The sequence below is a fragment of the Pituophis catenifer genome, unplaced genomic scaffold, assembly GCF_029215685.1.
Source record: "Pituophis catenifer annectens isolate HBS135680 unplaced genomic scaffold, rPitCat1.0.hap2 SCAF_31, whole genome shotgun sequence".
Lineage (NCBI taxonomy): Eukaryota > Metazoa > Chordata > Lepidosauria > Squamata > Colubridae > Pituophis > Pituophis catenifer.
Window position 1 is genome coordinate 432,812 of NW_027256911.1, and position 120,546 is coordinate 553,357.

The window sequence follows — 120,546 nt, forward strand, 5'->3', positions numbered from 1 at the left end:
CACCAGGATGAGTTTTGGGATGAAATTCCATGTCTAAAAATGGTGTTGCTTCCACTTTTTAAAAATTGAGCCTTTTTGGTGCCTGGGGAAGAAAACGCGTGACTCCGCGGTCAGGAAAAATGCTGCCCAGGAACCAAAATGTTTTTTGAAGCCAATTTTTTTTTTGAAGCCAAATGCAAAAACGGATACCAGGATGAGTTTGGGCTGAAATTCCATGTCTAAAAATCGTGTTGTTTCCACTTTTTAAAAATTGAGCCTTTTTGGTTCCTGGGGAAGAAAACGCGTGACTCCGCGGTCAGAAAAAATGCTGCCCAGGAACCAAAATGTTTTTTGAAGCCAATTTTTTTTTTGAAGCCACATGCAAAAACGGACACCAGGATGAGTTTGGGAATGAAATTCCATGTCTAAAAATGGTGCTGCTTCCACTTTTTAAAAATCGAGCCTTTTTGGTGCCTGGGGAAGAAAACGCATGACTCCGCGGTCAGGAAAAATGCTGCCCAGGAACCAAAATGTTTTTAGAAGCCAATTTTTTTTTTTGAAGCCAAATGCAAAAACGGACACCAGGATGAGTTTTGGGATGAAATTCCATGTCTAAAAATGGTGTTGCTTCCACTTTTTAAAAATCGAGCCTTTTTGGTGCCTGGGGAAGAAAACGCGTGACTCCGCGGTCAGAAAAAATGCTGCCCAGGAACCAAAATGTTTTTTGAAGCCAATTTTTTTTTTTGAAGCCAAATGAAAAAACGGACACCAGGATGAGTTTTGGGATAAAATTCCATGTCTAAAAATGGTGTTGTTTCCACTTTTTAAAAATTGAACCTTTTTGGTGCCTGGGGAAGAAAACGCGTGACTCCGCGGTCAGAAAAAATGCTGCCCAGGAACCAAAATGTTTTTTGAAGCCAAATTTTTTTTTGAAGCCAAATGCAAAAACGGACACCAGGATGAGTTTCGGGATGAAATTCCATGTCTAAAAATGGTGTTGCTTCCACTTTTTAAAAATCGAGCCTTTTTGGTGCCTGGGGAAGAAAACGCGTGACTCCGCGGTCAGAAAAAATGCTGCCCAGGAACCAAAATGTTTTTTGAAGCCAATTTTTTTTTTTTGAAGCCAAATGAAAAAACGGACACCAGGATGAGTTTTGGGATAAAATTCCATGTCTAAAAATGGTGTTGTTTCCACTTTTTAAAAATTGAGCCTTTTTGGTGCCTGGGGAAGAAAACGCGTGACTCCGCGGTCAGAAAAAATGCTGCCCAGGAACCAAAATGTTTTTTGAAGCCAAATTTTTTTTTGAAGCCAAATGCAAAAACGGACACCAGGATGAGTTTCGGGATGAAATTCCATGTCTAAAAATGGTGTTGCTTCCACTTTTTAAAAATCGAGCCTTTTTGGTGCCTGGGGAAGAAAACGCATGATTCCACGGTCAGGAAAAATGCTGCCCAGGAACCAAAAAGTTTTTTGAAGCCAATTTTTTTTTTTGAAGCCAAATGCAAAAACGGACACCAGGATGAGTTTCGGGATGAAATTCCATGTCTAAAAATGGTGTTGCTTCCACTTTTTAAAAATCGAGCCTTTTTGATGCCTGGGGAACAAAACGCGTGACTCCGCGGTTAGGAAAAATGCTGCCCAGGAACCAAAATGTTTTTTGAAGCCAATTTTTTTTTTTTGAAGCCAAATGCAAAAACGGACACCAGGATGAGTTTTGGGATGAAATTCCATGTCTAAAAATGGTGTTGCTTCCACTTTTTAAAAATTGAGCCTTTTTGGTGCCTGGGGAAGAAAACGCGTGACTCCGCGGTCAGAAAAAATGCTGCCCAGGAACCAAAATGTTTTTTGAAGCCAATTTTTTTTTTTTGAAGCCAAATGAAAAAACGGACACCAGGATGAGTTTTGGGATAAAATTCCATGTCTAAAAATGGTGTTGTTTCCACTTTTTAAAAATTGAGCCTTTTTGGTGCCTGGGGAAGAAAACGCGTGACTCCGCGGTCAGAAAAAATGCTGCCCAGGAACCAAAATGTTTTTTGAAGCCAAATTTTTTTTTGAAGCCAAATGCAAAAACGGACACCAGGATGAGTTTCGGGATGAAATTCCATGTCTAAAAATGGTGTTGCTTCCACTTTTTAAAAATCGAGCCTTTTTGGTGCCTGGGGAAGAAAACGCGTGACTCCGCGGTCAGAAAAAATGCTGCCCAGGAACCAAAATGTTTTTTGAAGCCAAATTTTTTTTTGAAGCCAAATGCCAAAACGGACACCAGGATGAGTTTCGGGATGAAATTCCATGTCTAAAAATGGTGTTGCTTCCACTTTTTAAAAATTGAGCCTTTTTGGTGCCTGGGGAAGAAAACGCGTGACTCCGCGGTCAGAAAAAATGCTGCCCAGGAACCAAAATGTTTTTTGAAGCCAAATTTTTTTTTGAAGCCAAATGCAAAAACGGACACCAGGATGAGTTTCGGGATGAAATTCCATGTCTAAAAATGGTGTTGCTTCCACTTTTTAAAAATCGAGCCTTTTTGGTGCCTGGAGAAGAAAACGCATGACTCCGCGGTCAGGAAAAATGCTGCCCAGGAACCAAAAAGTATTTTGAAGCCAATTTTTTTTTTTGAAGCCAAATGCAAAAACGGACACCAGGATGAGTTTCGGGTGAAATTCCATGTCTAAAAATGGAGTTGCTTCCACTTTTTAAAAATCGAGCCTTTTTGATGCCTGGGGAACAAAACGCGTGACTCCGCGGTCAGGAAAAATGCTGCCCAGGAACCAAAATGTTTTTTGAAGCCAATTTTTTTTTTTGAAGCCAAATGCAAAAACGGACACCAGGATGAGTTTTGGGATGAAATTCCATGTCTAAAAATGGTGTTGCTTCCACTTTTTAAAAATTGAGCCTTTTTGGTGCCTGGGGAAGAAAACGCGTGACTCCGCGGTCAGAAAAAATGCTGCCCAGGAACCAAAATGTTTTTTGAAGCCAAATTTTTTTTTGAAGCCAAATGCAAAAACGGACACCAGGATGAGTTTCGGGATGAAATTCCATGTCTAAAAATGGTGTTGCTTCCACTTTTTAAAAATCGAGCCTTTTTGGTGCCTGGGGAAGAAAACGCATGACTCCGCGGTCAGGAAAAATGCTGCCCAGGAACCAAAAAGTTTTTTGAAGCCAATTTTTTTTTTTGAAGCCAAATGCAAAAACGGACACCAGGATGAGTTTGGGGATGAAATTCCATGTCTAAAAATGGTGCTGCTTCCACTTTTTAAAAATTGAGCCTTTTTGGTGCCTGGGGAAGAAAACGCATGACTCCGCGGTCAGAAAAAATGCTGCCCAGGAACCAAAATGTTTTTTGAAGCCAAATTTTTTTTTTTGAAGCCAAATGCAAAAACGGACACCAGGATGAGTGTTGGTATGAAATTCCATGTCTAAAAATGGTGTTGCTTCCACTTTTTAAAAATTAAGCCTTTTTGGTGCCGGGGGAAGAAAACGCGTGACTCCGCGGTCAGAAAAAATGCTGCCCAGGAACCAAAATGTTTTTTGAAGCCAAGTTTTTTTTTTGAAGCCAAATGCAAAAACGGACACCAGGATGAGTTTTGGGATGAAATTCCATGTCTAAAAATGGTGTTGCTTCCACTTTTTAAAAATCGAGCCTTTTTGGTGCCTGGGGAAGAAAACGCGTGACTCCGCGGTCAGAAAAAATGCTGCCTAGGAACCAAAATGTTTTTTGAAGCCAATTTTTTTTTTGAAGCCACATGCAAAAACGGACACCAGGATGTGTTTGGGGATGAAATTCCATGTCTAAAAATGGTGTTGCTTCCACTTTTTAAAAATCGAGCCTTTTTGGTGCCTGGGGAAGAAAACGCGTGACTCCGCGGTCAGAAAAAATGCTGCCCAGGAACCAAAATGTTTTTTGAAGCCAATTTTTTTTTTGAAGCCAAATGCAAAAACGGACACCAGGATGAGTTTGGGGATGAAATTCCATGTCTAAAAATGGTGTTGTTTCCACTTTTAAAAAATTGAGCCTTTTTGGTGCCTGGGGAAGAAAACGCGTGACTCCGCGGTCAGGAAAAATGCTGCCCAGGAACCAAAAAGTTTTTAGAAGCCAATTTTTTTTTTTGAAGCCAAATGCAAAAACGGACAGCAGGATGAGTTTTGGGATGAAATTCCATGTCTAAAAATGGTTTTGCTTCCACTTTTTAAAAATCGAGCCTTTTTGGTGCCTGGGGAAAAAAACGCGTGACTCCGCGGTCAGAAAAAATGCTGCCCAGGAACCAAAATGTTTTTTGAAGCCAATTTTTTTTTTTTTTGAAGCCAAATGAAAAAACGGACACCAGGATGAGTTTTGGGATGAAATTCCATGTCTAAAAATGGTGTTGTTTCCACTTTTTAAAAATCGAGCCTTTTTGGTGCCTGGGGAAGAAAACGCGTGACTCCGCGGTCAGAAAAAATGCTGCCCAGGAACCAAAATGTTTTTTGAAGCCAAATTTTTTTTTGAAGCCAAATGCAAAAACGGACACCAGGATGAGTTTCGGGATGAAATTCCATGTCTAAAATTGGTGTTGCTTCCACTTTTTAAAAATCGAGCCTTTTTGGTGCCTGGGGAAGAAAACGCATGACTCCGCGGTCAGGAAAAATGCTGCCCAGGAACCAAAAAGTTTTTTGAAGCCAATTTTTTTTTTTTTTGAAGCCAAATGCAAAAACGGACACCAGGATGAGTTTTGGGATGAAATTCCATGTCTAAAAATGGTGTTGCTTCCACTTTTTAAAAATTGAGCCTTTTTGGTGCCTGGGGAAGAAAACGCGTGACTCCGCGGTCAGGAAAAATGCTGCCCAGGAACCAAAATGTTTTTTGAAGCCAATTTTTTTTTTGAAGCCAAATGCAAAAACGGATACCAGGATGAGTTTGGGCTGAAATTCCATGTCTAAAAATCGTGTTGTTTCCACTTTTTAAAAATTGAGCCTTTTTGGTTCCTGGGGAAGAAAACGCGTGACTCCGCGGTCAGAAAAAATGCTGCCCAGGAACCAAAATGTTTTTTGAAGCCAATTTTTTTTTTGAAGCCACATGCAAAAACGGACACCAGGATGAGTTTGGGAATGAAATTCCATGTCTAAAAATGGTGCTGCTTCCACTTTTTAAAAATCGAGCCTTTTTGGTGCCTGGGGAAGAAAACGCATGACTCCGCGGTCAGGAAAAATGCTGCCCAGGAACCAAAATGTTTTTAGAAGCCAATTTTTTTTTTTGAAGCCAAATGCAAAAACGGACACCAGGATGAGTTTTGGGATGAAATTCCATGTCTAAAAATGGTGTTGCTTCCACTTTTTAAAAATCGAGCCTTTTTGGTGCCTGGGGAAGAAAACGCGTGACTCCGCGGTCAGGAAAAATGCTGCCCAGGAACCAAAATGTTTTTTGAAGCCAATTTTTTTTTTGAAGCCAAATGCAAAAACGGATACCAGGATGAGTTTGGGCTGAAATTCCATGTCTAAAAATCGTGTTGTTTCCACTTTTTAAAAATTGAGCCTTTTTGGTTCCTGGGGAAGAAAACGCGTGACTCCGCGGTCAGAAAAAATGCTGCCCAGGAACCAAAATGTTTTTTGAAGCCAATTTTTTTTTTGAAGCCACATGCAAAAACGGACACCAGGATGAGTTTGGGAATGAAATTCCATGTCTAAAAATGGTGCTGCTTCCACTTTTTAAAAATCGAGCCTTTTTGGTGCCTGGGGAAGAAAACGCATGACTCCGCGGTCAGGAAAAATGCTGCCCAGGAACCAAAATGTTTTTAGAAGCCAATTTTTTTTTTTGAAGCCAAATGCAAAAACGGACACCAGGATGAGTTTTGGGATGAAATTCCATGTCTAAAAATGGTGTTGCTTCCACTTTTTAAAAATCGAGCCTTTTTGGTGCCTGGGGAAGAAAACGCGTGACTCCGCGGTCAGAAAAAATGCTGCCCAGGAACCAAAATGTTTTTTGAAGCCAATTTTTTTTTTTGAAGCCAAATGAAAAAACGGACACCAGGATGAGTTTTGGGATAAAATTCCATGTCTAAAAATGGTGTTGTTTCCACTTTTTAAAAATCGAGCCTTTTTGGTGCCTGGGGAAGAAAACGCGTGACTCCGCGGTCAGAAAAAATGCTGCCCAGGAACCAAAATGTTTTTTGAGGCCAATTTTTTTTTTGAAGCCACATGCAAAAACGGACACCAGGATGAGTTTGGGGATGAAATTCCATGTCTAAAAATGGTGTTCCTTCCACTTTTTAAAAATCGAGCCTTTTTGGTGCCTGGGGAAGAAAACGCGTGACTCCGCGGTCAGAAAAAATGCTGCCCAGGAACCAAAATGTTTTTTGAAGCCAAATTTTTTTTTTTGAAGCCAAATGCAAAAACGGACACCAGGATGAGTGTTGGTATGAAATTCCATGTCTAAAAATGGTGTTGCTTCCACTTTTTAAAAATTAAGCCTTTTTGGTGCCGGGGGAAGAAAACGCGTGACTCCGCGGTCAGAAAAAATGCTGCCCAGGAACCAAAATGTTTTTTGAAGCCAAGTTTTTTTTTTGAAGCCAAATGCAAAAACGGACACCAGGATGAGTTTTGGGATGAAATTCCATGTCTAAAAATGGTGTTGCTTCCACTTTTTAAAAATCGAGCCTTTTTGGTGCCTGGGGAAGAAAACGCGTGACTCCGTGGTCAGAAAAAATGCTGCCCAGGAACCAAAATGTTTTTTGAAGCCAATTTTTTTTTTGAAGCCACATGCAAAAACGGACACCAGGATGAGTTTGGGGATGAAATTCCATGTCTAAAAATGGTGTTGCTTCCACTTTTTAAAAATTGAGCCTTTTTGGTGCCTGGGGAAGAAAACGCGTGACTCCGCGGTTAGGAAAAATGCTGCCCAGGAACCAAAATGTTTTTTGAAGCCAATTTTTTTTTTTCAAGCCAAATGCAAAAACGGATACCAGGATGAGTTTGGGGATGAAATTCCATGTCTAAAAATGGTGTTACTTCCACTTTTTAAAAATCGAGCTTTTTGGTGCCTAGGGAAGAAAACGCGTGACTCCGCGGTCAGGAAAAATGCTGCCCAGGAACCAAAATGTTTTTTGAAGCCAATTTTTTTTTGAAGCCACATGCAAAAACGGACACCAGGATGAGTTTGGGGATGAAATTCCATGTCTAAAAATGGTGCTGCTTCCACTTTTTAAAAATTGAGCCTTTTTGGTGCCTGGGGAAGAAAACGCATGACTCCGCGGTCAGAAAAAATGCTGCCCAGGAACCAAAATGTTTTTTGAAGCCAAATTTTTTTTTTTGAAGCCAAATGCAAAAACGGACACCAGGATGAGTGTTGGTATGAAATTCCATGTCTAAAAATGGTGTTGCTTCCACTTTTTAAAAATTAAGCCTTTTTGGTGCCGGGGGAAGAAAACGCGTGACTCCGCGGTCAGAAAAAATGCTGCCCAGGAACCAAAATGTTTTTTGAAGCCAAGTTTTTTTTTTGAAGCCAAATGCAAAAACGGACACCAGGATGAGTTTTGGGATGAAATTCCATGTCTAAAAATGGTGTTGCTTCCACTTTTTAAAAATCGAGCCTTTTTGGTGCCTGGGGAAGAAAACGCGTGACTCCGTGGTCAGAAAAAATGCTGCCCAGGAACCAAAATGTTTTTTGAAGCCAATTTTTTTTTTGAAGCCACATGCAAAAACGGACACCAGGATGAGTTTGGGGATGAAATTCCATGTCTAAAAATGGTGTTGCTTCCACTTTTTAAAAATTGAGCCTTTTTGGTGCCTGGGGAAGAAAACGCGTGACTCCGCGGTTAGGAAAAATGCTGCCCAGGAACCAAAATGTTTTTTGAAGCCAATTTTTTTTTTTCAAGCCAAATGCAAAAACGGATACCAGGATGAGTTTGGGGATGAAATTCCATGTCTAAAAATGGTGTTGCTTCCACTTTTTAAAAATCGAGCCTTTTTGGTGCCTGGGGAAGAAAACGCGTGACTCCGCGGTCAGAAAAAATGCTGCCCAGGAACCAAAATGTTTTTTGAAGCCAATTTTTTTTTTTGAAGCCAAATGCAAAAACGGACACCAGAATGAGTTTTGGGATGAAATTCCATGTCTAAAAATGGTGTTGTTTCCACTTTTTAAAAATTGAGCATTTTTGGTGCCTGGGGAAGAAAACGCGTGACTCCGCGGTCAGAAAAAATGCTGCCTAGGAACCAAAATGTTTTTTGAAGCCAATTTTTTTTTTGAAGCCACATGCAAAAACGGACACCAGGATGTGTTTGGGGATGAAATTCCATGTCTAAAAATGGTGTTGCTTCCACTTTTTAAAAATCGAGCCTTTTTGGTGCCTGGGGAAGAAAACGCGTGACTCCGCGGTCAGAAAAAATGCTGCCCAGGAACCAAAATGTTTTTTGAAGCCAATTTTTTTTTTGAAGCCAAATGCAAAAACGGACACCAGGATGAGTTTGGGGATGAAATTCCATGTCTAAAAATGGTGTTGTTTCCACTTTTAAAAAATTGAGCCTTTTTGGTGCCTGGGGAAGAAAACGCGTGACTCCGCGGTCAGGAAAAATGCTGCCCAGGAACCAAAAAGTTTTTAGAAGCCAATTTTTTTTTTTGAAGCCAAATGCAAAAACGGACAGCAGGATGAGTTTTGGGATGAAATTCCATGTCTAAAAATGGTTTTGCTTCCACTTTTTAAAAATCGAGCCTTTTTGGTGCCTGGGGAAAAAAACGCGTGACTCCGCGGTCAGAAAAAATGCTGCCCAGGAACCAAAATGTTTTTTGAAGCCAATTTTTTTTTTTTTGAAGCCAAATGAAAAAACGGACACCAGGATGAGTTTTGGGATGAAATTCCATGTCTAAAAATGGTGTTGTTTCCACTTTTTAAAAATCGAGCCTTTTTGGTGCCTGGGGAAGAAAACGCGTGACTCCGCGGTCAGAAAAAATGCTGCCCAGAAACCAAAATGTTTTTTGAAGCCAAATTTTTTTTTGAAGCCAAATGCAAAAACGGACACCAGGATGAGTTTCGGGATGAAATTCCATGTCTAAAAATGGTGTTGCTTCCACTTTTTAAAAATCGAGCCTTTTTGGTGCCTGGGGAAGAAAACGCATGACTCCGCGGTCAGGAAAAATGCTGCCCAGGAACCAAAAAGTTTTTTGAAGCCAATTTTTTTTTTTTTTGAAGCCAAATGCAAAAACGGACACCAGGATGAGTTTTGGGATGAAATTCCATGTCTAAAAATGGTGTTGCTTCCACTTTTTAAAAATTGAGCCTTTTTGGTGCCTGGGGAAGAAAACGCGTGACTCCGCGGTCAGGAAAAATGCTGCCCAGGAACCAAAATGTTTTTTGAAGCCAATTTTTTTTTTGAAGCCAAATGCAAAAACGGATACCAGGATGAGTTTGGGCTCAAATTCCATGTCTAAAAATCGTGTTGTTTCCACTTTTTAAAAATTGAGCCTTTTTGGTTCCTGGGGAAGAAAACGCGTGACTCCGCGGTCAGAAAAAATGCTGCCCAGGAACCAAAATGTTTTTTGAAGCCAATTTTTTTTTTGAAGCCACATGCAAAAACGGACACCAGGATGAGTTTGGGAATGAAATTCCATGTCTAAAAATGGTGCTGCTTCCACTTTTTAAAAATCGAGCCTTTTTGGTGCCTGGGGAAGAAAACGCATGACTCCGCGGTCAGGAAAAATGCTGCCCAGGAACCAAAATGTTTTTAGAAGCCAATTTTTTTTTTTGAAGCCAAATGCAAAAACGGACACCAGGATGAGTTTTGGGATGAAATTCCATGTCTAAAAATGGTGTTGCTTCCACTTTTTAAAAATCGAGCCTTTTTGGTGCCTGGGGAAGAAAACGCGTGACTCCGCGGTCAGAAAAAATGCTGCCCAGGAACCAAAATGTTTTTTGAAGCCAATTTTTTTTTTTGAAGCCAAATGAAAAAACGGACACCAGGATGAGTTTTGGGATAAAATTCCATGTCTAAAAATGGTGTTGTTTCCACTTTTTAAAAATTGAACCTTTTTGGTGCCTGGGGAAGAAAACGCGTGACTCCGCGGTCAGAAAAAATGCTGCCCAGGAACCAAAATGTTTTTTGAAGCCAAATTTTTTTTTGAAGCCAAATGCAAAAACGGACACCAGGATGAGTTTCGGGATGAAATTCCATGTCTAAAAATGGTGTTGCTTCCACTTTTTAAAAATCGAGCCTTTTTGGTGCCTGGGGAAGAAAACGCGTGACTCCGCGGTCAGAAAAAATGCTGCCCAGGAACCAAAATGTTTTTTGAAGCCAATTTTTTTTTTTTGAAGCCAAATGAAAAAACGGACACCAGGATGAGTTTTGGGATAAAATTCCATGTCTAAAAATGGTGTTGTTTCCACTTTTTAAAAATTGAGCCTTTTTGGTGCCTGGGGAAGAAAACGCGTGACTCCGCGGTCAGAAAAAATGCTGCCCAGGAACCAAAATGTTTTTTGAAGCCAAATTTTTTTTTGAAGCCAAATGCAAAAACGGACACCAGGATGAGTTTCGGGATGAAATTCCATGTCTAAAAATGGTGTTGCTTCCACTTTTTAAAAATCGAGCCTTTTTGGTGCCTGGGGAAGAAAACGCATGATTCCACGGTCAGGAAAAATGCTGCCCAGGAACCAAAAAGTTTTTTGAAGCCAATTTTTTTTTTTGAAGCCAAATGCAAAAACGGACACCAGGATGAGTTTCGGGATGAAATTCCATGTCTAAAAATGGTGTTGCTTCCACTTTTTAAAAATCGAGCCTTTTTGATGCCTGGGGAACAAAACGCGTGACTCCGCGGTTAGGAAAAATGCTGCCCAGGAACCAAAATGTTTTTTGAAGCCAATTTTTTTTTTTTGAAGCCAAATGCAAAAACGGACACCAGGATGAGTTTTGGGATGAAATTCCATGTCTAAAAATGGTGTTGCTTCCACTTTTTAAAAATTGAGCCTTTTTGGTGCCTGGGGAAAAAAACGCGTGACTCCGCGGTCAGAAAAAATGCTGCCCAGGAACCAAAATGTTTTTTGAAGCCAATTTTTTTTTTTTGAAGCCAAATGAAAAAACGGACACCAGGATGAGTTTTGGGATAAAATTCCATGTCTAAAAATGGTGTTGTTTCCACTTTTTAAAAATTGAGCCTTTTTGGTGCCTGGGGAAGAAAACGCGTGACTCCGCGGTCAGAAAAAATGCTGCCCAGGAACCAAAATGTTTTTTGAAGCCAAATTTTTTTTTGAAGCCAAATGCAAAAACGGACACCAGGATGAGTTTCGGGATGAAATTCCATGTCTAAAAATGGTGTTGCTTCCACTTTTTAAAAATCGAGCCTTTTTGGTGCCTGGAGAAGAAAACGCATGACTCCGCGGTCAGGAAAAATGCTGCCCAGGAACCAAAAAGTATTTTGAAGCCAATTTTTTTTTTTGAAGCCAAATGCAAAAACGGACACCAGGATGAGTTTCGGGTGAAATTCCATGTCTAAAAATGGAGTTGCTTCCACTTTTTAAAAATCGAGCCTTTTTGATGCCTGGGGAACAAAACGCGTGACTCCGCGGTCAGGAAAAATGCTGCCCAGGAACCAAAATGTTTTTTGAAGCCAATTTTTTTTTTTTGAAGCCAAATGCAAAAACGGACACCAGGATGAGTTTTGGGATGAAATTCCATGTCTAAAAATGGTGTTGCTTCCACTTTTTAAAAATTGAGCCTTTTTGGTGCCTGGGGAAGAAAACGCGTGACTCCGCGGTCAGAAAAAATGCTGCCCAGGAACCAAAATGTTTTTTGAAGCCAAATTTTTTTTTGAAGCCAAATGCCAAAACGGACACCAGGATGAGTTTCGGGATGAAATTCCATGTCTAAAAATGGTGTTGCTTCCACTTTTTAAAAATTGAGCCTTTTTGGTGCCTGGGGAAGAAAACGCGTGACTCCGCGGTCAGAAAAAATGCTGCCCAGGAACCAAAATGTTTTTTGAAGCCAAATTTTTTTTTGAAGCCAAATGCAAAAACGGACACCAGGATGAGTTTCGGGATGAAATTCCATGTCTAAAAATGGTGTTGCTTCCACTTTTTAAAAATCGAGCCTTTTTGGTGCCTGGAGAAGAAAACGCATGACTCCGCGGTCAGGAAAAATGCTGCCCAGGAACCAAAAAGTATTTTGAAGCCAATTTTTTTTTTTGAAGCCAAATGCAAAAACGGACACCAGGATGAGTTTCGGGTGAAATTCCATGTCTAAAAATGGAGTTGCTTCCACTTTTTAAAAATCGAGCCTTTTTGATGCCTGTGGAACAAAACGCGTGACTCCGCGGTCAGGAAAAATGCTGCCCAGGAACCAAAATGTTTTTTGAAGCCAATTTTTTTTTTTGAAGCCAAATGCAAAAACGGACACCAGGATGAGTTTTGGGATGAAATTCCATGTCTAAAAATGGTGTTGCTTCCACTTTTTAAAAATTGAGCCTTTTTGGTGCCTGGGGAAGAAAACGCGTGACTCCGCGGTCAGAAAAAATGCTGCCCAGGAACCAAAATGTTTTTTGAAGCCAAATTTTTTTTTGAAGCCAAATGCAAAAACGGACACCAGGATGAGTTTCGGGATGAAATTCCATGTCTAAAAATGGTGTTGCTTCCACTTTTTAAAAATCGAGCCTTTTTGGTGCCTGGGGAAGAAAACGCATGACTCCGCGGTCAGGAAAAATGCTGCCCAGGAACCAAAAAGTTTTTTGAAGCCAATTTTTTTTTTTGAAGCCAAATGCAAAAACGGACACCAGGATGAGTTTCGGGTGAAATTCCATGTCTAAAAATGGAGTAGCTTCCACTTTTTAAAAATCGAGCCTTTTTGATGCCTGGGGAACAAAACGCGTGACTCCGCGGTCAGGAAAAATGCTGCCCAGGAACCAAAATGTTTTTTGAAGCCAATTTTTTTTTTTGAAGCCAAATGCAAAAACGGACACCAGGATGAGTTTTGGGATGAAATTCCATGTCTAAAAATGGTGTTGCTTCCACTTTTTAAAAATTGAGCCTTTTTGGTGCCTGGGGAAGAAAACGCGTGACTCCGCGGTCAGGAAAAATGCTGCCCAGGAACCAAAATGTTTTTTGAAGCCAATTTTTTTTTTTGAAGCCAAATGCAAAAACGGACACCAGGATGAGTTTGGGGATGAAATTCCATGTCTAAAAATGGTGCTGCTTCCACTTTTTAAAAATTGAGCCTTTTTGGTGCCTGGGGAAGAAAACGCATGACTCCGCGGTCAGAAAAAATGCTGCCCAGGAACCAAAATGTTTTTTGAAGCCAAATTTTTTTTTTGAAGCCAAATGCAAAAACGGACACCAGGATGAGTGTTGGGATGAAATTCCATGCCTAAAAATGGTGTTGCTTCCACTTTTTAAAAATTAAGCCTTTTTGGTGCCGGGGGAAGAAAACGCGTGACTCCGCGGTCAGAAAAAATGCTGCCCAGGAACCAAAATGTTTTTTGAAGCCAATTTTTTTTTTTGAAGCCAAATGCAAAAACGGACACCAGGATGAGTTTGGGGATGAAATTCCATGTCTAAAAATGGTGTTCCTTCCACTTTTTAAAAATCGAGCCTTTTTGGTGCCTGGGGAAGAAAACGCGTGACTCTGCGGTCAGAAAAAATGCTGCCTAGGAACCAAAATGTTTTTTGAAGCCAATTTTTTTTTTGAAGCCACATGCAAAAACGGACACCAGGATGAGTTTGGGGATGAAATTCCATGTCTAAAAATGGTGCTGCTTCCACTTTTTAAAAATTGAGCCTTTTTGGTGCCTGGGGAAGAAAACGCATGACTCCGCGGTCAGAAAAAATGCTGCCCAGGAACCAAAATGTTTTTTGAAGCCAAATTTTTTTTTTTGAAGCCAAATGCAAAAACGGACACCAGGATGAGTGTTGGGATGAAATTCCATGTCTAAAAATGGTGTTGCTTCCACTTTTTAAAAATTAAGCCTTTTTGGTGCCGGGGGAAGAAAACGCGTGACTCCGCGGTCAGAAAAAATGCTGCCCAGGAACCAAAATGTTTTTTGAAGCCAATTTTTTTTTTGAAGCCAAATGCAAAAACGGACACCAGGATGAGTTTGGGGATGAAATTCCATGTCTAAAAATGGTGTTCCTTCCACTTTTTAAAAATCGAGCCTTTTTGGTGCCTGGGGAAGAAAACGCGTGACTCCGCGGTCAGAAAAAATGCTGCCCAGGAACCAAAATGTTTTTTGAAGCCAATTTTTTTTTTGAAGCCACATGCAAAAACGGACACCAGGATGAGTTTGGGGATGAAATTCCATGTCTAAAAATGGTGTTGCTTCCACTTTTTAAAAATTGAGCCTTTTTGGTGCCTGGGGAAGAAAACGCGTGACTCCGCGGTCAGGAAAAATGCTGCCCGGGAACCAAAATGTTTTTAGAAGCCAATTTTTTTTTTGGAAGCCAAATGCAAAAACGGACACCAGGATGAGTTTTGGGATGAAATTCCATGTCTAAAAATGGTGTTGCTTCCACTTTTTAAAAATCGAGCCTTTTTGGTGCCTGGGGAAGAAAACGCGTGACTCCGCGGTCAGAAAAAATGCTGCCCGGGAACCAAAATGTTTTTTGAAGCCAATTTTTTTTTTTCAAGCCAAATGCAAAAACGGATACCAGGATGAGTTTGGGGATGAAATTCCATGTCTAAAAATGGTGTTGCTTCCACTTTTTAAAAATCGAGCCTTTTTGGTGCCTGGGGAAGAAAACGCGTGACTCCGCGGTCAGAAAAAATGCTGCCCAGGAACCAAAATGTTTTTTGAAGCCAATTTTTTTTTTGAAGCCAAATGCAAAAACGGACACCAGAATGAGTTTTGGGATGAAATTCCATGTCTAAAAATCGTGTTGCTTCCACTTTTTAAAAATTGAGCCTTTTTGGTGCCTGGGGAAGAAAACGCGTGACTCCACGGTCAGAAAAAATGCTGCCCACGAACCAAAATGTTTTTTGAAGCCAAATTTTTTTTTTGAAGCCAAATGCAAACACGGACACCAGGATGAGTTTCGGGATGAAATTCCATGTCTAAAAATGGTGTTGCTTCCACTTTTTAAAAATTAAGCCTTTTTGGTGCCTGGGGAAGAAAACGCGTGACTCCGCGGTCAGAAAAAATGCTGCCCAGGAACCAAAATGTTTTTTGAAGCCAATTTTTTTTTTGAAGCCAAATGCAAAAACGGACACCAGGATGAGTTTGGGGATGAAATTCCATGTCTAAAAATGGTGTTGCTTCCACTTTTTAAAAATCGAGCCTTTTTGGTGCCTGGGGAAGAAAACGCGTGACTCCGCGGTCAGAAAAAATGCTGCCCAGGAACCAAAATGTTTTTTGAAGCCAATTTTTTTTTTTTGAAGCCAAATGCAAAAACGGACACCAGGATGAGTTTCGGGATGAAATTCCATGTCTAAAAATGGTGTTGTTTCCACTTTTTTAAAATTGAGCCTTTTTGGTGCCTGGGGAAGAAAACGCGTGACTCCGCGGTCAGGAAAAATGCTGCCCAGGAACCAAAATGTTTTTAGAAGCCAATTTTTTTTTTGGAAGCCAAATGCAAAAACGGACACCAGGATGAGTTTTGGGATGAAATTCCATGGCTAAAAATGGTGTTGCTTCCACTTTTTAAAAATTGAGCCTTTTTGGTGCCTGGGGAAGAAAACGCGTGACTCCGCGGTCAGGAAAAATGCTGCCCGGGAACCAAAATGTTTTTAGAAGCCAATTTTTTTTTTGAAGCCAAATGCAAAAACGGACACCAGGATGAGTTTTGGGATGAAATTCCATGTCTAAAAATGGTGTTGCTTCCACTTTTTAAAAATCGAGCCTTTTTGGTGCCTGGGGAAGAAAACGCGTGACTCCGTGGTCAGAAAAAATGCTGCCCAGGAACCAAAAAGTTTTTTGAAGCCAATTTTTTGAAGCCAAATGCAAAAACGGACACCAGGATGAGTTTTGGGATGAAATTCCATGTCTAAAAATGGTTTTGCTTCCACTTTTTAAAAATCGAGCCTTTTTGGTGCCTGGGGAAGAAAACGCGTGACTCCGCGGTCAGAAAAAATGCTGCCCAGGAACCAAAATGTTTTTTGAAGCCAATTTTTTTTTTTTTGAAGCCAAATGAAAAAACGGACACCAGGATGAGTTTTGGGATGAAATTCCATGTCTAAAAATGGTGTTGTTTCCACTTTTTAAAAATTGAGCCTTTTTGGTGCCTGGGGAAGAAAACGCGTGACTCCGTGGTCAGAAAAAATGCTGCCCAGGAACCAAAAAGTTTTTTGAAGCCAATTTTTTTTTTTGAAGCCAAATGCAAAAACGGACACCAGGATGAGTTTCGGGATGAAATTCCATGTCTAAAAATGGTGTTGCTTCCACTTTTTAAAAATCGAGCCTTTTTGATGCCTGGGGAACAAAACGCGTGACTCCGCGGTCAGGAAAAATGCTGCCCAGGAACCAAAATGTTTTTTGAAGCCAATTTTTTTTTTGAAGCCAAATGCAAAAACGGACACCAGGATGAGTTTGGCGATGAAATTCCATGTCTAAAAATGGTGTTGCTTCCACTTTTTAAAAATCGAGCCTTTTTGGTTCCTGGGGAAGAAAACGCGTGACTCCGCGGTCAGAAAAAATGCTGCCCAGGAACCAAAATGTTTTTTGAAGCCAAATTTTTTTTTTGAAGCCAAATGCAAACACGGACACCAGGATGAGTTTGGGGATGAAATTCCATGTCTAAAAATGGTGTTGCTTCCACTTTTTAAACATCGAGCCTTTTTGGTTCCTGGGGAAGAAAACGCGTGACTCCGCGGTCAGAAAAAATGCTGCCCAGGAACCAAAATGTTTTTTGAAGCCAATTTTTTTTTTTGAAGCCAAATGCAAAAACGGACACCAGGATGAGTTTGGGGATGAAATTCCATGTCTAAAAATGGTGTTGTTTCCACTTTTTAAAAATCGAGCCTTTTTGGTGCCTGGGGAAGAAAACGCGTGACTCCGCGGTCAGAAAAAATGCTGCCCAGGAACCAAAATGTTTTTGAAGCCAATTTTTTTTTTTTTGAAGCCAAATGCAAAAACGGACACCAGCATGAGTTTTGGGATGAAATTCTATGTCTAAAAATGGTGTTGCTTCCACTTTTTAAAAATCGAGCCTTTTTGGTGCCTGGGGAAGAAAACGCGTGACTCCGCCGTCAGAAAAAATGCTGCCCAGGAACCAAAATGTTTTTTGAAGCCAATTTTTTTTTTGAAGCCACATGCAAAAACGGACACCAGGATGAGTTTGGGGATGAAATTCCATGTCTAAAAATGGTGTTGTTTCCACTTTTTAAAAATTGATCCTTTTTGGTGCCTGGGGAAGAAAACGCGTGACTCCGCGGTCAGGAAAAATGCTGCCCAGGAACCAAAATGTTTTTAGAAGCCAATTTTTTTTTTGAAGCCAAATGCAAAAACGGACACCAGGATGAGTTTCGGGATGAAATTCCATGTCTAAAAATGGTGTTGCTTCCACTTTTTAAAAATCGAGCCTTTTTGGTGCCTGGGGAAGAAAACGCGTGACTCCGCGGTCAGAAGAAATGCTGCCCAGGAACCAAAATGTTTTTTGAAGCCAATTTTTTTTTTGAAGCCAAATGCAAAAACGGACACCAGGATGAGTTTTGGGATGAAATTCCATGTCTAAAAATGGTGTTGCTTCCACTTTTTAAATATCGAGCCTTTTTGGTGCCTGGGGAAGAAAACGCATGACTCCGCGGTCAGGAAAAATGCTGCCCAGGAACCAAAATGTTTTTTGAAGCCAATTTTTTTTTTTGAAGCCAAATGCAAAAACGGACACCAGGATGAGTTTGGGGATGAAATTCCATGTCTAAAAATGGTGTTGCTTCCACTTTTTAAAAATCGAGCCTTTTTGGTTCCTGGGGAAGAAAACGCGTGACTCCTCGGTCAGAAAAAATGCTGCCCAGGAACCAAAATGTTTTTTGAAGCCAATTTTTTTTTTGAAGCCAAATGCAAAAACGGACACTAGGATGAGTTTGGGGATGAAATTCCATGTCTAAAAATGGTGTTGTTTCCACTTTTTAAAAATTGAGCCTTTTTGGTGCCTGGGGAAGAAAACGCGTGACTCTGCGGTCAGAAAAAATGCTGCCCAGGAACCAAAATGTTTTTTGAAGCCAATTTTTTTTTTGAAGCCACATGCAAAAACGGACACCAGGATGAGTTTGGGGATGAAATTCCATGTCTAAAAATGGTGTTGCTTCCACTTTTTAAAAATCGAGCCTTTTTGGTGCCTGGGGAAGAAAACGCGTGACTCCGCGGTCAGGAAAAATGCTGCCCAGGAACCAAAATGTTTTTAGAAGCCATTTTTTTTTTTGAAGCCAAATGCAAAAACGGACACCAGGATGAGTTTTGGGATGAAATTCCATGTCTAAAAATGGTGTTGCTTCCACTTTTTAAAAATCGAGCCTTTTTGGTGCCTGGGGAAGAAAACGCGTGACTCCGCGGTCAGAAAAAATGCTGCCCAGGAACCAAAAAGTTTTTTGAAGCCAATTTTTTTTTTTGAAGCCAAATGAAAAAACGGACACCAGGATGAGTTTCGGGATGAAATTCCATGTCTAAAAATGGTGTTGCTTCCACTTTTTAAAAATCGAGCCTTTTTGATGCCTGGGGAACAAAACGCGTGACTCCGCGGTCAGGAAAAATGCTGCCCAGGAACCAAAATGTTTTTTGAAGCCAATTTTTTTTTTTAAGCCAAATCCAAAAACGGACACCAGGATGAGTTTGGGGATGAAATTCCATGTCTAAAAATGGTGTTGCTTCCACTTTTTAAAAATCGAGCCTTTTTGGTGCCTGGGGAAGAAAACGCGTGACTCAACGGTCAGAAAAAATGCTGCCCAGGAACCAAAATGTTTTTTGAACCCATATTTTTTTTGAAGCCACATGCAAAAACGGACACCAGGATGAGTTTTGGGATGAAATTCCATGTCTAAAAATGGTGTTGCTTCCACTTTTTAAAAATTGAGCCCTTTTGGTGCCTGGGGAAGAAAACGCATGACTCTGCGGTCAGGAAAAATGCTGCCCAGGAACCAAAATGTTTTTTGAAGCCAATTTGTTTTTTTTTGAAGCCAAATGCAAAAACGGACACCAGGATGAATTTCGGGGTGAAATTCCATATCTAAAAATGGTGTTGCTTCCACTTTTTAAAAATCGAGCCTTTTTGGTGCCTGGGAAGAAAACGCATGACTCCGCGGTGAGGAAAAATGCTGCCCAGGAACCAAAATGTTTTTTGAAGCCAATTTTTTTTTTGAAGCCAAATGCAAAAACGGACACCAGGATGAGTTTCAGGATGAAATTCGATGTCTAAAACTGGTGTTGCTTCCACTTTTTAAAAATCGAGCCTTTTTGGTGCCTGGGGAAGAAAACGCGTGACTCCGCGGTCAGAAAAAATGCTGCCCAGGAACCAAAATGGTTTTTGAAGCCAATTTTTTTTTTGAAGCCAAATGCAAAAACGGACACCAGGATGAGTTTCGGGATGAAATTCCATGTCTAAAAATGGTGTTGCTTCCACTTTTTAAAAATCGAGCCTTTTTGGTGCCTGGGGAAGAAAACGCGTGACTCCGCGGTCAGGAAAAATGATGCCCAGGAACCAAAATGTTTTTTGAAGCCAATTTTTTTTTTTTTGAAGCCACATGCAAAAACGGACACCAGGATGAGTTTCGGGATGAAATTCCATGTCTAAAAATGGTGTTGCTTCCACTTTTTAAAAATCAAGCCTTTTTGGTGCCTGCGGAAGAAAACGCGTGACTCCGCAGTCAGGAAAAATGCTGCCCAGCAACCAAAATGTTTTTTGAAGCCAAATTTTTTTTTTGAAGCCAAATGCAAAAACGGACACCAGGATGAGTTTCGGGATAAAATTCCATGTCTAAAAATGGTGTTGCTTCCAGTTTTTAAAAATCGAGCCTTTTTGGTGCCTGGGGAAGAAAACGCATGACTCCGCGGTCAGAAAAAATGCTGCCCAGGAACCAAAATGTTTTTTGAAGCCAATTTTTTTTTTCGAAGCCACATGCAAAAACGGACACCAGGATGAGTTTCGGGATGAAATTCCATGTCTAAAAATGGTGTTGCTTCCACTTTTTAAAAATTGAGCCTTTTTGGTGCCTGGGGAAGAAAAGGCATGACTCCGCGGTCAGAAAAAATGCTGCCCAGGAACCAAAATGTTTTTTGAAGCCAAATTTTTTTTTTGAAGCCAAATGCAAAAACGGACACCAGGATGAATTTTGGGGTGAAATTCCATATCTAAAAATGGTGTTGCTTCCACTTTTTAAAAATCGAGCCTTTTTGGTGCCTGGGAAGAAAACGCATGACTCCGCGGTGAGGAAAAATGCTGCCTAGGAACCAAAATGTTTTTTGAAGCCAATTTTTTTTTTGAAGCCAAATGCAAAAACGGACACCAGGATGAGTTTCGGGATGAAATTCGATGTCTAAAACTGGTGTTGCTTCCACTTTTTAAAAATCGAGCCTTTTTGGTGCCTGGGGAAGAAAACGCGTGACTCCGCGGTCAGAAAAAATGCTGCCCAGGAACCAAAATGTTTTTTGAAGCCAATTTTTTTTTTGAAGCCAAATGCAAAAACGGACACCAGGATGAGTTTTGGGATGAAATTCCATGTCTAAAAATGGTGTTGCTTCCACTTTTTAAAAATCGAGCCTTTTTGGTGCCTGGGGAAGAAAACGCGTGACTCCGCGGTCAGGAAAAATGATGCCCAGGAACCAAAATGTTTTTTGAAGCCAATTTTTTTTTTTGAAGCCACATGCAAAAACGGACACCAGGATGAGTTTCGGGATGAAATTCCATGTCTAAAAATGGTGTTGCTTCCACTTTTTAAATATCGAGCCTTTTTGGTGCCTGGGGAAGAAAACGCGTGACTCCGCGGTCAGGAAAAATGCTGCCCAGGAACCAAAATGTTTTTTGAAGCCAATTTGTTTTTTTTGAAGCCAAATGCAAAAACGGACACCAGGATGAATTTTGGGGTGAAATTCCATATCTAAAAATGGTGTTGCTTCCACTTTTTAAAAATCGAGCCTTTTTGGTGCCTGGGAAGAAAACGCATGACTCCGCGGTGAGGAAAAATGCTGCCTAGGAACCAAAATGTTTTTTGAAGCCAATTTTTTTTTTGAAGCCAAATGCAAAAACGGACACCAGGATGAGTTTCGGGATGAAATTCGATGTCTAAAACTGGTGTTGCTTCCACTTTTTAAAAATCGAGCCTTTTTGGTGCCTGGGGAAGAAAACGCGTGACTCCGCGGTCAGAAAAAATGCTGCCCAGGAACCAAAATGTTTTTTGAAGCCAATTTTTTTTTTGAAGCCAAATGCAAAAACGGACACCAGGATGAGTTTTGGGATGAAATTCCATGTCTAAAAATGGTGTTGCTTCCACTTTTTAAAAATCGAGCCTTTTTGGTGCCTGGGGAAGAAAACGCGTGACTCCGCGGTCAGGAAAAATGATGCCCAGGAACCAAAATGTTTTTTGAAGCCAATTTTTTTTTTTGAAGCCACATGCAAAAACGGACACCAGGATGAGTTTCGGGATGAAATTCCATGTCTAAAAATGGTGTTGCTTCCACTTTTTAAATATCGAGCCTTTTTGGTGCCTGGGGAAGAAAACGCGTGACTCCGCGGTCAGGAAAAATGCTGCCCAGGAACCAAAATGTTTTTTGAAGCCAATTTGTTTTTTTTGAAGCCAAATGCAAAAACGGACACCAGGATGAGTTTCGGGATGAAATTCCATGTCTAAAAATGGTGTTGCTTCCACTTTTTAAAAATCGAGCCTTTTTGGTGCCTGGGGAAGAAAACGTGTGACTCCGCGGTCAGAAAAAATGCTGCCCAGGAACCAAAATGTTTTTTGAAGCCAAATTTTTTTTTTGAAGCCAAATGCAAAAACGGACACCGGGATGAGTTTCGGGATGAAATTCCATGTCTAAAAATGGTGTTGCTTCTACTTTTTAAAAATTGAGCGTTTTTGGTGCCTGGGGAAGAAAACGCATGACTCCGCGGTCCGGAAAAATGCTGCCCAGGAACCAAAATGTTTTTTGAAGCCAATTTTTTTTTTTGAAGCCAAATGCAAAAACGGACACCAGGATGAGTTTCGGGACGAAATTCCATGTCTAAAAATGGTGTTGCTTCCACATTTTAAAAATTGAGCCTTTTTGGTGCTTGGGGAAGAAAACGCATGACTCCGCGTTGCTGCCCAGGAACCAAAATGTTTTTTGAAGCCAATTTTTTTTTTGAAGCCACATGCAAAAACGGACACCAGGATGAGTTTCGGGATGAAATTCCATGTCTAAAAATGGTGTTGCTTCTACTTTTTAAAAATTGAGCGTTTTTGGTGCCTGGGGAAGAAAACGCATGACTCCGCGGTCCGGAAAAATGCTGCCCAGAAACCAAAATGTTTTTTGAAGCCAATTTTTTTTTTTGAAGCCAAATGCAAAAACGGACACCAGGATGAGTTTCGGGACGAAATTCCATGTCTAAAAATGGTGTTGCTTCCACATTTTAAAAATTGAGCCTTTTTGGTGCTTGGGGAAGAAAACGCATGACTCCGCGTTGCTGCCCAGGAACCAAAATGTTTTTTGAAGCCAATTTTTTTTTTGAAGCCACATGCAAAAACGGACACCAGGATGAGTTTCGGGATGAAATTCCATGTCTAAAAATGGTGTTGCTTCCACTTTTTAAAAATCGAGCCTTTTTGGTGCCTGGGGAAGAAAACGCGGGACTCCATGGTCAGGAAAATGCTGCCCAGGAACCAAAATGTTTTTTGAAGCCAAATTTTTTTTTTAAAGCAAATGCAAAAACGGACACTAGGATGAGTTTCGGGATGAAATCCATGTCTAAGAATAGTGTTGCTTCCACTTTTAAATAGGGTTGCCAGGTCTGCTTCCAAAAAATAGCGGATAAGCGGGGGCGGGGCGAGGGGGTGTTAAATAGTAAAAAAAAAATTTACAATTAAATTATATATTTTCTTACTAACATTTTAACACTTATTAAAATAATCACTTCAAAACTTTACTTAAAATTCAAAACATCAAATATATTATAATAATATTGAAAATATTAAATTATATTTTACTTTGCTGTCGTGTGTATTTTTTATATGACTGCGCAGCTTTGATCAATTCTTTGTGTTTAAGGAATAATTCTTTAATTTCAGTACAACCATGAGAAATATTAAAAAATATACAAAGTTCACTTCGAAGTGATACAAGCAGTCGGTTACGTTCGTTAGTCCACAAATTTCCCATGACGCTGAAAATTCGTTCAACGTTTGCATTTGATACCGGAATTGATGCACAATACTGGAACAGTTTCAGTAAACTCGGAGCTGGCTCTTTCTTGAAAAAGTATGTCCACTTATCAAGGGATGAATCGCCCTGCAGATGAACATAAACTTCTTCTAAGGCAGAAATTTCATTGAAGAGAGTGTTGGATGGAAGTTCTTCTCGCCATGGTGATAATAACCAGATGTTCGTCATTTCTTCTAAAGTTGGATTATTATTGCGATCAATTAGATTGAAACAACTTAGCGTCTCATATACGGAATCGGTGAAATTATACCACTTTTCTAGGTACGCAATGGCTTTTTGATACACGTTGATGGCTTCTTTCTTGAATTTTTGCACTGCATTCTCAGGCAAATGTTTTTTACGTAAGGCAAATAAAACTTTCATTCCAAAAAACTGCTCATTGTATTTTTTTGCAAAGAATCACGCAGCTTACACATGATAATGTGAAGATCACATGCAAGAATTTTCTTGCTTTCCAGTTTCAGTAGGGTGTCTTGCATTATTGACATGAAGAAGTGCGTGAAATATAAATACAATTCTGAAATTGTTGGTTCATCGTCCTTTGCGAGTTCATTTTCCTGATCCGAAATAAGGTTCCAGATAACCTTATGGCACTCATCAGATCCAAGAGAAATAAAATACAATTTTAGAGGTATCCAGGTTAAAAGAAGTCTTTCGACTGCTTTAAACAAACATCATCAACGTGTTGGAACATGGCGCAAAACTTCATGGAATTCTGACTCGCAAAACTCAAAAAATGATTTCAACTCTTCTCATTTCTTCGCAGAATTTGAAAATTTGGCAAAAACCTTCAGCACTACATTTTCGATATCAAAAGATAACTGCTTTAATGCATTTTTTGCGCTGTTGTGTAAATTGTGATTATTGCAATGAGCATTCGATCTTTGTCTCATTCTAATTTATGAAAAGAAAGAAAAAACGCGATTCTCCTATCCTTATTCTCTTAGACTGTACAGCTTTAGATTATGTACCATTTCATCATAAAGCTTTTGAATAAAAAAAATGTCCATTATTTTGTGAAAAAAAATAGTGAACGTAATGTGAAAAAAGTGGACTGTCCACTCATATAGTGGACACCTGGCAACCCTGGACTCTGAGGCGCTGTGTCGCTGCCAGGGGCTTCAGCCCCAAGCAGCCCAGGACGCTGTGATATGTAACCCAGGCACACCTGGAGGAGCATGCTCCCTCCCTCCCTCCCTTTCCCCCCCGCCCGAAAGGGTCCATCTTCAAGGAGCGACGCTCTTTCCCCTCTGGGAGGACCGAGACTCGCCGTTCCCATTGGCTTCCGGGTGGCGCTTTATCGGGCAAGAGAGCGCTTCCAGTCCCTCCAGCGCAGGCGGGGGGGGCAGAAGGAGGCGTTTCTGCTCAGGCGCCCTCCCCATCGCCTCAGGTGGGTCCTCCTCCCCCTCCGGGCGGGGACGGCTGCGCTAGGAATCCGCCTCTCGACTCCTCTCAGTGCCCGTTGGCCCCCTTCGCCTCCCGGTCCTGTGGAAGCATCGGAGGCGCCCGTTGAAGCCCCCCCACCCCACACTCCACTCTGTGTGGGTCTGTGTGTGTGTGTTTGTGTATGTGTATGTGTGTGTGGCGGGAGGGTGACGACGACCCCGCAGAGTAGGCCAGGCTGCCAGGCCAGGCGGGTGGGTTTTTTTTTTTTTTTGATTTATATGCCGCCCTTCTCCGGAGATTCAGGGCGGCTTACAATGCGTTAAGCAATAGCCTTCATCCTTTTGTATATTTATACAAAGTCAGCTTATTGCCCCCACAAACTGGGTCCTCAATTTACCTACCTTAGAAAGGATGGAAGGCTGAGTCAACCTTGAGCCTGGCGAGATTCGAACCTGCAGTAATTGCAGGCAGCTGATCTTAATAACAGGGTGCTTTAAATCACTGTACTACTAAGGTTGAAAGATGTGTCGCTTCTCCTTCTCTCCGGCAGCCTCGCCCGGCTGGCTCTCCTGAAGTGGCCCCGGGGAGAAGGAAGGGAGGAAGGGAGGGCCCCCTCTACAGCCCCTGGGCAGGCGGCTCTGTGTGTGTGTGGGGGGGGATCACCCTGAGGGTATCTAGACGGCCTCATCCCCCTCCCTCCTCCTCCTTTTGGGCGGGGCCTGGGGTTTGTGGGCGGGGCTTTGTTCTGCGTGGGGGGGGTCTTTTGTGCGACTTTCTGAAGCGGGGATTCCGCCCACAGCCTCGGACCATCATGGCCCAGTTCAAGCACCAGAAGCCTCTGCGGACCAGCAGCCTCCAGGGAGCCCCGCGAGGGTCCTTCTCAGGTGGGTCTCCCCCCCCCCGCTTCCCCTCACCTGGGATGGCCTTTCTTCACCGGTTCTCCATCTTTTCCTTCGCTTCCATTGGAGCCTTTAGGCTTCTTTCGGCTCTGGAGCTCTGCCCCGTTAGGCTCTGGGCAAGAGTGGCCTTTTTCTTTTTTTCTAAGAAGGTTTGGTGCTTTTTCCTTTTCCTTTCTTTCCTTTCCCTTTTTCCTTTCCTTCTTTCCTTTTTCCTTTCCTTTACCTTTTTCCTTTCCTTTCCTTCTTTCCTTTCCTTTCTCCTTTTTCCTATTCTTTCCTTCTTTTCCTTTTTCCTTTCCTCCTTTCTTTTCCTTTTTCCTTTTTCCTTTCCTTTTTCCTTTCCCTTTTCCCTATCCTTTTTTCCTTTTTCCTATCCTTTCCTTCTTTCCTTTCCTTTTTCCTTTCCCCTTTCCTTCCTTTCTTCTTTCCTTTTTCCTTTCCCTTCCCTTTCCCCTTTCCTTTCCTTTCCCTATTTCCTTTCCTTTCCTCTTTCCTTTCTTTCTCCTTTCCTTTTTCCTTTCCTTTCTCTTCCCTTTCCCTTTTTTCTTTCCCTTTCTTTCCTTTCCCTTTCCCTTCCTTTCCTCTTTCCTTTCTTTCTTCTTTCCTTTTTCCTTTCCTTTTTCCTTTCCCTTCCCTTCTCCTTTTTCCTTTGCCTTCCTTTCCTTTCTCTATTTCCTTTCCTTCTTTCCTTTCCTTTCCTTTCCTTTCCTTTCCTTTCCTTTCCTTTCCTTTCCTTTCCTTTCCTTTCTCTTTCTTTTCTTTCCTCCCTCCTCCCTCCTTTCTTTCTTTTCTTTTTCTTTCTTTCCTTTTTCCTTAACCCTAACCCTGCAAAAGTGGATGGGTGCTGGAACTCATGCGATATTACAGCACCCAGGAGCTTCCATCAAGTCTCCTCTCCCTCCTGCAGCAGAGTTCTTAACAGCTCCTTGGATTATTGACGTGCCACCTTTATAACCAGCTGAGGTTCCTTCTTGTGGTCTTGTATTCCAAGTGTGGCCTTACCAAGGCATTATAAAGTGGTACTAACACTTCATGTGCTCTCGATTCTCTTCGTTAATGTAGCTTAGAACTGTGTTGGCTTTTTTGGCAGATGCAGCACACGGCTGGCTCATATTTTAAATGATTGTGCGCTGGGACTCCCAAGATCCCTCTCACAGTTACCACTATGGAGCAAGGTACCACATATGCTGTCCCTATGCATTTTGTTTTTCTCGCCTAAATGTGGAGCCTTGTTTTTTTGAAAATTTGATTTATATGCCGCCCTTCTCCGGAGACTCAGGGCGGCTTACAAGGCGTTAAGCAATAGCCTTCATCCTTTTGTATATTTATACAAAGTCAGCTTATTGCCCCCACAACTGGGTCCTCAATTTACCTACCTTAGAAAGGATGGAAGGCTGAGTCAACCTTGAGCCTTGGTGAGATTCGAACCTGCAGAAATTGCAGGCAGCTGGTCTTAATAACCAGTTTAATAACAGGGTGCCTTAGACCACTGTACTACCAAGGCTCATTTTTCACCACTGAATTTCATTTTATTAGATAGCACTCAACATTCAAGTCTGTCAGGATCCTTCTGTATCTTAAGCCTATCCTCTGGAGTGTTGGCTATTCCTGCCAGCTTGGTATCGTCTGCAAATTTGATGAGTTCCCCATCTATCCCCTCGTCCAATTCATTGATGAATATGTTGAAGCATACTGGGCCTAAAACATCCTTCAGAAGGTTTTTTCTTGGTACCTTGGAAATCCTTGGCATAATTGTGGATGGGATAATTTATTTATTCGATTTATTTATTGGATAATGCAAAGATAATTTTCAGTGGTCAAAGCCATGGAGTTCTCTGTCCTGAATCCTGCCAGTCTCAGTGGGAATTCTCCTTCCACAGTCGTCAGCGTGGAACTCCCATTCCTGGGATTGCTGCAAAGCCAAGTTTATTCAGGTTTGTCAGTCATGCCCTTAAGTAGACAAAGGTGACTTGAGCCCCTGATATCTTCTAGATGCAACCTATATTCCAGCATAACCAACATGTTTTGTGATGGGATGCAAGCCGGCAAATGCAATGAATAAAACAAAAAGACCTGTGTTTATCAGATTAGGCAAACTGACTCCCGAACTTTGCAAACAGTAGAACATCCTAACAAGCTCATTCCAAAACACAAACTAATATGCTGAATGCAGTGGTGAAATCTAAAATTGGTTACTACAGGTTTTGTGGGTGTGGCTTGGGGTAATGTGACTGGGTGGGCGTGGCCATTTTTTTTTCTTTTTCTTTTTCTACTTTTAAAACCAATTTTTCTACAACCTCTGAAGAGGTTGTAGAAAAAATGCTTTTAAAAATAAAAAAAGCCAATAATGGGTAGAATTATAATAGCCAGATATTGGAAATTAGATGTGAATTTTAGAATAGAAGAATGGTATTGTGAAATGTGGAAATTAGCTTTAAACGATAAAATGACATGTGATATTAAAATTAGAAATGGTGACTATAAAGAAGATATTTTCTGGAAAATTTGGAAACCATTCGTGGATTATGCGCTGGGAAAATTAGATGCTTCGGTATCTGTACCCCGAGAACGTGGATTTTGGCGATCATGAGGATATATCCAAAGAACCAAATCTTCCTTTCTTATGTATAGCACAGGGTGAAGTATTGTATATGTTGTTTGTTTGTAATGTTAATTTAATAATATAATAAAAAATTTAAAAAAAACAAAAAAAAATAAAAAATAAAAAAAAGCCTCTGATGATTGCGCGGCTCAGCTGGGCATGGGGGGGGGAGGCAGGGATTTTTGCTACCGGTTCTCCGAACCACCCGCCTCCATTGCTACCGGATCGGGCGATCCGGTCCGAACCGGGAGAATTTCACCCCCGGCTTAACATATATTTAAGAGCAAGTTCTGTGTTCGAGGACCAGGATACAAAAAGCTAAGGAATCTGCTGAAATATTGCAGCCAAGTGCACAATTCTTGTTTGTGATGAGCGCCCTCTGCTGGCTAGCCGCGTATGCTACATTGGAAATGAATGTTTTGCTAACCAAGAACATTTTGCTATGCAGCGGACGGTTTTTACGCCGTTTTGTTCATTTACAAAGAGTCCTTGACTTACAACAGTTCATTTAGTGATGTTCAAAGTTACAATGGCATTGAAAAAAGCGACTTATGGCTGTTTTTCATAGTTACAACCTTCAAACTGAAATGCTGGGCAACTGACTCATTATTTATGACGGTTGCAGTGTCCCTGGGGGCCCTTTTGCGACTTTCTGAAGAGCTGTGTCAAATGGGGGAAACCAGATTCACTTAACAACCGCCTTACTAACAAATGCGATGGTTCACTTAACAACGGTGGCAGGAAAAGTCGTAAAATTGGGGTAGGCTCGCTTAACAAATGTTTCACTTATCAGCGTGAATCTGAGGCTCAATTGTGGTTGTAACTCGACAACTACCTGCATGTGGCCCTTTTGGCGGGTTGTATCACTGTACTACAAGTTTCTGGGAGTTGTTTTCTCCAAGGTCTCTTTTTTCACTCTCACCTAAATTGGAGAAAACATTAGGAGTAATAACACCACTGACTGTACATAGTGCAATTGGCACAACGGAAAACCACAATGTGTTTGAACCAGCACAAGAGCAGCTGTTTTCCAGGAAATGACATTCGGCCACCAGGGAGAAGAATGCCAACTCCTGTACGTATTCAACCAAAGAAAATGCAGAAAGTGAACCTTGCAATCCAGCCTTACACAGGTGAGGTTCTCTCACCATTCAGGCAGGTAACAGAAAACAGCAGCACTGACTGTTTTGAGCCTCCAACTGGCTAAATATTTGACTGAAGTCACGTCTCTTAATATCCTCCCTCCACCAAGAAAAAAGAAATCCAGCCTCCTCATTTATGGCTATTTGCAGAGTCCTGCGGTCACACAACTGCAATCTATGATAGGTTTTTGTCCGTTGGATACAATAGGTTTGTATAACCCCCACGGCGTTTTAACAGCTGTTGCAAAAAAGGTAAAATCGGCTGGGCTCATTTGGAGACCTACTTAAAGACTGGCAGAACCTCCTAGTGTAATTCCTGACCCAATTATGCCTGTAAATCAAGGACTATCTATCCTTATTCTGACAAAACCACTTATCTTTGCCTCAGGTGATAGGGAAACAACTACATCTCTCTCTCTCTCTCTCAATAAATATCTTGGTAAAGGTAAAGGTAAAGGTTCCCCTCGCACATAGGTGCTAATAGTTTCCGACTCTAGGGGGCGGTGCTCATCTCCGTTTCAAAGCCGAAGAGCCAGCGCTGTCCGAAGACGTCTCCGTGGTCATGTGGCCGGCATGACTCAATGCCAAAGGCGCACGGAACGCTGTTACCTTCCCACCAAAGGTGGTCCCTGTTTTTCTACTTGCATTTTTTACCTGCTTTCGAACTGCTAGGTTGGCAGAAGCTGGGACAAGGAACAGGAGCTCATCCCATTACATGGCACGAGGGATTCGAACCACTCGAACCTTCTGATTGACAAGCTCAGCGTCTTAGCCACTGAGCCACCGCATCCCTTTTTAATATCTTGTTATATTCATATTAATAAAGAGCATTCAGATGATCCTGAAGCAGTTATTGCAGTAGCTTGCAGCCAAACCTATTTCATATTATTAAATAGAAAAGTTTTAAAAAACCACTGATGGGGCCTTTACCTGTGCTAGAAATTACAAAAACTCCTTCCTGACCTCAGAGCCCGCCTGGACTACTGCAATGCTCTCTACATGGGGCTCCCCTTGAGGAGCACCCGGAGGCTCCAGCTGGTCCAGAATGCAGCCGCGCGGGTGGTTATGGGAGCGGCATGGCGCTCCCATGTAACACCTCTCCTGCGTGAGCTGCACTGGCTCCCGGTGGTCTTCCGGGTGCGCTTCAAGGTTCTGGTTACCACCTTTAGAGCGTTCCATGGCTTAGGACTGGGGTATTTACGAGACCGCCTTCTGCCACCAGTAGCCTCTCACTGACCAGTACGCTCCCAGAGAGGGGCTCCTCAGGGTGCCGTCGGCCAAACAGTGTCGACTGGCGGCCCCCGGGGGAGAGGCTTCTCTGTGGGGGCACCCGTCATCTGGAACGAGCTCCCCCCGGAGATACGGAGGATCCCGGACCTACGTGCTTTCCACTGTGCCATCAAAACATTTCTATTTCAGCAGGCTGGCCTGGCATAACCTCTCTTTTAAATTGTTTTTTAAATTTTTTAAAATTTTTAAATTTTAAACTTGTCTTATGAATTTGGGGTGTTTTAAATTTCGTTTTCCGGGCCAATTATTTAATTGTATTTTAATGGTTTTTTAACATTTATATTATATGTATTTTATTCGGCTGTTCACCGCCCTGAGTCCTTCAGGAGTAGGGGGGTATATAAATTCAATAAATAATAATAATAATAATAATAATAATAATAATAATAATAATAATAATAATAATGTATGTAAAAAGAAAAAAGAAAAAGAAAAAAGTATGGTTCATTGACATTGCAATACCTGGTGATGCACGGATTGAAAATAAGCAGCAAGAAAAAATCACAAAGTACCGGGACTTGCAAATTGAAGTTGAGTGACTGTGGAAAAAGAAATGGTGTGTTGTCCTGATTGTAATTGGAGCCCTTGGAGCAATACCCAAAGGGCTACCCCGCTATTTAGAAATTCTAAATTTGCCGGACTTGAACATTTTGACTCTACAAAAAACCACCTTACTCGGAACAGCTTACATCCTCCGACGATACCTTAACAGTTCCTAGGTCCTTGGTTAGGACTCGAGCTGCTGAGCTATTAACCAGCCTCAAAGGCTGTGAATCTCACTAAAGATTAACCAATAAATAATAATAATAATAGAGCGAAGAGAGCACATGGTTGCCAGGACGTAAAGAAAAAAGGCAGGTGTGGGGGAATTGTTTTATCCATCCTTATACATATACATATATATATTATATTTCACATAGACATCTGGCTTAATATCTTAAAGAGAAGCATCTCAGGGAAAGTCAGCATTCGGAGCTGAATCCACACCATCCGGGACCCAAGAAGATTCCAAACTTCCCTTCAGTCTTAGATTCGCATCGTGGGGCAGGGAGAATTTGGCAACGGGGGCAAGACAAGAAGTGCTTCAGCCACAGAACCGAGTCATTAAGAGACTCCTGTTGCTTCTGGGAGCTGCCGGCCGCAAACCAAGGATTAATACGAGCCCTGACAATCACTTTCCAGAGTCCAGCAACTTGGCAGCGTGGGAAGCCATCATTTCCGAAGCTGTCAAAAGACAAATGTCCTTGGCAGCAAACATTTGTTCCTTGAAGAATGACGGCCCAAAACTCTGGTAGTTGAAAAGAAAGAAAAAAAAAAGAAAAGCCATTTGCCTTAGGGAACCCCCCTCTCTCTCCCTCAGCGCCTTCCCCAAAGGTCCCTGCATGGCATTCCCTCTTGCCCCCAAAGCCTCCTTTTCTGCAGATGTCTTTAAAGGGCCGAATCACGTTTGGCGAGAAGATCCCTGGTGGAAATCTCCATCTGACTGCATTCCCCTTCTTCTTCAGCTTCCTGAGCTCCGCTGTCAATTTAAGACTGGGAATAGACAGCCAGGATGGTGCCATCCTCTGCTGGGCTCTGGTAGCGCTGGCGGGCGTGTTTCTCGCAGTACATCTCTTCCCCAACCCAGAAATGGCCACGCATCTTCAGGTTGAGCCCACAGTCGGTGCAAACGTAGCAAGACGGGTGGCGGTAACGGTTCTCTTGGATTTTCACCGCCTGGTATCTGGGGAAGACGGAGAAGAGGAGAAGTCCCGTGAGAAGGACCAGCATCTACAGCAGGGGGGGGGGCGTTCAATTTTGCCAAGATTTGTGGACTTCCAACTTTCCAGAAATTCCCAGCCAACAATCCACAAGTCTTAAATTTGCCGTGGTGAGACACCCCTGATCTACAGGAAGCCAATCATCATCACCCAAGTGTCACCACCCCTCCGAAATGCATGCTTAACCAAACATTCTCAAGTGTAAACAAGAGTTGCAGCACGCTCTAAAGCAGGGGTCTCCAACCTTGGCAACTTTACGACTTGTGGACTTCAACTCCCAGAAATTCCTCAGCCAGCGCACGCTGGCTGAGGAATTTCTGGGAGTTGAAGTCCACAGGTCTTAAAGTTGCCAAGGTTGGAGACCCCTGCTCTAAAGCCCTCGGATGATCTGTTGCGTGGATGTTTGGGTGGTTTAGGGGTGGGGAATTGTGGTGGGTGGGAGTGTGTTTGGGGATTGTTACGTGTGTTGGACCTGGTCTTTGGGTGTTAAGTGAATTTCGTTGTATGGATATACTGTGTATACGCGTACAATGACAATAAAATTATTATCATGATGATTTTTTGCCATCTTAGTCTTTGAAGTGACTCTATATAATGAAACAAAAATAAATACATTTCTGCAGATGTAATCCTGGTAATCCAGGGTACCAATTTTCTCTTTTCTGGGCATTCCACTTGTTATGCAAACTTCTTTTTGCATAGATTGTTATTATTGCCTTCAAGAGTGTTGACGGCCTCTTCAAAGGAGAGTGTGGAGTGATGGGTGGATTCAGCCACTCCATCTCTTTTTTTGGGACACAAGCAAGCATTGAGCAGTCAAGCTGGTATTTAGGAGGCGCATCGCTCATGGACACCACAGCTCCAAGTATCCAGACAAGCAAATTCCAGGTGGTTGGACTAGAGGTGGGTTCTACTTACCTTTACTACCAGTTTGCAACGGGATCGCGCGTGCGCGCTCGCTTCTGCGCATGCACAGATTGCTTCTGATGACGTCAGGGTCAGTGGGCAGAGCCTCCCTCCGGTTTTACAACCGGTTCTATAGAACCGGTCCGAACCGGGGGCAACCCACCACAGGGTTGGACGAGGGGTGAAATGCTCCCGGTTTGGACTGGATCGCCCGATCCAATAGCGATGGAGGCGGGTGGTTTGGAGAACTGGTAGCAAAAACCCCTGCCCCCCCCTCATTGCCCAGCTGAGCCGCACAATCATCAGAGGCTTTTTTTTAATTATTTTTAAAACGCATTTTTTCTACAACTTCTTTGGCTGAAAAAATGCTTCTAAAAGTAAAAAAAAAAAGCTTCTGATGATCCCGCGGCTCAGCTGGGATCATCAGAGGCTTTTAAAAGCATTTTTTTAACAACCTCTTCATCCGACGAGGTTGTAGAAAAAATGGTTTTAAAAGTAAAAAAAAAAGCCTCTGATAATCCCGCGGCTCAGCTGGGATCATCAGAGGCTTTTAAAAGCATTTTTTTCTACAACCTCTTTGGCCGAAGAGGTTATAGAAAAAATGTTTTTAAAAGGAAAAAAAAGCTTCTGCAGATCAGGCATGTCAGCTGGGATCGTCAGAGGCTTTTAAAAGCATTTTTTTAACAACCTCTTCAGCCGAAGAGGTTGTAGAAAAAATGGTTTTAAAAGTAAAAAAAAAAAAAAAGTTGGCCACGCCCACCCATTCATATTAAACCCCCCACCAAGCCATGCCCACAGAACCGGTAGTAACAAATTTTACATTTCACCACTGGGTTGGACCTCAACTCCCATAATTCTGAGCAGTGGCCATGCTGGCTGAGAATTCTGGGAGTTGACATTCACACATCTGGAAGTTACCCAGGTTGGTGGGAAACTTCCATTTAAAAACAGGTCTGGGTTTTTGAAGCCAACAGACAGCACCACGGATGGGCCTGGTGTAGCTTCAATGGCCACCACATTTTAGTGGCACAATACAGGTCGTCCTCGTCTTACAACAGTTCATTTAGTGACCAAAGTTACGATGACACTGAAAAAAGTGACGACCATTTTTCACACTTATGGCCTTTATAAGCATCCCCGTGAGCATGTGATCAAAATTCAGATACTTGGCAATTGGTTCATACTTATGACCGTTGCTGTGTCCCAAGGTCATGTGATCAACTTTTGAGCAAGCAAAGTCAATGGGGAAACTAGATTCACTTAACAACCGTGTTAATGAAATTGGAGCACTTTTGAATGTAAAATTTAAGACATGTCACCGAGAATTGCATTACTATTCCTGGTGGAAAAAGAGGATATAAATGAAACAAACAAACAAAAAAAAAGGATTGTAAATTTGATAATGGCAGCTAGATTAGGGACGGCTAAATATCGGGGACGAAATTGGGATGTTCAAAAAAAATGAGTGGCGTAATGAAATTTGGAGTATGGCAACAAACGATAAACTAACAACAGAAATTAAATTTAAAAAAGGGATGATCGAAGCAAGCAATTATAATGAAATATGGGAGGATTTTATAAAATCAGTGTTGGTGGAAGGCAACGGGAATAAACCTACTCAAGAATATATGTTGTTTTGGAGGGGATAAGCGCACAATTGGAATATATTGTATATCTTTTAGCTGTTATAGACGAAGAAATATAAGGGCGAAAAAATGGTCTCTGGGGGATGGAGGTGCACTGTAATATTTGGTTTTTTTCCTCTTTTTCTTTTGTCTTTCTTTTTTTGTATTTAGATGCATATGTGCTATGTTTGTATTTGTATTTTAAAAATATTTTTTTTTTTTGAAAAAAACATGTTACTTACCTTATCAACTGCAATGATTTACTTAACAACGGTGGCAAGAAAGATCGTGAAATGGGGTAAAACTCAATAACTGTCTCACTTAACAGAAGTTTGGGGCTCAATTGTGGTCATAAGGACAAGACTAGCTGTATTTCAACCTTAGCCCTCTAAAACTGGATTTCCTTTTTTTAAAAAAAATAAGCTTTTACTAAACATTTTCCAAAGAGCATAAAAACTAACACAAACTAATAAAGAGTAAAAGCAGAAAAGGAAAGATGGAACAAAGCAAGAAGACGAAGCGCAGAAAGAAAGAATAAAGAGGAAGCTTCTGGTTTCCTTTGCAGCAAATATAAATGCCATTATAAAGTTATTTCTTGCTCTATAATTGCAAAAGAAAATCTCATTTCTTTTCTATTATCATTTTTTTTTTACAATCACCGAAACCCCAACTCCTAAGTGCACTTTTCCTGTTTATGTAAAAAGTCAACCATAAATACATTCTTTTTCTCTAATCGAAGAAGTCGATTTAACTATCCTTGCAAATCCCATCATCTTCACTAAAGCTGGATTCAACAGTATATTAATGAGTATCCTTGCGCTAACAGCTGCTTTTAATAAATCCGCCCAACCCTATTTATTTATTTATTTAGCCTTGGTAGTACAGTGGTCTAAAGCACCCTGTTATTAAGAACAGCTGCCTGCAATTACTGCAGGTTCGAATCTCGCCAGGCTCAAGGTTGACTCAGCCTTCCATCCTTTCTAAGGTAGGTAAATTGAGGACCCAGTTTGTGGGGGCAATAAGCTGACTTTGTATAAAAATATACAAAGTATGAAGGCTATTGCTTAACGCACTGTAAGCCTCCCTGAGTCTCCGGAGAAGGGCGGCATATAAAAATAAATAAAAATAAAAAAAATAAATAAAAAATCCCCATTCCCACCCCACTCCAGGGGAAGGATACTGCAAACTCTCCATTCCCACCCCACTCCAGGGGAAGGATACCGCAAAATCCCCATTTCCTTCCGATCAGCTGGGACTCGGGAGGCAGAGAACAGATGGGGCGGGGCCAGTCAGAGGTGGTACTTCCCGGTTCTCCGAACTACTCAAAATTTCCGCTACCGGTTCTCCAGAACTGGTCAGAACCTGCTGAAACCCACCTCTGCACGTGTACTATCGAAGGAACCATGCCTGACCTCTCACTGGCTACTCTTAGCATGGCTCATCTTCATCCACTCTTCTTTGCCTTTTCCAGCCTGGCAGGTTATACCGCTATTTCCAGTTGGTTGCAAAATCCGAGCCGTGGAAGCAAGCCCTTTAATCATGCAATTACCAAAACCATCCGCAGCTCTTATTCGGAAAGATAAATAAATCAACAGGTTTTGGGCTCTCTTCAGGCCCAGAACTGTCCCTTGCCCCACCTCTGGTGTTAATCCCTGCGCCAAGGATTCCTTTGAAGATCAAAAGGAGGAGGAACAACTGTCCTGAAGGAAGACAGGTTCATCATCCTTTCATTGTTATTTTTGGCTTGATTTTTATCGCAATTTCTTCCTTGTGAGCTGCCCAGTCGCTCAGTCAGCAGGAATTGATGTTTAATAAACTAGCTATGGAGATTCCTAATCATCCAAGTCATGGTTGTCCCAAAAAATGTTTTTTATTTCCCCCAAAAGACAATTGGACTTTCTTGTGTGTTCCCCTCCCTCTTTGAAAACATTCCAAAGAACTGAAGAATGGATGAAATGCGAAAGTTTTTCGAAGAAACAAAAAACTAAAAATTGGAAAGAAGAAATGATGCCTACGGATGGAGAAATTATTAGGAAAATGTTGGACTGTGCCGAAATGAGTAAACTGACATTAGCCTTCATACTTTTGTATATTTACACAAAGTCATCTTATTGCCCCCACAAACTGGGTCCTCAATTTACCTACCTTAGAAAGGATGGAAGGCTGAGTCAACCTTGAGCCTGGTGAGATTTGAACTTACAGTAATTGCAGACAGCTGGTGTTAATCACAATGCTTTTAGTCTGCAGAGCCACCAGGCTCTGATATGGGATCTATTTTATCATTGGGTAGATAATAAAAAAATAGTGATATGTAAATAAATGTTGAAATACTTTAAATGAGCCTTGGTAGTACAGTGGTCTAAGGCACCCTGTTATTAAGACCAGCTGCCTGCAATTACTGCAGGTTCAAATCTCGCCAGGCTCAAGGTTGACTCAGCCTTTCATCCTTTCTAAGGTAGGTGAAATGAGGACCCAGTTTGTGGGGGCAATAAGCTGACTTTATATAAATATACAAAAGAATGAAGGCTATTGCTTAGCGCATTGTAAGCCGCCCTGAGTCTCCGGAGAAGGGCGGCATATAAATCAAATTAAAAAAAAAATGATGATACAACCGATATATTTTATATAAGAATAAATTTTGGCTATGTAGTGATATTGTGAAGAGAGGAGAGGGCACTAGGGATGCAAACCGACCGATGTACTGTCTGTACTTGATTGAATGAATGAATGTTTATATGTTTTATTTTTCTTTCTTTGTTTTAAAATAAAAAAAATGATTTGGCAAAAAAAAAAAAAAAAAAAACCTAAGAAAATCCAGCTGCCTTTTGCAAAATAATTTGTTTAATAAATTATTAATATTAACACCAAATAGCAATAGCACTTAAGACTTTTATACCTCTTCACAGTGCTTTTCAGCCCTTTCTAAGCGGTAACATCTGGAGGCAAGTCAATCCATTGATGATTGATTGATTGATTGATTCGATTTATATGCCGTTCTTTTCCGGAGACTCAGGGCGGCTTACAATGCGTTAAGCAATAGCCTTCATACTTTTATATATACCTGCTTAGTAGGGCTTTCGCCCCCCCCCCCCAAGTGATGTTCTTTTTTATACAAAGTCAGCTTATTGCCCCCACAATCCGGGTCCTCATTTTACCTACCTCGAAAGGATGGAAGGCTGAGTCGACCTTGAGCCTGGTGAGATTTGAACTCGCAGTAATTGCAGGCAGCTGGTGTTACTTAACAGCACTTTAGTCCGCTGCGCCACCAAGGCTCTTTATTTAATTAATTTGATTAATTGTTCTCACTGCCAGGAAATTTCTCCTTAGTTCTAGATTGGTTCTCTCCTTGATTCATTTCCATCTATTATCCCCCAAAGGTGCTTTTTCAAGAAACAGCTGGACTTCCTTGCTTTTTCTTTGAAGACATTTCACTTCTCATCCAAGAAGCTTCTTCAGCTCTTGACATTGGAGCTGAAGAAGCATCTTGGACGAGAAGCGAAACGTCTTCAAAGAAAAACCAAGAAAGCACCTTTGGGACAACCATGACCTGGAGGATTGAGAATCTCCACAGACATTTCTTCTTCTCCTGTCTTCAGGGGCTTTGGAGAACAGGTCAACCCCCCTCTTCCATGTGACAGTCCCTCAAATAGTTGAAATGAAAGGTCTTCCCCTGTTTTCCAGTCCCTTTGGTACCAAACCTTGCTTAAGGATTAGCCATACTCACGTGATGGGGCTGTCACATTTCTCACAGGTGTGCAGCTTCTGAGAGTTCCCTGCCGTAGCACTGTTGACCGGCTTGTGCAAACTGGGAGAGATCTGGCTGGGGAAATGGGTTGCGCTGCCCTCTGTCAAAGCAGCACAGAAGGTACATTAGCAAACAATAATTAAAAAAACACACACACATTACTGGTTTTAAAGAATGTACAGCCAACCCTATGCACGGGTAGGCTGCTGGGGGTTCGCAAGGGTTCGAGAGAACCTCTAGCTAAGATTCTGTGCAGTTCGGAGAATCCCCAAATCCCACTCCTGGCTGGCCCTGCCTACCCCACCCCTCCCAGGAGTCCCCACGTGGCCCGTTTTGGATGCAGGTAAGTGCAGTGCACACGCGGAGGCTCGGGGAGGACGAAAAACAGGCCTACCAGAAGTTTGGGAAGGCTGGAAACAGCCCGTTTCCGTCCTCCAGAGGGCCTCTGGAGCCTGGGGAGGCCGTTTTCGCCCCTCTGGAGCAGTGGTGAAATCCAAATTTTTTTACTACCATTCTGTGGGCGTGGCGGGGGAAGGATACTGCAAAATCTCCATTCCCACCCCACTCCTGGGGGAAGGATATTGCAAAATCCCCATTCCCACCCCACTCGGGGGCCAGGCAGAGGCGGTATTTGCCGGTTCTCCGAACTACTCAAAATTTCCACTACTGGTTCTCCGAACTGCTCAAAATTTCCACTACCGGTTCTCTAGAACCTGTCAGAACCTGCTGGATTTCACCCCTGCTCTGGAGGCTCGAGGAAAGCCTCCAGAGCCCGGGGAGGACAAAAACGCCCCCTGCCGTGATGCAGGAGGCTGAATAGGCCACACCCACTATAGCCACACCCACCCAGCAACTAGGCAGAAAACCTCTTTGCTAAAATTTTTGAAGTCCACCCCTGACCCTGTGTATCTCGATCCAGAAATTAAGTGTTTTTTTTTTCTCTTCTCAATGAAAAAAAAAATCATATCTGCAGCCTCAAAAAAACTATTTCACTGAAGGAATACTTTTCCTTCTTTCAATGTCAGTGTTAATAGCTGGAGCAACTTCAGGATGGCGCATTGAGCAGGCCAATGCATCTGCACAGGTTTCGAAGGGGAAATACAATCGTTTATAATTTTTCTTGTTTCCTTTCCTGCGAACAAAAAGTGGCATCCCATCAGAAACGTCCATGCCCTTTTTACATTCTTAAAACTACCAATTAAAGTCTGTCAGATGAAAGGTTTCGGCTGATTACTATAGTCTGTCAACAAAGATTATATAGCCCATCCGGAGGCTGGTTTAAAATGCTGGTTTATCTGTCTCTTGAATGTAGGTTTCCTCCCTTATTCGGCCCCATGACCACACACAAACAGAGCAGTAAGCTAGATCAGCAATAAAAGGAACAAGACCTGTTCGTATTATTATGAACAAGCAAAAAATTGTGATTTGATGCTAACGCCTTCTTTTACTGCAAGAGTTGGAAGTCAATGCTTCTTTTTCTTTTTCTTATCTTTCCTTGCTTCTCTTCCCCTTCTTCTTCCCCACTGCTTTTCTACTTGCTTTGGTATTTCAGATATTATATTTTATAACTCAATAAAAAAACTGTTATAAACTGGAAGGAACAAGACTTTTATCCCAGGAGATTATTACCTGGTAGCAATGAGTTCCAAAGGCTGCTCTACCAAATTTAATGTTGGCATATAAATCAAATTAAAAAAAAAAATGTTACCAAGTTTCTCAATTTTTTTTCCCCCCTCGGCTTGGTTTGTTCTATCTTATTTCCACCCTCACCTTGTGATTTTGAAAAGGACAAGCCCGTTTTACGCTATCCGTCCTAACCAGAAACATTTTCCTTAAGCTAATCTTATTTTGCAAGCGTGTTATTTCCATAGGAGCCTTGGTAGTACAGTGGTTTAATGCACCCTGTGTAATTAACACAGCTTCCTGCAATTTCTGCAGGTTCGAATCTTACCAGGCTCAAGGTTGACTCAGCCTTCCATCCTTTCTAAGGTAGGTGAAATGAGGACCCAGTTTGTGGGGGCAATAAGCTGACTTTGTATAAATATACAAAAGGATGAAGGCTATTGCTTAACGCATTGTAAGCCGCCCTGAATCTCCGGAGAAGGGCGGCATATAAATCAAATAAAAATAAATAAATAAATAAATAATAATAATAATAATAATAATAATAATAATAATAATAAATAACGCAACACAAAAAAAAACATGACTACAGCATGGGAATAGGTTTGGCTTAAAATGCAAAGCCCATTTGTGCCATTTGTCTTCCTTCCTTCCATCCATCCATAGACAAGAGCCCTGGCCATCCTCTTGCCTCTGTCACCTTTTTCATCCAATTCCAGAGCCACCTGGAGCAGGCGGAAAGTGCTGGACTGCCGTGGCACAGCCCTTGTATCACGATTTTCCTGCATCAGCTTGTAGACCTCGGAGTCTCCTTCCAAATGGTGCATCGTTGGCTCCGTATCCAAACTAGAGACACAAAACAGGTGCAGTCAGGTTTAGGATGAAGTGGGGAGGGGTGGGGGGGAATAAATATTGGATTAAATTATGATTTTATTGTACTTGTTTCTTAACTTGTGTTCGCCGCCCTGAGTCCTTCGGGAGAACGGCGGCATATAAATACATGTAATAAATAAATAATAAATAAATATCTCAAGGTTTTCATCCAGGAGGACAGGACAAGATAGTATTTCATCCCTTTACAGAGCCTGAAAAAGAGGGATGGGTTGGGAGAGACGAGAGTATGGCCTAAGTGCAATCCTTGTAGGCTGTTCTTAAGCTACAGGTCTCCAGAGCAGTGATGAGTTGTTTCCAGTTCACACCGGTTCGCAAGAACCGGTAGTTAAAATTTGTAGTCGTTCGGAGAACTGGTAATAACATTGGCTGGCCACGCCCCCAAACCGGTCCCCGGCCCGGTTGCCATCGCTTACCCCGCCCACCTCATCAGAGGCTTTTTTTTTTCCTTTTAAAAGCATTTTTTCTACAACCCCTTCGGCCGGAAAAAAAAAAAGTAAAAAAAAAAAAAGCCTCTGATGATCGTGCGGCTCAGCTGGGATCATCAGAGGCTTCTAAAAGTGTTTTTTCTGCAACCTCTTCGGCCGAAGAGGTTGTAGAAAAAAAAAAATGCCTTTAAAAGCCTCTGGCGATCCCAGCTTGAGTTGCCTGATTGTCAGAGGCTTCTAAAAGCATTTTTTTCCTGCAACCTCTTAAGGTTGTAGAAAAAATGCTTTGAAAAGTTAAAAAAAAAAAAGTTAGCCACGCCCACCCAGTCACATTACCCCCACCAAGTCACGCCCATAAAATAAGCCACGCCCACGGAACCGGTAGTAAAAAATTTTAGAACCCACCCCTGCTCCACAGGTACAGGTGGATTCATGAAGCCACTTCTTTGACCATGGAGCTCATGGAGGACTTCCCTTGCTCCAGACAGGACAAGATTTCAAAAGTGACTCTTCTCTATCCAGGTTTGAAGTCAGAAAAATGTTGCTCTCTCTACCCTTTCACTGTTAAAGAAGTATCTCCAGTACTTCTGCGCTCTGTCTCTTCCTCTCTGGAAGATCCACCACAACCAGCAGAAGAAGTCAATGAAGGAGACCCCTTGAGACATGCAAATGGGATGATAGCAGAGTGGCTCTCCCATTAGCTGAGCCCAAAGGGAAAAGCTTATCTCCCATTCAGACGTGTCCTTCAAAGCAGTGGTGAAATCCAAATTTTTTTACTACCGGTTCTGTAGGCGTGGCTTGGTAGGCATGGCAGGGGAAGGGTACTACAAAATCTCCATTCCCACCCCACTCAAGGGGAAGGATATTGCAAAATCTCCGTTCCCACCCCACTCCAGGGGGAAGGATATTGCAAAATCTCCGTTCCCACCACACTCCAGGGGAAGGATACTGCAAAATCCCCATTCCCTCCCCACTCCTGGGGGAAGGATATTGCAAAATCTCTGTTCCCACCCCACTCCAGGGGAAGGATACTGTAAAATCTCCATTCCCACCCCACTCCAGGGGAAGGATACTGCAAAATCCCCATTCCCTCTCCACTCCTGGAGGAAGGATACTGCAAAATCCCCATTCCCTCCCCACTCTGGGGCCAGCCAGAGGTGGTATTTTCCGGTTCTCCTAACTACTCAAAATTTCCGCTACCGGTTTTCCGAACCACTCAAAATTTCCGCTACCGGTTCTCCAGAACCTGCTGGATTTCACCCCTGCTTCAAAGCTTGGCTCACCTACAGAAAACGGATCGTTTTGTAGGAGCACACGAGTACAGGTAGCACCTGCACCGCTTCTTTCTGCCAGAACCAGCCCCCTGGAGAGTCTAACCAGGTTTAGGAAGGCTGCGGATTTACCTTCCCAAGCAATAGCTAATTCGGTAGCCCTCTCACCCCAATTTTTTTCTCTCTTTCTCTGGTCCTCGGAGTTGCTCGGAGTCAGAGTGTCTTGCTGTCTTTCTCGTTCTGAAAGGCAGAACACTCCCTCAAGTTACAACCCTTAGACCTGCCCTGTCTCGACCTTCGTCAGCAGCTCTGACTGAAGTGTGGATTAACCCTCGCACTTCCTGGCTCAGTTAAGTAGTACAGTAAAGGATGCCTAGAAAGTACGTTTTGCAGATCTGGCGGGGGCTCAGACACAATATAACAGGAAGAGGGCTTCCTAACAGGAAGGGAACTTTTCCCCCAGCACAAAAACGAGTTAGTTAGTTAAGTTTCCTTTATTGATTAGCTCTTCCGTCATATCAAAGTTAATAGACTGTTTACTGCTGACCTCACCCCATTCCTAAGAGGTCTGTAAGGGACGTGCATAAGCATACCATAATGCCTACCATCCCTGTCCTAATGTTCCCTTTAATTGTATTCATTTTATGTTTTCAATTCATGCTTATACGTATATATATTATCTAATACGTACTCGACAAATAAATAAATAAATAAATAAAAAATAATGTCTTGGTAAGGCCACTGCGTCCAATTTTGGTCGCCATGATGTAAAAAAGATGTGGAGACTCTAGAAAGGGTGTAGAGAAGAGCAACAAAGATGAGTAGGAGACTGGAAGCTAAAACATTTGAAGAACGGTTGCAGGAACTGGGTACGTCTAGTCTAATGAAGAGAAGGACTAGGGGAGACATGATAGCAGTCTTCCAATATCTCAGGGGTTGCCACAAAGAAGAGGGAGTCAAGCTATTCTCCAAAGCATCTGAGAGTAGGACAAAAAGCAATGGGTGAAAACTAATCAAGGAGAGAAGCAACTTAGAACTAAGGAGAAACTTCCTGACAGGGAGAACAATGAATCAGTGGAACAACTTTTCTCCAGAAGTTGTGAATGCTCCAACACTGGAAGTTTTTAAGAAGATGTTGGATAACCATTTGTCTGAAGTGGTGTAGGGTTTCCTGCCTAAGCAGGGGGTTGGACTAGAAGACCTCCAAGGTCCCTTCCAACTCTGTTATTCTATTCTATTCTATTCTATTCTATTCTATTCTATTCTATTCTATTCTATTCTATTCTATTCTATTCTATTCTATTCTATTCTATTCAAGTGGAGAGTTCCAGATACAAATTTTATTACTAAAATCTGGTAAAAACAATTTAAAATGGAATCGGAATAAAATACAGTTTAACTGAAATAGGAATAAAATACAGTTTAAACTGAAACTGGAATAAAATACAATAATTTAATATATAGATAAATAAAATATGGTAAAATTATATTTTGGTATCACTGCTACAATCTACCCCAATCGGTCCCACCCCAAAATGAGTAAAAAAGGACAAACGCTCCTAGATAGAAAAATGTACCTTCTTTTACCCATCTCCAGCAAAGGACACCATGGGAATTCAACTGTCAGCTTCTCTGAGATGTAAGCAAAATTTACCAGCTTGGAGATAAATATGATCTCATGTTCCAACTACCGTACTTTTGGTGATTCAGAAACTTAGGGAGGGAATTTGAAAGGGAGGAAGGAAAGAAAGAAAGGAAGGGAGGAGGGAGGGAGGGAGGGAGAAAGGAAGGAAGAAAGGAAGGAGGGAGGGAAGGAAGGAAGGAAGGAAGGAAGGAAGGAAGGAAGGAAGAAAGAAAGAAAGAAAGAAAGAAAGAAAGAAAGAAAGAAAGAAAGAAAGAAAGAAAGAAAGAAAGAAAGAAAGAAAGAAAGAAAGAAAGAAAGAAAGAAAAACGTTTTCATCTCTCCTAAACTAACAGTTTGGCTGGGCTTCTGGGTGTTTGTTTTTGGGTTTTCTGGCAGAGGGGAAATCAATCTAAAATGGAAGTCATGACTTCAGAGATAAAATGCCTACTCTCGGTTCTCAGGTACCAAAACTGAGGGGCGGTTTTGAGGGGGAGAATTATCTGAGGTACATTTTCTGTTAAGATGGCAGTGGCCCTACTCAGTGATGGGATTCAGCCGGTTCGCACCACTTCGGGAGAACCGGTTGTTAACTTTCTGAGCAGTTTGGTGAACTGGTTGTTGGAAGAAATCATTAGGGCAGAGAACCGGCTGTTAAATTATTTGAATCCCACCCCTGGCTCTACTGTATGTTTTCTTGAACAATTAAGAGCCAGCATGTCATAACTAGGAAAGATCATCAGAACAGAAACAAAGTATGGGGCACGATCGATGGCTCTCAACTTTTCCTGCGTCTGTAAAGACTTTTAGAAGAACGCATTAAAAAGTATCAGTGGAATTGTCATCTTCCTTTTTCCTTTTTAGGACTCTAATTAAAAGAAAACACATCAATATAACCGTTAGCGCAAACTGCAGATGTACAATGAGGACAACTGTTTCAGTGCAACCTCTCAATTAGCCACTGGCTCTTGTTTTATTTTCCTAGTAATTTTATTAAGATTTTTTTTTAGAAAGAACAATAAAAGATATTTGAAGGGAGGGAATTTGAAAGGAAGGTAGGAAAGAAAGAAAGAAAGGAAGGAAGGAGGGAGGGAGGGGGGAGGAAGGAAGGAAGGAAAGAAAGAAAGACAGAAAGAAAAAGAAAGAAAGAAAGAAAGAAAGAAAGAAAGAAAGAAAGAAAGAAAGAAAGAAAGAAAGAAAGAAAGGAGGAAGATAAAAAGAAGCTACCCACCCCTTTAAGAAAATACGATTCAGATTCATTGCTGTCATTTTATTTTGAAATGAAAACATCACAATTCATAAACATTAGGTAACCCAAAACAGGGTGGATAAAAATCAATGATTTTTTTAAAAAAATAAAAAAAAATCAGTTTTTTTTATTTAAATCGGATTTTTTTGATTTAAATCGGATTTTTTTTTATTTTTATCAAATTTATTTTAATAAAAAACTTTTGGGGTAAAAATCTATCGTAAGATAGTTTTCTATTTAAGATACATAAATCATTTAGTTTGTTCAACATGAAATGGAGCTTAGTTATGTAGCATGAGGCTGTATATTTTGCAACACTGGGACTATCGGTGAGTCAACAGTGGGTCAAAGGAGTAGCAGAGATGACAGTTGCTCTTTAAAAATTATGATTTAAATCGAGTTGATTTAAATCAAGCCTTTTTACTAGGGATTTAAATCATGATTTAAATTGTGATTTAAATCAACTCGATTTAAATCAAATCCACCCTGACACAAAATGCAGGAAGCTGCCTTATTCAGCCAGGCCAATTGTCTCTATGGTAGTGTTTACTCCAACTGGTACCAGCCTTCCAGTTCCTAAGTCTTTACTATCATTGTTTGTGAGCAGGTGTTCAACTATGCCTGAATAATGGCAGGAATGGGTTTGCCGGTTTTTCTGTTTTGAATGGGTAGTGAAGATTTGAAAAACCTTTCTCTGGGAAGGCCATTGAAACAAACAGGTGCTATTCCTGTGCTGAAAAATGAACAATGCCCCAAGAGCTGCATACGAAAACATACGATATAGACTTAACTTGGGGAAGCTGAAAAACATCTATCGGAAAAACAGCTCACACTGGACCAGCATGGCAGATTGTGGTCTATCACCTTCAACGAAGAGGCTGCCATCTTGGGATGGATTTATTTGGACTGGGCATATGCCAATACTATTAAACGTATTTTTCAGATTATAAGACGCACCTAAATTTAGAAGAGGAAAACAAAAAAAAAAAAAAGGTTTTGGCCTCCCTTTTTTTTCGGCCCTTTTCTAGGCTTTTTTTGGCTCGTTTTCAAGGCATTTTTTGGCCCGTTTTCAAGGCTGTTTTTGGCCCGTTTTCAAGGCTGTTTTTGGCCCGTTTTCAAGGCTTTTTTTGGCCCATTTCAAGGCTTTTTTGGCCCATTTTCAAGGCTTTTTTCGGCCCATTTTCAAGGCTTTTTTCGGCCCATTTTGGGGGCGTTTTTGGCCCGTTTTCAGGGCTTTTTTAAGCCTGTTTCCGAGGCTTTTTGGAGCCATTTTTGGGACTTTTTTGGGCCCGTTTTCAAGGCTTTTTTGGCCCATTTTCAAGGCTTTTTTGGCCCATTTCAAGGCTTTTTTGGCCCATTTTCAAGGCTTTTTTCGGCCCATTTTGGGGGCGTTTTTGGCCCATATTCAGGGCTTTTTTCAGCCTGTTTCCGAGGCTTTTTGGAGCCGTTTTTGGGGCTTTTTTGGCCTGTTTTCGAGGCTTTTTTTGGCCTGTTTTTTCCAAAAAAACAGGCCAAAAAAGAGCCTCAAAAACAGGCCAAAAAAGCCCCGAACACAGGCCGAAAAAAGCCTCAAAAATAGGTCAAAAAAAGGCCTGAAAAAAGGGTGTGCGGCGGGCAAAAAAAAAATGACTGGCAGGTGGGCGGGGCTTCGGCAATATTCGGTCTATAAGACGCACAGACATTTTTGCACCCTTTTGGGAAACAAAAAAGTGTGTCTTATAGTCCGAAAAATATAGTACATCAGTGTACAAACTCCACTCTTTCTGACAATGACTACGTTCATAGATTTAGTTCAAGGCAGTCACGCCCAAATCCTTGTCAATAGCTTTTTATGCTGCTTCTTGAAGAGACTTTGTGTATCAATAATAAAAAAAGGGAAAGACACACATGCCCTTCCTTTTATCAATAAGGAAGGAGCCGAAAACACACACAAAGGAAGGGCGTGTGGTTTGGCAGTGCAAAGATGAAAGTGGTGACTTGGATAATTCGGATCAAAATAGAGCTACTTGGATTGAGCTACTTCTGGCTAACATAGTCTCTTCAATCTACTGGCTAATAAACGGGGTCAGACAGGCTTCCCCTAACCCGGCACCCTCCAAAAATATTAGATTCCTACTCTCCAGGTTTTGAAGTATTTCTAGCAGGACTACCAGATTCTGTAACATCTTTCACGGGTCGGCAACCTTAAACACTCAAGCCACAAAGGTCCTAACCGGAAGCCCCCCGTTCAATTCTGGAGCCGACCAGAAGTCCGGTTTCCCCATCATAGAGTCTCTTAGCGTGGTGTCTTTTTTCCTCTGCTGACCGGAAGTCCGGTTCCCCCACCATAGAGTCTCCTCCTAGCGCGGCATTCTTTTTCCTCTACCTGTCTGAACCGAAACCCCTATCAAGTGTGAAGCTGACTGGCGACAGGGAGCTGCAGCAGAGGGATGAAAGAGCCACATGCGGCTCCAGAGCTGCGGGTTGCCGACCCCTGCCCTAGGCCATCCATCTGGAAAACTCACAAGATTCATTTTTCTCACCATGTACATGTATACATCCAAACTAGACTGTGGTGTTTCTCCGTGTCATATAATATATGTGGGTATGTATTGTTGTTGTTGTTGTTGTTGTTGTTGTTATTCTCTTTTAATGACCCCATAATCCCTTGCATCAGGGTGGAGTCAGGGCAACTGAATGGAGGCTGAGGGTTTACTGGCTGGATGCCTTTCCTGTTGCCAATGCAGAGTTCGCAGCTGATATTTACACATTGTGCCCAGAGAGAGAAATATCTGGCGCTACCTGGGATCGAACTCACAGCCTCCCGATTGTGAGGCGAGAGCTCCACCTCTAAGCCACTGCACCACTCATTTATTGGATAATTCGGATCAAAATAGAGCTACTTGGATTGAGCTACTTCTGGCTAACATAGTCTCTTCAATCTACTGGCTAATAAATGGGGAAAGAGCCTTGGTAGTACAGTGGTCTAAGGCACCCTGTTATTAAGCTGTTATTAAGACCAGCTGCCTGCAATTACTGCAGGTTCGAATCTCGCCAGGCTCAAGGTTGACTCAGCCTTCCATCCTTTCTAAGATAGGTGAAATGAGGACCCAGTTTGTGGGGGCAATAAGCTGACTTTGTATAAAATATACAAAAGGATGAAGGCTATTGCTTAATGCATTGTAAGCCGCCCTGAGTCTCCGGAGAAGGGCGGCATATAAATCTAAATAAAATAAATAAAAAATGTATTTTGTAATAAATATTACACAATATTGTAATACATAAGCTATATTTTTGTGTGGTGTACTTCGGAGACCCTTTGAGAGCTGTACGCAACGAAATTTCATTTTAATGTATGCCGATTAGTGTACATTTAAAGTGACAAAGTAATTCTAAGTTCTAAGTCAGGTCTACCTTGTTGCCAAGGGACAAGGAAATGAAGATGGGAGGGACCGAATTTGGGAGGTCAGGGGCCATGCCTACATTCCTTTGTGGACTTTGCCTGGGGACAGGTGTTTTCACCTTCCTGGTATGACGGCTGCATTTTCCTGATACCAAAAGGCCTAAAAATAGCCTCTCGTGGCTTCGGCATCCTCAAGACAATTTTCTAGATTTCCGGTTGACCACTTAGCATCATTCATAGAAGGGCTGTTACAAATCGATTATTTTCTGAACCCCCCGTGAAGCAATTCCTTTTTCTTTCAAAGAATCCTGGCTTTCCAGTACCAGGAAGAAAGTAATACAGTACTCGTACACATACATATGTATATACAGATATTTCCTCAACTTACAAACATTTGCTTAGTGACTGTTGAAAGTTACAACGGCACTGGAAAACGTGACTCACAACTAGTCTTCACACATACACACACACACTACCATCGCAGCATCCTAGTAGTCAGGTGATCAAAATGCTTTCCTCATCTCTCTCTCCCTTTTCTCTCTCTCCCTCCCTCCCTCTCTTCTCTCTTCACTCCCTCTCTCCTCTCCCTCCCTCCTCTCCCCCTCCTTCTCCCCTCCCTCTCTTCTCTCCCTCCCTCTCACTGCTTTCTCTCTTCTCTCTTCACTCCCTCCCTCCTCTTTCCCTCTTCTCTCTCTTCTCCTCCCTCTCTTCTCTCTTCACTCCCTCTCTCCTCTCTCCCTCCCTCTTCTCCCTCTCCTCTCCTTCTTCCCTCCCTCCCTCTCTTCTCTCCCTCCCTCTCCGTTTTCTCTCTTCTCTCTTCACTCCCTCCCTCCTCTTTCCCTCTTCTCTATCCCCCTCCCTCCTCTCCCCCTCTTCACTCTCTCCCTCCCTCCTCCTCTCCTCTCTCCCTCCTTCCCTTCCTCTCTTCTCTCTCTCTTCCTCCTCTCGTCTCTCCCTCCCTCCTTCCCTTCCTCTCTTCTATCTCCCCCTCCCTCTTCTTTCTCTCTCTCTCTCTCTCTCCCCCTCCCTCCTCTCTCTCCCCCCTCTCTTCACTCTCCCTCCTCTCTCTCTACCCTCCCCCCCTCTCTCTGTGTACACACCTTCACTCCTGGTTGCTTTTGAGGTCCAGAGTTAGTAACGGAGCCAGAATTCCTGCCACTAACCATCAGAACGATGAGATTCTCCCTAAGACTTTAGAAGGCTGACTACAATCAGACCAGACAATCAAACTAAATAAATCAGTGGTTTGACTCCAAGGAGCTAAATCAGACCCAGATGCAACTGATCCCCAACTGCATCTCCTCACAACTTGCTCTGACTTCAGTACTAATTTGAAAGCTGGTAAACGGGAAGATCTTCCACCTTTGTTTCTCTCCACCTCCCTGAACTTATTCTCTCCTCTGGCACACCATTAAAAAGATACTGTTGGAGGAAAATTTTTAGTTAAAATAATTCATCCATTTATATTTCTCCCACTCCTCCACGGAAACTTGGAAAGGCAATTTAAGTCTTCTCTTTTTTTTTTAAAGCCTCACTGCTACAAAGTACAAAGTGTTGGAACATCTACAGAAGGGGTGAAGTGCTCCCGGTTCGGACCGGATCACCTGATCCGGTAGCGATGGCGGCGGTTGGTTCGGAGAACCGGTAGCAAAAATCCCTGCCCCCCACCCCCCCATGCCCAGCTAAGCCGCGCGATCATCAGAGGCGCTTTTTTTTTTTTTTTACTTTTAAAAGCATTTTTTCTACAACCTCTTCGGCCGAAAAATGCTTTTAAAAGTTAAAAAAAAAAAGCCTCTGATGATCGCGCGGCTCAGCTGGGATCGTCAGAGTCTTTTAAAAGCATTTTTTTTCTGCAACCTCTTCGGCTGAAGAGGTTGTAGAAAAAGTGCTTTTAAAAGAAAAAAAAGGCTCTGACGATCAAGGAACTCAGCTGGGATCGTCAGAGTCTTTTAAAAGCATATTTTTAACAATCTCTTCAGCCGAAGAGGTTGTAGAAAAAATGCTTTTAAAAGTAAAAAAAAAAAAAAAAAAAAGTTGGCCACGCCCACCCAATCACATTACCCCTACCACCACCAAGCCACACCCACAGAACTGGTAGTAACAAATTTTACATTTCACCACTGATCTACAGATACCGTGTTTCCCCGAAAATAAGACCCTGTCTTATATTTTTTTGAACCCTGAAATAAGTGCTTGGCCTTATTGCCATGCGCTCAAAAGCCCAATTGGGCTTATTATCAGGGGATGTCTTATTTTGAGGGAAACAGGGTAGAATCTAAATGTCAATCCCATACATATCTTAACTAATTGTTATGGCCATTCAATGCTAAACCAGCATCATTTCTTATACGGCAAGAGAGAAAAAACTTGCTCGGAGAAAACAAGCCATAGCATACTATATTTTGAACAAGGATCTCCTGGGTTGAAACTGTCCAAACTTGGCAACTTTAAGACTAGGAGGAACGGAGGAGAAAATGTTGGAGAGCAGTTAAAACTAAACTGTGATCCAGCCATTAAATAAGTTTAGGAGTGGAGGGAAGCATCCCAGGAAATCAGTTTACCAAGCTGTAATCCAGTTAAAAATAAATCTAGGAAGAGTGAAGGAGATATCTTAGAAGTAAATTTTAAAGTGAATTGATTTTGAAATGTTTGTAAGAGAGGAGTAAAATACTTGGTGTTGATTTTTAGATGCAATTTTGAAGAAATACTGATTGAATTTGGGTCTTTGAAGTAAGGGAAATATATGAAATACTGATCGTTAAAATGACAAATGAATATTATAAAAAGCTGTTTAGATTTGGAATTTAAGATTTAGGGTGATATTTAATAGAATGTTAAATGTTAGAAGAAGATGTTAGATTGAATGGAAAAATTGGGTTTAGAACTTTTTTTTCCTTTTTATTTATTTTTTCTTCTTTTTTCCTTCTTTAAGATGTAATGCATTAAATTTGGAATCTGTATTTATTTTATACCGGATCAAACTTTTGCTCTAAAAAGTTATGTTTTATGTTATAAACATAAAATTAAAAAAAATTTCAAAAAAAAAAAAAGACTGGTGGACTTCAACTCCCAGAATTCTCCAGCCAGTCATGAAGTCCACCAAGTGGCCAAAGTTACCTGTAACTGCGGTTATAGGAAGATGGACTTCTTTCTTGGTCCTTCCTGATCTCCCAAGGGTTGGAGAAGGAGTATTTACCAGGAGATGGAGAGCCGTTTAAGGGAGGCAGCACTGTCACGGGAGACTCTCTGGAATGGGTGAAGCTCCTTTGTTCTGTCATCTGATGTAGTGGAAAAGAGACAGTAGGATGACATTACGTAGAAAAGGCCACTAAGATGGCTAACAAAGGTGACTGCCACTATCAATCACAAAATATCTTGCAAATATAACTTTTTATAACAGATAGAACTAAACTGATATTATATGTGTATGTGCCTGTGTGTATATCTATCTATCTATCTATCTATCTATCTATCTATCTATCTATCTATCTATCATCTATCTTACCAACCTACATCTATCTATCTATCTATCTATCTATCTATCTATCTATCTATCTATCTTACCTACCTCTATCTATCTATCTATCTATCTATCTATCTATCTATCTTACCTACATCTATCTATCTATCTATCTATCTATCTATCTATCTATCTATCTATCTTACCTACCTCTATCTATCTATCTATCTATCTATCTATCTATCTATCTATCTATCATCTATCTATCTATCTATCTATCTATCTATCTATCATCTATCTTACCTACCTACCTCTATCTATCTATCTATCTATCTATCTATCTATCTATCTATCTATCTTACCTACCTCTATCTATCTATCTATCTATCTATCTATCTATCTATCTATCTATCTATCTATCTATCTTACCTACATCTATCTATCTATCTATCTATCTATCTATCTATCTATCTATCTATCTTCTTTCAATCTACCTACCTACCTACCTACCTACCTACCGGTATCTATCTATCTATCTATCTATCTATCTATCTATCTATCTATCTATCTTCTTTCAATCTACCTACCTACCTACCTACCGGTATCTACCTACCGATATCTGTCTGTCTGTCTGTCTGTCCATCTATCTATCCATCCATCTATCCTATCAACTTTATCCTATCGACTCCATCCATCCTCCATCCCCCAACCCTCATCTTCCATCTCTCTCCATATATCTCTCCATATATATATATATATCACCTTTGTTATTTTACAAATAACTCAAGGCAGTGAACAAACCTAACTCTCTTTCTCCCTCCTCTTTTCCCCACAACAACAACAACAACAACCCTGTGAGGTGGATTAGGCTGGCTTTCATGCCTAAAGCAGGACTTGGAACTCACAGTTGCTCAATTTGCTACAGCATAGAAGCTCCCCAATTACAGGTATTCAGTTTTGCAAACTTTCATTATTCAACCTCCAGGGACCAAGCTGTTTGTCTTTTTAGGAGGGATGCTAAAACAAATGGTGATAAATTCTAGTAATATAGGCGTGAGGCTAAAATATACAATAATCTCACAACCCAAAATGTCCTAGGTAGGACCTAGAGCAACGATAGAGAACCTTTAGGGCTTGGTTCAGAATTCTCTTTCTCTGTCTCTCTCTCTCTGTCTCTCTCTGTGTTTCTGTGTCTCTCTTTCTCTCTCTCTGTGTGTCTCTCTCTATCTCTGTCTCTCTCTCTGTGTGTCTCTCTCTTTCTCTTTCTCTCTGTGTTTCTGTCTCTGTCTCTCTCTGTGTGTGTCTCTCTCTATCTCTGTCTCTCTCTGTGTCTCTCTCTCTCTTTCTTTCTCTCTCTCTGTGTGTTTCTGTCTCTGTCTCTCTATCTGTCTCTCTGTGTGTGTCTATGTCTCTCTCTTTCTCTTTCTGTGTTTGTCTCTGTCTCTCTCTGTCTCTGTCTCTCTGTGTGTGTGTCTCACTCTCTTTCTCTCTCTCTGTGTTTCTGTCTCTGTCTCTCTCTTGTCTCTATCTGTCTCTCTCTCTGCGTGTCTCTCTCTGTCTCTGTCTCTCTGTCTCTGGGTCTCTCTTTCTCTTTCTCTCTCTCTCTGTGTTTCTGTCTCTCTCTGTCTCTCTATCTGTCTCTCTCTCTGTGTGTGTGTCTCTCTCTGTCTCTGTCTCTCTGTGTCTCTCTCTTTCTCTCTCTGTCTCTGTCTCTGTCTCTGTCTCTGTCTGCCTCTCTCTCTCTTTCACTCTGTGTCTTTCTGTGTGTGTCTCTCTCTCTGTGTCTCTCTGTCTCTCTGTCTCTCTCTCACTCACTCACTCACTCACACATACACACACACATGGACAAAAGAGAAACAATTCTCTATCTCCCCCATATCTAGGCCACCTGAACTACAAGCACTTGGCTTCGGGTGTTGATAAATGCTGGAGTGTCACCCAAAATGTCATGATGTGTCACCTTTGACAGGTAAGCCCTAAGTTTGCCATCCCTGTCCTAGATCCTAATTAAAAAACGAAAGATACTTAAGGCTGAGTTTAACCAAGCAATCCAAATTCTGCATCAAGAAAAGGCAAGATTTGGCAGCCTAAACAAACGATGGGCGAAGTTAGATAAATAACCACACCGGAAGGAAGGAAGGAAGGAAAACGGGACCGTTAAAAGGGATAGGGGGTAAAATGTCTCACCCTCCCATAACCACAGGAATGCAATCTGACCAACTGGCTGTGAAGATTTCAGTAAGCCTTGTCAGCAATCTTTCAAATAAATCTCTCTCAACTAGCCACGGAAGCTAGAAATATGTTTTTACAAAACTCTGCAAGTCTCAAGAGGCCAACCTGCATATCTAATATCCCTGGATTTTCTCCATCCTTATAACTGTTATGTAGGCACATCAACAGAGATGGTCAAGTTCTATCAAGTCTAAATGTTCCTCACAGAACCACTTCACCCTTAATCCTGTAATCCCCTGATAAGCCAAAATCTGTCCTGCAGAACAGAATGCAAGCTTTCTATTGTGAGTAGAATAGTTGTTGGGTTGTTGTTTGTTTTTTTTTGGGTGGACACGAAACTAAAGACGGAAAGAAACCTCTTTTCAACTTTTATCACAAACCAGAAGTGAGAATCCTCATCAATACTGTTTTAAAAGCTGTTAAACATTTTTAAATGCATGTATCTGAGAAAGAGAGGTACTGAAGATATCTGGCTTATTATCGATAATTTATTAAGACTAGCCAAAGGGAAAAATCTTGAGAATTCTGTACAACTCCTACCATCGATCTTTACAGGATTTTAACATTAATTGCAAAGAACAGCAATTAAGATGATTAAAGGCCTGGAGGCTAAAACATATTAAAAACGGTTGGAGGATTTGGGTCTGGCTAGTCTAGAGAAAAAAAGGACAAGAGGAGACATGATAGCAATATTCCAATATTTGAGGGGCTGCCACAAAGAAGAGGAGGTCAAGCCTTGGTAGAACAGTGGTTTAATGCACCCTGTTATTAACACAGCTGCCTGCAATTTCTGCAGGTTCGAATCTTACCAGGCTCAAGATTGACTCAGCCTTCCATCCTTTCTAAGGTAGGTTAAATGAGGACCCAGTTTGTGGGGGCAATAAGCTGACTTTGTATAAATATACAAAAGTATGAAGGCTATTGCTTAGCGCATTGTAAGCCGCCCTGAGTCTCCGGAGAAGGGCGGCATATAAATCAAATTAAAAAAAAAAATTATTTTCCAAAGCCCCTGAGGGCAGGACAAGAAACAATGGATGGAAACTAATCAAGGAGAGAAGCAACCTGGAATGAAGGAGAAACTTCCTAACAGTGAGGACAATTAACCAGTAGGATAGCTTTGCCTTCAAAGGTTGGAGGTTTTTAAAGAAGAGACTGGACAGTCAATTGTCTGAAATGATATAGGACAGGGATCTGCAACCTTAAACACTCAAAGAGCCATTTGGACCCATTTCCCACAGAAAAGAAAACACTGGGAACCACAAAACCCTTCCGGTGCCTGACTATTTCTTGAGTGGCCACAAAACTAGCATACGTAGTTGAATTAAATGTTCTGTTTTCTTCTGAAACTTTTCTTTTCTTGGTTCATGGTTGGTCTGTCGGGGGTTGAAAAGCTCAATAAATCACATGCCAGTGAGTGTCGCACATTGGCGGTTGTGATGCATATTTTGAGGGAACGGGGAGCTGCAGCAGAGGGGTGAAAGAGCCACATGCGGCTCCAGAGCCGCAGGTTGCTGACCCCTGGTATAGGATCTCTTGCTTGAGCTGGGGGCTGGACTAGAAGACCTCCAAGGTCCCTTCCAGCTCTATTCTGATTCTAATTTCAAAGCCAAATGCAATCAAGCAGATAAGGAAGGTTGTCATGCCAGACATACCTGACTACATCTTTGTGTAGAGACTTGGAATGCTCTTATTTCATTCCCAGCTCCCTCCCTGTAGAATGCCAACTGATAGAAGGGTTATCCACACAACGATGACTGCTAACTACTGTGCAAAGATAGTTAACGGTAGTAGGGACCCCATCCAGGGCTGAAATCCAAAATTTTTCCCTACCGGTTCTGTGGGCATGGCTTGGCATGCGTGGCAGGGGAAGAATATTGCAAAATCTCCATTCCCACCCTACCCCACTCTGGGGCCAGCCAGAGGTGGCATTTGCCGGTTCTCCGAACTACTCAAAATTTCCGCTACCGGTTCTCCAGAACCTGTTAGAACCTGCTGGATTTCACCCCTGACCCCATCCCAGCACCACAAAGTCAACCACAGTCAGTCTTCTTCTCCATCCATTTCCACAGACTTTAGAAGACCTGCGTTACCTCACCAGAAGAAAATGTGCGAAGGTCTTTGAAGCAAGCTACATTAGATAGTATTATCGGAACAAAGGCAGCCACTTGCGCTAGGGAGTATTCCAGATTTGGCTCCCGAATAGTGCTAAAATTAAATGTGTAGCCCATACACAACTCATTTCCTGAAAGGGTGTGTGTGGGGGTGGGGGCAGGGACACATTCTTGGATGGTTAACTCATTCTTGTTAATCCTTGCCCTGAAGCCTCAGGAGGACCTATCTGATGGCCTGATGGGGCAACATATAGTCCAAAAGTCATCTTTCTGGATCTCTCAGACAAAGCCAGCTCCTGACCAGAAGAGGGCACTCGAATTTTTCCAGTTTCTCCGGCACTGATGGGAGCCAAATTAGAAAGGGCTACAAGAATAGCAAAGATGTTCCCTGGTAATTCACCGAAATGTTGGAAATGCAAGAATAACTATGGAACATACTATCACCTCTGGTGGACTTGTCCAGTGGCAAAACAATTTTGGGTCAAAGTTAAAAAACTTTTAGAGGAGATAATAGAAAAACCAGTAAAGGGAGAGCCAGAGCAATTTCTAATAGGGATTCCAATAGAAAATTACCCAAAAGAAATACAGTATTTAACACTACATATATTAACAGCAGCTCGCATAATATATGCACAAAACTGGAAGAAGGAATGTCCACCAACAGAAGAGGATCTAATTAAAAAAATCCTCGAATGTGCAGAGATGGACAAGCTCACAAAGGAACTTAAGGAAAGAGAGGACACAGATTACTATAGAGTATGGTGCAGATGGTAAGATTGGTGGGAGAAAAGGAAAAATGAAAAAAAAAAGGAATAAAGGAAAAAAGGGGGAATTGAAATAATACCTTATTGTTTATTTTTGTAATAATATTGCTTGAATGTGCTGAAGATCAAAGGAAAGAGAAGTCGAAATAATAGGAAATTAGATTATTTAAATAGATTAAGATAAAGTTAGAATATATGTAAATAATAAGAAAGGATCACCTTAAAAGAGCTGTAAACAACGGAAAAATGATACGTATTTATGTGTTGTTTGTTTTGTGTTTGTTTTAATGTGTTTAAAATAAAAAACTTTAAAAAAAAAGAAGGGCTACAATACCAGCAACAGTGGGAAAGAACGAAAAGGAAGAGTGAACAGTTTAATCCACTGAGTGTGTTAATTGGAGAAAGCAGTTTAGGTAATATTACAGGGCAGGATGGAGGTGTGTGACAATCCTTTGGGGCTTAATTGTGGTTTTAAGTCTTAAATAGTACCTGTATTTAAGATGGGGAAGTATCAGCAGGAAAGGTGGCTAAAACTTTGGAGGTATGAACCTTGCAAAAGATGCCTTATCATTGTTTTCTCGAGTACCCAAAATCTGGGATTTAGCTCTTGTCCGTCGTCTGCAATTCCTTTTCAATCTCCCATCTTGTACAACTATAGCAATTTGCCTTAGCAACAACTATAAACTACTTTCACACTCTTTTTAGAAATTTGTATCAAACTGAGCTTTAGTTGGTTGGTCTATTTGTATCAAAAGCAATTTCACTAAAATACACCACTAGTAACCAGAGCTGGTAAATGGTGATCTCCTTTGCCGAGTTCCCAAAATCCAACTAATTTTCCTTGGCCAACTTGGGTGCCACAAGAGATACAACAACTTTGCATCAAGGTTATCACAAACAGCTCAGGCCATCAATGCTGGTAGCAAGACTGTAGTTCAGTATCAAAGTTCTGGATATTAAACAAATCTCAGGTGTAATTCTCAGCATCTTCAGGTAGAAGTACCAGGGAAGAAATGATGCAAAAGATCTTTACTGAAGATCTTGGAGAATTAGACAGACAGAGAGTCTGACTGAGTCATCTTTCTACGTTAAGTACCAATTTTATTCCTAACAGGGCAAAGAAAGAATTTCCATTCCATCTTAAGAGAAGCTGTAAGGGTTCGGATTGTACTGTCGAAAATATTACATCGAAAGCAGGCAAGATAAAAATCACTCCCGATTAGGAAAATACCGAATAGCGAAACGAGAAGTAGTTTCACTAATGACTCAACGTTTTTTAGAAGTTCTGAATTGCTCGACCGGGAAACAAGAATGCTTTGCTGACTGCTGGGGGCTATAGGTTTCCTTTGGCTTAATTCGTGCCAACTCCACCCATTTCTAGCCAAAAACAGAGGTGGCTGCGGTGATGCATGGCGTTGCTTTATCATGACTGAATTATTAGAAGTGGCTCCACGTGGAGCTCCCTCTGAAATACATCCAGAAATTTCAAAGAGGTCCTATAATGCTCCTAACTGGAATTAATCATTATGAACATGTAACTCCCTTAGCTCTGTGTTCATGATTTACTTTGGGTCCAATTCAGAGTGTTAAGTCAGCTTCCAATGGTTAAGGGTGGGGCTACTGAAAGGATGGCCTCCTCGCCTATAAGCTCCTTGGCTCATTAAGATCTTCTGGAAATGCAGAACCAGCATTGTTTTCACAAGACAAAACATCTGGATAGGACTAGAGAGACAGCCCAGAGATCTGACTAAGGACGGTTGACAAAGCCAGAGGGTTACACACTATTGACTTGAAGGAGGTGGTCCCTGCTGAGATGTTTTTTTAAAAAAAAAACATTTCGGAAACCAGCAGAAAATGGCACAACTGATTTTTTTTTTTTGGATGATAACATCTGCTTAATTTCAGTGACGTAACTGGTGAAAGCAGAAAAGAAATTGCTTTGGGGGCTACAATTTCCCGTCCCCTCATCCAAACCATGTCGTATGCTCGAAGAACTCTTGATGAATGAGAATTGTCTGCAAGGGTTTAGATGGATGGAGCCTTTGAGAAGATAATTCGCACTCTCCCTTTTTAAGCCGTGAAGGACTATCATAGGTATGTGGAAGAGTCACATTAATGGACTTGTTGTTTGCATAGTACACAGGACGGAGTCAGGCCTAAATTCCTGCCTTGTGTTTTCACTGCTCCCTATTTCAGTTGGCTAACCTTCTCCAAGTCACCAAGGAATGGCGGCTTATTATTATTCTCCCCTTATTCCTTTCAACTGCTAGAACAGTTTGGATGAAAAAACAAAAGTGTCAAAGGATTTGCTAAATGGGCATAATCTGATAATCTGGTATAAATTCAGGGTTCGAACTATGATAGCATACCAACTCATATATCTTCTAATATCGGTTTTTGGACTTGAGTTCTTATCCCCAAATCGGACACCCCTCAATTACAATCAACGAAACGCCTATCTCACTTTCTTCAGCGTTTACATTTCTGGGTTTTTCAGACCAGCCTGTTCCTTCTCATTTCTCCCGATTTGAGCCGTTCCTTAACTAAATACCCCCCGCTCCCCACCGGCAAATTTGCTTGCCAATAGAAGCCAGGAGCATTGTGATCTGGGCCAGCTGGCAGCAGGCCACATCCATTTTAACTACCCACATCAGCCTCAACAGAGCTTCCCCATATGTTTGAGATTCAGCTGGCTGCTGTAGAGGATTTAATCCAGCATCAAACAACAGGGACCATTGGAGAGGCCTACCCGTGAATGCATAATATTTATGGCAGCTCTAATGGGATACCTACCTTCTACAGTGCTATGTTAGCATTAGTAAAGCCTGAAAAGTACCCCTGGCAGAATCCACCAGAATGACAATTCTCCACTCAGATAAACACACTTAGGTAAGAAAAACCAAAAGTACACATATAAACTGGACCAGGCTTAATAGCAGTAACCATGAGGGGGATCTTGGAGTCTTAGTGGACAACCAGTTAAAAGATGAGCCAACAGTGTGCAGAGGCAGCCAAAAAAAGCCAATGCAATCCTAAATTGCATTAACAGAGAGATGCAATCAAGATCAAGGGAGGTACTAATACCACTCTATAAAGCCTTAGTAAGACCACACCTAGAGTACTGCATCCAGTTTTGGTCACCACACTATAAAAAAGATGTTGAAACTCTAGCGAAAGTGCAGAGGAGGGCAACCAGGATGATTCAGTGACTGGAGGCTAAAACATATGAAGAACGGTTACAGGAACTGGGCATGGCTAGTCGAGCCATGTTAGCTGAGCCGAGGTGGTGCAGTGGTTAGAGTGCTATACTGCAGTTACTTCAGCTGACTGCTAGTTCAGCAGATCAGAGGATCAAATCTCACCGGCTCAAGGTTGACTCAGCCTTCCATCCTTCCGAGGTGGGTAAAATGAGGACCCAGATTGTTAGGGGCAATATACTATTTAGTATACTGTCTTTGGTGTAAGCCGCCCAGAGTCCTCGGAGAGTGGGCGGCATAGAAATATGAATAATAAAAATAAATAAATAAATGGTCTAGTGAAGAGAAGGACCAGGGGAGACAGGATAGCAGTCTTCCAATATTTGAGGGGCTGCCACAGAGAGGAATGGGTCAACCTGAAGGCCAGACAAGGAATAATGGACGGAAAGGGGCCTTGGAAGTCTTTTGGTCCAATGCTCTGTTCAAGCAGGAGACCCTATACCAGTGATGGCTAACCTTTTTGCCATCATGTGCCAGGAAGAGGGGGGCGAGGTAGGTTTGCCCGTGCGTGTGCCACACCCATAATTCTATGTGCCCTGCCATGCACATGCGAGCGCGACCCCTCTTCCCCCCCCTCCTGGCACGCAATAGCGTGGTAGGCCCATTTTTCTTTCTCACCTGGCTCCAGATCCTCTCTATGCATCTGGGGAGGGCGAAAACAGCCTTCCCCACCCCCTTGGAGGACGGAAGTTGAGAAACGGGCCGTTTCAGGCCTCCAAGGGGGGTGGGGAAGGCTGTTTTCACCCTCCCCAGATGCATAGAGAGGATCTGGAGCCAGGGAGAAAGAAAAACGGGCCTTCCCCACCCCCAGGCCCTCTTCTGGTGGGCCCAAAAGGGCCGAAAATCAGCTGACAGAGCTGAGCTGGCGTGCCAGGCAACATGACTCCATGTGCCACCTGTGGCACGCGTGCCATAGGTTCGCCATCATGGCCCTATACCATTCTGGACAAATGGCAGTCCAAGCTCTTCTTAAAAATCTCAATCGATGGAACACGTCCAACTTCTGAAGGCAAGCCCTTCCTCTGAAAGTGGAAATTCCTCCACTTTCTCTTTAATGGTCTTCCATCTGTTACTTCTTGTCCTGCCCTCAGATGCTTTGGAATCTAGCTCAACACCCTTTTCTCCATGAGAGCCCCTCAAATATTGGAAGACTGATATCACGTCACCTCTAATCCTTCTCTTAAGTTAGATCCGACAAACCTAGTTTGATGCATTTTACATGACGCTCACTCTTTTCTGACCCGCATCTTTTAAATGCTGGGGGTGCTTGCTTTGCCCCTTTTCTTCCCAACCTCTAGCAGCTTCTTCATCTAAAGACATATTTTTTTGCTAGACAAATAGTAAATCCTCCTTGGCAGTCCCAGCTGCATCTGCTTAAAAACCTTGGAGACAGAAGGAGGGGGTGGTGGGTTAAAGTCCTTCCTAAATAAGAACAAATGTTTCTGGGAAGAGCAGACTGCAGGAGTCTTCACAGAAAGACCCTCATCAGCATTGCTTATGATCTCCCTTAACCCCCCTATCCCACCCAAGAAACAAAGGAATTTGGAAGAATAGACAATTTCAAAAGAGACAGTCTAGTCTAGCCTTCGTCAACTTGGTACACTGTTAGGTCAGAAGTCCCATCAAGCTGTTCCTCCTGAGTGGCCTCCTTTCCTCTCTACTGAGGACCTCTGATTCTTGACACCAGAACACCTACCTATCTTAAAGGTAAATTTAAAGGTTCCCCTTGCACATACGTGCTAGTCATTCCTGACTCTAGGGGGCAGTGCTCATCTCCGTTTCAAAGCCGAAGATTCAGCCCTGTCCAAAGACGTCTCCGTGGTCATGTGGCCGGCATGACTCAACGCCAAAGGTACACGGAACGCTGTTATCTTCCCACCAAAAGAGGTCCCTATTTTTCTACTTGCATTTTTTTAATGTGCTTTCGAACTGCTAGGTTGGCAGAAGCTGGGACAAGTAACGAGAGCTCACCCCGTTACGCGGCACTAGGGATTCAAACCGCTGAACTTTCAATCGACAAGCTCAGTGTCCTCTGAGCCCTCTTTCATCAATCTTTTCATATTGATCTGTGGGCTTTTGTTAAATCATTTCCATTTTCTTAGAGACCCTGTAGGCAAAAATATATCATTTTCTGGAATGCAACTCATCTTTTGGGTATTCCACGTCATCTAGCAACCGCTTCGGAGACAAATCTTAAGTCTGCTGCCTTTTTATAGTCTATTCTGATCTAGAAGACAATAGTTTAACTGGTCAGACAAGGAAAGGACAATAGAATCACCAGTCTAATGTTAGTAGCATGATTTGTTGAACGATGTTGGTAAACTTAAGCTGTCAGTAAAGACAGTATTAGGGACGCAGTGCCTCAGTGGCTGAGACACTGAGCTTTCGATCGAAAGGTCGGCAGTTCAGCGGTTCGAATCCCTAGTGTCGCATAACGGGATGAGCTCCTGTTACTTGTCCCAGCTTCTGCCAACCTAGGAGTTTGAAAGCACGTAAAAAATGCAAGTAGAAAAATAGGGACTACCTTTGGTGGAAAAGGAACAGCGTTCCGTGCGCCTTTGGCGTTGAGTCATGCTGTCCACGTGACCACAGAGATGTCTTCAGACAGCGCTGGCTCTTTGGCTTTGAAACAGAGATGATCAACACCCCCTAGAGTCGGGAACGACTAGCACATATGTGCGAGGGGAACCTTTACCTTTAAAGACAGTAACCCCCTGGTATATCTACATCTGAGATACTGATTAATGAAGGTTTATCCCAGCTTAGAAAGGGATAACTGTACCGGAATATGGAGCTCGGTGCCTCACATGGTTAGGAAGCTGGGTTGACAATCAACAAGCCCACATTCGGGACCCGAGTGCTGTTCTCGCCATTTGCTCCAGCTCCTGCCAACCTAGCAGTTCGAAACTGTGTAAAAATGCAAGTAGATAAATAGTACCACATTGATGGGTTGATTAATGGGGACATGATGTCACAACTGGGCATCCCCTAGGCCAGAGGTCACCAATCTTTTGGACCTCAGGGACCACTAAATTCATAATTTTAAATCCCGTGGACCACTAACATAATCTAATGACCAGTTGGGTGGGTGTGGCTAGGTGGTCATGTGACTGGGTGGGCGTGACTAACTCGTCTACCAGCACAGGCTCCTTAGGGCCCCAACAGGAAGCAGTTGTTGGACTTAAGCAGCCACCAGGAAAAAGTGTTGGGCAAACAGCTGGCTCATTTCAAATTGGATCTGGCCAAAAAGGAGGCTCAGCAGAAGCACCTCACTGAGGACTAGGAGCATAGGCTTTCCAAGCAGAGGGAAGACCTGCGGGAGTGCAAGGTCAGGTACTGGCGCCTGGAGGCTCAGCGGGCTGAGATGGTCAGCCAGTTCCAGGCCATGATGCAGTCCCATTGGAACGAGGTCCTCCGGCTCTTTGCCACCAGAAACGCTTCCCTCCAGCCTTCGGCCAAAGTCCCACACCAGGAGGCCGAAGCAGACCCCAAGTCGGAATTTCTGCCCCCCTCCGACCCACACAAAAAGACCCCGAAGGGGGAGACTCTCTGCAGCAACACAAACATTCATGGCACATATCTGTCCCAGGGGCCGTAGTCTGATTTAGTGCAATATTAAAAATGCAAATAATTTTTCTGCAGACCACCAAAATTTTCTCATGGACCATCAGTGATCCGCTTGCCTTAGGCAATGCTGATGTCACCACTGGGCTTATCCCATAAGCAGTTGAGACTGCTTTTAGAGAGGCTGTGATATGCCTATTTTTGAGAACACACTGTAATTTTTCATTTATTTCTCATCCCCAAATGAGAAAGAAACGCTGCCTCCAATTTCAATAATCCTGGTTAGAAGCGCTTTCAAAGACCACATAGAGAGGGAAGGGGAAGGAATTTGTTTTCCATTTTCCCATATTGCTTTAATATATGGTCATTCAAGACAGTGAGTTGGCAATTGAGTCAATGCAGTCAAAATAAATCTTCACCTAAACCCCAAGTCATGTATGGAATTTTCTGCCACAGAAACAAAATGGCTGCCGACTCGGAGGTCTAATCCTTTTCTTGTTTATTCCCCCTCTTTTCTTGTTATGTTATTTTTTAAGATCAACAGTGGGCTTCCTATATTTTATTTTCAACCCTTCTTCAGGCTTTCCTTCGAGATGAAGGAGCTGGAAAAAAAAAATTCTGAATAAATAAGAACAAATTCAGAAAGGAGGCATGGTTTCTCCCTTGCGGAGAAGTGGTGGTATTCAGCAGGTTCTGACCAGTTCTGGAGAACCGGTAGCGGAAATTTTGAGTAGTTCGGAGAACCGGTAACTACCACCTCTGACTGGCCCCGCCCCCATCTATTCTCTGCCTCCCAAGTCCCAGCTGATCGGGCGGGGAATGGGGATTTTGCAGTATCCTTCCCCTGGAAGTGGGGAGGGAATGGAGATTTTGCAGCATCTTTCCCCTGGAGTGGGAAGGGAATGGGGATTTTGCAGTATCCTTCCCCTGGAGTGAGGTGGGAATGAAGATTTTGCAGTATCCTTCCCCTGTAGTGGGGTGGGAATGGAGATTTTGCAGTATCCTTCCCCTGGAGTGGGGAGGGAATGGAGATTTTGCAGTATCCTTCCCCTGCCCTGCCCACCAAGACATGCCCTGCCCACCAAGACACACCCACAGAACCGGTAGTAAAAAAATTTGAATCCCACCAATGCATAGGACCTCACTTGGTAAAGGCCACCACCTGGGGAAGATTTTAGTTGAACCCTGGACTAAATGAATCTTACTTCCTCCCATGTATCTCTCTAGGCATCCAAACTATCTGAATATTACAAGAACAAAAGGACATCTATAGCAATCTAGAAGGAGCTTCTTCCTTGTTCTGGAACTTAAGCTGAACAGAGCGTTCTAGAAGTAACATTAAGTCCCGTGGTCTCCCTTTCTGGGAAGCTGCCCTGTTAAGGAATTTTCTGGGGGAAGTAAGATAAAGGAGAACCAGCCAGGCCCAAACATCAGCTCATTAGCCTCCAACCTTCAAATTTGAGCCCTCAGCTCAAGGCAACAGCTGGGTTGGAGGAGGTCAACCTAAAACAGGGCCAAGAACTAAAGCAAATAAATATTGGAAGGGAAAGAAAATGATGAGGAGAAAGCAAGACCTTGTAGAGCTGGGATGACTAAGATGCCAGCTGGCAAGCAGTATGTTTTGGGCCAACCTCTCCTCCCAAAAATTTGGGCTCGAAAAACAGCCCCAGAATATATCAAAAACACAGACAGACCGGTCAGCGGAGCCAAAGCAAGCAAACAAACAAGAATTCCAACCCAAAAGAGCAACAGCAGAGGGAAATGCCAGGACACACGGGCATGGAGACAAGACCTCAAAGACCATAGGAGGAGAGGAGAGGCAGAAAAAGTTCCTTAGCAGGGCAGAAGCATTCCAGAAGATCACCCTGGGAAGTTGGCTTACAAACTCAGAAAACGTTCAGTACAACAACTTGCAAGGGGAAAGTGCGGCCAACGAGTTACATATCTGTATTGTGGAAGTAATCACAATGATCATCGTTAACTACAAGTCAACAACGACGAGTGCTTTCAATGGTTCGGAGAGTTCCAGGTTCATTAAACTCGTTGTCATTTTCACACAAAGACATTTCGTGACTTATCTTCCCCCTTAGCGCAGGCGAAAGACCGAAGCTGAGAACGTGTCTAAGGCAGGGTGGATAAAAATCAATGATTTTTTTAAAAAAATCAAAAAAAATCAGATTTTTTAAATTTAAATCGGATTTTTTTTTTATTTAAATCGGATTTTTTTTTATTTTTATCAAATTTATTTTAATAAAAAACTTTTGGGGTAAAAATCTATCGTGAGATAGTTTTCTATTTAAGATACATAAATCATTTAGTTTGTTCAGCATGAAATGGAGCTCAGTTATGTAGCAGGAGGCTGTATATTCTGCAACACTGGGACTATCGGTGAGTCAACAGTGGGTCAAAGGAGTAGCAGAGATGACAGTTGCTCTTTAAAAATTATGATTTAAATCGAGTTGATTTAAATCAAGCCTTTTTACTAGTGATTTAAATCATGATTTAAATCAACTCGATTTAAATCAAATCCACCCTGGTCTAAGGCCACCAAAGTAAGTTCACAGCCACGTTAAGATTCAAAATGGAGCTTCAAAGCTCAGTCCTGCAGCCATAATACCACATCAACTTGCATTCTCATTTAAATATTGTTCCCCAAATCAGAGGTCTCCAACCTTGGCAACTTGAAGACTTGTGGGCTTCAACTCCCTGGGAGTTGAAGCCCACAAGTCTTCAAGTTGCCAAGGTTGGAGACCCTTGCCCTAAATGATCTTCATGTTTCCATTTATGGCCACATTCTGGCAAAAAAAAAAAGAGAGAAAGAGAGAGAAAAGCATTGTAGAATGAACATTCTTGAGAGCTACAGACTTGCCAAATCTAGATTGAACAACCTACAAAAGCATTAAGTCGAACCAGTTTGATGTGTCCTTCAGGGCTCAGGATTACATTGACGAAGGGTGGAGAAAAATGTTGAGTTGAATATTTTTGTTAGATTATAGTTTCACAGGGCAGGGCAATCTCTTTTCCTTCTGACATCTGCTCAATGCCTTCAGGATGTAAGCAACTGATTTATGGATTTCACTGAACTATTGATCTGAATAAAAACCAATGCAGTAAAACGCAGCCACTGAAATTTGCACAAATGAAGCGGATTTGTCTCAGCGGATTTAAACCTGAACGCTTCATTTCAGGATTACACAATCTCCAATTGTTGTTAACCCTTTTGTCTTTCCCCCAGTGGAGACTGGAACTGATCATCAAACATAAGAAGGCTGGGGGCGGAGGAGTTAAGAGTGCCTGAACGTTTTCTCATGGGAAAATACTTTAGACAGCCTAACTATTAAAGTGGTCCTGATTTCCAAGAAATTAATAGTAGACAGACATTTTAAAAGCTTCAGGGTGTCCAGTCCAGTGAAAAGAAGAACTAGGGGTGACATGACAACAGTGTGCCAGTATTTGTGAGGCTGCCACAAAGAAGAGGGTCAGGTTATCTTCGAGACCGCCTTCTACCTCATAGCTCCCGGCGACGGTAAGATCCCACAGAGTTGGTCTCTCCGGGTCCCGTCAGCTAAACAATGTTGGCTGGTGGGCCTGCGGCGGAGGGCCTTCTCTGTGGTTGCCCCAGCTCTCTGGAACCCGTTACCTCCTGAGGTCCGGACCGCCCCCACCCTATATAACTCAGGGCCAGGTTATCTTCGAGACCGCCTTCTACCGCATAGCTCCCAGCGACCGGTAAGATCCCACAGAGTTAGTCTCCTCGGGGTCCCGTCAGCTAAACAATGCCGGCTGGTGGGCCCGCGGGGGAGGGCCTTCTCTGTGGCTGCCCTGGCTCTCTGGAACCAGTTACCTCCTGAGATCCGGACTACCCCCACCCTATTGGCTTTCCGAAAAGCGGTGAAGACCTGGCTCTTCCGGCAGGCCTGGGGCCGTTGATCTCACTGTTGCGATCTTGTGAGATCCGGCCATAAAGGGTGTGAATGGGTTTTAATGTTTTAATATTTTTATAATGGTGTTTTTTGTTTTGTTTTTTAAATGCATTGTAAGCCGCCCTGAGTCTCCGGAGAAAGGCGGTATATAAATTGAAGAAAGAAAGAAAGAAAGAAAGAAAGAAAGAAAGAAAGAAAGAAAGGAAGGAAGGAAGGAAGGAAGGAAGGAAGGAAGGAAGGAAGGAAGGAAGGAAGGAAGGAAGGAAGGAAAGAAAGAAAGAAAGAAAGAAAGAAAGAAAGAAAGAAAGAAAGAAAGAAAGAGGGGGTCAAGTCTATTTTCCAAAGCACCAGAAGGCAAGACAAGAAACAATGAATGGAAACTAAACAAGGAGAGAACCAACTTAGAACTAAGGAGAAATTTCCTAACGGTGAGAACCATTAGCCAATGGAACAGTTTGCCTTCAAAAGTTGTTGATGCTCCATAAATGGAGGCTTTTAAGAAGATGCTGGACAGCCACTTGTCTGAAACATGATGGGGTCTCCTGCTTGAGCAAGGAGTTCACCTCCAAGGTATCTTCCAGTTCTGCCATTCTGTTCTGTTTATCATAAGGGAGGTTAACTGCAGTGGTGGGTTGCCCCGGTTCGGACCGGTTCGCAAGAACCGGTAGTAAAACTGGCAGGAGGCCCCGCCCACTGCCCTGATGATGTTGTCATCAGCGATCTGCGCATGCGCAGAAGCAAAGTGTGCGATCCCGTTGCAAACCGGTAGTAAAGGTAAGTAGAAACCACCCCTGGATAACTGGATTTTCTATAGACGTTCTATCGTGCTTAATTCTATTAATTATTACAGCCATGGACACCCTGCCCATATCTGCATCAATGTAAGAGCCTTGGTGGCGCAGCAGACTAAAGCACTGTTAAGTAACACCAGCTGCCTGCAATTACTGCAAGTTCAAATCTCACCAGGCTCAAGGTTGACTCAGCCTTCCATCCTTCCGAGGTAGGTAAAATGAGGACCTGGTTTGTGGGGGCAATAAGCTGACTTCGTATAAAAAAGAACACCGCTTGGGGGGCCCCCGAAAGCCCTACTAAACAGGTATATACAAAAGTATGAAGGCTATTGCTTAACGCATTGTAAGCCGCCCTGAGTCTCCGGAGAAGGGCGGCATATAAATCGAACCAACCAACCAATCAATCAATCAATCAATCAATAAATAAATATCCTTCAAATCCCATCCCACTAAAAAAAAATAAAAGCAGACCAATATTCCTTCTTGCTGAATGAGAAAATACCACAATTCCTTTTTCTTTTTTTAAAGAAATAAGTGATCAAGAAATACTTTCAAGTAAAAACAGGGAATGCCAGGATGGACAATCAAAGGCAATACTTAATATTTCTGATGGCATAAAAAAAATCCTAGCAATACAAGATGAGTGGGGCCAGATCCTATATGTGGGTAGAAGAACCAATATTTTACATTTATTTTCCAAAAAGTTTGGTAGGGACGTGTAGGTTGCCTCCAATTTGGAAGTGCGCAATGGCTATTTTAGGATGGTATAGCTATTGTACAGAATAAAGGTTCCCCTTGCATATATGTGCTAGTCATTCCCGACTCTAGGGGGCGGTGCTCATCTCCGTTTCAAAGGCAAAGAGCCAGCACTGTCCAAAAACGTCTCCATGGTCATGTGGCCGGCATGACTCAATGCCAAAGGCGCACGGAACGCTGTTACCTTCCCACCAAAGGTGGTCCCTATTTTTCTACTTGCATTTTTTACGTGCTTTCAAACTGCTAGGTTGACAGAAGCTGGGACGAGTTACGGGAGCTCACCCCGTTACGCGGCGCTAGGGATTCGAACCCCTGAACTGCCGACCTTTTGATCGACAAGCTCAGCGTCTCAGTTCCTTTGCTTGTATAGAATGCGCCCATTGAATTTTTCAGAAGGCTCTGAGAATTGTAAAACTGAGAGTAAGGGACCTTGGTCTAGAAGACGACAAACCATTGTTGCTGTTCCATTTACAACTACTTGGAAATAATAAGAGTGGAGGAGGGGGAGAAGAAATATAACCTGATATGATTCCTGAGAGCTAAGAACTTCTCAGGTAAGCTGCTAATATCATTGAAAAGCTTAGCTGCTTAACTTCCAACTTCTCTAGACTCCTTGCTCCTCCTCTAAGCATCATGAGATGCTGCGACATTGACACCAGGGGTTCCCTTACGAACTACCTGAACAGGTCTCTTCGGCTGAGGCAATCGTGGATTTACTTGCAAAAGATACTTTTAATAGGCCTCAGGAGGAAGACCTATTCAGCCTGCCCCTCGTGTAAAAGATGCAAGCAGCATCTCCCCAAACTGGTTTTGCCTCCCTGGATCCCATTTGTTGCTTGGAGACATCAGGCAGGAACAAGCAAATGTTCCCCAGCCAGCCAGGTGCTCTGTGGGCTGCCGAGACATGTGAAGGAGAGCTGCCGGTTCAAAGCAACCAGATCAACAGCTGAGACAGAAGCCTGAAGGGCCCACAAAGGCTACAAAAGTCCCTCGACTAGCTGAGGGCAATGGAGATGAATGAGCCATCATCTTAAGAGGCGAGAATGCAAGTTCTATAAAAAGGGAAAGAGAATAATCGCAGGTCGAATCGTTGTTAAGTTGAAGTCATGTTTTTTTTTTTTTAAACCTCTTTGATCACGTTACAAAAATATTAGCTGACTATGCTTCTCTGGCTCCGATTTATGATGGTCCCTGCTGCTAAAGCGATTAAAGAAGCAGAGAATTCAGCCAAGTAATGTGGGTTTAACTGCATTTCTTAACAAGCTCCCCCTCTACCTTTTCTTTCCGTGCTCCTTCTGGTTTTTTCCCCACAGTCAAACCGTTTCCTATAAATCACCTGTGTCACAAATACTGTGTCTTTTCCAGAACGAAGTGCTCAGTGTAGCTGTACTTATGTACAGTGGTGAAATCTGAACCGGTTTGCTACTGGTTCGCTGGCAGTGCATGTGCATCGAGCTCGCGCTGTGTGTGCACTCATGCGCAGTACACACCAAAAGGAGGCTAGGTAAGTAGAACAGTGGGGGCATGAGTGCGCGCACAGTGCGAGCTTGATCAGCTGTGCCGTGTGATTTAGCTTCGCTAAATTTAGCTCCGCTAGAAAGCTGGATTTCCTGCTTTCTAGCAAAGCTAAACCCCGCGATACAGCTTTTTTAAACTACCGGTTCGGAGCAAACTGGTAGCATTTCACCCCTGCTTGTGTATCGTCCCAGAGAATCGCGAAAAGAGTTTGAGCTCACACACTTTTTTTACCTGTCTGTTGCTTGACTCCTGCTGATTCTGAAGTGAAGTCCCCATTGATTGGAAGCTAAAAAAAGAAAAAAAAGAGCACAGAAACATGTAAACAGGTTTGCTTATTATGGGTAAGAAATAGGAAGAAGTATGTGCTTAGAGAAGTGGTTCTCAACTTTAGTCATTTTAAGATGTGTGGACTTCAAGTTCAAGAGTTCCTCTGCCAACTCGTGATGGCTCGCTTTATGACTGCACCAGAGGTGGGTTTCAGCAGGTTCTGACCAGTTCTGGAGAACCGGTAGCGGACATTTTGAGTAGTTCGGAGAACCAGTAGTAAAAATTCTGACTGGCCCCGCCCCCATCTATTCTCTGCCTCCCGACTCCCAGCTGATCGGGAGGAAATGGGGATTTTGCAGTATCCTTCCCCTGAAGTGGGGTGGGAATGGAGATTTTAAGTATCTTTCCCCTGCCACACCCACCAAGCCACACCCACAGAACCCATAGTAAAAAATGTTGAAACCCATCACTGGACTGCACTAACTTGTGACAGAATTCCAGTCCCAGTGTAGTGTAAGTTGAGGACTGCCTGTATACACATTAAATAACAATAGAAATCTTAACATTAAATAATGAGTTCAAGAGTGAAACTTATAACTGTTATGTACTTCGATGCAAATTGTAGTGCTTCTTTTTTTTCTTTATCTTATACTCAACTTTGGATGAAAAGTTAAATAATTGTATGCCTGTAATTCTCAATGGCAATTAGTATTGATTTTTTTAAAAAAAATAGTTCTCGTTATTTTCAATACTTTAAGCAATACTTTAAACATAATAGAATGCTAATAATTCTAATCGTATTATGTATACTTCATTTACTATTATTTCTGGAAGTCCTCCACTAACACGGATTCCCCAATTAAACAAATATATTCATTTATTGCATTTACATCCTGCCTTTTCTTCTGAAAATTGAAGGAGACTTTTTTTAGATGTAGGGGTGGTAATCTTTCCTTCTCAGTCAAGCAATTCTGTAAAATAGGTCAGATATGGAAGATATGGCTGGCCCAGTATCTCTTAGTGAACTCTACCATCTATTTGAAGACGCGTCTCCTCATTTCTAGTCCAAGTAGCTCAAAACTGTACTATAATTCTTCATGAATGCACCTTCAACATAAGGGATTCATTGTGGTGTGCTGCCAGATAACCGAGCGGTGAAATCCAGCAGGTTCTAACAGGTTCTGGAGAACCGGTAGCGGAAATTTTGAGTAGTTCGGAGAACTGGCAAATGCCACCTCTGGCTGGCCCCAGAGTGGGGAGGGAATGGAGATTTTGCAATATCCTTCCCCTGCCACGCCCACCAAGCCACGCCCACAGAACCGGTAGAGAAAAATTTTGGCTTTCACCCCTGAGATAACCTAATTTCATGCAGGTTCCTCCTGATCTAAGAAGATGTATTTTTCACCCTACTAGCTTTGGGTGGGCTGAATGCCAAAGATTTTGTTCTCCATGTCTTTCTTTCGACGTTTCTATGGGCAGACTGAACAGACTTTTGATCGGATTCCGTTTCTAAAGGTATTGTCTACCTGCGGCTGTTTATCACGGGCTCCCCTCTGATCTCTGTGGGCAGACTGGGTCTCACTGGGCTGTATGGGCTGCCAGGTCGATACCCAGGAGATGAAGGACTGTAGGGGCTGGTGGGCCGTGGACTGATGGAAGCTGGGCTTGAGTAGGAAGATCTCACTGAATTCTGACCATTGTCTCTAGTTCTCACCACATCCTGTTGGAAAAGGCAAATATAACTTAGAAAAAAAAAACCAAGTTCAGAAGAATAGGCTGTATTCAGAAAATCAAAGAGACATCAACTACTGTGGCACAAATTAATACTAGCTGTTCTTTTATAGGATCCCAAAATTGGATGACTAAGATCATTCTTCTTGACCGAACAATAAAAGCAGTTCTGCCTTGACTGCCTTCTTCCCAGATATTGTCAACTTTTGAAGAAAAGCCATGGTACCAGAAGGACCAGAGATGTGATTACTACCCAGGGCAGTCACTAGTTGTACCCATATAGCTTCTCCTCAGGGGTGAAATGCTCCTGGTTCGGACCGGTAGAGATGGAGGCGGGTGGGTCGGAGAACCAGCAGCAAAAAACCCCATGCCCAGCTGAGCCGCACAATCATCAGAGGCTTTTTTTTTTTACTTTTAAAAGCATTTTTTCTACAACCTCTTCGGCCGAAAAAATGCTTTTAAAAGTAAAAAAAAAAAAGCCTCTGATGATCGTGCGGCTCAGCTGGGATCGTCAGAGGCATTTAAAAGAAAAAAAACCCCTTTTTTTCTTTTAAATGCCTCTGACGATCCAAGCTGAGTTGCCTGATCGGCAGAGGCTTTTTAAAAAACTCAGCTTGGATCGTCAGAGGCATTTAAAAGAAAAAAAACCTATTTTTCTTTTAAATGCCTCTGACGATCCAAGCTGAGTTGCCTGATCGGCAGAGGCATTTAAAAGAAAAAAAGCCTCACCACTGCTCCTCCTCCACACCCAGGCGAAACAAAGCTGTTGTGAGAAGCAGTGTAATTTGTGGCCCTCTTAATGAATTTGGATTGATTCTCGTCAGCCCCATCTAGCAAGCTGGAACGAAAGGAGTTCTTACCTGAAATCGTATGGCCAACATCTCTGGGGAACTTTCGCCATTGGTCTGGCTGGGAGAAAACTGCTGTGACCTTTGACAAGACAAGAGGGCAAAGGCAGATAGTTAAGAACAAAAGTATCTTAAGCAATCAGTTGACTGACAGGTTCACCAAACCCACTTGTGAAACAAGGGACCTCTAACAAAAATATTGAAATTGATGAGTTCTGCCAAGTTCCCCTTCAAGAGAAGAAGAAGGAAGAAGAAAGAAGAAAGAAGAAGGAGGAGGAGGAGGAGAAGGAAAAGTAGTAGTAGTGGTAGTAGTAGTAGTAGTAGTAGAAGAAGAAGGAAGAAGAAAGAAGGAGGAAGGAGGAGGAAGGAGGTGGTGGAGGAGGAGGAGGAGGAAAAGTAGTAGTAGAAGTAGTTGTAATAGAAGAAGAAGAAGAAGAAGAAGAAGAAGAAGAAGAAGAAGAAGAAGAAGAAGAAGAAGAAGAAGAAGAAGAAGAAGAAGAAAAGAAGAAGAAGAAGAAGAAGAAGAAGAAGAAGAAGAAGAAGAAGAAGAAGAAGAAGAAGAAGAAGAAGAACAACAACAACAACAACAACAACAACAACAACAACAACAACAACAACGTGGTAACTATGAGGGGTGAGAAGGTATCAGGCCCAAGGAGTACATTGTCAAGGGAGGGGCTCAGACAACAGACCCTCATTGGAAACAAGGTCTACTCTGAGACCAAGAAAATGTGAAGTCCTTGGTGCTCTCTGAGCTTCATGAATGAAGACAAACATACGTGTCTCAGGATAATGTTGCAAGATTGAATCTGGGTCGGTCACTGGGACCAGGGGTTTATTCTTCTGAGCTAAAGATCACCAAACCCTTTTCAGTCAACAGGAGTGTTGATTTACCACCACTTTATCAAATACTTGGGAGCCAAGGTCTTGGCAGCCCAAGGAAACAACAGCCAATGGCCAGCCAATCAACACGCCAATCATCCAATAGGAACGCACCATCGAATAGCCCAAAGCAGGAGTCTCCAACCTTGGCAACTTTAAGACTTGTGGACTTCAACTCCCAGAGTTCCTCAATCAGCGAAGCTGGTTCTGGGAGTTGAAGTCCACAAGTCTTAAAGTTCAACTCTGGGAGTTGAAGTCCACAAGTCTTAAAAGTTCAACTCTGGAAGTTGAAGTCCACAAGTCTTAAAGTTCAAGTCTTAATGTTCAACTCTGGGAGTTGAAGTCCACAAGTCTTAAAGTTGCCACGGTTGGAGACCCCTGGCCCAAAGCACATATTCCAGTAGAGGGAAGATGGGCTTCGGTACGAATCCGAAAGCTCAGAAGAGAAAATCTCTCATTCCGGTGACCGACCCAGATTCGATCTCTCCGAATTTGGTTTGTTTTCTTGCAGGCCTCTCATTACCCAACAACTACCCAACTTTCATTACCTAGTTTGGAAATGAAATATCTGTAAGAAAACAAGAAAAGCTCAGAGAGCACCAAGGACCTCAACAGCTCAAGCCAGAGCTACAAATATAGTCTCTTTCTATTGGGAAGGGAAAAAAAATAATCGGTGCTTTCTTTCTTGGCACAAATAAAGAGGCAACGAAAGCAGAAGGAACTTGGCCAACATCGTTGCCAAAGATCCAAAATGGCTTGGAATCTTCTCAGCCGTTTCTCAATCCAGCTTCAGTTTCTGGAAGGGAGGGAAACTTGCCACATGGAAGGAACCCCCTTAAGTATTCTTTCATCTCGCACCGACACCCCGCCGTAAATAAAATAATCCTTTCTTAACCAAGACAGTTTGCCTCTCCCACAGGGTGTTCACTCCAAGGCCTTTAAATGAAGCCCAGATGGCACAATTAAGAGCTTCCCTAATAGCTCTTCGCTCCGGCCAAGATGCCAACAGAGACCGGCTTCTTAACCATGGATTAAAAGAAGGTTTCTGCCACTCCCAATTACCTTACATCAGAAGAGATGCGGACTCCGGCCCCAGAAACAAGGGGAGGTTTGGGATACCTCTCCACCCCCCCCCAACCCCAGACACTAAAATTGGGAGCAGGGAGTGGGGGTTCCTTTTATATTCTCTCAACAAGAATGCCCTTTGATGTAGCTGAGAGCTGGAATTCATTAAGGAGAATTAAATTATGGAGGGGGTGGTGAGAGCGAAAGAATCCAACTGCAAGAAGGAGGAGACGAGGGCAAGGCTGTAGAGCAAGGGGTGTCCAACTTTGGCAACCTGAAGAAGGGTGTAAGCTAAGCCTACTAATGGAAGCATATTCTTGGAGGCGAGTCAGGTTACTACAGGGAGTAGGACCAGAATGGGACAGGGACCAGCAATGCAATTATAGCCTCTTTCACAATATACTTTTATCAGACCTGGAAATGTTCCTTGTGTGGTGTTAGAGCACGGGTCTCCAACCTTGGCAATTTTAAGCCTGGTGGACTTCAACTCCCAGAATACCCCCCGCTGGTGGGGGAATTCTGGGAGTTGAAGTCCGCTGGCAGAGGAATTCTGGGAGTTGAAGTCCGCCAGGCTTAAAATTGCCAAGGTTGGAGACCCCTGTGTTAGAAGATTCAGACTTTCCCCCTTTGGCATCTGGCACTGCTAGAAATACACAAAGTCACTCGTGCAAATCTGAAGCCCTCGCATTCCTCTTTTCTCCTGTAATTAAATTTTGGGGAGGACTCACACTGCCCCAAGTGAGGAGAAAGGTGTGGAGGGCAGAGTTAGGCTAAATGTTGCCAGATGGGCCCTTGTTAACAGCAAGGCTTTATAGCAGCACAATTATACGAGGATGGGCTCAACTTTATATGGGAAAAACTGACAAATAGCCGCCCTGAGTCTTCGGAGAGGGGGGGCATATAAATTGAATTAATTAAATTAAATTAAATTAATTAAATCAGGGATGTTATCTCAATTATTGTTAATCGGGCAACCTAAACAAGAAGCTACAGTAGTGGCCAAAATTGTGGGAACCTTTTGGGGAAAGTGTATTTTTAAAGTTTGATGGCTAATAACACCACTTTTGGGGGGGAGATTCAAGATAATCCTATTCCACTGCTGGAATGGCCTGGGAATAGCCCAGACCTTCACCCAATTGAAAATCTATGGAGCCGACTAAAGAAACTTGTTAGTCAGAAGCGACCCAGCAATAAAACCCACTTAACAGACGCCATCATTCAATCTTGGTTTCACAAGATAACAGCTGCAGAACTCAAAGACTTGGTTCACTCCATGGGAAGACGTTGTGAGGCTGTAATTCATGCTAAAAGTTACCCAACTAAGTATTAACTGACATGGGGATCATTTTTGCATATCTTGTTTTTTTCTACATATTTCACTTTTCTTCTTTATACTGTAACAGCTATTCTAATAGCAAATCCTTCATAAAAGATATTGCATTACATTCTTGATTAAATTATCTTTCCACTGATATATAATTTCATGGTACTACTAAAAAAAAAAAGTGGTGTTATTAGCTAGTTTTAGAAAATACCCTTTTCCCAAACCGTTTCCACAATTTTGGCCATACTGTAGACAACTATCTATCTGGGATTCTTTAACTGGCTGGTTGGACTTGAATTCCAACAACCAAAATCTATGAAACAAATAATTCCAAGATCTACCCTTTAAAAGGAGTTATAATAAAGGAGGAAATGCTCAGGTTGAACAAGGAAAAGAAACACCAAAAGAGAATGTTTGTTTTTTCTAAGCTTCGCACGTTTATAAAAGGCTAAACATGCAGCGAAAGATATCTCCGAAGGCATTCGATGCACGTAATCCTTAGAAGAAAAACGAAGTCTCCTCTGGCATCTTCAAAACCAACATTTCAGGTGCCAGAAAACTCTTTGTTTTTTCCAGCAAGAGATAATATCACTACCATTTTGAAAAGTGTTGTCTCATTTGTTTATAGAACTGGCATTACATCAAATTATAATAGCCTGATCAGTTCATATACACCACGCAATCCGTCCAAACATGCTTAAACTTCCTAAAAAATAAGAGTAAAAAAATATAATAAAAAGTTTGGATTAAAAGGCAGAACATAAACAATGTAAGTGGAATACACGAAGCCTGATGTTAACCTCCAAAAGAGCTTGTTTAGAAAAGCCGGATCTGAACGGGTCTTTTTGAAGATGACAAGAGAAAGGGTCCTCTGGATCTTGAGAGGGTGGGGGAAGCATGTTTATTCCAAAGAGTCAGGGCAACAATAGTCAAGAAGTGCCCCATTCTGAATTTCAGCCTTTCCAAATCTGAAACCCTCCAGATCAGTGGTGGGATTCAATTTTTTTTACTACCGGTTCTGTGGGCATGGCTTGGTGGGCTTGGCAGGGGAAGGTTACTGCAAAATCTCCATTCCCTCCCCACTCCCTGGGAAGGATACTGTAAAATCTCCATCCCTTTCCACTCCAGGGGAAGGATATTGTAAAATCTCCATTCCCTCCCCACTCCAGGGATTCCCTCCCCACTCCATGGGAAGGATACTGTAAAATCTCCATCCCTTCCCACTCCAGGGGAAGGATATTGTAAAATCTCCATTCCCTCCCCACTCCAGGGATTCCCTCCCCACTCCATGGGAAGGATACTGTAAAATCTCCATCCCTTCCCACTCCAGGGGAAGGATACTGTAAAATCTCCATTCCCTCCCCACTCCAGGGGAAGGTTACTGCAAAATCCCCATTCCCTCCCCACTCCAGGGGAAGGTTACTGTAAAATCTCCTTTCCCTCCCTACTTCACGGGAAGGATATTATAATATCTCCATTCCCTCCCCACTCCATGGGAAGGTTACTGCAAAATCCCCATTCCCTCCCCACTCCAGGGGAAGGTTACTGTAAAATCTCCTTTCCCTCCCTACTTCACGGGAAGGATATTGTAATATCTCCATTCCCTCCCCACTCCATAGGAAGGATACTGTAAAATCGCCATCTCTTCCCACTCCAGGGGACGGATACTGCAAAATCTCCTTTTCCTCCCCACTCCAGGGGAAGGTTACCGTAAAATCTTCATTCCCTCCCCACTCCAGGGGAAGGTTACTGCAAAATCCCCATTTCCTCCCAATCAGCTGGGACTCGGGAGGCAGAGAATAGATGGGGGCGGGGCCAGTCAGAATTTTTACTACCGGTTCTCCGAACTACTCAAAATTTCCGCTACCTGTTCTTCAGAACTGCTCAGAACCTGCTGAGTATCACCTCTGCTCCAGATAAACGATTACAATTCATGGAATCCCAAACCACTTAGCTGGGAATTATGGGAATTGTAATCAGAAGAGATTCCAGCTAAGGGAAGGCTGCGCTGTTCTATATGTAGACCATCAAATGCTTATCCAGGTAACTTGTAGTGGTGAGAGCCACGGTGGCACAGTGGTTAGAGTGCAGAACTGCAGGCTACTTCTGCCGACTGCCGGCTGCCTGCAATTTGGCAGTTCGATTCTCAACAGGCTCAAGGTTGACTCAGCCTTCCATCCTTCCGAGGTCGCTAAAATGAGGACCCGGATTGGCAATATGGAGACTCTGTAAATTGCTTAGAGAGGGCTGTAAAGCACTGTGAAGCAGAATATAAGTCTAAGTGCTATTGCTATGCTATTGTAAGGCAAATAGTTGCATTGTCTTTGGAAGACAAGTTATTTTCAAGATCCTAACACAATTCCCTGTAAAATGGGCTTTAGTCATTGAAACGGTCAATACAGAAGCAAATTAACAGAGCAAAAACTGCTTTAAAAAAGCTACATTAATGCTAGGGACGTATCTGCAAACCAGTAAAATAAAAACAAATATTCAATACTCATACATGAAGAGAAATGTTTACATGGTCAGAAAAGAAATTATTTTTAATCTACGCGTCTCATACTATATTGCACAAGATATTCATTTCCAGGTTACAAAACTTACAGCCCTGGAAGAGAGAACTAAGCGAAACCAAAGAATTTGAAACCACCAATCCACTTCCTGGTTTCCTTTAACCCTATTTCTTCCTCTGTCCGGAACAGACACGAGACATATGCAGAAATGCAGCATTTTCGTCTATGCCTGGACATTGCCAAACTGAAAAAAACATATGCTAGCCCAACAGTCTGCAACCGTAAACACTCAAAGAGCCATTTGGACCCGTTTCCCACAGAAAAGAAAACACCGGGAGCCACAAAACTCTTCCCGTGCCTGACTATTTCTTGAGCGGCCACAAAACTAGCATATGTAGTTGAAAGAAACGTTCTGTTTTCTTCTGAAACTTTTCTTTTCTTGGATTTATCCATGGTTGGCCTAGCAGAGGTTGAAAAACTCAATAAATCGCGTGCCGGCGGGTGTCACACATTGGCGGTTGCGACGCATATTTTGAGCGACAGGGAGCCGCAGCAGAGGGATGAAAGAGCCACATGCGGCTCCAGAGCCGCAGGTTGCTGACTCCTGGTCTAGGGTCTCCTGCTTAAGCAGGGGGCTGGACTAGAAGACCTCCAAGGCCCCTTCCAACTGCTGTTCTGATCTGTTCTATTCTCTATTCTATTCTTCTAATTTCTATTTCTATTCTGAAATTTAGGTAGACATTCTTTCTGTAAGACCCAAGTTCTCCCTTGATCAGAGTATGATGAATTTCTTGGGTGTGCAGGTTCTGTAAGAACAGCAGCACTCGGTACCTATAGAAGCTCTGGGATTGGCATAAGGCAGGAGTCAGCAACCCGCAGCTCTGGAGCCGCATGTGGCTCTTTCATCCCTCTGCTGCGGCTCTCTGTCGCTCAAAATATGAGTCACAACCGCCAATGTGCGACACTCGCCGGCACGCGATAGCAGCTATACCTTAGAAGCCCATTGTCTTTATTACTGTCAGTTTTGGATGGTGGGAGAAGTCCTCATTTCACCTACCTTAGAAAGGATGGAAGGCTGAGTCAACCTTGAGCCTGGTGAGATTTGAACTTGCAGTAATTGCAAGCAGCAGATGTTAATCTGTTAATAACAGTGCTTTAGTCCACTGTACTACAAAGTGGCTACTTCAAAGTGGCATTCCATAAGAAGCTGGGACAAAAATACCAGGAGTCCAAAGAAGAATACAGCAAAACATGTCAAAAGCAGGAGGGAAGTTATTAATGAAATACCAATGTACATTTTTTTAAAAAAAATGGTGCGGTCCATCCTGTTAGGAGAAAAGATCTAGCCATGGCCAAGAATTTGATTACATAACTTCCTTTTTTTTTTTTACCCATAACGCAGACACGACTACTCTAAATGGCAGTTGTTTACTTAATCTATCCCTCACCATATGACAAGTTATATTGTTTGCTACTGGTTTGACAATCCTGTTATGGCCTATGGCCAAGATGGAAATCAACGTCACCTAGACCAAATCTTCATACATCTATTTTAGACCCAGCTATAACTAAGATAATATTGTTGCGGTATGTCTGTGGATTAGGTAGGTAGGTAGGTAGGTAGATAGATAGATAGATAGATAGATAGATAGATAGATAGATAGATAGATAGATAAGAGATAGGTATATATAGGTGTAGATGGAAAAATATAGATAGATAGATAGATAGAGATATGAGATAGAGATAGATAGATAGATAGATAGATAGATAGATAGATAGATAGATAGGAGATAGGTATATATAGGTGTAGATGGAAAAATAGAGATAGATAGATAGAGATAGATAGATAGAGATATGAGATAGAGATAGAGATAGATACACATGAGATAGAGATAGATAGATAGATGATACATGATACATAGAGCAGATAGGATGTCTGTCTGTCTGCCTGTCTGTCTAGCTATCTAGCTATCATCTAGTACCCCAGGAGGACTGGGAAACAAGATCAAATAAAGATAGAGATAGATAAGATAGATAGATAGATAGATAGATAGATAGATAGATAGATAGATAGAGATAGATAGAGATAGATAGATAGATAGATAGATAGATAGATAGATAGATAGATAAGAGATAGGTATATATAGGTGTAGATGGAAAAATAGAGAGATAGATAGATAGAGATATGAGATAGAGATAGAGATAGATAGACATGAGATAGAGATAGATAGATGATACATGATACATAGAGCAGATAGGATGTCTGTCTGTCTGTCTGTCTGTCTGTCTGTCTAGCTATCATCTAGTACTCCAGGAGGACTGGGAAACAAGATCAAATAAAGAAAAGTAGCAGAAAACACTACGCGATTCTCACGTTAAAAATCTTAAGGTCTGGTGTCTATGGAGATTCTCAATCAGCCAGGCCACGCTTGTCCCAAAAGGCAACTGGACTTCCTTGCGTTTTTTTTTCTTTGAAAACGTTTTGCTTTTCTCACCCAAGAAGCTTCTTCAGTTCTGAAGGTTCTTCAGGTCTAAGGACTGGCGGTGACTTCTTAGTAAAAGGCAGAACTTAAGACTGTGTTTTTTTTTTAAAAAAAAAAAAAACAACACATCTCAGCGGAGGTTTATTCCGTGAAAACTCCTGAAAGCCAGTCAAGAATAATACTTCAGAGACCTAGATTGGTGTTCTCCAGCTTAAACTTTGTCTTGGGCCTCTTCCACATTTTCTTAATGGATGTGCTAGGTATTCCACATGTACAATTTTTTAGAATACCACTGCATGCAATATATGATTTGAGTGGAAGGGACCTTGTAGGTCATCTAGTCCAGCCCCCTGCCCAAGCAGGAGACCCATTTCTGACAGATGGCAGTCCAGTCTCTTCTTGAAAGCCTCCAGTGATGAAGCTCCCACAACTTCTGAAGGCAACTTCTGTTCCATGGGTTGATTGCTCTCACTGTCAGAAAATTCCTCCTTATTTCCAGGTTGAATCTCTCCTTGTGCAGGTTCCATCCATTGTTCCTTGTCTGGTCTTTGAGTACTTTGGAAAACAGGTTGACTCCCTCCTCTCTGTGGCAGCCCCTCAAATATCGGAAGATGCTATCATGTCTCTCCAGTCCTTCTCTTCACTAGACTAGCCATGCCCAGTTCCTGCAACCGTTCATTTTATTTATTTATTTATTTATTGAATTTCTATACCGCCCTATTCCCGAAGAACTCAGGGCGGTGTACAGCCATAAAATAAAACACATAGATATACAAAATTTCATCATATAAATAAATATATATATATAAAATTATATTTATATATAAATATATATAAGAACGTGATGATACTCTCATCTCATACCAAACTAAGACATGGCATAAACTAGCTAGTTATTTATTTATTTATTTGTTCAACTTGTGCCTTTCTCCGAAGACTCAAGGCGGGCAATAGTGACACACAAAAAAAAGTAAAGGTTCCCCTCGCACATATGTGCTAGTCGTTCCCGACTCTAGGGGGCGATGCTCATCTCCGTTTCAAAGCCGAAGAGCCAGCGCTGTCCGAAGACGTCTCCGTGGTCATGTGGCTGGCATGACTCAATGCCAAAGGCGCACGGAACGCTGTTCCCTTCCCACCAAAGGTGGTCCCTATTTTTCTACTTGCATTTTTTACGTGCTTTCGAATGGCTAGGTTGGCAGAAGCTGGGACAAGGAACGGGAGCTCACCCTGTTATGCGGCACTAGGGATTCGAACCACTGAACTGCCGACCTTTCGATCGACAAGCTCACCATCTCAGCCACTGAGCCACCGCGTCCCTTTTCTTTTTCACCTGGGTGTCCTCCAAATGTACGAAGGGCCAATGCTTGAAATTTCTCAGGTTGAGGAAGGCTATCCTGATGGGAACCAAAGGCATTTTTTGCTAAAATTGTCTCACAATTAACCAGGAAAATCCTCAGGGATTAATAGGAGGAAGGAAGTATGCTCGCTAACTAGAATAAAGCACTACAAAATGTGCACAATAAACTCCAACCAGGATTTCTGGTATGGAGATTCCTGAAACCAGAAAAATCAGCCTCACAGCAGCCGAAGAAGTCAAACCAACTTGAAAACATTTGAGCCAACTCACAAAGCTTCAGGTGCCTCAGGACAAGTATGGGTTGGGAGTAGGAGACAATTGGCATGTTCGAAGGAGGGGGAGAAGAGGATGAGCCAAAAGCCCCGGAATGCGAGGAATGTTGCTTGCTGAACTGCTCAAGTTCAGTTTGTCAAGTTTTGGGATGGTGCCAAGATGCCATTAGGGCTTCCCAAGGCCATCTTGCAACTACCGCACACCACAGAAGATGGCACGGAGAGAAGGCACAGCAGTGAACAAAGATGGCACGACCTTGGTTGGCGAGGCAGCTGTGGAGAAGATGGCCATAACACACCTAGATTCTCCACACACACACACACACACACAAACATACACACAACACTCCGGCACGCACACAGATACCGCTGCATACCAAACATGCAAGCCAGAGCACGCAAGGAAAGAGCGCAACAAGATCTTGCCAAGGCTCACACAGCAGGTGCAAAGCAAGGACATCTCAGCTCTACAAATTCCAGCAGAAGAGAAAGTTGAGTTAGGGAGTTCAGTAGGCTTCCCCTTCACTGGCGTTACCTAGATCAGGGGTCTCCAACCTTGGCAACCTTTAAGACTTGTGGACTTCAACAGCTTCGCTGGCTGAGGAACGCTAGGAGTTGAAGTCCACAAGTCTTAAAAGTTGCCAAGGTTGGAGACCCCTGACCTACATCATCCAAAGCATCTGACCAAGCTCTACCGTCATCCGATTGAAGGTGTGTGGAAAGAGAATTTCTGAATCATCCCAGTAAATGCCACACCCTGCATGTTAACCTGTTCATAAGGGCATAGTCCGTTTTGCTCAAACCAGAAAAATTCAGGTCTTGCCTTTCGCTGAAGACAATAGCCCTGCTTTCTTCTCCACCTTACATGATTCTGCCAGTCTTTTCTCCTATCCAATGCCCGATGCGCTACTTCACTAAAGGTGAAGTACTACTTCCCATTACATTCAGAACATAGCATAATAGATTTGGGAAGGACCTCAAATCAAGTTTGACACCCTTGCCCTAGACCATTTCAGACAAATGGTTGTTTAGACCAGGGGGTCTCCAACCTTGGCAACGTTAAGACTCGTGGACTCCAACTCCCAGAATTCCTCAGCCAGCCATGTACATGTACAGCTGTACATTTACCAATGTACATTAATGGGGAGGAGATGGAGAGGGTTGGTAGTTTTAAATTTCTGGGCATTTATATCTCGGAGAACCTCTCATGGACCATGAATGTTAACATGCTTGCGAAGAAGGCACAGAAGAGGCTGTACTTCCTGAGAATGCTCAGGAAGATAAATCTATCTCAACATCTCCTTCTGTCCTACTATCGCAGCACCATTGAGAGTGTCCTGACATACATGAATTCTTGCATGGTATGGGAGCAGCTCTGTAGCGGACAAAAAAGCTCTACTGAGAATCATTAATACTGCCCAGAATATCATCGGGCTCCAGCTACCAGCCCTGGATGACATCTTCGAATCTCGCTGTTTGAGGCAGTTGCGTAACATTCTCAGAGACTCTTCCCATCCTGCTTACAATCTTTTTGGACTGTTGCCTTCCGCCAGAAGATACAAAACAATTAAAACTCGGGCCACACATCATCTGAATAGTTTTTATCCCAGAGCTATCATTGCACTCAACAATGAACTAAAGGGCCACCATCCGTGAGCTGTTGGACAGCATTACTTGGTCTGTTGTGTGGATGTTTGGGTGGTTTAGGGGTGGGGAATTGTGGTGGGTGGGAGTATGTTTGAGGATTGTTGTGTGTGTTGGTCTTTGGGTGTTAAGTGAATTTTGTTGTATGGGTATACTGTGTATACACGTACAATGACAATAAAGTTATTATTATTATTATTATGTCATGCAAATACAGAAAACTGGATTGACGTAAACCATGATTGAGTTGTTGAGATAACATATCACGTCGACACAACCATTGAATTCACCCACTGTGCTAAGCCAGTTTCTTTTGACCATGATCTCAACAAACCAAAGAAGTCTAGTCCATACATAATGTTTGACTATTTGTTTGTTATTATTATTATTATTATTGCCAAGGTTGGCGATCCCTGGTTTAGACTCCTATGGATCACCGAACTACTGCGGCTGATGCAAGAGGCCCAGGAAAGCTCCGATAGCAATCCCAGCCGATGAGACATCTTTTGTGCTTTGTTAATCAGATGTTCTCCTGCCCTACCTCTCCTTAAAAGGCCCTATTAGAAAGAGAGGAAATCTGGGCTCCTTCGGTCCTTTCTCCAAAACAAATATCCATTGCTGCCACCGAGACTTTGTAGAAGGACATTCGGTGTCAGCAACCAGAGCATTGGCAAGCTGTGGTTTGGGTGTTGATTTGGCCTGTGGCTCCATAACAGAGAAGACCTTGCCCAACAGCTTCCCAGAAGAATACACCCTGTCCTGGCGAAAGAAGTTCTCACACATATCCTTAAGAGAAAAGAAATAAGTTGTATAAGCCAACAATGAGCTATTCCTGGTTAACCGGGGGAGAAGGGAGATTAAGGGCCTTGATAGTACAGTGGTCTAAAGCACCCTGTTATTAACACCAGCTGCCTGCAATTACTGCAGGTTCGAATCTCACCAAGGCTCAAGGTTGACTCAGCCTTCCATCCTTTCTAAGGTAGGTAAAATGAGGACCCAAATTGTGGGGGCAATAAGCTGACTTTGTATAAATATACAAAAGTATGAAAGCTATTGCTTAACGCATTGTAAGCCGCCCTGAGTCTCCGGAGAAGGGCGGCATATAAATCAAATTAAAAAAAAAAAAAAAGGAAGTGGGGAAAAATGGGTTCCTTGCTTTTTATTTTATTTATTTGTCAAGCATATAAGATAACAGATAAAAGTATAAACATGATTATGAATACAGGGAATGGGTATGAATAAATAGGAACATTAGGACAGGGACGGTAGGCACGCTGGTGCGCTTATGCACGCCTCCTTACAGACCTCTTAGGAATGGGGTGAGGTCAACAGTAGACAGTCTAAGGTTAAAGTTTTGGGGGTTTTGGGAAAAAACCAGAGTCAGGTAGTGCATTCCAGGCACTGACCACTCTGTTGCTGAAGTCGCATTTTCTGCAATCGAGTTTGGAGCAGTTTACCTTGAGTTTGTATCTATTATTTGCTTGTGTATTGTTGTGGTTGAAGCTGAAGTAGTCATTGATAGGTAGGACATTGTGGCAGATAATGTTATGTACCACACTTATGTCAGACTGAAAGCGGCATAGTTCTAAATTGTCTAAGCCCAAAATTTCAAGCCTGGTGGCATAAGGGATTCTGTTGCAAGCAGAGGAGTGGAGGACTCTTCTCGTGAAATATCTCTGGACTCACTCAATTGTATTAATGTCCGATATGCAGTGCGGATTGGAGCTCACCCTAAACACTATTTCAAGTGTGCACACATGGAAAAAAGTTAAGTTTTAGGAACGCTATCCCATCCTTTTGTGGAAAAAGGCAGCTCTTCACACACATATGGAAAGTGCACAAATATTCTCACACTGGACAAAAGACAACTGAAATTAGAAAGGAGACTCAAAAACAAATTACTTTTTGACAAAGACTTTCTCTCTCTCTCTCTCTTTGCTTTTCTCTTAATAAAAATCATCCAATATAAACAGCAGAGCTCAGCGTTATTCTGGAAAAAAAAATCTACCCATACTGAAATAAATGCTGTGTAATACACAATACAAGGGACGCGATGGCTCAGTGGCTGAGCGTGTCAATCGAAAGATCAGTAGTTCGGCGGTTCGAATCCCTAGCGGCACATAATGGGGTGAGCTCCCGTTACTTGTCCCAGCTTCTCCCAACCTAGTAGTTCGAAAGCATGTAAAAAATGCAAAAATAGGGATCGCCTTTGGTGGGAAGGTAACAGCGTTCCGTGCACTTTTGGCGTTGAGTCGTGCCAGCCACATGACCACAGAGACGTCTTCGGACAGCGCTGGCTCTTTGGCTTTGAAACGGCGATGAGCACCGTCCCCTAGAGTCGGGAACAACTAGCACACCTGTGCGAAGGGAACCTTAATACACAATACCAGGGTGGATTTGATTTAAATTGAGTTGATTTAAATCACAATTTAAATCATGATTTAAATCACTAGTAAAAAGGCTTGATTTAAATCAACTCGATTTAAATCATAATTTTTAAAGAGCCACTGTCATCTCTGCTACTCCTTTGACCCGCTGTTGACTCACCGATAGTCCCAGTGTTGCAGAATATACAGCTTCCTGCTACAGAACTAAGCTCCATTTCATGCTGAATAAACTAAATGATTTATGTATCTTAAATAGAAAACTGTCTTACGATAGATTTTTACCCCAAAAGTTTTTTATTAAAATAAATTCGATAAAAATCAAAAAAATCCGATTTAAATCAAAAAAATCCAATTTAAATCAAAAAAATCTGATTTTTTTTGATTTTTTTAAAAAAATCATTGATTTTCATCCACCCTGCACAATACAGAGTGGCACACAACCATTTCAGTGATCGGCTTTGCCTTTCTTGGGCACAACATGTGTGAACAAGTATTAGCACATGGAAGACTCTAAACAAGGAAATGAAGTTGTTTCATCAAACTTGTAAAGGACCTTTTCCATCCAAGCAACAGTTCCCAAGTCCTCAACCCCCACAACAATAACAAGAATAAACAAGAGCGCAAGCATTGGGACCAGCTGAGTGGGAAAAATGCCCAAACTGCTTCTCTTCCCAGTTAACCCACCCTGGTTCAGCTGCCTGCTGCTTGCCAAACCACCAATAGGCTCTCAGATCCAAAAAGCAGCTTACAAACACCGTGGAAGAGGAAAACCCCCGACAAACAACAATACAAAAAAAGTTGCGGAGACCCTAGAAAGAGTGCAGAGAAGAGCCACAAAAATGACAAAGGGTCAGGAGGCTAAATTGTATGATGAACGGTTGAAGGAGCTAGTTTATCAAAGAACAAGACGATGGACATGATCAGGGGTGAAATCCAGCAGGGTTCTGACAGGTTCTGCAGAACCGGTAGCGGAAATTCGGAGTCGTTCAGAGAACCGGCACAATCCACCTCTGGGTGGGGATGGAGATTCTGCAATATCCTTCCCCCAGGAGTGGGGAGGGAGTGGGGATTTTGCAGTATCCTTCCCCTGGAGTGGGGTGGGAATGGAGATTTTGCAGTATCCTTCCCCTGCCACGCCCAACAAACTACACCACGCCCACCAAGCCACGCCCACAGAACCGGTAGTAAAAAAAATTGAATTTCACCAATGGACATGATGGCAGTCTTTCGGTACTTGAGGGGCTATCACAGAGAAGAGGTGACCCACCAGAGCAGGGGTCTCCAACCTTGGCCACTTTAAGGCATGTGGACTTCAGCTCCCAGAATTCCTCGGCCAGCTGGCTGAGGAATTCTGGGAGCTGAAGTCCACAGGTCTTAAAGTAGCCAATGTTGGAGACCTCTGAACCAGAGGACAGAACAAGAAGCAATGGATGGAACCTAATCAAGGAGAGATCCAAACCTAGAACTAAGAAGGAATTTCCTGACAGTGAGAACTGTCACTGGACAGTGGAACAGTTTGCTTCCAGAAATTGTGGATGCTCCATCACTGGAGGTTTTTAAGAAGAAATTGGATAGCCATTAGTCCAGAATAGTGTAAAGGTCTCTTGCTTGAGTAGGGGGTTGGATTAGAAGACTTCCAAGGTCTTCTTCAACCTGTTATTCTATGTTCTAACTAACAGCCTCTGTCCAACACTTTTAACCACTGAGGGTCCTTCCAAGCATAGGAAAAAATTGTGTTGGCTTTAGGACAAGGGTCTCCAACCTTGGCAACTTTAAGACTTGTGGACTGCCAACTCCCAGAATTCCTCAGCCAACATGTGCACTTGCTGGCTGAGGAATTCTGGGAGTTGAAGTCCACAAGTCTTAAAGTTGCCAAGGCTGGAGACCTCTGCTTTAGGAGGTACTTCTGGCACTTCCACAGCTCTACAGGCAACCAAAATCTTCAGCTTTACAGTAGTGCCTGTCAGCATTCTGATGCTGCCATAAAAAGGAGACGACGAGGCTTGACTTTTCACCTACTTATTTTCTCTGTAGATAATATCCCCTAGGAGATGGGATGGGAGGGGAGACATTCCTGTGGGTTGAGGTCAGAAGCTGGGGAGACTGACTTGGAAGATGGCCAATGAGAAGATGAGAATTGGGGAACGGAAAGGGAAGGGTTTGGGGGTCAGAGGGTTAGTATCGGCTACGACAAAGTTGGGGCCAGATCTGTCATACTCAAATAAATGGAATATTTCAGCAAAGATTAATTGTATGGGAGTGCAATTTATTTGAGATGACATCGAAACCTGACAGTGCCATTGCCCAAAACAAAGTTCTTTTCTCTTCTGCCCACCTGCACCAAAAAAGACATGCAGGCCTCCTGACCACAGTTCAGCCATTGGCAAGATGACTCTCCACCAAGTCTCCCATCTCCCAAGTCAAAATAACGGCAGAGACCCCCTTGAGTTGAGTTGCTCCTGGCGACGATATGGACAAGTTGGTCGAGGTTTCTCAGCCAACAAGTACCGAAATGTTTGGGGCTGGCTTTCCTCCAGCATGTTCTTGCGCTTAATTTCCCAATCTAGCCTCTACCTTTGAGATTCCTTGGCGTCTCTCATCCAAGAACTAATCAAGCCTGATAGCTCAGTTTCCAAGCCCAGAAAACTTCAGAGAGAGGTTCTGATACCTGCTGAGGCCTGCCTGCCATTCGCTGGATTTCAACCCCAGCAATGGGAATGCCAGGGGGATCACAAGCCAAGTTTTCCATTGGAAATGGCTAATCCATCACACTACATCATCATATTGCACAAAGGATACCGCTAAGGTTGAGTTGTTTCTAAAGCAGGGGTGAAATTCAGCAGGTTCTGACAGGTTCTGCAGAACCGGTAGCGGAAATTTTGAGTAGTTTGGAGAACCGGTAAATACTCCCTCTGGCTGGCCCCAGACTGGGGTGGGAATGGGGATTTTGCAGTATCCTTCCCCTGCCATGCCCACCAAGCCACGCCCATAGAACCTGTAGCAAAAAATTTTGAATTTCACCATTGTTCTAAAGTTACCTGTGGGAAAAAGAACCTGAGCACATAGCTAGATAGGTGATTTAGTCTTCTGATAAACTCACCTGTCCACTTGCAATCGCAGCTGCCCAGAGCTCTGCTTGATCTTGTTCTGTGCCTCCACGTTCAGCATCTCAGAAGTATTCACCCCATTGATGGAAATTATGACATCTCCAGGTCGAAGGTCACCTAAAGCTGCTTTGCCATGCTCTATCACCTGCGGGTAGCAGAAAGCAAAGAAAGCTACAATTGAAATGTGGAAAATACATTCCTATTTTCTTAACCATATCAAAGGCAGAATGTTAAGGACGATATCATATTTTCCAATAGCCCAGTGTTGCTCAACCTTAGCGACTTTATGACATGTGGACTTTAAGATTGAGCCTTGGTGGCGCAGCAGACTAAAGTACTGTTAAGTAACACCAGCTGCCTGCAATTCCTGCAAGTTCAAATCTCACCAGGCTCAAGGTTGACTCAGCCTTCCATCCTTCCGAGGTAGGTAAAATGAGGACCCGGATTGTGTGGGCAATAAGCTGACTTTGTATAAAAAAAGAACACCGCTGGGGGAGAGGGGCAAAAGCCCTACTAAGTAGGTATATACAAAAGTATGAAGGCTATTGCTTAACGCATTGTAAGCCGCCCTGAGTCTCCGGAAAAGGGCGGCATATAAATCGAACTAATCAATCAATCAATCAATCAATCAATCAATCAATAAATATCCTTCAAATCCCATCCCACTAAAAAAAAAATAAAACCAGACCAATAAATAAATAAATAAATTCACTTTTTTTTTTTAACCAAACATGTCCCTCTTCAGCATCCAAAACAAGGATAACCCTCCTCCAGTATCCAGACAAGGATCTGTACTAAATATTTCTCAGGATTAATTAGTAAGTAAAGGTAAAGGTTTCCCTCGCACATATGTGCTAGTCGTTCCTAACTCTAGGGGGCGGTGCTCATCTCTGTTTCAAAGCTGAAGAGCCAGCACTGTCCGAAGACGTCTCCGTGGTCATGTGGCCGGCATGACTCAACGCCAAAGGCGCACGGAACACTGTTACTTTCCCACCAAAGGTGGTCCCTATTTTTCTACTTGCATTTTTTACGTGCTTTCGAACTGCGAGGTTGGCAGAAGCTGGGACAAGTAACGGGAGCTCACCCCGTTATGCGGCACTAGGGATTCGAACCCCTGAACTGCTGGCCTTTTGATCGACAAGCTCAGCCTCTTAGCCACTACGTCCCTTTATTAATTAGTAGTATGGGCTAAATTAAGTCCTTCAAGAGTCTGTCAATGAGGACTCAATCATCCAGACTCAATCATCTAATCTTGTTAACAAAGATTGGTCTAGTTGCCATAAACCAACCTTTAGACTCCTTCAAGATTCTGTCCAGTTGAATATATTAATGGCTTTGCAACATTATATTTAATTATAAATGCTAATTCTTTCTGACTGACTCCCTCCAAAAAATTCTAACTAAACTAAACCTAATTTTGTGAAGCTTCTTCTCCGGTAACAATTGTATTGCTAACTAGGGTTTACAAAACCTTTGCCAGACCAATTCTCAAATACAGCTCATCTGCATGGAATGCATACTGTATATCGGACATTAATACGATTGAGCGGGTCCAGAGGTACTTCACAAAAAGAGTACTCCACTCCTCTACTCAACAATAGAATTCCCTATGCCACCAGACTTGAAATTTTGGGCTTGGACAATCTGGAACTGCGCCGCCTGCGGTATCTAAGCACAGTACACAAAATTATCTGCTACAATCTTGCCTGTCAATGACTTCTTCAGCTTCAACCTCAATAATACAAGGGCAAACAATTGGTTACAAACTCAAGGTAAAGCGCTCCAAACTCGATTGCAGAAAATACGACTTCAGCAACAGAGTGGTCAACGCCTGGAATGCTCGACCTGAGTCCATTGTTACATCTTCAAACCTTCACAGCTTCAACCTTAAAACTGTCTGCCGTAGACCTCACCCCATTCCTAAGAGGTCCATAAAGGGGGCGTGCATAAGCGCACCAGCCTACCTACCGTCCCGGGATGGGTTCTACTTATCTTTACCACCGGTTCGCATGCGCAGATTGCTGATGACAACATCCGGGGTGATAGGCAGGGCCTCCTGCCAGTTTTACTACCGGTTCTTACGAACCGGTCCGAACCAGGGGCAACCCACCACTGCTACCGTCCCTGTCCTACAGTCCCCATGTATTTGTATTCATTTCTTTCATTCATATCCATGTTTATATTTATATCTGCTATCTTGTACATGTTTGACAAACTAATAAATACAAAATACAAAATTTGCAAAGCATAAAACAAGAGCTCCTTTTGAAGGACTACTTATTCCTCCTGGCAACGGGCATTTTTTTCTTCTCCTCTACATTCCCCAGCAACATAAGGAGAAACTAGCAGGCCATGCATTCATATCTGGAACCGAGAATGTGGTGCCCATATGTACATGGCCTCTGGCTTGAAAATTCTGGGAGCTGTAGCACATCAAGGGGAGACTAGATTGGGCTTCACACAAAGCGGCTCTGTTCCTTAATACAGAGTCCGAGATCAGCCTTCAAGCCAGAAAGGGAAAAATTTAATCGCCAGGTCAAGTGGCCTGGGGTGAGTCAGACCTAACCCGACTGATCTCCACAGACAAAGAGCATTTCGGAGACAACAGAGAGCAGGAAATACAAAAGGTTTTGTTGTTGTTTTTTAAAGTGTGGTCTCCTCTCTCTTTGCTGGTTTTCTAGACGCATAATTGTGCAAGCAGAAGCAGACTGTGCAAAACCGTGGGTTAAAATGCAGAGTTTTCGTCCTTCCAACAACTGTAATCACAGGCACCCCAAGGGAAGGGAGGTGGCAGGAAAAGCACAATTTCTCAAATCACCCCAGGCATGTAAAGAAGTCCTTGCCATCCGTAGCAGAAAAATGAAGAGACTACAACCAACTAGTTGTTGTTTTTTATACTGCCTTTGTTTAATTTACAAACTCAAGGAAAGGACAGAAAGAATTAGCTTGAGGAATGGGAGAGGATCACATCCAAGAAAATGGTCAGATAAAGGAAACCGGAGTTTGGGCCAGAACTGCAACCCAAGAAAGCATCTCAGATAAAAACCCTCCCTAGTTCTCACAAAGATAGGAGGGGGGGAGGCACATTCAGACTTACAAGATTCCATTATTTTTCCTTATAATAAAAGCAGTACTAGCAGGCAGGGTGTTGTGGCTCCATTACCTGAGCCTGTGTCATCAGCAGGAGAGGACTCCGAGAGTGAAGGAGAGGAGTTGCCAAGGCCTCCCTCTCCAGGACCCTCCTCTCTGGCAATGCCTTCGTTGTCCGCTGAAGGGCAAGAGATAGGGCCAGGGCCAAGCACGTCCATGCAGCCACAGATGGACAGTGATGAGGGTTATGAGTCTTGGCTGGATCCACGCCAGCGTCGCAGAGATAGGCTCTGGAGGCTGGAAACGGGCTTGTTTTCAGAGTTCCAGAACTTCCAGAGGGCCCATTTTTCCTTCTCCCTGCTCCTCTATGTGGGCCCTGCACTTACCTTGCATCCAAAATGGGCCGCATGGAGACTTCTGGGAGGGGTGTGGGGAGGGGGGAGGGGCGGGGCCAGCCAGGGGTGGGATTTGGCGGTTCACTGAACCGGCCATAACGTTAGTTATGGGTCCCGCCGAACCCGGGCAAACTCATAGCAGCCCACCCTTGTTTCACACATCAACTTAAGCCATGGAATTGTGGTTTGCAAACTCTGCCAACTATGCTATAAATAGAAGCCATGATTTCCAACTATTAATGGCTGGAACTACACAACATATTAAGCCCCAACTAAATACGCTGTCTTATGCATGATCATGATATGTAAACCAAATGTGTATGTTGTTAAAGCAAAAAAAAATAATGATAGAACTAGTGAGTGCAAATGTTGTGGTGTCGTTACCCACAGACCTAGATTTTGGTTCGAAATCGCAGTTGGAAGCTGTAGCGAGCCTTCATCCAAGACAGGGCTGTCATATTCTCTCCAACCAACAACATTCTTTTGCTAGGAGCTCTGCATGGAATTTCCTACCGAGAGGTGAACGAGAAGAGCTTGACTAGCTTGGCAGTTCCTGCACTGAATGTTTGTGGGATTTGTGCAGGACATCCTGGAATGCTGTACATTTCTTGTGTCTCCAGGGATTCCAAATTATGTTGGGCCAAAAGATTTGTCAGAGAGGTCTATTCAGCTGGGCGTTGAGCCAAGTGTGACCTTGCAGGCTAATGGAGAGAACAGATCCTGTTCATCATCCTTTAAACGAGAAGTCCTCTTCTGGAACGGTCTCAAAGTGAGGGTATACACGCAAGAGGAGTTTCAGAGATTTCTTTCTCTGTTTTGTTCGAAGCTCTCTTGATCAATCCCAAAGCAAGACTGAGAAAGGACCATAGAGCAGATGTGCTGCCTTAGTTGGTCTACTAATACTAATACTGGGTGCATAGCTGAAGATACCCTCAAATTTAACACCTTGTACTTTTTTATTAAGGGACACGGTGATTCAGTGGCTAAGAAGCTGAGTTTGTCAATCGAAAGGTCGGCAGTTCAGCGGTTCGAATCCCTAGTGCCGCGTAACGGGGTGAGCTCCCGTGACTTGTCCCAGCTTCTGCCAACCTCGCAGTTCGAAAGCAGGTAAAAAATGCAAGTAGAAAAATAGGGACCACCTTTGGTGGGAAGGGAACAGCGTTCCATGCGCTTTCGGCATTGAGTCATGCCAGCCACATGACCATGGAGACGTCTTCGGACAGCGCTGGCTCTTCAGCTTTGAAACGGAGATGAGCACCGCCCCCTAGAGTCGGGAACAACTAGCACATATGTGCGAGGGGAACCTTTATCTTTACCTTTTACCGCTTCATAATGCTTTACAGCTCTCTCTAAGCAATTTAGAGTCAGCATATGACCCCCCAACAATCTGGCTTCTTCAATTTTACCAACCTTGGAAGGATGGAAGGCTGAGTCAACCTTGAGCCAGTCAGAATCGAACTGCCAAACTACTGGCAGGCAGATGAATGCAGGACTGCAGAATTAGCCTGCAGTACTGCATTCTAACCACTCTTTCTCAACCTTGACAAATTTAAGATATGTGGACTTCAACTCCTGTAATTTCCCAGCCACCACAATTGTACGGCTGGCTGGGGAATCCTGGACGTTGAAGTCCACACTTCTGAAAGCTGCCAAGGTTGAGAAACCCTGGGCTGGAGATAAGAATTATTTTATGGAAGGAAACAAAGGGAGTTAGATTGCTACGGCTGGGTAGAAAGCTTCTTACTTCCTTTCAATCTGGGGCAAGTCATACAAACAGAATGGGGTTGGGGGTGGGGAGCAGCAGAGACAGCAGATATGGAAGATATGAATTTTCAAACAAAAGTGCATCAAGTTTAAGAATGACTCAGTGCCTGGTGTGAACCCAGAAAATGGGTTAATTAAGTTACATGGCCAGAATTTCCCCATAGAGGATATTTCTCAGAGTTCAAAAGCTAGAAGTGTCTACATAATAGGGGTGGCCAGCAGGAGAACAGTATGGACCCCCATCAGATTTCTAATGAATTTCTAATGCAACTTGGGTGTCCTCCTGGATGCTCAGCTGTCCTTAGAAGACCATCTAAAGGCCGTGACCAGGGGGGGCCTTCGCACAGGTTCGCCTGGTGCGCCAGTTGCACCCTTTCCTGGACCGAGATGACCTTCGCACAGTCACTCATGCCTTGGTTACTTTCCGCTTGGATTACTGCAATTCCCTCTACATGGGCCTGCCCCTGAGATGTACCCGGAGACTCCAGCTGATCCAGAATGCAGCTGCACGGGTTGTTATGGGAGCCCCTCGTTACTCCCATATAACACCCCTCCTGCATGAGCTGCACTGGTTACCAGTGGTTCTCCGGGTCCGCTTCAAGGTGCTAGTCCTCACCTATAAGGCTCTGCATGACTTAGGTCGGGGATATTTGCATGACCTTCTCCTGCCTGCCTCTCACCGTCCTGTTCGCTCACATAGGGCCGCTCTCCTCAGGGTTCCGACGACGAGCCAATGTTGCCTTGCTGTGCCCAGGGGTAGGGCGTTCTCTGTGGGTGCTCCCACCCTCTGGAATGAATTACCTACTGAGCTCCGGACGACTCCTGATCTCCGTTCCTTCCGTCGGGACTTGAAGACTTGGCTTTTCAAACAAATAGGCTGAGACTGATTCCAGGCTTTATTATTTACTACTAATTAACTATCTGGATTAAATTATGATTTTATTGTACTTGTTTCTTAACTTGTGTTCGCTGCCCTGAGTCCTTCGGGAGAATGGCGGCATATAAATACATGTAATAAATAAATAAATAATGAACATTAGAATTCCATTTGTGTCCTAAAGTTATATACTCGGACCCTTAGAACCAGGAGTGGGCTCCTGGGGGGTTCGAGCGATCTTCTAGCCAAGGATCGCTGGGGATCAGCAATGTTGTGGTCTGCCAGCAGCCTGCGGAGTCAGACAGCAATGAGACTGAGGAAGAACAGGGGCCAGTCCTGGAGGCTGGGGAAGGCCTGGATGAGGGTTCTGCATCGGAGGCAGAGATGGGGCCAGGGCCACCGGGGAGTGAGGTGTGGACTCCAGAGCCTCCAGAGACTGATAGGAGTGAGGCAGAGGAACAGGAGGAGCCTGCTCCTAATGCATGCATGAGAAGAGCTGCCAGAAGGCAAGAGCAGCTCAAGCAAAGAGGACAACTCGGGAGTAGGACCAAGAGATGATTGGACCCTCCCATAAGACTTAAAACAGACCAGCAATGGCGTCGCGGCTTTGCCGGAAAACAACGTTGGTAGTTTCGTCTTCTTATTCATCTAGTCTTGTATTTATTTTAGTATCTATGACTTCTGAACGTTTGCCAAGAAAGGCCTTTGGCAGTTTGCCTAATTGGACCAAGGTTTGCGATAGGACTGAGGAATTTGTGTTGGGAGGAATTTGCTTTCATTTAGTTGAACGACGCTGGGAATGAAGTAATTCTCAGCTGTTCGAATAAAGTTTGTTTTTTTCACTGACTGATTTTCCTACTACTTACTTGGGCCTGGGTCACAACAGGCAAACTCCCAAATGCCACTCCTGGCTGGCCATGCCCACCCCACCCATCCCCTCCCAGGAGTCTCCACGTGGCCCATTCATCATTCCAGGTAAGCGCAGGGGCTGTGCCGAGGGTCTGGGAGGGCAACAAATGGGCCTACCGGAGGTTCCGGAAGTCTGAAAACGGGCCTGTTTCTGGCCTCCGGAGCCCAGGGAAGCAGTTTTCGCCTTCCCGGAGGCTCGAAGAAAGCCTCTGAAGCCTGGGGAGGGTGAAAAATGCCCCCCACTGTGGTGGAGGTGGCCGACTAGGCCACGCCCATCATGGCCACGCCCACCCAGCAACGGGGCAGTGACCCATTGTTAAAGGATCTGAAACCCACCTCTGGTTAGGATGTTGACCGTAGGGTTGGTCTGCTTACCTTGGATACGATGATGGGCTTTCTGAAGTCTCGTCCTCCCGTAATCCGGAACCCCCAGGGAGCTGGGCCAGTCAGATTCACGCTCACCGACATGGCAGCTCCGCTAGAGGCAAGGTGACCACAGCACCCTGCAGGCCTGAAGGAAGAAAGGAAAGACATAAGAATTGAAAGCTGGAAAATATTTCTATGAAAAGCATGCAATAAAACAGGGGTGTCCAAACTCAATGTCAGCACGTCAAGATGCATTTATCCTAGTGCTGACATAAGAGGGAGAACGCAGGCGTCTGCAACGGGACGGTTGCCTTTCACCTACTTATTTCCTCTGGAGATAATGTCCCCTAGGAGATGGATGGGAGGGGGGAAATTCTTTGAATTGGAGCAGTAGATTAGGGGTGAATGATTGGGAAGATGGCCAATGAATACATAGGAGTGGGGGAAGGAAGAGGAGGGGTTTTTGGGGCAGCACGTCAGTGCCGGATGCAACGAGTCGGTGTAAAAAGTGCTGTGCTTAATAAAATGAAAATTTGTTTTATAAAAGACTTTGTTTGCGATGCAATTTATTTGAAGACAGCCTGAAAACCTGACACTCAATTTCATTGAGGGCAACATAAGGCTGTGGGTTGACCTTGGGAGGGGGGGGCGTGGGGGCATGGCTGACCAGGTGGGTGTGGCCAACTGGGTGGGCACGGCCATCTTGACGCCAGTCACTGGGCGTGGCCAACTGGATGGGTGTGGCCATCTTGACGCCACTTCCCAAACTGCTGGCCCAATGTTTCCTCTTCACACTGGGTAGACCGGGCCTAAGTTGCATTGGGTGAACCAGGTTGAAGCCGCATTGGGTGAACCAGGTTGAAGCCGCATTGGATGGACCAGACTGAAGCCGCATAGGCTGGACCAGGCCGAAACCGCATTGGGTAGACCAGGCTGAAGCGACGCGGGTCGGCCCCTTACGTTTTCCAGGACAGCCCCATGGGCTGGATCCGACCACATCACGGGCTGGATCCAGCCCACGGGCCTCAAGTTTGACACCCCTACAATAAAAGAACCAGTCAATCAGGAGAGTTGCTTAGGGAAGATTCAGGCGTATTTATGCCAAAGGAGTTTCTTTTTTTTCCATATGTACAATATGGTACCGTCCATTGCAGGGGTCTCCAACCTTGGCAACTTTAAGGCTTGTGGACTTCAACTCCCAGAATTCCTCAGCCAGCTGGCTGAGGAATTCTGGGAGTTGAAGTCCACAAGCCTTAAAGTTGCCAAGGTTGGGGACCCCTGGTCTATTGGAGTTGGGAAACCATTGGCCCTCCACAATACGTTTTCTCCAAAATCAAAAGACAGCAGAAGCCAGGAGTAGAAGATAGTTTTATTGACAGACGTTACAGATTAATATAGCTTCTAATTCAGTTATACTTCTCACGAGATCAAAGCCCCCACAAAGCGAACCAACTGAGCCAAGAATATCCACCAAAACTGGATCTAGTTTGCAAGTAGGATGAACAAGCTAACCAGAACAAAAAAAAAAGTTCAAAATCAGATCAATTCTCGCTGCCAGTTCGTTGTATTAAATATTGGAAAAATGCTTTGCGAACAAAAACAAAAACAAACCTCCATTCCACTTATAAATTCTTCATTTTTTTTTCCCTCCCCACCACATTTTTCTCTTCCGCGATACATTAACTCAATGAACAAAATAACTAGGTCTGGTAAAAAAGAAGGAAGCAACGGGCCAAGAGAATTGGAAGAGTTACAGGCAAAGAGCTCTCTCCTTCCTTTAATAAAAAGCAGAAAATTGCTTTTTAATGTTTTTCAAAACGCGCCACAAAATCCTCCGTCCTCCGCAAGTATTAAAATTGTGGGATACAACATACTTTCTCGTTCTAACAATTCAAGAAGAATTCTCCCCCACTCTCCCAACAAAAAGAAAGAAAAAAGAAATCCTTCAGCTGTTTTTTTTCTTTCCTCCAAAAAAATGTTGAGGCAAGCTTTTTCGAAAGCATTCTCTAGCCTTTTACATAATAAAACAAGTCCAATCTGTACCCATTTCGCCATCATGAAATTCTGCATTTCCTCCCAAGGAACCGAACCCTTCAATCTCATTCCGTCACGTTCTGCAGACGGTCTGAGACACCCCAAATCCCAGTCTTACCATTACAATCCTGCCCCCACCCCAAATACCAAGAACCACAGGTGTACCTCTTGAGTACGTAGCTACCGTTTGCGTACCCTCCTTAGGGTGCCTTTAAAAGGGAACTAGGAAATGAGTTATATCCTATTAAGCCACATGGTGTGTCAAACATTTGCCTTCCTGTCACAGTTTCGCAACTGTCAATCAATGAGGGCTGCAAGTTCCTTTTTGCTAGCCGCCATCACCCAACCAGGAAACAAGCACAGTGCAAAAAGCAGCCCTAATCAGATTTTTTTTAAAAAAACATCCTCGGGACCACACCTTTGTGATGCAGCCTGTCCAGTATTTGCACCGTATCTCACTGGTTCCTGACATATAGGGCAGGGGTCTCCAACCTTAAATACTCAAAGAGCCATTTGGACCCATTTCCCACAGAAAAGAAAACACCGGGAGCCACAAAACCTGGTTGGGCGTGGCCAACTCGATGTCACTCACTTCCAACAGTCACATGACATCCCCCACCTAACCACGCCTACTCAGCCGGTCATTAGGGCAGAGAACCAGTTGTTAAAAAACACTGGGAACCACAAAACCCTTTTGACATATCTCTCACTCCACTCCCTACCTCTCTCTTTGTATCTCTCTCTGTCTCTCTCTCTCTCCTCCTCCTCTCTCTGTATCTCTCTGTCTCTGCCCTGGCTGCTTCTTTCTCCATCCACCGCTGTCACCCTTACTTTCTCAGGAGGCGGCGAGGAGTGACTGGGAGGGGAGGGCGAGAGGCAGGGCCAGCCAATGGTGGGATCATCTGACAGGGAGCCCCAGCAGAGGGTCCAAAGAGCCACATGCGGCTCCGGAGTCGCAGGTTGCTGACCCCTGATATAGGGGCATGAAAGCAAAATCTAGAAGCTATTTTGGAAAGGTAAGTCAAGACCCATCCTTGATTTGGAGAAGTGGCGGGTCCAGAATATCTCATTTGGGAACGCTGAAGCCTTATCCAGCCATGGACCAACCTCAGATTTCCTAAAATGGGATCATCTGGATATATTTGTGCTCCTAGAATTCTGGAAAGCAAAACTTTTGAGCGTTCCGGAAACTTTTCTTCCCAAAATTGGGGAAGGCTGACGTACATAACGTCTTTAGAGAAAGCAGTCCTAATTTTACAGATTGTGAAGCCATAGTTCATTTTAACTAGGTTTACCAAATAAGCCACAGGCTAGCTACCTTGACATGATGTGCTGAATTATCGTAGCCAACCACATTTTGGTTTCACTCCACCCATGAGCGAAGTTCAATATGTATCTTCTGGCAGAAGACACAGAACAATTAAAACTCAGACCACACGTTTTCTGAATAGTTTTTATCCCAGAGCTATCATTGCACTCAACAACGAACTAAAGGGCCACCATCCGTGAGCTGTTGGACAGCATTACTTGGTCTGTTGTGTGGATGTTTGGGTGGTTTAGGGGTGGGTAATTTGTGGTGGGTGGGTGGGTGTTTGGGGATTGTTATGTGTGTTGGACCTGGTCTTTGGGTGTTAAGTGAATTTCGTTGTATGGGTATACTGTGTATACATGTACAATGACAATAAAGTTATTATTATTATTATTATGTCATGCAAATACAGAAAACTGGATTGACGTAAACCATGATTGAGTTGTTGAGATAACATATCATGTTGACACAACCATTGAATTCACCCACTGTGCTAAGCCAGTTTGTTTTGACCATGATCTCAACAAACCACAGAAGTGTAGTCCATACATAATGTTTGACTATTATCCTGATTTACAAAACCACAGTGATTGGGTTCAGGCCACATGGTACATACTGAAGCGAAAGAAAGAAAGAAAGAAAGAAAGAAAGAAAGAAAGAAAGAAAGAAAGAAAGAAAGAAAGAAAGAAAGAAAGAAAGAAAGAAAGAAAGAAAGATACTTTTGTAGCTTAGTGTGATATGTGAGTGTTGTCACTATTTCAGCCTAATCAAATATAAGAGATTAAGAGAGTTGGAAGAGATCTTGTGGCTCATCTAGTCCAACCCCCTGTCCAAGAAGACCCTACACCATTTTTGACAAATGGCAATCCAGTCTCTTCTTGAAAGCTTCCAGTGATGAAGCTCCTACAACTTCCGAAGGCAACTTCTGTTCCATGGGTTGATTGCTCTCACTGTCAGAAAATTTCTCCTTATTTCCAGGTTGAATCTCTCCTTGTTCAGGTTCCATCCATTGTTCCTTGTCTGGCCTTCGGGTGCTTTGGAAACAAGCTTGACCCCCCTTCCTCCTCTCTGTGGCAGCCCCTCAAATATTGGAAGACTGCCATCATGTCTCCCCTGGTCCTTCTCTTCACTAGACTAGCCATGTCCAGTTCGTGCAACCGTTCTTCATATGTTTTAGCCTCCAGTCCTCGAATCATCAATATAACAACAATGTACATTGCAGCCTTATGACAAGTTTTGGTTTGAGCCAAGTTTCTCAATTTTGGCAACTTTAAGATGCATGGACTTCAATTCCCAGAATTCCCCAAGATGTGTGGACTTCAATTCCCAGAATACCCAAACAGCCATAACAACCATGCAGACCGGAGCATTCTGGAAATTGAAGTCCACACATCTTAAAGATGCGAAGATTGAGAAACGCTGACTTGGAGGTACAGAAAACTTCTCCAACGATGAGTGACAAAAATCTTAGCCAATATATTTTTTCAACATACCATGTGAAGGTTTCATTGACCACAGAAATAAGCAACAGAGCATGCTGTGATGGTTCACCCTGGAATTACGTTTTTGGGTGGATTAAGGAATGCCTACCACTCGGTGAACAATTCTTCTGAAATATAATAATGTTTAGCGAATGTGGTAGCTGTTCTGGTCTGCTTCTTTCTCTATATATTATATAGCTATGCACACAAATGATACTTCGTTATTTCAAAAGGAAGTCTAAAAGCCAAAAACAGAAACCACCGACCACTGCCGATCCTTTCTGAACTACAAAACCAGTTAGGAGCATCTGCCTTCTGAAGAGTAAGGTTTAGATAAACCTGCAACTCTAGCCATCCCTTCCCTTCCTCTCCCGTTGTCTGAATCAGGGGTCTCCAATCTTGGCAACTTTGAGACTTGTGGACTTCAACTCCCAGAATTGGAGTTCTTCAAGTCTTAAAGTTGCCAAGGATGGAGACCCCTGGCCTAAAATGATGGTGGGTTATTATCTAAACCAGAGATGGCTAACCTTTTTGCCATCGCGTGCCAAAAGTGGGGGGGAGTGCGAGGGGTTGCGGGCACGCGTGGCCACACCCATAATTCTATGTGCTCTGCCCGCTTGCACACATGACCACCCTCCCGCACCCCCGGCTTTTGGTTTGCCGACTTCCGGTAGAACCGGAAGGCCCATTTTTCGCTCTCCCCAGGCTCCAGAGCCCTTCTAGGAGCTTGGGGAGGACAAAAACAGCCTTCTCCACATCCCTGTAGGCCCTCCGGAGGCCGGAAACAGCCCGTCTGCTAACTTCCGATGGGACCGGAAGGTCCGTTTTTTGCTCTCCCCAGGCTCCAGAGCCTTTCTATGAGCCTGGGGAGGGCGAAAACGGCCTTCCCCACGTTTCCCGAAGGCCCTCCGGAAGCAGCGTGTTTCCTGACTTCCGGTAGGCCCAGAAGGCCCGAATATCAGCTGCCCGACACACACATGTGCGCCGGAGCTGAGCTCGCGTGCCCATCAATATGGCTCCACGTGCCACCTATAGCACGCGTGTCATAGGTTCGCAATCATGGATCTAAGCTCTGCCTTTGGGCAGGATCATCTCCCTGATTCTGAGCTACCAGGAGGTGGTGAACAACAGAGGCATGAAATGTTTAGGAAGATGCCCGAGATAGGAAAACAGAGAAAGGAAAACTAGGAGCCCTTCCTTCATTCCAATAATGTCAATCCTAATGGAAATTAATAGCGGGGCAATCAGAAACACAATGGCTGCATAAACAGACACACCCACCCAGCGAAAGCAATTGCGACATCATCTTGGCTTGGTTCAAAAGCCTTGGGCAATGCAAGACAGGCCCTTCGGAGGTTCATCCTTTGATTTTTATTTTATTTTTTTTCTACAGAACTCTCCGCAACTAAACGTGAACTCATCTCTCCAAAATGCTTTGCATCCGATGTCATAGCACTGGTTCCTCCAATGCTATTATACAATGTAACTTGAATAAGTGACTTACAACCCATCCTCGCACCTACGACGGTCAACAGCATCCCCATGACCAAAATTCATGCTTGGCAACTGAGAGGTGATTGCAGCATCCCAGGGTCATGTGATAGCCCAAGAGGTCTTCAAACTTGGCAGCTTTAAGACTTGTGGACTTCAACTCCCAGAATTCTAAGGTTCAACTCCATGGTATAGGTAGAGCAGAAGTGTCCAATCCCGGCCACCATAAGACCTATGGACGTTGACACCTAGAATTCTGTGGAATTGTGGGAGTTGAAGTCCACAAGTCTTAAAGCTGCCAAGTTTGAAGACCTCTGTGATAGCCATTTGTGACGTTCCCAGCTGGCCTCCAACAACCAAAATCAATTTGGGGGGGGGGAGAGAGAAAGCTAGGTTGACTTACCAACCACGTTTCGTTTAACAAGCGCAGTGATTCCCTTAACAAGCATAAAAGGGACATACTTCGCAACAGCCCTGATTAAGCCACAGAAATTCTGTTCCCAATTGTCGTCCTAAATCGAGAACTATCTGTAAGCTTCACGTAGTTTTGAAATACAAAAGAAGCCCTCACCAACACCCTCCCTCCATTTTGCCCCTTGGTAACATTCAGCGTTGGATTGCCAATATTATTACCACCAGTTCGCCCCCCGTGTGCACGCTCACTTCACGTGCGTGCCTTCCGCGGATTTGCCTGGCCTCCCATGCATGCGCTTTGCTCGTTCGTGCGCCTTTCGCGCATGTGCCCGGCCTCGAAAATGTCATCCTAAATAGGATGGCATAGAGCTGGGGCAGGTGAGCGGGCCCACCTGCGATCTCCGCTACCAATTCGCCCGAACCGGTACGAACCAGCTGAATACCACCTCTGGTAACATTCTCTGGGATTCCCAATATCCCAACAGTCAGGCAGGGAGAACCCCCCCTCCCAAAATAGGCTGAAAATTAGGGGTACAAAACAAGGGTGGGTTCTAAAGATTTTTACTACCGGTTCTGTGGGTGTGGCTTATTTTGTGGGCGTGGCTTGATGGTCATGTGACAATTCCTTAGGATTTAGCAGAGGTACTGGTCTACCAGACTTTTAACTGCTTGCAGAGCCGTACCGGTCTACCCATTTGTTTTTGGAGCGTTCCGGTCTACTCGTTTATTTTTGGAGTGTTACGGTCTACCCATTTGTTTTTGGAGAGAACTGGTCTACCACCACACTGCCTTTTACTGCTGATCAGCTGTAGGGCGGCCCTTTGAAGTGCCGCGGCAGGAGTTTAAACAGGTTTTTTTCCTTCTAGCCGATCAGCTGGGACTCGGGAGGCAGCGAATAGATTGGGGGCGTGGCCAGGCAGAGGTGGTATTTACCGGTTCTCCGAACTACTCAAAATTTCCACTACCAGTTTGCAAGAACCGGGGAGAACTGGTAGCAACCCACCACTGATGCAAAATCATGTCTAAGGATCCCGTCTCCCAAATCTCAGCTTCAAGCCTGAATCAAGGGGTTGTCCACTCCTGCAGAAAAAGATGCAGCAGGAATGTCATAGCAAAAAAATAAATAAATATGCATCTAAGAAAACCAGACATTTCCGAGAACCCAGAACATCAGCAAAGAGCAAGAATGGTTAAATAGAAAATCAAGATGCTTCTTTAATTAGAAGAGCGAAGAAGGGACTCATTGAAAGGCACAATAGTTACTGATTCAGGGAGGAGAAGCGAGGTCTCTAGAGACATGTCAGCACCAGACAGTTGGTGCCCCAGGCCATCTCCTATGACTTCCCGCTCATCAGGAAGATATTTTGGGGGTGGGGGAGTGAGGGGCAGGGATGGAAAAGGACGACAAAAGTTTAAGACTAGCCCAGGGACTCCACAGCTACACGTTTGGTTTCTACATTTGTTTCGCAGCTCAGTGTGAAAGATTCACTCAGCTGTCCCATTCTCCCAGGAGAACAGTCTATAGCAGGGGTCTCCAACCTTGGCAACTTTAAGACTTGTGGACTTCAACTCCCAGATTTCTAAGGTTCAACTCCAGGGTATAGAGCAGAAATGTCCAATCCTGGCCACCGTAAGGCCTATGGACGTCGACTCCTAGAATTCTGGGGAATTCTGGGAGTTGAAGTCCACAAGTCATAAAGTTGCCAAGGTTGGAGACCTCTAGTCTACAGGGCTGACATCTTGCAGATCAAGCTACGCCTAACCCATTTCATGGAAACAATGGAAAAATCTAGCAAAAGCGGGACCTTTGAAGTCAACCATCAATAGAGAGACTCTACACCAAGGGGTGTCCGACCATGGCAATTGTTAAGACTTGTGGACTTCAATTCCCAGAATTCCGCAGAATTCTATGAGTCGATGTCCACAGGCCTTATGGTGGCCAGGTTTGGACACTTTTGCTCTACACCCTGGAGTTGAACCTTAGTGTCATGAAAGCAAAGCGGAGATTGGCAATTTCACCTTTATTTCTGCATGTAGTCTCCAGTGAGTTGTAATGTTTTGACAACTAGGAACCACCTGCTGGAACGCCTCCTCTTACTCACAGGTGAGTTGATTAGATGGAAATTAAGGACACTAACAGGCAGCGTGGTCAAGAACCACAGAGGCTTTGAATAGAGAAAACCAGATGAACGGTTGCAGGAACTGGGTATGTCTAGTCCGATGAAGAGAAGGACTAGGGGAGACATGATAGCAGTCTTCCAATATCTCAGAGGTTGCCCCAAAGAAGAGGGAGTCAAGCTATTCTCCAAAGCACTTGAGGGTAGGACAAGAAGCAATGGGTGGAAACTAATCAAGGAGAGAAGCAACTTAGAATTAAGGAGAAATTTCATGACAGTGAGAACAATTAACCAGTTAGAAACAACTTGCCTTCAGATGTTGTGAATGCTCCAACACTGGAAGTTTTTAAGATGTTGGATAACCACTTGTCTGAAGTGGTGTAGGGTTTCCTGCCTAAGCAGGGGGTTGGACTAGAAGACCTCCAAGGTCCCTTCCAACTCTGTTATTCTATTCTAGACAAGAAAATATCTAGAGATGTGGGAGTTCCTGAATCTGATGAAGTTGACGACAACCCCTTGGTCTACAAGGTCCTGCAAGTTGCTTAGTTGTGGGTTGTTGAGTTTTGTTTTGGTTTTTTTTAAGAAAAGAGCAACAGAGCAGCTTCCCCAAAACTGTTTCCAGCTGCAGGATCTCTCCCGTAACGGCCAGCCAGAAATGAGCTTGACACAAAGACAGCCTTCAAGGGAGAATTTCCTGAAGTTACGTGTTTTCTGCCAGCAGGAAACTGTCCCCCAGCCCGGCCAAGAATACAAATAACCTCTGTCTCTAATGGGGGTGGGAGGGAGGAGAGAGGAATATCTCCCCCCCCTCCAAACCTGAGGGGGACAAAAATAGGAGGGCAAATGATGGACTTTAGTTGCAACACAAAGTACACCAGTGTTTTAAATCTCTGTGGCCATAAGCTTTTCCTCCAGGAGAAGACCAAGCGCTGAGTTAAAGACCGCAAACTCAAGAGATGTACTTGATTGAAATGGTACGCACACATCTACAACAGCTTCATAATTAATAAATAATTAACAAATGATTAATAAAGAAGTGTTAATACCACTTTATCATGCCTTGCTAAGGCCATACTTGGAGTACAGCATTCAGTTTTGGTCGCCACGATGTAAAAAAAAAAAGATGTGGAGACTCTAGAAAGAGTGCAGAGAAGAGCAACGAAGATGATTAGAGGACTGGAGGCTAAAATATATGGAGAACAACTGCAGGAATTGGGTATGTCTACTTTGATGAAAAGAAGGACTAGGGGAGACATGATAGCAGTCTTCCGATCTCTCAGGGGCTGCCCCAAAGAAGAGGGAGTCAAGCTATTCTCCAAAGCACCTGAGAGCAGGACAAGAAGCAACAGGTGGAAACTCATCAAGGAGAGAAGCAACCTTAGAACTAAGGAGAAATATCCTGACAGTGAGAACAATGAATCAGTGGAACAACTTGCCACCAGAAGTTGTGAATGCTCCAACACTGGAAGTTTTTAAGATGATGTTGGATAACCATTTGTCTGAAGTGGTGTAAGGTTTCCTGCCTGGGCAGGGGGTTGGACTAGAAGACCTCCAAGGTCCCTCTGCTCTGCTCTGCTATTCCTTTAGAAGTGTCCAGTGTTGTCATAAGCAAGTTTTTTAAAAAATTTTGTTTTAAGTTTTTTATTTTTTACAAACATATCAAGTGTGGCACCTGAGTGTCAATCAGGGTGGATAAATATCAATGATTTTTAAAAAAAATAAATTAAAAAAAATCAGATTTTTTTTTAATTTAAATCGGATTTTTTTGATTTAAATCGGATTTTTTTTTAATTTTTATCGAATTTATTTTAATAAAAAACTTTTGGGGTAAAAATCTATCGTAAGATAGTTTTCTATTTAAGATACATAAATCATTTAGTTTATTCAGCATGAAATGGAGCTTAGTGATGTAGCAGGAGGCTGTATATTCTGCAACACTGGGACTATCGGTGAGTCAACAGCGGGTCAAAGGAGTAGCAGAGATGACAGTTGCTCTTTAAAAATTATGATTTAAATTGAGTTGATTTAAATCAAGCCTTTTCACTAGTGATTTAAATCAACTCGATTTAAATCAAATCCACCCTGGTGTCAATCATTTTAATACAAATAAAATAGTATTAATATTTATTTCATTTAACAAGCTTATATAGACCTTGTAATACACATATTTTTATTAAATTATAATCTTTCATTATTTAACCATTCAATATTTCAATGTGTCGTTTCTATGCCAATCCCCCTCTTCTAAGAGTCATACCTTTTAATACAAATAGAATATTTATTAATCATATTTATTATGTTTAACAAGCTTATATAATTCTAATAGTACAAACATTTATGCTCAATTAAAATTTTTCATTATTTGCTTGTTCAATTATAATCCTTCATTATTTATTCAATATTTCAGTATGTTATTTTTATGTCAATTGCCATATTCTGCATGTCATACATTTTAATACAAATAAAGTATTTTGATCACATTTCTTACGTTTAGTAAATGTACACCTATTCATATTGAATTATCATCTTTCATTATTTATTTAATCAATAGCTCGATATATTATTTTTATGCCTGTCACCATATTATTTAAGTATATACTTAGTAATGCCACCATTCAAATTCTAATTTCCCCTCTTACTATCAGTTCTCATTATGTAAGTAAGGTTTATGAGTAGCGGTGAAGTCACGTAGATCAGTGGTCCCCAACCTTTTTATCGCCGCGGACCAATCAGCCTTTGATAATTTTACCGTGGCCCGCTGAGCGTGCGCAGGGGTGGGGGCTTTGGGCCACACGTGCGTACCTGCGCGGGGCTCTCTTCCCAGGAGCTTTTGCGCACGGCCCAGGAGCTTTTGCGCACGGCCCAGGAGCTTTTGCGCACGGCCCAGGAGCCTTTGCGCTGCAGCGTTCATGTCCCCCGGCCGCTGCGCGGCCCGGTGCCAGGTACTCCACGGCCCGGCACCGGTCCGCGGACCGGGAGTTGGGGACCACTGACGTAGATCCTTCAGAAAAACTCGGGCAAGGACAGGCAAGAACTGGTGGCTTCCATTTGGGCATTCAGGATCTGAGTGAGTAGCGTTGGTATGGTCACCTGGGGTGCAGGGAGATACCAAGAAAGAAAATAGAGGTAGTCCTTGGCTTACAACAGTTCATTTAGTGACCATTCCATGTTACGACAGCACTGAATGATCATTTTTCACACTCACTTTGGTCAATTATCTCGCCAATGGAAAACTGTCGATTAGAAAGATCGGCAGTTTGGCAGTTCGAATCCCTAGTATAGATCTCTTGCGTGAGCACGGGGTTGGAATAGATGACCTCCAAGCTCCCTTCCAACTCTGTTACTGTTAACTTGCAATGGATGCTGCAAGAAATTTACTCCCTTGTCTGGTAAGGTGGGAGGAGGACTGGATTTACAGCAGCTCAGCCACAAGTCTTAGTTTTATGCTAACAGAAGCATAAGCTTAGTTTTATGCTAACAAAACGTAGACTTTGCGCTTCTCGTTACTTTGGGTCAAATACAAGCCTGCCTACACACAGCTTGTGGCAGCCAGTCCAGAGTTTAATGTCTCCCTATTTTGGGGAGTACTTTCCAAAGCGTAGATAAGGGCAGACTGAAGAGACAAAGGAAGATGTGCATGGAGAGGATTTGGATAGACTCCGAATTGTATAATTCTTCAGACAGAGAGGAATTCTGAAAGTTGTTTAATGTCATGGGAATTTAAGACATTTTTTACTCATCTGCTTATTCTGCATAATTCAGACTGCTTTAACAGCAAGGCGAGACAAAGAATCTTGCAAGGACTTGAGCAGTCAATGTTTGATTAAAGCAGAGGTTTTCAAACTTGGCAGCTTTAAGACTTGTGGACTTCAACTCCCAGAATTCTCCAGCCAGCATAGCATAGCTGGCTGGAGAATTCTGGGAGTTGAAATCCATAAGTCTTAAAGCTGCCAAGTTTGAAGACCTCTGGATTAAAGCAACCTAGGAATAGTCTGATGGTTAAAGACAGCCTTAATGATTTTAGCTAGTTCTTTGTACCCCCTTGGCTTTGCAAAAAAAGTTAAGCCGACGAAGTTAGCTTTAGGACTGCAGGAGGCAGGCCTGGAAGGTATGGTCAAAAAAGTCAAAATGGCAGCTGCAAGGTGTTTCGAACTCTTTATCACTACCTTGATCTTTTCAATCATAAAAAAAACCCATCTTTTCAACTATAAAAAAGCTGTTGAGAATCTAGAAAGAGTGCAGAGAAGAGCAACCAAGATGATTAGGGGACTGGAGGCTAAAACAGAACTGTATATACGGCTTTACAGTGCTTTTACAGCCCTCTAAGTGGTTTACAGAGTCAGCCTCTTGCCCCCCAACAATCTGGGTCCCCATTTTACCCACCTCGGAAGGATGGAAGGCTGAGTCAACCTTGAGCCGGTCAGGATCGAACTGCTGGCAGTGGGCAGAGTTAGCCTGCTATACTGCCTTCTAATAAGAGGGAGGGAGGGAGGGAGGGAGGGAGGGAGGGAGGGAGGAAGGAAGGAAGGAAGGAAGGAAGGAAGGAAGGAAGGAAGGAAGGAAGGGACAATAGCACTTAGACTTTTATACTGCTTCACAGTGCTTTTACAGCCCTCTCTAAGAGGTTTACAGAGTCAGCATATTGCCCCCCAACAATCTGGGTCCTCATTTTACCCATCTTCGGAAGGATGGAAGGCCGAGTCAACCTTGAGCCAGGTGAGATTCGAACTGCCAAACTGCAGGCAGCCGGTAGTCGACCGAAGCAGCCTGCAGTACTGCATTCTAACCACAGCACCACCGCAACTCCTAGAAAACTAATATAGAAAACTATCTTTCTATAGATTTTTACTCCAAAAGCATTTTATTAAAACAAATTTGATAAAAACAAAAAAAATCTGATTTAAATTTTTAAAAAATCAGCTTTACCCTCTCCTCTCTGTGGCAGCCCCTCAAATATTGGATGACTGCTCTCATGTCTCCCTTGGTCCTCTTCTTCACTAGACTAGCCATGCCCAATTCCAACAACCATTCTTCATACTGTAAGTCTAAGTGCTATTGCTATTTAAGATATATTAATAATTTAGTTTATTCAGCATGAAATGGAGTTTAGTTCTGTAGCATTAGGCTGTATATTCTGCAATATTGGGACTTTCGGTGAGTCAACAGCAGGTCAGAGGAAGAGCTGCTGCAGGACAGAGATGACAGTTGCTCTTTAAAAATTACGATTTAAACGGAGTTGATTTAAATCGAGCCTTTCCACTCGTGATTGCAATCATGATTGAAATCGACTTGATTTAAATCAAATCTGGAAGAGAAACCAGGAACACAAAGGTCAACTTTGGGGCTGAAGGAGGGGGCTTCATCTGAACATGACATAACATGAAAGCACTATACAAGCCAGTCTTTAAAACACGGTGGGGAAAAAAATCAATGTTTTTCAAAGCAGAGTTCCATCCTAAAGTGGAATGTTAGAGTACATACCCAGGACCTAAACAAGAAAAGCAACAAGAAAAAGTACGACCAGTACACTCCCATAGAAAGGGGCTCCTCCGGGTGCCGTCGGCCAAAAATGTCGACTGGCAGCCCCCAGGGGGAGAGCCTTCTCTGTGGGGGCACCTACTATCTGGAACGAGCTCCCCCCGGAGATACGGAGGATCCCGGATCTGCGTACCTTCCGTCGCGCGCTCAAGACTTTTTTATTTCATCAAGCTGGCCTGACCTAAGTTTTTCCCCTTTTTAAATGGAAAATTTAAATTTGGTTTTAAATTATTGGGGTTTTAAATTTGTTCAGCCAAATTATTTAATTCGTTTTTATTCTATTTTAAATTTTGTATTTATATGTTTTATTCTATGGCTGTTCACCGCCCTGAGTCCTTCGGGAGTAGGGCAGTATACAAATTCAATTAAAAAAAAAAAAAAAGAGAGAGAATGTGTGTCCAAAAACGGGAGCTTCCTGGAGGCATCAGCCGGGCTGAATTTGTTTTTACCCAATTGGCAAAGGAAAGTTTACACCCTTATCTTTAACCAGCCCTGAACTTCTGAAGCACGCAAGCAAACGTGCCTCATACTTTTTCTGACTGTGGAAAAAGCTGGCAAGCTCCGAAGGCTGCCAGGAACACTCCCTGGGCGCGTATGAAGCAAGGCACATGCAGTAGAATCACCAGCCTCCCCACCCCTCGAAGGGAGCTGGCGGCACCCCAAATGCCATCCTTCCCAACCGCATCGTGGCTGTAGCCCTTTGCCGCGATGCCCATCCTGCCAAGCTCCAGACTCCTGTCATTACCTCACAGCATAAAGATCAGCCTATGATGGTCAAACCGTGGGGGTCAGAGTCTGGAAATTAAAGGTAACTGGACCTTAATAGCCTGTTGTCTTCCACAAGAACCTGTACTTATTTCCAAAGTAAGGTTTTTGTTTGGTGAGGCAGGCTCTTGTTACATTATCATTAGGCCCAGAGTAGGTGCACTCTGCCTATACTCCAAAGTAGACCTAGGCACAACAAAAACTCTCAAGGTAGAAGGAAACCTATCTTCCCTAGATTTCTGGAGTCACCTCTCATCTAAAATGGCCACTTCTTATGGTCTAGCCTCTTGCTGAAGAAACCCTCTCTATGGGAGCCAGTACACTCCCATAGAGAGGGGCTCCTCCGGGTGCCGTCGGCCAAACAATGTCGACTGGCAGCCCCCAGGGGGAGAGCCTTCTCTGTGGGGGCACCTACGATCTGGAACGAGCTCCCCCCGGAGATACGGAGGATCCCGGATCTGCACACCTTCCGTCGCGCTCTTAAGACCTTTTTATTTCATCAAGCTGGCCTGGCCTAAATCTTTTCCCCTTTTTAAATGTAAATTTTAGTTTGTTTTTAAGTTATGGGGTATTTTAAATTTGTCTCAGCCAAATTATTTAATTCGCTTTTATTCTATTTTAAATTTTGGTATTTATGTGTTTTATTCTGTGGCTGTTCACCGCCCTGAGTCCTTCGGGAGTAGGGCGGTATATAAATCCAATAAATAAATAAATAAAATAAATAAACCCAAGGGAGCCTTACAAGACAATTGTTGTTCGTTGCGAAGTTGCATCCGACCCATCGCGACCCCCATGGACCACATTCCTCCAGGCCTTCCTGTCCTCTACCATCCTCTGGAGTCCATTGAAGCTCATGCCTACTGCTTCAGTGACTCCATCCAGCCACCTCGTTCTCTGCCGTCCCCTTCTTCTTTTGCCCTCCATCGTTCCCAGCTCTTCTCCAAGGAGTCCTTCCTTCTCGTTAGGAAGGCGTTGCAAGACAATACACATGGCATAACCTCACAGGGTTGTTGTTGGGGGGTGTGTGAACTGGAAGAGGAAGGGGTATTAGGGATGTTCACTGCTTTACTTATGAAGTAACAAAGGTGGGAGAAATAATTAAGTGACTGGTTCTATCACCTTAAAGCAGGGGTCTCCAACCTTGGCCCCTTTAAGCCTGGCGGACTTCAACTCCCAGAATTCCCCAGCCAGCTGGCTGGGGAATTCTGGGAGTTGAAGTCCGCCAGGCTTAAAGGGGCCAAGGTTGGAGATCCCTGCCTTAAAGGACCTACAAAAATCACAAGGGATGTTTCCTTACCCAAATAGAAACCAGAAAATAAATCAGAAAGGTGCACAAAATGATGGGGGAAGAACACAAGAAACCTAGGCAAATTTCCCCATCCCCCCCGCCCCCCATCAGTATTCACTGGCTAGCTGGCTCAGTGGCTAAGACGCTGAGTCCGTCAATCAGAAAAATATTATAAGAGACGGGATTTATTTTATCAATGGCTAGATAATAAAACATGGACATGAGACATGAAACATGAAATGGATGTTATCATACAATATATGGAAATGATTTTAACGGGATGAAAATGCCATTTTTTTTATTTTTATTTTTCTAAATTTTTATTTATTTTTATATGCCGCCCTTCTCCGGAGACTCAGGGCGGCTTACAATGCGTTAAGCAATAGCCTTCATACTTTTGTATATTTTATACAAAGTCAGCTTATTGCCCCCACAAACCGGGTCCTCATTTTACCCACCTTAGGAAGGGTGGAAGGCTGAGTCAACCTTGAGCCTGGTGAGAATTGAACTCGCAGTAATTGCAGGCAGCTGGATGTTAAATGCTGCCTTAGTAGGCGGCATTAGCCTCCTACGCCACTCAGGCTCCTAAACGAATGACCAAATGAGAATAACGATATATAGATTATTAGATTGATCATATGAGAAATTAAGAGAATTAGTAAATGATGGATAGGAGATGAAGCACAAAAGATTTGTAACTGACCGACACACTACTTGCAATTGGAATAGATGATGGATGTTTTTATGTTTTGTTTAAAAAAATCATATTTTTATTTATTTATTTATTTATTTATTTATTTATTTATTTATTATTTATTATTTATTTATTTATTTATTTATTTATTTATTTATTTTGTATACCGCCCTTCTCCCCAAGGACTCGGGGCAGTAAACAGCCAGCAGATAAAATACAGAAAATACAAAAATTAAAACAATATTAAAAACCAATTAAATTTATTTGGCCCACAGTTAAACCACCCCCATATTCAAAACCCATAAATTAGCAATTTAAAATTAAAACAATTTAAAAATATGGTCAGGTCAGGTCAGCCCAGCTTGATGAAACAAACGTCTTTTAAAGAATTTTAAGAAAAATTGGCAACTTCAGTGGTTCGAATCCCTAGTAGAGGTCTTCTGTGTGAGTAGGGGGTTGGACTAGATTACCTCCGAGGTCCCTTCCAACTCCGTTACAGTTAAAAGTATCAATTGGCATTTGTTTGACATTTCAAGAACACTTTTGTTTGTCTAAGCGTCATTCACAAACAGATTCGCAAGCAGTTCCCTAAAACGATGGATACACAATGTCTTTTAAAAGAAAGGGGGAAAAAACTCCCTAGTAAAACGCGAGTCTAAATATAAGCCTTAGAAGCGGTCAAGAAACAAGACGAGATTGACATACAACCTTCTTCCCTACCCCAAAAAAAAAAAAAAAAAAACCTGGCAATTAAAATCAGGTGCAAAAATATCAGAAACCAGGTGCAAAAAATACAAATTTCAGGTGCGCCTGAAAGCAAAGACGGAAAAGCGAAGTTTCCCCCCCAAACTTTTGAACGAACTTCAAAAGTTTGTTCCCATCGTGTTCCGACGACCAAGACTTACTATCGGGCGAGAAGAACGAGCGCACAGCCCAAAATTTTGTCCCTTCGGACAGGCAAAAAAGAGAAGACCCCCCCCCCGACCCCTTGTAACATACATCGCCGTTACTCTTTCCTTATCCAAAGTCAAAAAAAAGACAAAACGCGGAGAGCGGAGAAGAAAGGAGAACGTTTCTCTCGCTTTCTTTAAAAAAAGAAAGTTGGAAATGCAATCCGTAAAGTGGTCCCCACCTTACTCCAAGGAGTAAAAAAAAAAAAAAAAGCCGCTCTGGACGCCGAGCCCGGACCCCAAAGTTCCTTCCAACCCTCCCGGCAAAGACAGCGAGAGAATAACACTTACTCCGCCGAAATCTCGAAGCTGCCTCTGGACTACTCCGAAGTTACTCGCGGGAGGAGAGGAGGGGGGGGTGTCGTGGAGATGCCACCGGCAACGCGGAGGACAGAGCTTCTCCGCTGCTTCTCGCCCAGCGCAACGCTAGTCCTAAACCTATAGTCTTAGCCACCCCCCTCCCTACTCCTCCTCCTCCTCCTCCTCCTAAGGGGCCGGCGGTTCCCTCGTAGGGTTCTTATAGGATCAGCTTGGGACAGCCAGATGTCGCCCGAGCGCCCTCTACAGGCTCACCGGCGCCCCTGCAGGCTCCAGCGCTTCACCTCCACCGAGGGAGGGGAAGGGTCCGCTGGGGAATTTTCCTCCTCCTCCTCTCCCCTCCTTGCACTTTGCGGGGTTTTCAGCTGCTGGTGGGTTGGCAAAGCAAGGCAGGCGCAAGCCGGGATCGGGAGTTCTAGCACGTGCCTCGCTCCAGCCTGCCAGCCTGGAGGGTTTGGGGGCAAGGGTGAAATCCAATTTTATTTTATTTTTTACTACTGGCTTGGTGGACATGGCAGGGGAAGGTTACTGCAAAATCTCCATTCCCACCCTACTCCAGGGGAAGGATACTGCAAAATTTCCATTCCCACCTTACTCCAGGGGAAGGATACTGCAAAATCTCCATTCCCACCTTACTCCAGGGGAAGGATACTGCAAAATCTCCATTCCCACCCTACTCCAGGGGAAGGATACTGCAAAATCTCCATTCCCACCCTACTCCAGGGGAAGGATACTGCAAAATCTCCATTCCCACCCTACTCCAGGGGAAGGATTACTGCAAAATCTCCATTCCCACCCTACTCCAGGGGAAGGATACTGCAAAATCTCCATTCCCACCCTACTCCAGGGGAAGGATACTGCAAAATCTCCATTCCCACCTTACTCCAGGGGAAGGATACTGCAAAATCTCCATTGCCATCCTACTCCAGGGGAAGGATACTGCAAAATCTCCATTCCCACCCTACTCCGGGGGAAGGATACTGCAAAATTTCCATTCCCACCCTACTCCAGGGGAAGGATACTGCAAAATCTCCATTCCCACCCTACTCCAGGGGAAGGATACTGGAAGGATGCAGGTTTATTGCAGTGTAAGTCCTCAAAAGGGTTTAACCAGGTTTCTTATTTATCCTAATACAGGCAGTCCTCCAGTTACATCGACAATTGAGCCCAAAATCATATGTGCGAGGGGAACCTTTACCTTTAAGAGTGGGAGAGCTCATCTGATGGGAGCCTTGCACTTAAATTATTACCCTAAAAGTTATAGTTTTTGACAAGCAGAACCTACAAACTGCACGCTTTCCAGGTGTATTAAGACTTCAGGTAGTCCTCAAATTACAACCACAATTGAGAACCATTTTTTTTTTTTGTTGTGAAGCAAGACGGGTTCTTCAGTGAGGCGTGCCGAAATTTAGGACTTCGTTTGCCAGTTAAGTGAATCCCTGCACTTAAAATAAATCATGTGGTCATTACACAAACCGGACTTCCCCTTTTGGTTTTGCTCATTGGAAGCTGCCTGGGGAGGTTGCAAACGTGACTCTGGGACATTGCAACACTCATAAACACACACCAATTGTCAAGCAGCTGAATTCTAATCATGCGGGGTTTCTGTGAAGGTCATCAGTGACCATAAGTGCTGTAACTTTGGTCGCTAAATGAACGATAGTGCTCAAAATTCTCGGTATGGATAACTTAGAACTACGTCGCTTGCGATCAGACCTAGGTATTGCATACAAAATTATACGTAGTGATGTTTTACCTGTAAATGACGTTTTTTGTTTCAATCGCCATAATACACGCGATAACAGCCGCTTTAAACTCAATGTAAATCTTTCTAAACTTTTATTTATTTTATTATTAGACATATTTCTATGCCGCCCACTCTCCGAGGATTCTGGGCGGCTTACACCAAAGACAGTATGCTAAATAGCATATTGCCCCTTAACAATCTGGGTACTCATTTTACCCACCTTGGAAGGATGGAAGGCTGAGTCAACCTTGAGCCGGTTAGATTTGATCTGCTGATCTGCTGAACTAGCAGTCAGCTGAAGTAGCTGCAGTAGCTGCAGTACTGCACCCTAACCACTGCGCCATCTCGGCTCTTGACTGTAAAAAATAGGATTCTGGAATGCCCCACCTGATCCAGTTGTCTCAGCTACACATTCTCACAGTTTCAGTCACAAATTAACTTCCGTGGACCTTACTTCATACTTAAGTGGTCAGTAGAGGGAGGGGCGTGCATAAGTGCACTAATATGCCTATCGTCCCTGCCATTGTATTTTTATTCTCATATTCTTATTCTCGTTTTTGTTTGACAAATTCTAATAAATAGTAAATCAAGGACCACCTCAGTGGTGGGTTCCAACCGGTGTTATCACCGGTTCTCTTCGCGCACGCGCTTTGCGTGCGATCGCCGGGCACATGCTCACTTTGCTTATACGTGCGCCAAACTTGGGCTTCGCACAAGCGTGTTAGGTTTCTGCCCAGCTGAGGTGCGGTAATCCACTCTGCCGCGCCTATCAGCTGGGCTAAAAAACAAGAAATAAAGGTAGGAATAAAGTGGGGGCGGATGGGAGGGCCAAGCTCCCAATCAAAGAGAACCAGTTCAGTGATGTCACATCATCACCACTACTGGCTCAGCTGAACCGGAAGCAACCCACCACTGGACTACCTGTACTATTTCTGTTGGTCATAGAATAACAGGAACTGGTGCTCAACACATGTAAAGGACTGGTTGTTGTGAAAGTTGAACATGATTAACAAACTTAAAAAGGGGCAATGAAGGTTGGGTAACCCAGGAATTGGAAGAGGGCTCCCATGTAGTAAAGGTAAAGGTTCCCCTCACACATATGTGCTAGTTGTTCCTGACTCTAGGGGGCAATGCTCATCTCTGTTTCAAAGCCGAAGAGCCAGGGCTGTCCGAAAACATCTCCGTGGTCATGTGGCCGGCATGACTCAATGCCAAAGGCGCACGGAACACTGTTACCTTCCCACCAAAGGTGGTCCCTATTTTTCTACTTGCATTTTTTACGTGCTTTTGAACTGCTAGGTTGGCAGAAGCTGGGACAAGTAATGGGAGCTCACCCTGTTACGCGGCACTAGGGATTCGAACCGCTGAACTGCCGACCTTCTGATCGACAAGCTCAGTGTTTTAGCCACTGAGCCACCGCGACCCTTGTAGAACAGGTGCCAATTCTGGATACAAGCTCTTTTCCATTATATACAGGTAGTTCTCTGACTTAGGAGCACAATTCATCCCAAAATTTAAGTTGCTAAGTGAGACATTTCTTAAGTGAGTTTTGCCCCATTTTACGATCTTTCTTACCACAGTTGTTAAGTGAATCACTGCAGCTGTTAAGTTAGTAACGCAGTTGTTCAGTGAATGTGGCTTCCCCGTTGATTTTGCTTGACAAG

At 43.2% G+C, this 120,546-nt stretch overlaps 1 protein-coding gene across 1 annotated transcript; it reads right to left on the reverse strand.

Moving 5' to 3' along the window:
- Positions 1-31,447: 31,447 nt before the first annotated feature.
- Positions 31,448-117,437, reverse strand: LOC139326290 (PDZ and LIM domain protein 2-like). Its single transcript, XM_070956450.1, has 10 exons — positions 117,109-117,437; positions 98,746-98,881; positions 91,329-91,480; positions 74,313-74,382; positions 73,248-73,441; positions 71,686-71,740; positions 52,196-52,356; positions 40,937-41,082; positions 38,593-38,713; positions 31,448-32,300 (listed from the first exon to the last, which is right to left on the reverse strand). Exons 2-10 carry the CDS (start codon positions 98,836-98,838, stop codon positions 32,105-32,107), a joined length of 1,188 nt encoding a protein of 395 aa, XP_070812551.1. The 5' UTR covers positions 98,839-98,881; positions 117,109-117,437; the 3' UTR covers positions 31,448-32,104.
- Between the last annotated feature and the right edge of the window lie 3,109 nt (positions 117,438-120,546).

What these genes read in the sequence shown, in the direction of transcription:
- LOC139326290 (XM_070956450.1), bottom strand. Translation starts at nt 98,838, where the DNA reads ATGTCGGTGAGCGTGAATCTGACTGGCCCAGCTCCCTGGGGGTTCCGG. An exon ending in TCCTATAACCGCAGTTACAG is followed by an intron (nt 41,083 to 52,195) that starts GTAACTTTGGCC and finishes TTGTGTCTCTAG; the next exon opens with TTTGGATACGGAGCCAACGA. An exon ending in AAATGTGACAGCCCCATCAC is followed by an intron (nt 32,301 to 38,592) that starts GTGAGTATGGCT and finishes CGTCTTCCCCAG; the next exon opens with ATACCAGGCGGTGAAAATCC.